Raw genomic sequence first — 121896 nt, forward strand, 5'->3', positions numbered from 1 at the left:
GCCCCGGTTTCCAAGTCCTTTTCAGTGGATTTGTGCGCACGCATTAACATTAACGGCATGCTTTGAGAATGAACAAGAAAAAGATTGTTGGAAAGCTCTGTTGCCGTGTGAACAAGGCCGAAGCCTCACTCCTCACTCTTTCTGTTCACGCTGCAGCTCAGATATTCACTGTTCAGATCATGAGAAGGCTCTGAGGTTCTGAAAGGCAGCAAATGTGGAAACACCAACCATTTGTGCAGTTTTTCTAAGGAACATGAAAAACAAAATAAACTGGGCCGAGAACTGTTTAATAGTGCGTCACCAGTTTATTCTGTGCAGGATTTATTTGAACTGATTTGACTGTTTTGTTTTTTTGTTTTTGTGCGTGTACTTCAGCCCATCTGAAAGCTCCAGTGTTTCAGATGAACACGGTGACAAGCGCACTCATCTCAGGCGTGATCATCTTGGGCGTCATGAGTGTTTGTTTCTTCATCTTCTCCCTCACCCTCCTCAAAGGCAAGAGCACTTCTGTCAGCACGCTGTCTGGGGTCCGCAACCCGGCCTTCAACTGATCCAACTCACAATGTCAAGCGGGGGGAACAACAACAGATGTAACATAATATTTGTGCATGTAGTCGTTTTTACAGGAAGATTTTAAAAAAAAAAGAAAAGCTAAATGTTGATTTAGAGAACTGTTGCCAGATCTGTACAATGAGCATTATAGTAGAAGTAAAAGCAGGACTTTTTATGTCGTTCTTTGCTTTGTGTTTCAACCACGTGGCCTCAACCTGCATGTTGATCATCATTTGTTGTCATGCACACTTCACTTCATTCAATACCTCAGCTGTATAGCTTTCAGTTGCAGGTACAGTACAGGATCGGTTACAAAGCTTATACAGTGCATCATGGTAGTGTGTATAAACTGCTGGTAAAAGCACTTCCCGCTCTGGGTGGCTGAAATATACTGTAAGAGCATGTAACTTAAAAGGATGAAACTGCTGAATGAAATTAAAAGTTCAAATGTTTGATTGAGCGAGCCGTCAGAAAGCCTCAGGGTTGGATATTAAAGTTAAATTCTTGATATTGATATTAGTAATATGGATATTATCACAATTGGAATAAATCTATGAATTAACATTGCCACATTCTAGCCAATTAGTCTTATTAATCATCAATTGATAGGCATGTTCTACATAAAAATGCATAGTTTTCTCACTCACTTCTAATATTTTATGCAATGCGGAGGCCAAAAAGAAAACAAAAGTGCACCCCTGATAATTGTGTATAACCCGTCCAAAATGTGTTATTAAATGTCCAGTGATGATCTGTAATTGAAATCTTGAAAAAAAAAAAAAAAAAAAGATTGTATACAACTGTGCATATTACAAATATTTGACTTTGACTCGTGCAGCGTCGTATTTCTAAAATTAGGTGCAGTGTGAATGTATTCGTATAAACCTGACTGCTGAATGACATTAGCAGTGGCATGGTGATGAATGACAGAATGGTTAATGACACAAGTAGGACATAACATGCCATCTACAGAAATAAAAACACATTCACATATTTTTTACCGAGGCAGCGTGCGTTCAGGGTTTAGGCGACACATCAGCAGATTCGGTGTTGACATATTCACAGTGAAAAACTTGACGGCTTCCTGGCAGACGGATGAAGAAACGACAGGAAACAGCAAGAGAAACCAGTGACAAGTATTATAGTCTGTGACCAAACTGCAGGAAGCAGCTGCTCAGGTAAAACACCGTGGATCTTTACAGGAGCACAAGCAGACGATCTCACAAGAAGCCGGTGAATAATGACAGGTTTAACTGGGATTATGTTCATATTAAAGGTGTGCAAGGAAAGTTAGGGGGGGGGGGAGTGAAAAGACATCTTGTAAGAGGACATTTCAGATTTTCAGTTTTTTTTAATTTTTTTTTAAAATGGGAACAGTACATATTAAAGGGATAGTTCATCCAAAATTGAAATTGCTACTCCCCCTCATGTGGACTAAGGGCTGGGAGAAGTTTCAGAGTCCTCCGTGGCTTCTCTGAGTTACAGGGGGTCTCGGCGTAGCAGTGCATGTCCATATAACGGTTGCAAATGGATACCAACTGTCTTTGTAACAAAAAGACACACCATAAAGTGCTGTTTTACCAGGGTCCGTCCTCTCCCCGGTCTGTCTTTTTCTTCAATTTGGACGAACCAGGACGAGGAGCTTCTGCTACAAAACAAGCTTGAATAGACTTATTTAATTTTTTTCAGAACAATTTCGTATTTCGGGGCTTCAATACAAGAGGGACATTACAGATGAGCAGCATGGAGGTATTTGGATGTTTTTTGGTGTGTCTTTTTGAACAAAGAAAAGTGGTATCCATTCACAACCATTATATGGACAAATACTGCTACGCCGAGACCCCCTGTAACTCAGAGAGGACTCTCGGAGGACTCTCGGAGGACTCTGAAAATTCTCCCAGCCCTTAGTCCACATGAGGGTGAGTAGATAATGAGTGCAATTTGAATTTTGGGTGAACTATCCCTTTAAACATAAAAACAATGAAAATAAAAGCATAAGAGGCAGGACTACGACTATAGAACAATGCATCATGGTAACACCTTGACATCTTACACAAAGTGACGAGTGCAAGATTAAATTTAATCTGATTGCACAATGCCCCAATAAAGTGCAGGATTGACATGAATTATTCTTTTTCTCTTTCCACAATACGTTGTATTCTCTGCTTCTCTCTGTGTGTGTGTTTCAATACTTATCCATAGAGTACCCAAGAACTTTACCATTTACAAGAATGATTATGTACTATAAGTGCAGTTCAGTTGAGCTCCTGCATTGTTCATTCGCACATTATGACATCGTGCACACATTAAGATAATTATCACATACATAAGAGCTCTGTAGCTGAGGATTTAATACAGGGACCATGAGCCACAATGTTCTTGTGTTCTTGCTTCCAGCTGAGCAGCTTCTCTCCATCCTCAGTCCAATCGTTTCTTTTACATAAAAAGGACGAAGCTACAGCCCTTCATCCTTTTTATGTAAAAGAACAGGTAACATATGGGAAATAAATAGTCCTAACATACGCCTGGAATTGTTATTCTGAAACCCAACAAATTACATTACATGTTCACCGATTTTTATGACACACTAAAGTGGATGAGCTGTTAAGCTAACATATAAGAGAGGATCCCGACAGTGTCTGAAAATAAACACTGAGAATCGTTCATGGGAGAAAAAAAATCAACACATATAACTTTCAATTTGCAGACCCACTTGTTCACCAACCTCTGGGGATACGTAAAACTCAAATAACTTTGTTGTTTATTGCTGGGCGTTGCATGCATCATTTGTACCCAGCAGAGCCGACCGGTTGGTTTTAGATTTTAGTTTGAACAGCCTAACTCATTGTTTCTAAGGTACACTCATCTCCACCCATGTTTTTATATGGTGTATCAATGCACAAAGCTTTTATACTAGGTCTTGGCAATGTAAAACCTTTTGACATTGCTTTATTCTTGCTCTAAAAGTCTGCTGCAAATGCCGTTCTCTAGCCATTTCTGAAAATATATGTCATTATAGCTCCCACAGTGTTGCTCAGTGTGCTATAAAAGCCTTTTCAGTGACAGAATTCAAATTTCCATTTATTCCACCATTGGCTTTGGGGAGTATTGAAGTGTCGCCACCTTAATCCTGAATAAATGTCAGACACGTGAAAGTTTCCATTCGTATAAAGGACAACGTGAGAAGACACACTGAGGGATTTGACCCACCAATCTCTGTTGTTGAAGATAATGGGTGGGTGTAACTCTCTGATTGATAACCTTACATGAGTGACCTTTCCACCAGATTAACCAAAACAAAACAGTGTCTCACTCTCAACTATATGTGGCCCCAAGAGGACGGCAGCTCTTGTGTGAAATATTAAGTCTATATTTACAGTGTATGTATGACCAGGGTTTTAGACTTTGATTCAAATGTTGTCATGTTGTATTTATTGATTTAACTCACTTTGTTTCGGAACAGATCTTTTAACCTTTTAAAAACCAAGCCTATTTTTTAGGCCTTTTCTCGAAAATTGCATATCCATAACTGCATCTCTGCAACCACAAGGTCTATTTGAATACTTTTGGTGTCATAGTAAAGGGAAAAAATTGAGGAATTGCTGAGATGTGTAAATTTCAGTATATCTGTTACTGGTGAAGAGTAAATGAAGATGACACACAGAAAAATAAAAATAAAAATAATATTTGCCTAAAAAAAAATCATATTTTTGATGAGTGCCCTTTAGAATAATGCTAATGAAGCTCAAACTCTCTGTAAAATCATTGTACAACATATGAACATTGTCTCTGCAGTGGTTGATTCTGATTCATTGAACCAGGACAAAATTATTGACATTTTACTACAAAATATTCAGGCGAACTTTCCAAAATGTCCATTTTTGGCACAGCTTGGAACCACCGGCCACTATAAACCATTGTTTCATCTTTAGTTTCACACAATTTGCATAAACTAACTGAAAATGAATCAACCAGGACTAAATAAGAATTGCATTCCTAACTGACAAGTCAAAAATAACAAGATTAACAAGTGCAGAGTGTGGTGGTGGTATGATACAGTATGAATGTATCCTGGAGTTTTATGTGTGTCTCGATAGTCTTTACCCAGAAACAATTTCAGTACTGGTCCCATCTGATCAAAACCCAGTCTCCTTTATCTTCATCATCTCAGTCTGTCCAGCTGTAGTGTTGCTCTCAGTCCCACACATGGATACTGAATCAAATCCCCACTTGCCAGCAAAACCTTTCTGCAATCACCATAACCTAATAAAAACAGCACTTTTATATATACACCAGTAAAATATAAAGAACTATGGACAGACCGGGGTCCTAGCAATTCCCAACAGCCTCAGATAAACAATATGTGCGACCACAGACTTCCACTGAATACAAACAGGGGAAATATCTGCGATAGAAAAAGCTGTGTAACTTTTCCCTGGTGTCTATGAACATTTATAAACTGTGCAAGAGTGAACAGTAAAACATTCAACATCTAGTATTTTGGACCTTAAATCCTTAAAGGTTTGTTTTTTTTCCCACTTTCTGAGGATAAGGAATGGATGAATAGGCAGCTAAGTAATATATTTTTAAAGGGACAACGAGGAGTTTTGGAAAGCAAAGTGTTTTCATACTACATTTACCATGAGCCTCCGCGCGCACGGTGATATTCTTGGACCGGCGCAAGATGGACGTCTTGCCAAGAATGTTTTCATTCATCAAGAATTAAAGTCAGAGGTTTGACGAAGATCAGATACCGTCGTATTTCCGACCATAAACGGTGATTCGGCGGCGTTATTGTCATGACCCGCCGGGCAGCGTCCGCAAAACCGAAAGTACACTGCAAAAACTCAAAATCTTTCCAAGAATATTCGTCAATTTTAGTAAAAACTAATCTCTCTCCACTTAAAATAATCTCTCATCACCTAAAAATATACTTGTTTTTAGATCATTTTCACTTGTTTCAAAAGGATTTTATCACGGAGCTAAGAGCAGGCGAGACAGCTGCTGACAAACTGACCCGGAGTCAGTTACACCTGGCGTTAACATTCGTCTCCATGTCCACGTTGAGATCCGATCACGTGTTTGCACTGGTGAATCAAAAAAGAAAAAAGAAAATAGATAATAGAAGAAGGGAAAACTGTAGCCGTCATCCTCACTCCATCCACAACGTCTCCGCAACTTCTGACGCTGACCCTCATTCCAAAATTTCCTCTCTTTGTCAATTTCTTCTGCTAATTCAGCCTGGCTTCAGCTATGGCTTTCAGCATTCACACGCATTTTCCTTAAGGAAATGCTCTTTCTAGTAATTCTCACATCTTCCGGCATTTTTTGCAGTCCGACTAGTCCTGTATACTTTCTGCTACTTCAACAATTAAAACAATCAAATTGTGCAGCTTCTTCTGGACATTCATTTTTTTTTAATACTCTTTATACTTTTTTTCAAATATTAAACTGCACCACAGAGAGCCACAGGAAATCATTCCTGCCTGTGGCCATTAAACTGTACAATTCTTCTGTACAATAAACCAGCTCACTATGGCCTGTACAATGAAGCAGCTTATTTCTAGGTGCAATATCACCTCAACAGAGATTTATTTCTTGTATGCTTATATTTTCTTTTGTATATATTGTTAAGATGGAGGGAAGGGGAGGGGCAAATTTTGGGATTTATTCTTATAGTTTTTAACTTTTGTAATTTTTGTAATATTTAATTTGTAATTTATCTTTGTCTCCTATTTTAAGTTGTTGTATTATATTATTCTACTATAATATTCTTTACCTTTGTACACTAGAGCGCTGTGACGAAATAATTTCCCGCAAGGGATTAATAAAGTGGTAACACTTTACTTAAATAGGTATTCATAAGATTGGCATTGACATAACAGCTGTCATAAACATCAGTGAATACTTATGACAGCTGTCGTTAAGTGTCATTCGGTAAGTTATGTCACTTTTAATGCAAAGTTGACATTGTTTGAGATGTTTTTGTTCTGACAACTTGACATAAAGACAATTTATGAAAACTGTCATAGCAGACCTAATTGCCAAACTTTAAAAATTATGTCAAGTTATTGTTTATGACAGCTGTTATGTCATGGTTTTGACAGTGTTATGTCAATCTTATGAATACCTATTCAAGTAAAGTGTTACCGCATATTCTATTCTATTCTATTCTAAACTTTCTCAGATTTTTTTGTCCCATAGGAAATGCATTGGAACGGTCCTCAAAATGAACACACCTGTTAGAATGCACCTGAGACCAAGAGAATCCTTTGTAGAACCATAAACACCTCGATGCTCTTTGTATCAGTCGCCGTAGCGACCTGAACCAGATAGTACCGGGTCAGCACAGGGTCAGGACACTGCAAAAACTCAAAATCTTTCCAAGAATATTTGTCTTATTTCTTGTCAAAATGTCTCATTTCTAGTCAAAACTAATTTCTTTTCACTTAAAATAAGATTCATCACCTAAAAATGAACTTGTTTTTAGATCAATTTCACTTGGTTCAAACAAATTTTCACTTGAAATAAGTAGAAAAATCTGCCAGTGAAAGCAAGTTTTTTTGTGCTTGTTATAAGGAAGAAAAACTTGCTCCACTGTCAGATTTTTCTACTTATTTCAAGTGAAAATCTGCTTGAAATAAGTAAAAAGTGTCTAAAAACAAACTACCTTTTATGTGATGAGTCTTATTCTAAGTATAATGAGATTTGTTTTGACTAGAAATGACATTTTGACTAGAAATAAGACAAATATTCTTGGTAAGATTCTGAGTTTTTGCAGTGAACCGGGTCAGCACCAGATCATGACCAGGTCATGACCCGAACAGAACTCACCTGTTAGGACAGAAGACACCTGTCAAGATCCCAGAACACAATGTGAATTATCCAACACGATGGACGTGACGTGTCATGCAAAGGGATATTGCTGTTATTGTTAAAACGTGGACTCTCACCTAAAAATGGCAACAAAGTATTGGATGTGATCCGGAGGGATTTAACACTTACTTCATGAAGTCTCATGTTTGCATTCCAGGGGGAATCTCTTATTTTAAACAAAAGAAGTTGAGCCGTTGTTTCTGTTCCCCCATGAAAACTTTGGCTGCATAGGGTTTCACCAATTCTTTTGTCCGGGCATCTCCATGGACCATATACCTTAGAGGTAGTAACTCCCTAGAGGAATACGACGTACAAAAGAATTGTTCCCATACAGTGAAGTCAAGGTGGACACACCAAACTACACTGACCTTGTTTCTGTCCAATCCTAAGAAAGAGTCGTAGCTATATATAAACCTGAATCCCCAAAGCTCCACACAGAGGCAGTGAGACAGTTGAAGTTGGTGCCAAGGAAGGTAACAACAGTAGAGAAACTTGGGATTCTTTTGACATACTTTTATTCATATTTTGCTATTGCACGTATGTCCATACCAAGGAAGGCTAAGATGATCCTTCTCAGCTTTCTTCTCCTGGTATCCATGGTAGCCAAGAGCAGTCAGTTAACATGCCAAAGCGATTTTCGACGTCCAGGTACGTACTTGTATGTCTGCTGCAGCTTTTTTCCTGTTTCTGAGGTTTTTATGTTCTCGTTCAAAGTTCAAGAGAAGACGTTTGTGTTCTCCGCTTTGGTTTATGTGAAGCACATTATTCTGATTTTGACCATACAGATTTCAAGTGGTGCACTGCAAAAACTCAAAATCTTACCAAGAATATTTGTCTTATTTCTAGTCAAAACAAATCTCATTATACTTAAAATAAGACTCATCACATTAAAAAGTAGCTTGTTTTTAGACACTTTTTACTTCTTTCAAGCAGATTTTCACTTGGAATAGGTAGAAAAATCTGACAGTGGAGCAAGTTTTTCTTCCTTATAACAAGCACATAAAACTTGCTTTCACTGGCAGATTTTTCTACTTATTTCAAGTGAAAATTAGTTTGAAACAAGTGAAATTATCTAAAAACAAGTTAATTTTTAGGTGATGAGTCTTGTTTTAGGTGAAAAGAGGTTAGTTTTGACTAGAAATTGGACATTTTGACTAGAAATAAGACAAATATTCCTGGAAAGATTTTGAGTTTTTGCAGTGTAGTTGCAGAGATCTTTGCCTTTGTCTCACAGAATACACAGACATCTCGGTTGAATGCGGGACGTCCACCATCAGCTTGGCCATCCTGATCTGTCCCGTCGTCTACACCGGCTACAACGAGTCTCTGCTCGTCATCAACGACGTCGTCGACAACCCGGACTGCCAAGGAACCGTGGATGAATCTGTCACACCGCCCGTTGTCAGGTTCTCCTTCCCCATCAACATGACCAACGCCTGCGGCAGCAACTTTCTGGTTAGTAGTAGCAATAACGGAATACTGTACTTAAAGGGATAGTTCACCCAAAATTGAAATTTCACTCATTATCTACTCACCCTCATGTGGACTAAGGGCTGGGAGAAGTTCTGCAAAGAGAAGAGTCCTCCGTGTCTTCTCTGAGTTACAGGGGGTCTCGGCGTAGCAGTGCATGTCCATATAACGGTTGCAAATGGATACCAACTGTCTTCGTAACAAAAAGACACACCAAAAAACATCCAAATACCTCCATGCTGCTCGTATGTAATGTCCGTCTTGTATTGAAGCCCTGAAATGCAAAATTGTCCCGAAAAAAATTAAATAAGTCTATATTTCAAGTTTGTTTGTAGTGGAAGCTTCTCTTCCGAAGAGACAGTTGGTATCCATTTGCAACCGTTATATGGACATGCACTGCTACACCGAGACCCCCTGTAACTCAGAGAAGCCACAGAGGACTCTGAAACTTCTCCCAGCCCTTAGTCCACCTGAGGGTGAGTAGATGAGTGAAATTTAAATTTTGGGTGAACTATCCCTTTAAGTACATATCCAGATGATTTGTACTTTACTTGAGTATTAGATTTCTTTGGTACTTATTACTCTTACTTGAATACATTTCCAAGACAAATATTTTTTACTTTTACTCGAGTTCATTTCTAGGAAGGCTGAAAAGTACTCGTTACTTTCAGGTCTGCTCTTTTAAAAAAAAAATTTTTTTTAAACTATTGGACACAAGCTGTGTTTGTCAAAGAAGGAAACCTATCACAGTGCACGCTCTCCACTGGGATCTACGTAAAAGCGGAAATACGTCATTCCTCCCCATACGCCAAAGTAGCCATGCTCTCGACTGCGTTTGTCAACTCAAAGCTACACCGCGAGTCATGAAAATGACACTTGCTGTCCTCTTATGATCCCATTCATTTTATTTGTTTTTATAGGTGTTTCTGCAGCTTTATATAACATTGTGGTTCTCAAAGCAAGCACATCAGTGCAGGTGGTTTCAAAGAGTTAATTCTCAGAAACAAGAGTTAAAAGGTCCTTAAATTCATTTAGAAAAAATTATACACTGCAAAAACTCAAATATCTTACCAAGAATATTTGTCTTATTTCTAGTCAAAATGTCATTTCTAGTCAAAACAAATCTCATTATACTTAAAATAAGAAACATCACATAAAAAGTAGCTTGTTTTTAGACACTTTTTACTTTTTTCAAGCATATTTTCACTTGAAATAAGTAGAAAAATCTGATAGTGGAGCAAGTTTTTCTTCCTTATTACAAGCACAAAAAACTTGCTTTCACTGGCAGATTTTTCTACTTATTTCAAGTGAAATTTCGTTTGAAGCAAGTGAAAATGATCTAAAAACAAGTTAATTTTTAGGTGATGTGTCTTATTTTAAGGGGAAAGAGATTAGTTTTGACTAGAAATTAGACATTTTGACAAGAAAAAGGACAAATATTCTTGGAAAGATTTGCAGTGTGGAGGGATAAGCCATATGATTTCTCTTTTTCTTTCTTTCTTCTCTGTGCTTGACTCTGCCGTATGTCGCCTCCAGACCACCAGTGCAGCTGGCACGGGGATCTTTGCCGACTTCTCCAACATCCAGACGGTCAACGTCAGCGGGGTGGTGCGCTCCCACGATCCAACCACGGGAGTCGTCACCTACAACGCCGAGCTCAAGTATTATTACTCCTGCGCTTACCCTCTGGAGTATCTCATCAACAACACCCAGGTGGAAGTGTAAGATCCTTTTGTTTGGTTTTGTTTATTGTACTAATCTGGACGTATTGTTACATAACATGCTGGGGGAAACAGACTGTTTCTTTGATCACTCGGCTGGTAAGTTTTCTTTTCAAGTTCTGCTTTGGTTATTGAGAGATTTCTCTATTTCTCCCCCCCAGTTAAAAACAAAGCAAAAAAAACAAAACATTAATGTCATTTTTTACTCCAGCTACTCTGAGCATTGTTTAAAATTCTCTTAAAATTAGGGGAGAACACAAGCCACAGGTTTATTAAGTTACTTCTTTTACTGTCTGCAGCAAAAACTGACTTACAGTATATGGACACTGTTTTCAAGGTTTTCAGACACATTCCTCTTTTTACTCCTATTATAAAGGTTATTTTTCATCTAATTTTCACAGAGATATGTTTGGAAGAGATTGATCAATAACATTTTGAGAAGATAAACACTTAATCTATCAAAAATAAATCAATTTGTCACATTTCATTAGAAGAGGTTAAAAAATATTTTATTCCAACTTTATGGGCAGCAGTGTATAAGCATTGGCATTTTTTTTAATTTTTTTTTTACTTTGTTAGAATTACAACCCTGGCCTTGTGGATGGTGTGATTAATTATCTGCTTTCGCAAGGAATTGAAAAATCAAGAGTCCAACATAAAATTTAGATTAGGATTGATGTATTTATATGTATTTATTACTGTTGTTCTAGCCCTGACTGCACTTTATATTTTATATTTTAATATTTATTTTTATATTCTATATCTATCTGTGCCTTTTTAATGTATGATCGGTGCTGTGCTGCTTGCTGGAACCTCAATTTCCCTGAGGGTAACCTCCTAAGGGATTAATACAGTACTATCTATCTATCTATCTATCTATCTATCTATCTATCTATCTATCTATCTATCTATCTATCTATCTATCTATCTATCTATCTATCTATCTATCTATCTATCTATCTATCTATCTATCTATCTATCTATCTAAAACACAAATAAGCTAAGCTGGTTAGGTTTGGTAAACTGGGAAGGAAAAAAATCTTCAAAAATCAAAATATCCTTTCCTATGTCATGTTGTGGTATTTGCCTTTAGTGACACTGATAAGATCTGTTCTTATCACAGTCTCGTTTTTCTTTTCAGAGTTGTAAGAGAACCACTCCTGTGTAGATAGAGCTAATCCTGTGGTGTTCAGTAACATGTAGGAAGAAGTCAAACTGTCTTTCATGCGTCCGTGTCCTCCCCTGTGTAGGTCAGCATCGTCCATCGCAGTGAGGGACAACAATGGCAGCTTCGTCAGCACGTTGAGCATGGAGCTCTTCAGTGTAAGTTGAGACCAGAGATGTTTCCTGCTGGGACCTGTGACTGTCCTTATCTAAAGCTGCTTTCAGTCATTCAGACCAGTGTTGTTGTTGTTGTTGTGTTCGGGAGCGTACCTATGTTCCCCGGGTCCTATGTTCCCCTATGGGGGAACAGGGCCCTCTTTTTGAAAATGGGTCCTATGTTCCCCTTTTTCTGAAAAAAGGTCCTATTTTCCCCACTGTTACCAGGGAACATAGGACCTTTTTTCAAAAAAAGGGTCCTATGTTCCCCGCTGTTGCTGGTCGACGGGCTCTCTCTACTTATCTGGACTCTCTCTCTCTATCTGGCCTGTCTAGCCTCTACCTGGTCTTTTTACTAAACTTAACCAACTCCTTTCTTCATTGCCTAAACCCAACTCCACTTCCAGGTATGGGTACAAAAATTGCATGTCCCCCGGGTCCTTTTAGGGAAAAGTGGGGAACATAGGACCCTTTTTTTTTTTTTTACGGAAAGTATTGGACATTTTTATTTGTCTTCATTTTTTATATATATATATTATATTATATATATATATATGTTTTTATTTCCAATAAATTAACAAAAAGGATACAACAACAAAAATATCCATAGGACCCTTTTTTAGAAAAAAGGTTCTATGTTCCCCGGTCCCATACAAAGTGGGGAACATAGGGATGATCCCATTGTGTTCTCCCTTTGGTTATGTCAGGCTTTAGTTGGATGTATTTCTTGATGTCCACGAGACCCTACAGTATGTGTTTCGTTACAGATGTTAAACAAAGTGGCGCGCAGCTTCCCGAACAAACTGTGTCAGGCCATCATTGTAAATAAGAACTAATTCTTAATGATTCTGCAGTGTGCTACCATCTATTTCTTTTTTTTTTTTTTTTGGTTGTTTTTTTTTGTTTTCTCTTTTGCCTTGTTTCTTTCGGTATCTCTCTGTTAGCACCCACCTAGCAGCTGTAAACTATGCCTATGTGATGTCATTTTTGTACTTTTTTGATGGTTGTTTTTGGGAAGCTGAAATATTATAGAACTCTTACTTCCAAGCTGGAAAATTTTGAGTGTATGGCTGTGTTAGTGAGGCTGGGATGATTGGGTTGCATAGTTGCCAGGGGATTATTTACTATATTGTCAATTTATTATGTCGGGGAGAAAATGTATATTGTTGCTTCTGTAACATTGAATGTAAAATAAAATAATTGTTCACAAAAAATGAGTACCGGTAATAACCAGAAGTTACACCTCACTGTACATCTCTGTTGACAGGATGTCAACTACACGTCTCCTCTGGTCATTCCACAGCAGGGAATAGAGCTGAGGAAAGACGTCTACGTCCAGGTCAAAGCAGCCAACCTGACTGATCAGTAAGAGAATCCACACAGAAGAACGAGTAGTTGGTCTTAAATTAAGTTCATGTCACAAAAAAACACGAAACTAAACCTCTCGTTCACCTTCCACCAGGTACCATGTCCTGATGGACCGGTGTTACGCCTCCATCTCTCCTCATCCCACTAACTCCACTTTCTTCAACCTGTTTGTCTCGTAAGTCGTCAAATCTCAGTCTAAAGAGATGCATGATCTCCATGCATGTTTGGCCAACACAACACCTTTTATTTTTATTTTTTTTATCAAACAGGTGCTCCAAGGACCAGATGACCACCATCCACGAGAACGGGGACAGTCACCACGCCCGCTTCTCCTTCCAGGCCTTCAGGTTCATGGAGCAACAGAACCAGACGGTGTCGACGTATTACCTCCACTGCATCACCCGGCTCTGTGAGGTCAGCACCTGCAGCGACTTTAAGGTGAGCAATGGGTTTTTTTTTTTGTGATCAAATTTTTATTGAGATTTGGAGGACAACAATCATCATTCAACAGCACATAAATAAAGTAATTACCGTATACAGTATAAACAAGTGCATACCCATGTACACACACAGATACACACATATATGCCGAGTAAAAATGATAATAAAATGAAAACATAAAAATAAAATGAAGATATAGTAACTAAAAATAAATAAATAATAGAAATACAAAAGGCAAGTAGGTAAAATACATACAATGTCACAAATGCAAAAGGAAAAAAAGTCATTAGGTGCGTTTCCATCAGCTGTTTAGATGCGCATCGAGATGTATCGCATCGGAAAATGATGATGGAAACACACACGATTCGAATTTCTTTTAATGCGCATTTCCCAGTAATTCGAATCACTTTGGATGGAAACATGGCTATATTGAAGCATAACTTAGTTAGATCTATCAAATGGTTATATGCCATCCACAGTTTGCAGTACACACTGTAGTAAAGACCCAAAAAGGGAACATAAACCAAAGAAAACAAGACCAGAGGGGGGAAGGGGGGTCTCAGCTCACACCAAAATGCCTTTGAGAGCCTCCACTGTTCGAGTCCAGTACAATGTCACTTCCTCTTTTGCACCATGGATGAAGGTGAGCAATGGTTAAAAAAAAAAAAAAAGCCTCCAGCCCATTTTACCCCATAATGCTGGGAACTCTTTACTCATCGGCTTAACTCTTTCTACAGCAATGTGGCAACAGGAGGAGAAGAGACGTTCGTTCCACCGGTGTTTCAGAGGCCACCACCCTCTCCTCGGTGGTTCCCATCGTCACCAGGAATGATAACAGTAAGTTTGGCTGCTTGGCAACAGTAAAATTTCAACAATGATCATGATAACAGGGCAAACCCAATGAAAGAAAAGAGAGATAGTGCATACAACACACCAACAGGCAATACTACTAATGCAGTTATGTGCAATCGTGATGATTTCTTTCTTTTTTTGTTGTTGGTGTTTAAGTAAAATATTAACGATACTAATGGAAATTGTATAAAATATGTGGAAGATGGTAGCGTTGCAATAAGGGAATATACATTATAATATGATATCTTTTCTATAAAACCACCTCTAATACATTTTTTTTCATGTCTTGCCTCACTCCCAAGTCCATGACCAGCAGATAGACACCATCCTTTCGACTGTGCGTGCAGTAACAAGGGAGATAGAGCCGTATCGCCCGTAATTAGCTTAGCTCAAACACTGGAAGTGTATGGGTAGTGTTAGCCTGCCTCCTACCCGAGCCGAAATCAGCAGTCAGAAGCTGATTTCATTTTAGCTCTAAACTCTGTAAATATATCACTTTATCCACATTTCAAACATTTTTAGGTGAGAAAGTAGCCGTTTAGATCAGCAGTGTGTCGTTAATTTGTCTAAATACCAGCTGTTTACAATTTTGTTCGGACGAATTCGGCGCTACTCAAGCTAGCCGTTGTGACCAACGCACTTCCTGTTACTTTCACAAAATAAAACACCCGTTGCCCTTTACATACAGAAAACCATGACGATAGAATTTGTGCTTTTACTTTGAAATAGGAAGCTAGCCTACCCTCGATGTAGCTAGCTTGAACCAAAATAAAGCGTCTTTGCTTGAACCCTCCGTTTTGACCGATCTCGTCTCGTTAGCGGCATTTGACGGCTCAAGATGCCTTACCGGAGAGTTTTGTCAGCTCTGAGACGAAGATCGGCCCGCCGGTTTCCGTTTAGAGTTGCTGAAGAGTTTCTCTGATGACTTTAGGTGGAGGCAGGCTAACACTACCTATACACTTCCAGCGTTTGAGCTAAGCTAATTACGGGCGATACGGCTCTATCTCCCTTGTTACTGCACGCACAGTCGAAAGGATGGTGTCTATCTGCTGGTCATGGACTCGGGAGTGAGGTAAGACACGTAAAAAAAAATGTTGGCGTATCCCTTTAAATCACAGCGAAATCTGCATGTAAACTCTTGTGCCATAACCTATGTTACTATCAGCTGAGAGCATATTTTTTTCTTCTTCACCACAGACTAAGTCCAGTTTAACTGTGTTTTTTCTTCCCTATTCAGACATGGTCTAATGATTTCTTTCTCTTTCTTTCAGCACTGACATCTAAAGAGGAAGGTATGGTATTTATATGATTTTCTAAATAGTTGACATAGTTGAGTTTCCATTGCACCATGTCTGCTTGTTTGTGTGAAAGTCGTGAATGCTTTGTGTGGAAGTGAGATGACGATGAACATGTTTGTGCTTTGCTTGTGATGCGAGCAGCTTCAACCGGCTCGGACGGGGCCTCAGACTCCACGGTGGGTCTCGGGGTCGCTGTGGGTGTCCTCACCGTGGTCGTGGTCGGGGCTCTGGGCGCAGCGTACGTCCTCTACAAGAAGCTCAGACACCACTGAAGAGGAGCACACAGCTACAAACTATACTCCTATTACGCTTCCCACAAGACCTGTGGTGTAGAAATAAGCTCAATGTTACTGCTCATGTGTTTTTTTTCCCCCTCTTATGTGGATTAGTGCTCTTTTCCTATGCTAGAAATGTCTTGCTTGTGTAGAAATTGAAATGTGAAGTGAGGATGAGCAAGAACGACTGCACTCTGCACAGAGATGCTTTACTTGTTTGAGTAGAAATGCTGATGAAAAGCTGAAGTGTTCTTTACTCATTTGGCTTCTTTGAAAAGCATGAAAAGAATATCAATAGCTTTTTACCACTAGTTTGAATTGTGGGCTTGGAGATATTTTATCGACAGAAAGCAATCTTCAAGTACAAGTACAGATCTATGAGGAAACGAAATAGTGTTCTGCAGAGTTTTATAAATTAATGTAGTGGATTCATCTGACATGAAAGAATGTAAAGAGTTTTCAGAGTGTTTACTTGTTGAAACATGTTTGTATCCAGTAAATTGTAAAGTAAAGAGTAGAATACAGCACGAAACAGAGAATTAAATCATCGTCGTGGTGTTAAATCTTTTCTAAACCTTTTATAAATTGTGTGTTTATGTGTGCTGATTTGGTAACTGAGGACTTGTATCCATCCTCATCTTGTTTGTCCATGACCCCTTTGAACGCCTCCTATTTAAGGCGGTTATGTAAAGAGTGTGTATCTAGTTTAACAACAGACCTAAGATCACAATAGAGGTTCGCATATCACTGAAACCAGGCACTTTCTACAGTATACAATCTGCTCTTTAGCTTGACCTTTGTGAGAATGCATTAACAAAAAAAAAAGAAGAAAACAAAAAAGCATAATAAACAATGAATTAACTCCAACAGTGCTTTCATTTGAAGGAGAATGGAAATTGAATACCCCCCACCCCAATCAAAAGCCATAATGAAAAGAGCAAAAGTTCACCACACCTCTGCTTTATGTAAGCTGCTCTCACCAGTGATGCTGTACAGACACACAACAACAATTCATAACAAAAGATATTTCTGCAGCAGTTATACAGTATTTAACAGTCTGAATGGATTATAATTTATAAATATATTAGGTTTACTTGAATAGGTATTCATAAGATTGACATAACACTGTCATAAACATGTGTCACTTTTGATGCAAAGTTGACATTGTTTGAGATGTCCTTGTTATGAGAACTTGACATCATTTTTTAAAGTTTGGTAATTAGGTCTGCTATGACAGTTTAAATTGTCTTTATGTCAAGTTGTCAGAACAAAAACATCTCAAACAATGTCAACTTTGCATCAAAAGTGACATAACTTACCGAATGACACTTAACGACAGCTGTCATAAGTATTCATTGATGGTTATGACAGTGTTATGTCAATCTTATGAATACCTATTCAAGTAAAGTGTTACCATATATTATAAATGGAATTGTAATTTTACATTTTAAAATATGAGTCCCCAAAGAAATTTAAATCAAAAGCAACTGGACTTGGTTGTTTAAGCACAGGCTAGTTGGTGTAAGCCTTTGTTGTTTGCATCTCAGACTAAACCGTACTGTAGGTGGTTTCTGTAATCTAAAATTTTCCAAGCTAAATCTTTCATGTTCCCGCACCATTTTAAGGGTATTGCCAACCCAAATTGTTGTGCAATAAACCTGTGAATATTCTCATTTGTCCAGGTCATTGTTATCCCCAAAGAGCTTTTGATTTAAATTTCTTTGGGGATATAGATGACCTGGACAAATGAGAATATTCACAGGCTTTAAAGGGATAGTTCACCCAAAATTGAAATTGCAGAAGTTTCAGAGTCCTCCGTGGCTTCTCTGAGTTACAGGGGGTCTTGGCGTAGCAGTGCATGTCCATATAACGGTTGCAAATGGATACCAACTGTCTTCGTAACAAAAAGACACACCAAAAAACATCCAAATTCCTCCATGCTCCTCTTCCCAGTTCGTCCAAATTTGGACGAACTGGGAAGAGGAGCTTCGAGAAGCTTCCGCTACAAAACAAGCTTGAAATATAGACTTGTTTAATTTTTTTCGGGACAATTTCGCATTTCGGGGCTTCAATACAAGACAGACATTACATACGAGCAGCATGGAGGTATTTGGATGTTTTTTGGTGTGTCTTTTTGTTACGAAGACAGTTGGTATCCATTTGCAACCGTTATATGGACATGCACTGCTACGCCGAGACCCCCTGTAACTCAGAGAAGCCACGGAGGACTCTGAAACTTCTCCCAGCCCTTAGTCCACATGAGGGGGAGTAGATAATGATTGAAATTTGAATTTTGGGTGAACTATCCCTTTAAATATGAGTGTTAACATTTCAATGCCTTAATAACAGGTTAGAAACTTGCCGGTTTCACACCGTGACGCTGTGCTGTGTGCAGTGGCGTGCACTGGGGGGGGCAAGGGGGGCAGTCGCCCCCCCTAAAGTGCCCCTGGGAGCCAAAACACGCCTTAAAGTGCCCTCTTGGAAGCCAAAACGCGTGCTAAAGTGCCCTCTTGGAGCCAAAACGTGTGCTAAAGTGCCCGCTTGGAGCCAAAACGTGTGCTAAAGAGCCCTCTAGGAGCCAAAACGTGTGCTAAAGAGCCCTCTAGGAGCCAAAACGTGTGCTAAAGAGCCCTCTAGGAGCCAAAACGTGTGCTAAAGAGCCCTCTAGGTGCCAAAACGCGAGCTAAAGTGCCCTCTTGGAAGCCAAAACGCGAGCTAAAGTGCCCTCTTGGAGCCAAAACGTGTGCTAAATTTGCCCTCTAGGAGCCAAAACGTGTGCTAAAGTGCCCTCTTGGAAGCCAAAATGCGAGCTAAAGTGCCCTCTTCAGTGGCGAGAAAGCGCTATGTGCCCTTTTTTTCCCAATCGCCCCTGCCCTTCAAAAAGTCTGTGCACGCCACTGGCTGTGTGTGATATAAAGACTCCACATGTCAGGTAGTTTTCAGGTGCAACAACACACAGCTCACAGCACGAAATAGACAGGAAAAAGACCTGTTGCCGAACTCCTATTCACACCAGCAACATTACATCAAATCGACACCTTCCACAATGGCTGTCAGTGTCGGTCTGAATCTGAATGTGAAAGTGTTAAAAACCATTTTAGCAGCAGCATGTGAAGATCATTGGATTTGAGTGACTGATTCATGTAGAGAGATGGAGCTGGCAGAAGCAGCGACAGCCACACAGCAGCAGAGATGATGCAGTCTGTGTGACCGGTAACCTCCATGACTGAAAGATGAAGCCAACACAGAAGGACCAGACCAGAACTGCACTCCCCCAAACAGCTGCTTGATGCCGGCTCCAAAAAGAGTGAGTCAACCCCCTTACAGACAGACTGACATGTTAAAATGTCCAACTGGTTTTTATTTTTACAGCAGAAATAAACACATTAACAATGTCTGTTTACATTGTACTAAGGTGTGAAGTTATATAACGGTGTGGCTGCTGGCTGCTACAGTACTTTCACTGCAAAAACTCAAAATCTTACCAAGAATATTTGTCTTATTTCTAGTCAAAATGACATTTCTAGTCAAAACAAATCTCATTATACTTAAAATAAGACTCATCACATAAAAAGTAGCTTGTTTTTAGACACTTTTTACTTCTTTCAAGCTTATTTTCATTTGAAATAAGTAGAAAAATCTGACAGTGGAGCAAGTTTTTCTTCCTTATTACAAGCACAAAAAACTTGCTTTCACTGGCAGATTTTTCTACTTATTTCAAGTGAAAATGAGTTTGAAACAAGTGAAAATGATCTAAAAACAAGTTAATTTTTAGGTGATGAGTCTTATTTTAAGTGAAAAGAGATTAGTTTTGACTAGAAATGAGACATTTTGACAAGAAATAAGACAAATATTCTTGGAAAGATTTTGAGTTTTTGCAGTGTTGAATGGCAGCTATGTGACATTTCATTGAGTGCAGCAAGAACCAAAGTCCTGGCTCCACACAGGTCCCACTTTTTGCAAGATTGTTGTGGCAGAATCTGCTCTGAGCTTAAAGGTCCCACACTGTCCTCCCCCACAGGTGCAGAGTCTGTCTGGGAGCTGCTTTTTTTCTCCTCCCCTCTCCTCTTGTTTCTCCCCCTTTTCCTCCCCCCTCTTATCGCCCAGTCATCCTCTTATGTCTGTTTTATTGTATGTATTGTGTGCTGTATATATATGTACGGACGGATTGATTGCTGTAATTTCGCTATACCTCTATATAGTGACAATAAAGGCTGATTCTGATTACCACTTGTCAAGAATGTGTGCGTACTCTTCCCGTAACCAAGTCCATCTTTATTTACAACTATGGTGAGAATACACATGTATTTCTTTCCACAGCAGGTCAGGAACATCAATCAATCAGACTTTATTTATAGAGCACTTCTCATACAAATGATGAAATGTAGCTTTACATTGCTTCCTTAAAGTGCTTTACACATAAAAGCAGATAAAACAAAGCAAACAATGAAACCCAAAGTCACACAACTACACACACCTACACCCACACACACTCATTTATAGAGCTTAAAAGAAGGCAACTGCAGCGCTATCTTACTCTCAACAAACAATCAGTCACCATGCACATGCAATGCAATGCAGAGCAGTAAGTGCAAGCAATCGGTATTAATTAGGACATTAGGTCATTAGGTTGTGTGATTCCTACATAGCACCAATCAGCAGGCACCGACACGTGATAAATTATATGAAGTAATTAAAGTACCTTTAGCCTTCTATAATGACCTTTTGTCAGGGTTAATTAAACATCTGTAAACAAAAGAAAGCATGGTCACAGTTACCTTTAGTCCTTTCCAATTACTCTTGTAGCTATGTGCTTGATAGCCAACCAGGTGTTTGTAGCCTACTACAACTGTGTACTTGCACTGCGTTTGCCTCCGACTTTCATCTATAGCACATGACGAGCTCAGTTTGACTCAGCCTGAAAATAATGGGGTGGAATTTCCTGTTGAGTTCTGCTGAAAACTGCACTATGGATTCAAAGGGAAACTCCATCAGCAAGATGCTCAGTTACTGACGGGAGAGAGGGAGGGAGAGGGAGAGGGAGAGAAGTCGGGCTGTTGTTGGAGGGGGGCAAAAGGGGGAGGGGTGGGGGGTGGATGAGGGGGGGTTTGGGGGGTGACAAGCGGATCATTGAGACTTTGAACTTGCCAACAAGCACAAGTGGGCAGGAATGACACTTCAAAGAACAGTACATCTCTCCCTCTGTTTTACACGGACACACACCGACTATCTCTCTCTCACACTCTCTCTCACACACATGCATAAAATAGCAAGCATTGTCATATATATATTTATATTTTATATATCTATAATATATTATATAAACATTATACACACATTGTTAGTGCTTTACTGTATGTGCAATCATTTGTTTTGGTGTAGTTCAGCAGATCAACCAGTAGGAGGCACTGTTTTCATTAGTTTCTGCTTTAGACAGTTTACATAACTTCTCACCTGCTGAACAGCTTTGTGCTTCTAACGTTACAACAAGGTCAGTCAGCTTTCTGCTACCGATTACAGCAAATACTTCCCCCAACTTTTTCATCAAGCAAGTTTTTCTTCTGCAGATCTCATTAATAACCTGGTCAATATAGGTTTGGAACTGGTTCTAGCTGGATTTTTTCACTGAACTTCTTGTTAAATTGAGCAGTTGGAGGTGAAAGGTCATTATTACCAAAAATGTTGCTAGATTCTTCTACTTCTTTCCACAATCCTTTTTCCCTTGATGTTTTCCTTCCTTCCTTCCTTCCTTCCCTTCGTCCTTACTTCTTCTTCCTTCCTCTTTTGATCCAGTTGACCTGGTCTTTTCCCTCCCTCCATCTTTCTTTCCTTCTTTCCACAATCCTTTTTGCCTCCCTCCCTCCCTCCCTCCCTCCCTTCTTTTTTGACCCAATCTGTTCCCTCCCTCCATCTATCTTTCCTTCCTTTTCCGTTTCCCTCTTTCTTCCCATCGTTCCCTTTGTCCTTCCTTCCTTCCTTCTTTCTTTCTTTCTTTCTTTCTTTCTTTCTTTCTTTCTTTCTTTCTTTCTTTCTTTCTTTCTTTCTTTCTTTCTTTCTTTCTTTCTTTCCCTTCCCCTCATCCTTCTTCTTCCTTCCTTTTCTGTTCTCTCCCTCCATCTTTCTTTCCTTCCCTTTTCCCTTCCTTCTTTCCACAATCCTTTTTGCCTCCCTCCCTTCCTCCCTTCCCTTCGTCCTTACGTCTTCCTTCTTTTTTGACCCAATCTGTTCCCTCCGTCCATCTACTGTATCTTTCCTTCCTTTTTCCCTTCCCTCTTTCCTCCCATCGTTCCCTTTGTCCTTCCTTCCTTCTTTCCCTTCGTCCTTCCTTCCGTCTATCCCTTTATCCTTCCTTCCTTCCCTTCGTTCTTACTTCTTCCTTCTTTTTTGACCCAATCTGTTCCCTCCCTCCATATCTTTCCTTCCTTTTTCCCTTCCCTCTTTCCTCCCATCGTTCCCGTTGTCCTTCCTTCCTTCCTAACTTCCTTCCTTCCTTTCGTCCTTCCTTCCTTGACTCACAAGGACAGCAGGAGGGTTTAAGTTTAAAAAATAAACATAATGACTGCTGTACTACTCACAGAAACTTTGAGATCGCCGAGGTACGATCTCTGTGAACATATGGAATTGAACCCATAATCTTAAAACTATGAGTCACACACAGAAGACTGACATGAAGGAGCTGTCAACCTGTCTGTGTGCATTTATGTGAGCATGAGTGGAGAGTCAAAGGAATCTCTAATCATCGCATTCAGTGGGTAATGGCATTCACTTTCAGTCCCAGTCCCAGTCATAGTTTATATATTTGCCTGGGTCAACACGATTTTGCAGAAGCAGAGTTTGCTTTCTTATAATGAATAGATGTGAAATGTATTTGCTGTAACCGGCAGCAGAACATTTCAGTTCTATGACTGACGTTATTGCTAAGTATAATCAGGAGGTGTAATGTACTGTAAGATGTATCATGGTGGACCTGAGGGCTGAACACGTCCAGCTGGATAAGTGGGTGAGTAATGCCACTGATTTTCAGATTGGGAGGCTGAGGCTCAAATCCCACTCAGGGCAAGTACTGTATGTCGCTGTTTGATACAACAAGCTCTTTAGAAGTAATATAGGGCTTGGTTTATTATAACTAGATGTGAAAAGTATTTGCTGCGATTACTATGAATGGCGATTTGCCTCATTATTAGTACAGTAAGTATTATCAGGAAGTGTGATGTAAGAGCTTGACCCCTCCAGCTCAATAGCTCTTTGAGTAATGCCAATGACTTTGTGATGTTTTATTTATTTGTCGTTGTTTTGATTAAAGGGATAGTTCAACATTTTTGGCAAATTGGCCCATTGCCATAATCGTTATAGTCTTAGCAGTAGGTTTGTTACCTTAAATTGTCGGTGCAAGCTATTTTTAGAACGGCGGAGCAGAGCCGTGAGCTGCTCAGAGCTACACTATGGAGGCTAAGGGAATTTCTTGGTTTCCCTCATCAAATACACAATCCAACAACTCCAAAACGCTTTCGTGGACAAGTTGTGACCTGCACATTCACCACGCTATGAGATAATAACAGAACGTTACGAAACGGAGCCGTTTTCGAGGGAAATACAGAGACTGCTTGATGAAAAACTGTCCCTGAAGGCAACGCACATCAGCGGTTTTGCATGAATTTCCCTCTAAAACAACTCTGTGTGGTAACGTTGTGTTATTATCTCATAGCGTGGTGAATGTGCAGGTCACAACTTGTCCACCAGAGCGTTGTGGAGTTGTTGGATTGTGTATTTGATGAGTTTGATGAGGGAAACCAAGAAATCCCATGAGCCTCCGTAGCGTAGCTCTGAGCAGCTCACGGCTCTGCTCCGCCGTTCTAAAAATAGCTTGCACCGACAATTATAGGCAACAAACCTACTGCTATGACTATAGGGATTATGCTGCTGGCGGAAAATCAAATTGCCTTTCGGAGATAATAAAAGTTACCTTGAACCTTGAACCTTGAAGGATGGTGTTCAAATCCCATATGGAGCGAAAGTGAGAAGAAGACGAAGACGAAGAAGAGGAACAAGCGTGTTCCCTTGGAGAGAAGTGAAGCCGCGTGGCCTCGGGCTCAGCCACACGTGGGCAACACGCGTGGGCCTCGCACCGTCCCCAGCCTCCGTCGGAGATGAACTGAGGCCGCGTGGCCTCGGGCTCATTGTTGCCCTGGTTGAAATGAATAAAATATGATAATACATAGTCTATGAAAGAGTGTTGATGAATAAGTCAGAGGGCAGTGGCACACTTCAGTGTTTATTCAGGTGGCCCAGCAGCATTACCAACAACGGCCCAGGATGCAACCTTAGACAGTTAACAAGGACAATGTTCTATTTGTAAGTTTAAGTTTCATTGTCATCACAATACATGGACAACATGCAATACAGAGTCATCAAATGTAATATAATGAATAACTGCCCCCTCCATATATGACAATCTAACAGCAAGTCCTCATTCAAATACCATCTGAGAATGCACTATAAGAGCTGAGCAATAATCCAGTCTGGCAAGTATAATATCTTATCCCTGTTTCGTCCCTGTCTGTTTTGTTCTTGTTTTGACTTATATTAAGACTACTACCAACTTGTTTAAATGCAATCAAATGTAGGGCGTGAAATGTATGATTTCACAGCACTAATGTGCAGTTGTTAGTATTACTGCAAACATGACGTATTACAGTAAGATCTATTTGACTGATGTGGTATTGAAAATATGATCGTTTTCTTTCTCTTTTCGATGTAAGGTTCTTCGGATCTCAGGAAGACTAGCTTGTGCCATTGGCATCAGCTAATGGGGATCCTTTTAAATAAATAAATAAAATAATCTAATGTACTTTATTTATACAGCCCTTTACAACAACCCTTTCTGTGAACCAAAGTGCTTTACAACAGATAATAAATAAATAGGAATAAGTAAAGACAATTAAAAACAATATAAGCAATAAAATAGAATTAAATTAAATAGAAAGACTAAACATAGGTCAGTCAAATTTGGTCTAATTTTTTAATCTAACCCTGAGTCAGCGATTTGGAAACAATGGACAAACCTGTTGGTATGCAGCATCATACTCTTTGAGCCACTCAGTAACACGTTTTCATAATCATATGTGAAAACGCCTCGGGCCATTTGGCTCCGTGGCATTTGTTGCCACAGACAATCTTTCCTCATCAAAATTGATTTGGAGATTGATCAGGCATTTTTCTAGTGAAATAACTATGGGGATAAATAAGACAAACAAGATGCACCCTATGAGTACTTACCCTACAGCTTGTTATACCACACCTGTCCACTAGATGTCCTCAGCCAGTTCCCCCTTTCTGTTAACCTCCTGACTGCCTTTGTTGTCAACTCTGAATTTGCTCATTAGCTCTGCTGTGCATGAAAGGGGGCAGTTTCCAATAAGTTAAATGTTATTACCTGTTTCTGTTCCCTCTTGGATTTATTCCATTAAGCTTGACCTTTTATACCACCTGTTGTATTTCCATGTTGTGTTCCAGTTCAGGCTCTGTATCATCAAAAATGGGCATTTTCTGACCAAATTAAGTCTTTTTCAACACCAGACATGAGCAGGGACAGCACATTTAGAAATAATAAACATATTTTCATCTGAATTTTGCTGCTTCAGTGTCAACTTCATGATATTGTTACGTGCCGGTCCACTGCTACTCTATCATGGCTTATTGAGACAGTGGAACAGAACAATGATTTTATTTATTAGTCATGGGTAACTCTGCTTTTCCCATGTTGATGAATCAAAATATTAAAGGAAATAGACAATAATAAACAGAAAAACCCTGTCCTTTGAGAAATGCAGTGTTCCTCACTTGATCTGCAGTTAATGCAGAAATATAGTTCGATGTCTCTGTGAGGCTGGACTTTTTCATTTCAGGTCAATTTAGCACAAGCTTCTGATCTGAATCCTAAACTGGGACACTGCTGCAGATTCAGTATTTGGATCCTGTTTGCTCTTGCTTTCTATCTAAACAGTTGCAGGTTAGATGTAAAAGGAAACATGTCTACTGCCTTGTAAAAAGTGGCAGCATAAATAGAAACAGCAGCCACAAGGTTGTGTTATTACCAGTGAACAAAGGCTTCCACCAAGGATACGTTTGCTGTACACTAGATTCCCATGCAACATCTCTTTCTTTGACCATGCTCAGTGCCATTTCGTGCACTGAAAAATGGTGTATGTACGTAACGCTTTTTCATTTCAAAGTATTACTTCATTTGGAACTGGTAGGAAAAATGTTAGAAAACACCCCCAGTGTGATACTTATTAATATTCTGTCTATCCTGATAATGTCATATAACTATATACTGAATATTGAAAGCTGTGTGCTGTAATCATGACGAGCTGTCAGAGCCATTGTCTGGACCTCGGTACACTTCCACTGTGTGACCATACATCAAAAGCAGGGATGAGATGATACCGAAAAACATAAAGAAGAAGACAGAGGCGAAAACCCCACTAAGACTACACATATTTATCAGCAGGCACTTCCAAGCTGCTGCTCTGCAGGTGCTTTATTGGAAAAAAATAGAAGAAATCTAGTCACAATGGCTCACAAAGCCCGTAACACAGCAGCCTGTCTGTAAACCCCCTGTGAAACTCTACCTTTTCATTTTGAATGAGTCACGGACAATAAGGAAAACTCCAGCACTCTGCCATCTGACCAATTGTGCAACTTGATGATTCAACTCTGTCAGTCAATCAGTCAGTGACAGACATTAGAGCGGTTGTGGTATCCTAACCGCTCTAATCGAGGATGAACTGCATTTTGTGTTTCATTGTCCGTTATAGGACGAAGCCAGGCAGTTTTTGTATCAAAAAATGCAAAATGTGAAGCCTGAGTTGTTTTGGGTTGATGACGAGGTAAAGTTGGAATGGTTCTTCAGAAAAGAAGTCTTTACTATAGCTACTTTCATAAAAAGTGCCTGGTCAAAAAGAAAAAGTGAATTATTTATGTGAATTCCATGTGGTTTTTGTTTTTCTTTGGTTTTGTCTGCTCTGATGATTTTGTTTGGTGTCTAAATATGATGATAATGTGTCTTGTAAGCCCTTATTGGCTGGGCGCCTTAATTGGTGCACGACACGTAAATAAATATAAATTCATTCATTCATTCATACATATCAAAATTGCATAAATCTCTCATCTTAAAGCAGTGTGAGCTCTTCTCTGTCCTTGTAACAACCTCTGCCAACTCTCATCATCGTATACGGAGCTTTCAGGAATTTGAGTTCCCGACAAATACAATAGCCTATAAACTTTGTGGTGGTGGTGGGACCATTGATCTTTTATGAGTTCACGTTTTACCAGATGTTTAGCACGACAAACTATACTAGGGTTTGCTGCTGAATTTCTTTTCACAGATGTTGTTCACCATATGTCCCCTTCACCTCAGCGAGCCAATGACCTTGTTAGTTCAGAAAACGCTGCCGAGCTGAGCCAAGCTGAGCCGTACATCTCTACTAACACTGTGGACGAGAGAGAATTGAATTACCGTTTGATTCTTCATGTTCTTTTCCATGATTAGCTCACAAACTCCTCGGGGTGCAAATTAACTCAATATGCTTTAACTCTAGGAAACCTCATTTATATCAATTGTAGGAGACAGAAACTACAAATTAGTGTGTTACTGCTTTGTTTACATACAGTAGATATATATAGTTTCCTTTCACAGGCCGTCAGACTTGTCAACAGACTGTGTCCCCTCCCCATATATAACCTCATAAACTCTGATCCTTGACAGCTGGTCACCTGTCAAGACAATAGACTCGCCCTGGTGGAATTAGTGTATGTATGCACTTGAGTGGCTGAGTATATTTTATTTGCTCGGTTTTATTGTTTTATTTTGCTTGAATCTACTAATCTACAGTTTTTATTATGATTTCCTTTTTTTATTTGCACTGCAGATGCTGGTGTCTCAATCTCTTGTGTATACGAAACGCACAGTGACAATGACAAATAAAGTAAGGCTCTTTTTTGTGGACTACATTCGATAGCTTCAGAAAGCAACTCTCATGCGCTACATGAGCAGTGTGATATGAACAGGAAGCCAAACAAAAATATTCTGAGGTCAAATTTTCAACGGAAAGACTTCTGCTTTCATGCTACAGGTCTGTTATTATAACAAATATTAGGTGTATTTGAATGTAAAATTCAAATGTCGCACATTTACAGTACAAGCCCTTGGTATTTCTGAGAGGCATTCCCCGACAAACAATAGTTTATTCAATGGAGGAAGCTGACCTTGACATTCACCATGACGCATGATAAGATAAGCAGTTCTCCAAAGTTTCCCCTGAAAATCTTGATGGTGAGTCATTTACGGTAAAAGACCGTCTGAATGCTTGTGCCGGTGTTTAACACAGAAGCAACGAGACCGTGTGTCATATATAATCAAAATCTATTTTCAAGAGCAGTGTGAGTGCAGGACAAACACAGTAAAAAGGCGTCACAAGTCATCATTTGAACATTTTAATGGATTGATAAGAATTCTAACTTCCATTCACAATATCAAAAAAAATGTGGTTGGTCAGCTCACCAGGAAATTTCCACAGCAGTTATACAGTTCATATAATTTCCCATCATTTCTTAGAAGGAGGTTATACCGTCTGAGCTTTAGCTGCAATTTCAACATCTTATTGAACTAATGCAATCAGGCAAGTGGGTTGAAAATGGATGACGGCACTCAGCGCTTTGGTATAAATATCATTCAGCCATTATGTATTCTCTACTTACTACAATAACTCCACAGCACTGTTATAACAGCCACTGTAACTGTTGTCGTTTGGTTGCTAATTTTGTGAAATTCTCGTCAGTCTTTACTGATGGTACACAATATTTCACATTATTCATCACGTTTGTTTCCTCTCATTTTGCACGTCATGCAATGAGTGACACAGATAAAGAGTGAACACGGGTAGCCTACTAAATAAGTGAATGGGATAAAACAGCATTTATGCAAATCATACCCATTCATTTATAAAAGGTTGATGGAGAGCTAAAACACATAAGACTCAGAAGATAAACCCCCCACCAATATGTTCAAAGTAGTGATATAACACCTCATGAATGACTACAGCAGTGTGTGTAGTCCTTTATTAAATCAGTATGAGGAGCTCCTGTCAGCACAGAAGGCAAAGAGACTCACACATGCACACTGGAAATGCAAAAAAAATGCATGCAAAAAAAAAAAAAGAGTTAGAGGTGTGTTCTCACTGTGAGTTTCCCTCCATCCGACTGCCAGCACACTGTGCATATACAAACCAGGCACCAGGGGTGGACAAAGTACACAACTTCATCACCACTAGACTCAAAGTACAGATTCTCCTGAACAAAGTTGTGCTTGATTTTTCTTTTAGAAATATTTAAGTTTTTAAAAGTACTTTTTTTTGGGGTATTATTTCACATTTAATTGTATTTGAACCTATGGGATATAAAGGATTATTTTTATTTTCATATTTCTTTTTTTCTCTATCTCTCTGTCTGGTGAAGGATCTGCTGCATCGTCTTAATCTGATCTAGATGTCGTTACAACACTGGCAGGTTCAAACTGAGCCGTCTAAAAATATGCAGCAAGAACAACATAACTAACGTAGTGTGTAGGAGGAGTTGACTGTGTCTATTTTCTTAGGTGACAAATAGAGCATATGGTTTTGCATACTTTCAAAATAAAATGAAATAAATTCAACCAAAATAGCAGGAGCACTTCATAGAAATGCAGTGGAGCCAGATTTGTCTTTTAAGTGTCCTTCTTTACTATTCACACCTGCCAGACACATGAATATGTAAGGCTCCAACATAAGGCACAATACGCCACGTAGAGAAGAACATTTCCCATGTTTTTAATACTCATAATAGTCCTGAACTGAAGCAGAAGCATTCATACTCCTATTCTATCTATCTATAACTTGGATATGCACTTACTTTGATTTGAAAGGTGTGAAAACTGAATGACTGAGCAGTGTATTTGGTGGCATTCAGTTGGCCGTGGTGGAGAAGTGAGACGGACTGCGTGGACAACAACATCCTATAGTGATCAAATAGGTTGCAATGGTGATGACAGGAAAGCACTTCTGAACCTGGAGCTGTTGAAAAAACAAAAAAAAGAAGAAGAAAAGAAACTGGAATGAAGTGATGGATCAACTTTGGCACAGTCACAACCTTCACAGTGAAGTATTCCCCCAATTTGACATCAAAAGGGTTCTTCAATAAGAAACATCTGGCACTGGCCAAACAGAGGTTCACCCAGCAGCACAATGTGACTCCTGTAACAGATGTGTGCTGCTGTTACCGCTTTAGAGGAGCCATACACAGTACCAGAGATTTGACATCTATAGTTTAGTTCAGTTTAGTTTATTATTACAGGACAGTGTACAATACCATTAGTCTATTGTAGAACAATGAAGAGAGATGGTTGTACCAGATTTAGCCTCTAGGGCAGAGGTGTCAAACTCATTTTAGTTCAGGGGTCAAATTATGTGCAATTTGATCTCAAGTGGGCCAGACTGGTAAAATAATAGCATAACATCCTATAAATAATAAGAACTCTAAACTTTTCTCTTTGGTTTAGTGCAAGGAAGTGCATTATTAAGATGTTTACATTAAAGAGCTATCCTATTACAAGACATATTATGACCAACCTGAAATGTCTTGAGAAAAATACATGCAATTTCAACAACAACATAATGCCTCTTCTGTCTTCTATGTAATTTTTTACATCTGGTAAATTCATACTGCGGGCCGGATTGGACCCTCTGGCGGGCCGGTTTTGGCCCCCGGGCCACATGTTTGACACCCCTGCTCTAGGGCTAATTTCCATCTGTTGTAGTCCCAACATAAAACTCACAATACAAAAATCACAATAAAATACACATCGCAAGAAAATACAGATCACAGTAAAATACAGAAGGAGCCGAAGACATAGGTTGCTGTTTTTCCCATTTGAGATAGTTAAAGTGCAAAATGCCCATAGCAGCAGGGTGAGTAAAATAATAATAGTAATAGAAATGTTAGCAATTATAAAAACGTAATAAGTAAAAAAGAGCATGACATAGTTTTTTATAGCTGAGTAGGCAACAGTAGAAGACCAAATACCAGCAATGGTAATTCAAGATAGATAGATTTTCAGTGTAATGAAGCTCATATACATTAGTTTATTTTATATCTAAACAAGTTATTGTTATCAGATGTGGTTTTTAATAAATAAACCCTAAACCCTCACCCCCATGGTGAAACAGTAGGTTTTCAAATGACTACAATAAGTCACATGCACCAAAAACAGGAACATCAACTTGAGGACGATGCGAGTGACCTTAATGTCAAATGGCTTGAGTCATGTGTGTGTGTGTGTATGTGTGCTCTGTTACTACATGTGATGATGACATCCTTCCCCTGCAGTCATGTGTGTGTGTAGTCAAACAAGGCTGACAGTGTATATTTGTCTTGCCTTTATAGTAGTAGTCTACGTGAGTTTACCTGCACTTTGGATAACAAAAATAAGTTGTTGAGTCTTCAATGCAAGTAGAAATGTTAGTAGAAATGTTAGACAGGTGAAACTGGAGTGTAAAAATAATAGGCTACCTTGTGTCCTATATATTTTAGGTGACCTCTGTACACTCTATAAGGGAACTCTCAAAATCTAAGGTGATAAAAGATGCCTTTACCATTACAGTAAGCTACAGGTTGCTTGTAATCATGGACAGTACTGTATAGCCTATAAAGATGGATGTAGTCGCCACACTGCAAAAACTCAAAATCTTTCCAAGAATATTTGTCGTATTTCTTGTCAAAATGTCTAATTTCTAGTCAAAACTAAACTCTTTCCACTTCAAATGAGAATCATCACCTAAAAATTAACTTGTTTCCAGATAATTTTCACTTTTCAATTGAAATAAGTCGAAAAATCTGCCAGTGAAAGCAAGATTTTTGTGCTTGTAATAAAAAACTTGCTTCACTATCAGAATTTTCTACTTATTTCAAGTTAAAATATGCTTGAAAGAAGTAAAAAGTGTCTAAAAACAAGCTACTTTTTAATGTGACGAGTCTTATTCTAAGTAGAATTAGATTTGTTTTGACTAGAAATAAGACAAATATTCTTGGTAAGATTGCATGATGTCATCTATAGGCGTGCACATCTCTCAACTCTTTGCTAATCCTAACATATTCACAGTTCTCATGAAGTAGCTTGTAAATTATCTGAAGTAGCTAGTAAATTATCTATACAGACCAAAACTGTCTTGTGAACACGTCTCGGCATGGCTGCCTATGGGGACAAGTGGAGCTCAGCTCAGTGTGTGAGTCACAGCCTCGAGCGGTCATTTGAGGAAGTCAGTGTTTGGTTTTTTATTTCCCTGAAGGGTTGGTTGGTTTTGGTTTTAGATGACACGTCACTCTCTTATTCCTCATCATGACCCTTGTCACTCTTGTGTAGCTACAGTAGCCTAAACCTGTAAAATATGATGACTCATAATTGTCATGGGGCTCAGTCAGTCACCACAGTGTTGTCATCTAAAGACACTGATTGTTTGGGGGAAATTGTTGAAATCTCCACTTCAAGGTTGACTTGACTCAGCCTACTACAGGCCTACAGGCTCCATTAAGTCTCACCTGAGGCTGCCACTCCTGTGTGTCATTATTATGACTGACTGTGGGCTCAGTTGGCAGGAGTTACACAGCTATACACATCGCTGTGAATGCCCCAAAGCCCCACGTTTCACTTCACTGACATCATATCACACCGGGGTAGGCTACACTGCAAAAACTCAAAATCTTTCCAAGAATATTTGTCTTATTTCTTGTCAAAATGTCTCAATTCTAGTCAAAACTAATCTCTCTTCACTTAAACTAAGACTCATCACCTAAAAATGAACTTGTTTTTAGATAATTTTCACTTGTTCCAAACTAATTTTCACTTGTTTCAAACTAATTTTCACTTGAAATAAAAATCTGCCAGTGAAAGCAAGTTTTTTGTGCTTGTAATAAGAAAGAAAAACTTGCTCCACTGTTTTTCTACTTATTTCAAATGAAAATATGCTTGAAAGAAGTAAAACGTGTCTAAAAACAAGCTACTTTTTATGTGATAATCTTATTTTAAAGCAGAAGTAAGCGATCCGGTCGTTTTGGCTAACTTCCTGTCAGCCGATGGAGTTAGCAGTCCCCGCCCTCGTCCCTACGTCACCACATTCATGTGCATCCCTTGGCTGCACACACAGAGAGGACCGCCCCTTTATGCCGTTCTCTCTCCTCATTGGATAAAGGTTGCAGGATACAAGGACATTTTTCTCCTCGGCTTACAGCAGAGCAGAGTGACTGACAGACCCGTGTTTCAGACCAAACACATAGCCTAAGTGGTTGCTGTCGGAAGATACAACTATTTAAAGCAGAAGTAAGCGGAATATTTGTGTTAATATAAGTCTAGTTCTATCTTCCGACAGCAATCACTAGAGTGCTTGGTCCGAAACATGGGTCTGTCAGTCACTCGAGGAGAAAACTTTCCTTGTATCCTACAACCTTTATCCAATGAGGAGAGAGAACGGCATAAAGGGGCGGTCCTCTCTGTGTGTGCAGCCAAGGGATGCGCGTGAATGTGGTGACGTAGGGACGAGGGCGGGGACTGCTAACTCCATCTGCTGACAGGAAAGTTAGCCAAAACCACCGGATCGCTTTCTTCTGCTTTAAGACTTTTTGTATTTTTGTACTTTCTTTCTCTTGTATTTTTGTACTTTCTTTTTATTTTTATTTTTTGTACTAGCCTATATATATTGTTTGACTTATGATATGGACCTGTGTCTGAAATAAAGCTTATATTAACACAAACATTCCGCTTACTTCTGCTTTAAGTCTTAGCTACCTGAGGCTGCCACTCCTGTGTGTCATTTTTATGATGACTGACTGACTGTGGGCTCAGTTGGCAGGAGTTGTGAATGCCCCAAAGCCCCACGTTTCACTTCACTGACATCATATCTCACCGAGGTATATAGACTTACAGCCATAATAGTTTCGCTTTCGGTTGGCTCAGGCTCCCAGTTTGCTGACCTTCACACCGCGGCGCAGTGGACGGGAGTGGCCATATTTCCGACCGCACGCAAAAGCCCCGGAGTGCCTTGCCCCTCCTCCTCCTCCTCCTCTCCCTCCTCCTCAGTGGGCTGTGTCACCTGTGCTCTCTCCCTCTCTCTCTCAGTCTCTCATTCCCTCTCTCCGTCACTCACTCGGAGCTGTAGCTACTTGGGTATGTTTCGGACTTTCCACCGCTCCTCCTCCAAACACCACTGACTGTCTGTGACTGACTGACTGACACTATCTATCGGAGCTGCGTTGCGTTTGTTCACTTGAGCTCCTCGTTTTTTGTCGAAAGCTCCTCGCTCGCAGCAGGTTTAATCATCAAACCTTCCCTCTCTACTCCTCCTGAAGAAGAATAAACGCGACTTTATCAAACGCCATGGACTCGGCTGCTGCTGCTTCCCTGTTGCTGCTGCTGGCTGGGACGATTTGTCAAGGTAAGAGAAAAGAAAAAGAAAAAGCTGTGTTGTATTAGAAACAGTAGAAAGCTATATTTAGACTGAGGCTGTGCTGTTTTTTTTTTTTTCATACATGTGTCGTGTGTTTTTGTTTAAATACAAGTTGTCGCTGCTGTGCCGCCGGTTAGCCGTAATACAAATAACCCACGGGGCTCAAACACCGCACACCTGAAGTTCCCGCTTTGTGTTTCTATGACTGCGTAATACAGGTAGTCTAGCCTACTACACTGACCGTGCTGTACCTGAAACTTTAGAGAATACCTACTGTATAGGCTGCTGGTTTCGAGGGCATTCCCCTAAATACCAACGCAGCCATGTGTCATATGATTTATCAAACATTCCCTATAATAACTTTATCTTTATCAAAGGGTTGTGGTGGTAGAGGAGCCTCATCTACTGTATGAATCCATTAGGAGCCCTACTGTAGCTGTCTAGATTAAATATGGATGAATCCATTGTGGTGTAAGAAAGAAAGAAAGATTGGGAGTGTGAGTGTGAGTGCAGGCAGGTGGGTTCACCTTCATCCAGCCCTGCAGGCACTCACTTTTTAGTAAAAAAAAAAAAGAAAAAAGAAAAAGAAAAGAAGCCAACTCCCTCCCAAAACAAAGCCGGCTCCTCTCCTCTCCTCTCCTGGCAGCCTGGGGGTGTGTGTTAAAATGTGGTCACTGCTATCAGATCATCTTGTTGTAATATGGGCTTTGATTTAAATGTAGTAGCTACTACCTACCTACCCACGCCTCTGTTTGTGTTTGTGTTTGTCACGTCTGCCTGTCTCTCTGTCTCTCTCTCTCTCTCCGTGTGTGTGTTTTGTGTCTTTGTTGTACGTTTAAAAACTTATCATTCCAGTCACAAGATAACCCCCCCCCCTCACAGCGGTCTAAATGCCTCAGACTTGTATTTGGAAATGAGATTGTCACTCTTTTCTTCTCTCGTGGAATAATGAAACATTTTTTATGAGAGCAGAGCAGTGCTTTTATAGGGGGAAGCTGAATATTCATCACGCTGAAGGGCTCAACCTGGATTTTTTTTTTTTATAAAGGAGACCCCCCAGGAGCCCTATTTTTATATTTTGGGAGTCGGTGTATTAGCCCCCCCCCCCCCGTGTGATTTCTAAAGGCTGATGGTGAACAGCTCGTCTTGTGGTAGGCTATAGAGTTGAGACACTTTACTCAACTATCAGCGGCCTCGGCTCCACTCACCTTGTCTGGTGTCACTCAGACTGGATAAGTCAGAATAAATGTGTTTTCTCTCCCCGTCTCTTATCTCTGGAGTTGCATCTGCGTCAGCGGCCACCTCTCGCTGGTTCACAGGGAGCTGCTCTTTGTCAGAGCGACTGGGGGGACAGGCTGCTTGTCTTGACTGGTGGCTGGTGGAGAGTATTGTTTTGGAGATGGGGTGGGGTAGAAGTGGGGTGGGGGGGCTGATAGGACACAGCCAGGGGTTTTTATCTCCATCACTAGATGCTGTCTGGTCTGTCTCTGGATCAGTGACTTCACAGGAGAAAAGGAGAGTTCATGTTTTATTTTATTTTATATATATTTTTTGGTCACATTTTCTTCAAAATTTGAAATCCATATTTATCCCCCCCCACATAATGACAGATAGCATCAGAGCAGATAGCAGCTGAAGTCAGTTTCCAGCTTGATCTGTAGCTTTCTTCACATCAAAGGGGGAATGTTTTTCAAAGGGACTTTTTCAGACTTCGATGTTTGAAGCCATGGAAAGCTTTTCAGGGTGACTTTAGAGTGGAAAGCTGCCAGCACAAATATAAGGCAATACAGCAAAAGTGAGGTCTGTTGGGGGGGAGAAAGAAAAATGTATATAGGTGAACAGTAGCCATTCACCATTAGTGACAGAGAATAGCATTGTAAAGCCTCAGATATGCTCCTTGGTTTCTTTTCTTCAATGACACTTCTCTTTAGTCCTGTCGGAGTTTCCTTGGAGGAGCGTCATGTAGCTACTGTTGCCGCCCTTGTTGTGGTGACGGAAACAACATATTTGAGGGTAAATTTAAGTCACACGGACCTTAGTAAAACCGTTGTGTCCTCACAGATGTGGCCGGTATAATGAGTATATCTGATGAGAGAGGTATTTTGAGTCCAGATGAGGCATTTTTAGCTCTGCAGTAATTTCTTAGTCCACTTTAAATGCTTCTGTGTGTGGATATAGAGTGTTAATAACAGTGCTGGCTGTAGACAAGAGGACTGTTTCAAGGCTAAACTTTGAAATCCTTTAAAACAATTTACTGTGCATATTTAAGCTCTGGCCACTGGACTGTTAAACATGTAGTGACAAGTTCATGTGGTTTTGAGAGAGGCTCAAATCTGAAGGCGGCCTTCAGCACTAACTCGAAAAGTATTCCTTTGAGGGGTGTCCCTCTTTGGCACAGTGGGGATGCCACTGTTGAGGGAGCATGCTGGGAAAAAAAAAAACTTTTTTTCTTAGGGGATCTCAAGTCCTGGTCTCCGACATGATTCACTCATGACACTGCAGCTTTAAAAACGACCATGTAAAAGGCCGAAAAAGGTTAACCTAATGGGTCAACCGGAAAAGCGGCCGTATTAACCCGCGGAAACGACGCATCATCGCCACGTTTCCATCAGTTATTTGATTTTCTCAGTTGCATGTAAACTGAGACAAGGACAGAAGTCCGATTAGACGCCAAATTCGAATTTTGAGCATAGCTGGATTAAGCTGTGCATGTAAACATTAACGTACTGACTGAGAATGGAGTTTGTTTTCTTCCGGTAGACGTAAATACGTAAACACGTGTCCCGTCCTGTCCAATCAGAACCCTTCCCGACCCCGAGACGTTAAGCGGAATTAAATAAAGGCGATTGAACGTGTTTTCCATGTAAACCTCAATCCGGAATTAGTACTATTTCCATGTAAACTTGAAGGAGAATATTTTAATTCAGAATTATTTAATTCAGAATTAAAAAAACATCCCTGTGGCCATTGTGGTTTTCTGTTTGTCATCAGGGTAAAAGGTGCTACTATCATTTTACTGTCGAGTGCAGCAGTAAAGATGTAGTTTGTCTTTTTTTTAACTAAAATACAGGTGTGCTTATGCTTTCCTGAAAGATTTATGACAGAAACTTTCAACAGCAACGCCCAGGTGTAAATGAAAGCTAGAAGTCCGAAACCAACTGGAGAGGCTTTGGGCTTTCTCTGACTCAAGTCAGACTGCTTTTGGATTTTCGCTCTATTTCATGTTACTAGTTACTTACTGCAGACCATATTAAACCTGAAAGTTGTAATTTGAGTTTTGATTTCCTAAGAGAAAGGAACTGTTTTTATTCATACCGGACAGATATACTGTAATCTACTTAGCTGCTGCATTGCAAGATCAATCAATCAATTGTATTTCCCATTTGTCATTCATGTCACAACAGCTTTCCCATTAATAGTAATGAAGCCGTTCTTACTTATTCGTATTACAGTAACTAGCCCTTTAGTGTCGAGCTTTCATCCTATTTAAGCACAGATTATAATTAATTCCAGTCAGGCTCTAAGTGTGTTCCCCACAGGTACATGTTCTTTGAAATAGAGCTGAGTCCCGAGTGATTTAGGTTGTGGATAATATTTACATAGATGAAACTCCCCTCAAGCAAACTGTCCTGTCTTCAGTAAGCCAAAAGAAGAAGGAGGAGAAGGAGGAGAAGGAGAAGAAGAAGGGGGTCAATACTGCTGATAATTAGCACAGTGAGACCGGAGAACGGGTGTGGTATGTTGTTGTTGCACTTTAAGTTGCTCGGGGGACAGAGTGGTTTGAAAATGCCCCATCTGCCCCGACATGTAAAAAGCTCTGGTCTTTTTCTGGAGGGAAAATACCTCGGTGGGGGGACGGGACTCGGGAGGGAGGGGAGTGGGGGGGAGTGGGTGGATATGTGAAGATTGTGGCAGGGTGAGGGAGGGGTTGGCTGAGTGGGTGTGTGGCTGAGTGGGTGGGGTGGGGAGTGGGTGGGGGGGTTCAGGCACGTCACAAAACAGCCCATAACTTGCTATTGTCATGTGAAGAGAGAGAGAGGGGGGGGGGGGGTCAGGGAGGTCTGCAAGGTTCCTCTATAGATTAAGAAATTCCACCTCCCACGAGCTGCTCATGGAATAATCTGTGAATGTGGTTTGGATAAATGTGTGTGTGTAACTAAGGGGTATAGGGTTGCAAGGGGGCGGACAATTTCCAAATTGGAAACTTTCCATGGGAATTATGGGAATTTATGGGAATTAATGGGAATTAACTGGAAATTGGGTCTCATGTAAATATTTTGTTTTGTCTTAAGCAGACATCCATGCAAAATAATACAATTTAAAAACATGACGTTTCAACAGATTTTGTTTTAGAGGGAAATTCATGCAAAACCGCTGATGCGCGTTGTCTTCAGGGACAGTTTTTCATCAGGCAGTCTCTGTATTTCCCTCTAAAACAACTCTGTCTGGTAACGTTGTGTTATTATCTCATAGCGTGGTGAATGTGCAGGTCACAACTTGTCCACCAGAGCGTTGTGGAGTTGTTGGATTGTGTATTTGATGAGTCTGATGAGGAAAACCAAGAAAACCCATGAGCCTCCGTAGCGTGGCTCTGAGCAGCTCACGGCTCTGCTCCGCCGTTCTAAAAATAGCTTGCACCGACAAATAAAGGTAACAAACCTACTGCCATGACTATAGGGGTTATGGCAATGGGCCAATTTGTCAAAATGTTGAACTATCCATTCAAGGGCCAACCTTCAATTTTGTAAATTTCGGATTTATTCCTGTGTATTCCTGTTTTATTCCCGTTAATTCCCATATATTCTTGTAAATTCCCATGGAAAGTTTCCAACTTTGCAACCCTAGCCCGAGCTGGAGGGTGGGGGTTGGGGGGTTGGGTATGATATTATCACCACTCAGGAGGAGCAGTAAATGGTGGTGGTAAAATATTAAACAGAAATAAGTGCAGGCGGAAAGAGGATCAAGTATCAGCAGATGAGCATCAGGCGTCGGTTAATTACATAAAGGCATATTGTGTGTGTGTGTGTGTGTGTGTGTGTGTCAGCCTCGTCGGCGCTGTTATGTTTTATGAAACACGAGGCAACCTGTTATCAGTCATTTATGAATTAACAACAACGTAGTAAATGTTGGTGGTGGTGAGTCGTTGTCTTTGTGTGTTTATCAGAAGCGATGTGTGAAATCACCTCGGAGAGCAAAGGGAAACTCAAACAGACCATCTGAAATATGTATGATTCATTAGAGGGGGAAGGGGGGGAGGGGGGGTTTCCCTCCTCCCTCCTCCCAGCTCACTTTTGTCAAGGTGAGAGCCATATCTAATGCTGGAGCCTCACTTCAGAGAGGAATTTTCTGAACTCTCCCCACAAAAAAAGCACCTTCCTCCCCCAAGCAGCAGTAGGCTACCTTAAATTAGAGCACAGCAGGCAGAAGTGAAAGTAATTACATCATGGGCAAACACACACATTGTTCTCACGTGACTGTACGACTTCCGTTGACTGTACGACGTCATCCTGTTGCTCTTTTCCCTCCGCGGTGAATTGTTCTCGTGTTAAATTATCAAGTCATCATGGCAAATATCATGTGACCGGTCCAGGGAAACATGACTCAGTCCAAAGACAAAGGTAAAACAGGAAGGCAGCATGCATAGGTCGGTGAGAGGAGGAAGAAGCAGAAGAGGAATTTATTTTTTGATTTAACCTTTATTTAACCAGGCGAGCAAATTAAGAACAAAATTCTTAAGAAGGAAGAAGAAAAGAAGGAACTAGAGAACCGCAGGCCGGGGTTTCAGTCGGGGGGGAAACTGGTGTAGCAGAGCAGCATCCCATAAACCTTTTTACACTAAAGCAGCATGACAGTGCGAACAAGAGTGATACTTAAAAAAAAAAAAGCACCTGTGTGTGTCTAAACTGGACCTGCCACCCACACTTTCTCAGTTTGACTCAAGACAACCTTTTTATTTGTTCATTTGTAAGTTCAGATTTGAGAGATCCTGATATTTATTTTATTCTCTGAGCAGCATTGTATTCTCAAACCCACGGATCTTTAACTCAAACCCAGAAATAAAACTTGTGTGACCTCTCTAAAAGAGTTCTAGCAGGTATAGTCCAGTTCCTGGCATACACCATAACCATAAAGCAAGTTTAGATCTAATTTAATGTGTCAAGGGCTCTGGTCAGTAAATATAAAACTCTAAAAGCAATACAAGAAGAAAAAGAAGAAAAAGAAACACCCACTACAGTTTGTTTTTTTTGTTTTTTTACACGAGTCATGTGTTGAGACTGAAATCAAGCAAAAGGAGAAAGATGTCGCCAGGTGCTTCATTACATTTCACACAATCCCTCCTTTTATCCCCGTCTGTTTTTAAATGTTTTATTGTTTCACATGATATTGAACTACAGCCACAGCTTTTTAACTGCGACTGTGATATTCACCAGCCAACAGTGGGATGGATACCTGCTGCCATCACTATCGCCATGCCGATGCCAGGTGATACTTCTGTAACGTCACTTTCCAAACATCAGGAAGCAGTGAAATGGCGAGCGCATTGGCAACAGATTGCAGTGTGTCCTCCTCTTTCATTTCATTTCATTTCTTTATTTATTGAATTGGGACAGTGCACATTCATCAACAACACTGATGCATTAAAGGGATAGTTCAACATTTTGGCAAATTGGCCATAATCGCTATAGTCATAGCAGTAGGTTTGTTACCTTTATTTGTCGGTGCAAGCTGTTTTTAGAACGGCGGAGCAGAGCCGCGAGCTGCTCAGAGCTACGCTACGGAGGCTCATGGGATTTCTTGGTTTCCTTCATCAAACTCATCAAATACACAATCCAACAACTCCACAACGCTCTGGTGGACAAGTTGTGACCTGCACATTCACCACGCTATGAGATAATAATGGAACGTTACGAAACTGAGCTGTTTTCGAGGTAAATGCAGAGACTGCTTGATGAAAAACTGTACCTGAACGTGCATCAGCAGTTTTGCATGAATTTACCTCTAAAACAACTCTGTCTGGTAACGTTCTGTTATTATCTCATAGCGTGGTGAATGTGCAGGTCACAACTTGTCCACCAGAGCGTTGTGGAGTTGTTGGATTGTGTATTTGATGAGTTTGATGAGGGAAACCAAGAAATTCCCTTAGCCTCCATAGTGTAGCTCTGAGCAGCTCACGGCTCTGCTCCGCCGTTCTAAAAATAGCTTGCACCGACAATTAAAGGTAACGAACCTACTGCTATGACTATAGCGATTATGGCAATGGGCCAATTTGCCAAAATGTTGAACTATCCCTTTAAGCATCAGTGTAAATGTGCCGGACTTAGCACAACTGCTAAATTTCAGCCGCCCTCTCATCCTGTCCACAGCTGCTCATGGAGGAACTTCTCTTGTTAGACGAGCTGAGATGCGGCGACCTTCTATCGGTCTTAGTTATATTATATTGCCTCAAAGAAATCCACTTAATGTGAATCCCTCTGGAACCGCAGTAACTACTTTAGATGCATTAATATGAAAAACAACATCTTATCGACCAAGATTATTTTATTTTTAATTGGTTGTTGTAGAAAAGAGTACTGTATGGACTTTGCAAGAGATTTTTTTCTTCTCCTATACTTGCTTGTGCTGTGTGTGTATGAGTGTGTGTGTGTGTGTGGGGATAAGGCCCTGAATCACTGTTACATTTGGAATGAGTGTGCTGTGCTCAGAGAGACTATTATTTATGTAGATAAGAGGTTGTTCCTACCCAGAAGCCCTAGCCACTCGGCATAGAGAGGGGCCACTAAGAAGCTCTGTCAGAGAAGCTTTAAATAAAAGATAGAATAAATGTATTTACAATGCACTGCTCACTTTGTAGCTGCTGAATACATTAGCCAACATGCCGCGCAACGCGAAGGGCAGGACGAGACTGTGAGGACGGATGGACGCTGTTCGATATTGCCACCTTCGGGGACAGACACTCATCCATCTGATGAATTTTAGCGCACACCGCGTATCGAACATGAACCTTGAACTCTCATGCTGCTGAGGACTGAGAAGAACTGGGACTTAATGAGCTGACATACAAGTCTCCACCGACTGCCTGTCTTGTCGAGGGGTTAGCCGTTGCCGAACCTCTTGGGATCCTGTTAAGACTCGAAAAAAGGAAGAAAGAATCAATGGCAGGAGAAAAAAAAAACAAATCTTAAGTGGGTTTGGGTCTGTATAGCCAGTGATCATTATTGCAGCCTGCGCTGGATGGAGCTGAGAGTGTCCCCCTAAAAGGAACCACAGAGGAGAAAAAAGCTTTATTATCACTTAGCTGAAGGAAGTCTGGAGGAGAGGCATTCAGAAACGTTGCCCTCCCTGGAGAGTTTAACCTTTGACTACGTTTGGCTATGAAGCCCCTATTACCCTCCTCATGGGTGAAATTAACTTCCAAGCCGAGAAAATGAACGAGGACTTTTGCACAATGCTGCGTGAGCGTGAGTTCCTGCAGACAAGCAGCCAGCGGGTCTCCAGTTTGCTTGAGGAGCGAGTCCTTGATTCATTTGTGGGGATAACATACTGTACATAGCCTGAAAAAAATGAAGAAAAGCTCGCACACTGCAAGGGTTCCTATAAATATTATTTAATAGTGACAACGTTTCGAGCTATTGCTAACCCTACAGCTGATGCCACTTCCACATGATTGTCGAGTTTTGAGACAATAGAAAAATAAAGAAAAAGAAGAATTTTTTTCTTTACAATGTAGTATAAACACTCAAATTAATGTAAGACATACACCCAGCGAGTGTTAGATGTGCTGAACAATAACACATCAAAACACCATACTAAAAAATATATTGAAAAATATATTCAACACACTTGAAGCAGTCTGGATACATCAAACATCAGGAAAACCGTCATATTGTCTCAGACCTGCTACAAAGAGGCGCCTCTTATATGTAAAGCACAACAAAGTACCTAAGTGCAGTATATGAAACACAGTCTAATTGAAACATAGTACATGAGACCATTAAACAAAGGCACAGTAATATATGCATACAGAGAATATAGAGAATATAACCACAGATGCAAAAACCAGGCAACCAGGCATAACATACATAGCCTGGCAGCTATTTAAACAGTTCACACCAGAAAGATGAATGAGAGTCCAGTTAAAGTACATTGTCTGAGATCCTGACTGAACTGGAAGCACATAGCAGCGGGACATGGTTGTTAAAATGTTTAGTTAATTGCCACGCAGACTGTAGCGGGTCCTCTGAAAGCTAAACACCACAGACCTGTGTGTATTTATGAGCATGAGAAGGCCTGATATTCGAGATGCAAGCATTTGACTCGTTGTTTGACCTGCATTCCTGAGAGGTTCAGGTCACCGCGGCTCCGTGGAGCTGAAAATGAAAAATATGCAAGTTACCGAATTAAACGTGTGATTAACTTACTGCGTCATAATTTCTGTTAGGGCTGCATGATAAGCAAATATTATAACGGTAGGTTTTGCAATTTCAATATGCATTTTCAGTTGGAAGGATTGTTCACCTGAATTTTTTTAATGATTAACACAGCGCTCGAGGTGCTAACAATGAATAATAATGCAATTAGCACACTGCACTAGGCCAAACTGTGATTTTTCATTAATTGTGCCTAATTTTCATTGCAATTAGGAGAGACTCATTTGTGTAAACTAATTAAGTTTTATTGTCAGGTACAAAACAAGAGGTAGAGTGGGAGATGTTGAGTGTTTGGTGATTAGACCACCGCTGTGATGTCACCATAGTGAAAAGGATGTGTGATGCTGCTGTTCAAAGTATTTTAAAGGTCCTGTATTATTAAAAACTGTTTTTTTCTGGTCTCTACATACATAAACTGATCCTCCCTGAGCCTACCAAACTCCTAGAATGAGGAAAGCAAACAGGTCCTGCATCGACTCTGTTCGGACTCAGCTCCTGTGGTGATGTCACGACGGGAGTGAGGCCGGCCCCTTAGCGCGATAAAACGCCCACCACGTCTATTTCTATGGCTGCAGTGCACGGCAAGAAACTCCTGAGCTAAATTCATGAAATACCGACCAATTTTAAGTCATAAAGTGGTAATAATCTTCGCCGTGTACAGTAACCATGTTACTTAAAGGTGCAGGCACAGAAACAGCTTGTTCTCAGCAGAGCTCATTTGAGCGACTTTTAGACAGCCGACATTCAGGACCACGGATCAGTTTGGGGCAATACATTTCGTATACAGTTTAGTTGGACGTCTGACAGCTGAGTGAAATTTAAAAAGAGTATAATATGGGCTCTTTAAACTGTGACAGGGATGCCGTGATTGGCTGGTTGGGACTGTGGTGAGGTCAGCTGATTGGAAGGCTGTGGAGAGAGCGAGAGGAGAAGACTGTGGATGGAAAGATGGAAAGTGAGAATGGAGAGATGGTCTCTCTGTTTGCACTTGGCTTTATTTATAATAATCCTTGGTGTGGAGGTATTGGCTGAATCTTTTCTGTTTATAAACTGGTCAAAACATCATCTGCATTAAAAAAAAAAGGAAAAACAAAACTGTACGCCCACTCTTTTCCAGGTAATTCAGTTTCTCAGTGGGACGTCCTCCAGCTTTTTATTACAGTCTTTCTGCAGCAGCCTATTCCTGAATCCTGATCATCTTAAAAGCAGCTGGATGCGATGTTGGAGCATTTCCCCTTGCATGCTAAAGGACTTTATTATGAAGGTAGAGTCTCCAGCATGCCTGCGGGGCCAGAGGGCACAGCACCGAGTTTGGGAATAATGCTGTACAGGCGTGTGTGCGGAGTGTGTGCAGCAGCCCTTTTTGCTTGGCTGACAGAGTGGTGGCTGACAACATGGGCACCAGAAGAGACGGGAAAGTGGGTCATGTTGACATTGTTAGCTACTTTTAATTGGTGCGTCTGAGTGGCTTCACAAAGCAAGCATTCATCTTGTGTTTTCCCCTGAAGCTTCCAAATGCTTGATGAAAGCACAACTGTTGAAGATCACCATGTTTGTGTTAAACAACTTGGAGCTGAAGTGTCCGACCGCTACCTATCTGTCTCGTCTCCAACATCTCAGCCATCTCAGCACTCGGAGTCTTTGTCAACATCAAAAATAATGGTTGCCGTTGTTAAATCAACACTCAAGATGCTTTTTTTGACTGACTTGAAGGAGCCTTCGAGGGTTTGTAGCTTACAACGCAACTTCATATTCTCATTATTAGACTATATACCACAGAAGACACAATAAATTATTTCTGACTTCTTTTTATTGTGAAATACCTTTTGTGGTTGCATAGAGATGAAGTCGATGCGTAGGAAAAGGTGTAGCTTAATGCTTTGAATTTCAAACCAGATCATTAACACGGCGATTTGTGTCGGAGAGAGAGAGGTTGTTGATGTCTAATTTTTTTTTTGGTTTCGTTACGGAAGCAAAACCAATCTTAGGGAAATCTTAGAAATGTAGGAAAACAAACAAAAGAACATCCCCCAGAGAAAGAAAAGTAAAAAAAAAAAGAAAAAACATAGACGACAACTAGGTCAAGGGAGGAAAATTGTAAATGCTTTGTACTGTATCCTGTGTGTTGTTTTCCTAGACAGGGGTAAACCGCCCACTGGTAGCTGTCTCACCATGATGAATGAACCTTGATGCATTGGGGTTGCTAACATGAAATGAGACAAGGGTTCATCTGTATAAACACGCGTCTCATTTTCTTTTCTCCCCATTTCAATCGGGCTCAGTCCATCCAGCAGTTCGGGAGTCGGGACAATGTGGGACTAAAAACATTTAGATGGACAAAGCTGCTAAAGAGTCGCCGGCAGCAGTTGCTTTGTAGTTCAGAAAGATGCGAAATTAAAGCAGCAGGAACTGGTAGTACTGACCTTGTCCTGCGATGGGAGGGAAGTCTGGATTCATCTGCTTTTAATTGGGTTTCTGGTTTACAATGACCCAGAGAGAGAGATAGAGAGAGATAGAGAGGAGAGAACCTGCATGGGGAAAAACAAAATGTCAGACACCAAGAGCACCTTCAGATCCAGCTCGGATTTCTTTGAAAAGAAAAAGAGCATCACCATTAAAGCTTCTATTCTGTTTGTTTTCCCCTTCTCCATTTTCAAATTGCTCCACCATGCGCTCGGACAAATTGGCACCTTCCAACTACAACATGCAGTCTGCATTTGAGACCTGCTGAGCATGAAAGATTTGTTATCACAGCCAAAAAAAACCTGTAGCCTACTGTTAATCTGGTGGAACAAACAATTGATTGTTTCATTTTAATGGGGAAAACAAACAAGCAATGTATGTATATATACTAGGGGTGGGAGAAAAAATCGATTCACATAAATATCGCAATATCTTTTTTGACGATTTTTAAATCGATTTTTTTTTTTGAATTTTTTTAAATATTGTGCAATGTGCATTTGTTAGCCTTTTTACATACAGAGAGTACAGGTTTTGAAAAGGGTTTAAGTTCACTTTATAATGGAGTATGTTAATTTATAGGCTCCTACAGTATTTGTGTGCAGATAAATGTTAAAAATGTGACTAAAAATCGAGAGAATCGGCAATATCGTAGAATCGCAATTTCAATCGAATCGCCATCCAAAGAATCGTAGAAGAATCGAATCGGGAGAAAAGCATATCGTCCCAGCCCTAGAAAACAAACAAGCCATGTATGTATATATACAGTATATCAGAACCTTCAAATTACAAGCTCACAAAATATTCAGAGAAGCCACAGCAGAATTCATGAGGCTTTTTTTTTTTTTTTACACCGTCCATAACACAAGATTTGAGATGTCTATACAATTCCCTCCTTCCTTTGCAGCTGCATATTGCTGTTATCCCTCCAGCACACTATTTGTATTGGTAATCCTAAACCATATGCAGCCTGAAGCCCAGGCTTTTGGTTCCAAAGCTGACAGCCACCTCTGTGCTCGCGAAGCAGTCGGTGGTACAACAAGATGCTTCGCATGATGCTGCTCAGGTTTCAGCGCTGCGAGACAGGAATGCTGCCCGCGCTTCATCCTCCTCGCGTTCACGCAATCTGCAAGGAGTTTCAAATTAATATATTTTAAGGGGATTACCGCTGCTCTGACGAGTGCCACAACAATGCTGCAGAACATTAATGTCTATATTTACTTAGCATTAAAGAGGAGATTTGAGGAGGAGTGTCTTTTTCCCTCTGATCTGTGATGGCACATGGGTGTGTAGAGAACAAAAGCAGGGAAGATGAAGAGAAAGGTGCATGCCTCGGCAGCTAACAACACCAAAATGTAATATAAGACACACCTGGATGTTATAATAGAGATAATAATTCTCCAGGACAGTTATTGTTACTGCAGCAGTTCAGGGACGGACAAAGGTCAGGATCTTAAAAAAGGATCTGTTATATCTGAATGATAATTTCAGCTATCCTGTTTTTATTCTTCTTCCATAACTATTGTGCTGGGGTTTATGTGCTGGATTTATCGTCAGATTTTCACGAGTCCTGCGTTGGTGGCTAAATACTGCAGCTCTTTAGTCGTGCGGTTATGACTGAATATTAAACAGAGTCTACAGCTTTGAAATTTGGAGAAGTGTTAAATGTTGACAGCAGCTGAGCTCGGGCTCAGTCATTGGCCTTGTAGTTATTTTCACTTTGGTGTTTCAAGATGTGGCTGAGTGTCGTTAATATTAATGTTTCAGCTATCATGCGTCGTCTTGAAATAATGAATCTAAAATTGAGAGAATCTCCCTCCTGTTAGAGGAGCTCTCAATTTGGCCTTTGAAAGTTTTATTTTTGGAAGCGCTCCTCTTTAATAAACAAGCAATTTTAAGCAGAGCACAGGGAGAGCAGCGCAGGTCTTAATCTCCAGCACACCCTCCGACATTAGGATGCTAAGAGTTCCATGGTGCAATTGATTTTTCAGTCAACTTACTAAATATGTCCTCCTCATTGCTGGGCTTTGTGAAAAATAAAGGCAGAGGGCACTGGGGATGGTGTTGCATACGGCACCTAGATCTGCATCTGAATTGGAAATGGTTGCCATGTTCAGCAGAGAACAAATCACCTTGTTGTTTAACCACTTCCAGGTAGAAAACCAGCACGTCATTTGAATGAGAACAACAGTAACAAACGAGAGTTTAGCTATATAACGTGTTTTTCACACCCTATCAAAGACAAATCTGAAATGATTGAAGAAACATTAGCCTACTATTTCTGTGTGCATGAGCAAAGCAGTTTTGTGTTGCTATGTGTTGTATTTATTCAGTTTTGGGGAATCACGGTGTCCAGAAAGCATCAGTGGCTGACAGGGACAGCTAACGGCGGTAGCTAAGCTAACGGCGGTAGCAAAGCTGTTAAAACCCTCCCGTTGTCAGACACAACATGAAACTAGGCTACTCCAGTTAGCTTAATCATGTTGTAACTAAGATATCCGCTGGAAAAAATATTTTTTTCATGGACCGTTTATTGAGTCACTGAGTTATTAAAGTTAAACAAGTAACGGTTAGCCATGCCAATTTGGCAGTAGCAAAGCTAACGGCAGCAGCTAAGCTAACGGCAGTAGCTAACATCAGGACGTCAGCTGTTAAAACCCTCCCGTTGTCAGACATGAAACTACTCCAGTTAGCTCAATCATGTTGTAACTAAGATATCTGCTGGAAAAAATATTTATTCATGGACCGTTTAATGAGTCACTGAGTTATTAAAGTTAAACAGGTAGGTTAACCGTTACCTGTTTAACTTTATTAGCCCTGCTAATCTATGATAATCATAACTAATTACAAAAATGTGCACACATAAATAGTAATGTTTGTCCAATCATTGGTTTTATAGACTTCACAAACATCAGATTAGTCTAAACGGTGATATAGGGACGTGAAAAATGAGATGCTATAGCAAAACTCTCGTCTGTCATCATGCTGGTTTTCTACCCGGAAGTATGTGTAAACAACAAGGCGATTCGTTCTATAGCCTACTGCTCAGACTTTTTATCTTCGGTTTACAACGTCCATACAATAATGTAGAGATTATTCCTCTGAACAGTAGCCTAGTGAGAACCGACAGTAGCTGCAGCCGCTCAGGCAAATACCATGCAGGTCGTAAAGTTGTGTTTACTGCCATGGGCTTGTCTCAATCAACCACCTTCCTTACCTCTTTTTTCTGCCTGGTCCCTGGTTTTTTTTTCTCCCCTGCTTACTCTGCATCTCTCTGCAGTATCATGAGGAAGATGTCTGCATTACTGCATCGTCGCCTCCGTGACATCACCAATGGGTTCATGAGGAGCAGGTTTGAAGCTCAGAGTGAGTTGTTCTCAGACTTTGCTGAACTCCAGGGTGTGATAGTGATAGTTTGTGGCGTGTGCTGATGGACGATCATCAGAGCAATCTTTGACGATATTTATCTTGTTTTCCCACGAACGTATGAGGTTATTTCTATTATTTATCATATTAAATAGCAATTTCTTGTTGCAGCATCATTTGAGTGATGAAATATGGACGCTATACTTCAGCACTTTACAAGCTTGTCTGGCTTGTGTTGCGGCGGCGGCTGCCTCTATCTATAGTGCTTTCAGGTCATTTCGCTCAATTTGGTATCTTGATAAGGAAAAAAAACAGACTAAATACACAATGACGGAGAGGAAACCCGACCCAGGTGAATCACATCAGGGTGCGTCGTCGAGTAGGGTGAAGTGGAGTGAAGTGAAGTAGGATTATCCGAAACCAAGTGAAGCGAGTCTTTTCAAAACAAAACAGGAAATGACTGAAAAGACTAAAACAAACAAACACGAACTCACGTAATGAGGTTTGTTCTATTGTGCCTCAGAGCCACTGCCTCGGGAGGAAAACTTCAAAACTCTTTTGCCGCTTCCTTCCTCCTCCTTCAAAACATCTACTTTCGTTCTTTATTAACTTGTGCGGGGAGTTTATTTGTCTTCAGGGTCAAATGCAGAAGAGCTGGTAGCCAGTTAACTGCAGCTGGAAGATCCTTGAGGGAGGGTGAATGCTTGTCAGATGTGGAGCAGTCGTGCAGTTGAAGGGTGGTCTGACTTGTCACTGCACCACCCGGCTGCTGCTGCTCCATTACTGAGTCACACGAACCGCGGGAAACATGACAGCAGCTTTTTCTACAAATGCGATTACAGACGACGTCTAAAAGCCTCACGACGACGTCCTGTGAATGGTGCGGTATAATGTCAAAGCATTCATGTAGTCACAGCTGAAACTCCACCGTGTTTTAATTGTTGGATTTAATTTCTACTTAACTGAGATTTATTTTATTAGGATTTATTTTTTAAAGGGACAGCGAGGAGTTTCTATTTGGTTATAAAAAAGTCTCACGTTAATGTGGATGAATCTATGCTACCCAGACTTGTTAATGGGCCCATTTTCAATAAATATATGGTTTTGTCTCTATAGTTATTTTGTTATGATTAGTGGTGGTGGAAATGCTGGTTGAGCCGACCAGCGTTTCTTTACTTTCGGTTTCGTGGCGAGTCATGAGAGTAACGCCGCCGAATCACCGTTTATGGTCGAAACTACGACGGTATGTGATCGTCTTCCAACCTCTGACTTTAATTCTTGATGAATGAAAACATGAGTCTGTCTTGCGCCGGTCAAAGAATTTCACGGTGCGCAGAGGCTCATAAATGTAGTGAGAAAACACTTCGCTTTTCCAAAACTCCTCGTTGTCCCTTTAAAGACCATTGGAGGTAGAAGCATCAGTAGACGTTTGTATTTCCTGCTAGGACTTCAATGGGTATACAGCTTGACAAAACATATAGAGTTGAGTTGACAATGAAGAATTTGAGTCTTTTCAGTGTTCGTTATATCATTTGTGGCAGCCAGCAGATTTTCCAAAACTGATTTTCTATATTTTCCCCCACTATTTCAAATTCGGGATGCACCGATTCGTCTTTTTCAATCCCAGTGCCGATCCTGATACCTGGGCTTAGCTTATCGCCTGATACCAGATCTGCTTCCACCTCGCCATGTTAAAAACAGTGAAGGTCATCAGGCTTGGCTTTAACATTACTTTACTCACTTTGCAAAGCAAATTTTTTTTTTCTACCGACATGCTGACACGTGATGCAGCACATGCCACAAACACAGAATTGAAGCGAACATGTCGGCCCCATTATCCGATACCTGAATCTTATACCATCTAGTCAATATCTGGCCTGAAAGATACCTAATCTTGATATCACATCGGTGCCCCATTTCAAATGGTAAAATCAGATTTTATTGTAGCAGCAATGCACAGAACAATTTTACCCTCCACTCCACTCTTTCTGCCTTTCCCTCGCAGACACACAAATAATTTGATGATGGACCCATCTCGAGACAAGACAAAGCGTGACAAATTTTCAGGCTGCCTAATGTCATTCATTAGCACACAGCCAGGGATGGTCAATTATCTGATTTGGGTAAACAACACTCCACCCAGTTACCTGACTGAATGTCATACTTTTCAGTTCTCATATCACTGTCACACACATACACACACATAGACGGGCGGTGATACCTTCCTATCTGAGCGGTGTCTCTCATCTACAGTTTCTGTCAGAGTCTGAAAAATCGTCTTCCCATCTGAGGGACACGCGCCTGAAAGCATGTACTCTGAGTGTTGCCTGAGAATAAGTATTAGAAATCATTAGCTGGGAACAAACAAAGCGTGGACTGTGGAGACGGGAAAGTGTTTCACACACCATTGCACAGACAAAATTGCTTGTCACTTTCAGCTCAAACTAAATACTCGGCCTGGAGATTTCAGACATCTGCAAAAATAAACTCCCGAGTTCTGTTTACATAATTTCCGGCTCTGCTAATCATCATGCTTGTATCATTCTACATAAACATCTTATGGATTGTAATTTGAACTAGCTGAAAAAAAAAAAAAAAGGCTGATGGCAAAGCTTCTGTTATTTTTTTTTTCACGGCTGTGTTGCAATAGTTTGAAATATGCGGTATTCACAGATCTTGATAATTCAATCAGTTTTTAAGACCTCGTAAAACACTAGAAAAAAAATTACAGATCATATGAGCAAGAAAATATGGAATATTTTGTTCCACATTATCTACGCTGCTTAGGTCTGTCAATTTATCAAACAATCACACATCAGATCTTTGTGTTTATGAATGAATGACTGTTTAGAGTGAGACCGAGCCCTAAGGAGTTAGAAAGGTCATCCACTAATCAGGGGGTCGGCTCTTCGATTCCCCATGCAGCTCTCCTCAGGCGAGATACTGAACTCCAAATTACCTCTGATGCCTGTTCCATCAGACAATCAATGTATGGCAGAAACACAAAGTGTGTGTAGGAGAAAGGAGCTGCATGAACGCTCGTCGGGGAGATGTGGCAGAAAGGTGCTAAATAACTGCACTCTCATTTACCAAGTGTAGTGTTGTTTTAATGTAGTTTACTTCTTTACTAAGACAGTTTAGAGTCAGTGGGGGGAGAAAAGCAAAGACCAAACCTGCAGTGCATGCTCTACCCTGTTGTTCTCCGTGAGGCCGGGGGTATTAAGGTTTAATTTTAACTTTCGGGACTGAATAAGGAGCATGGAAGCTCGGCCTCTGTTGGCCTTATTGAGGAAATACCAGGGTGATCTCCTAGGGATGAGTCGGAGATAACACCCACCACCAACAATACAAGCTGTCTGCTAGGATAGCCCCACACTCAGGTATTTCATCCTGGACTACCTTTCTCTTTGACAGTATCATAACTCAGCAGCGATGTGCAACAATCACTCTGACATTTCTATATTTCTGTTACCTGCTTTTTGTTTTAGCTGAAATCCACAAGAAGATTTTTTTGTTAACCTCTGATAAGACGTGCGGCGGAGTGGGATTTCTGTTTCAAGGGATAGTATTTTTTTTTTTTTGTGGGTGTATGTGGGCTACTCTTCTTTATCTCTCTTCATCTTAGTAGAGCAAGACAAAGAGCATACACACGGTCCTAGGTGGCTGACAGTGAAAAAAAACTGGTAGAACAGCTTTACTGCACGGCACGCCGCCGTGGCCACCCAAGTAAAAGATGAGGCTGTGAAAGAAAGGCAGCCCTCACCTCATTTATCAGACAACCCTCACAGCTGCACTGCAAAGGTGCAGCACTTGGCTATTCTTGTGTCTCTTGCTGACATATACAACGGCTAATAAAGCTAACCTGGGGCCCCCCGAGGCTCTGGCTCCCCTCCAAGCCTGTCTCGCAGCCTCTCCTTCAGCTTGATGCCATTTCTCTCTCTCCCTTTTTTTTACTCTCCAGTCCTGCAGCCATTCAGGTTCCACTATACTCTCCACATTTCTTTTCTTCCAGCCGTCGGTCTGCTTGGGCCACAGAGAATAAAGGGGATGCTTCCTGTCGCTGTCCCCCCGCCGGTCGATGCTGTCAACATGGCCTACATCTATTTTTCATGGGGATTTGTGGAGTCCAGCAGAAGTGTGCGCATGTGCTTATTCATGTCGTTTTCTGCTGACACAACGATGAGAAAGTTTTTGTGTGTCTGAAGGTGTTGATGGCGTCCACACTGCAAAAACTCAAAATCTTTCCATGAATGTTTCTCTTATTTCTTGTCAAAATGTCTCATTTCTAGTAAAAACCAACCCCTTTCCACTTAAAATAAGACTCATCACCTAAAAATTAACTTGTTTTTAGATCATTTCACTTGTTTCAAACATATTTTCACTTGAAATAAGTAGAATAATCTGCCAGTGCTTGTAATAAAAAAGAAAAACTTGCTCCACTATCAGATTTTTCTACTTATTTCAAGTAAAATTATGCTTGAAAGAAGTAAAAAGTGTCTAAAAACAAGCTACTTTTTATGTGATTTTTACGTATAATGAGATTTGTTTTGCCTAGAAATTATATTTTGACTAGAAATAAGACAAATATTCTTGGTAAGATTTTGAGTTTTTGCAGTGCGAACAGGATTTATTAAAAGATTTTCTCAAGACCCAATTCCAACCTTAACGTTAAAAACAATTAAAGCTTGTAATGACCCATAAATAATTCATCTGCTCAAGAACCGCAAGTGCTTTGTTGAGACATGGATCAACGTAGTCAAGCTGTCAGGCCCATCAGTGGTTAGGACGGTGTGATCATTGGCTGATCACACACAGAACTGTCAAATATTTACTGTTTCTTCCTTCTCGCGGCCGCTTTCATCCACCGTCAAAGCAAAAAAGGAACTGCGATAAGCAAACAAGCCCCAAAGTGTTGCACAGACAGACAACTTGAGGCTTTTTTGTTTTTTTAATAGCTTAGTTTGACCTCTGTATCTGCTGTCTTGAGGTTTTAGCTGAGACGTGTGCACTTAAAAAGCCCGATGACGCCCCGATAGGCTTGTTGACGGTCGTGATGCGTATTTAATTCGGTTAATCCTGTGCCATTTAAAGAAGCAGACAGCCCGAGGAGGTAGCCCCAGTCTCCTGTATCTCCGTCTCGTCTCAATAATACGCAACGGCATTTGCTCTGAATATTAACACTCAGTCACACCACGTATTTCCGACTATAAGTTGCATCCTGTAGGAATTTTGATGAGTAAGTCTGTCTGTGTATAAGCTTCTCGTGTTGAGCAGAACTGTATGTTCCTTTCACACGGATATCTCAGATTCAGATTCTTCTGGTCAAGTCAAAACTTGCAGGGATCTTCTGAACTGATCACAGAAAAGACAATTGTGGTTCAGCGCTTCGGGGCAAAATTCCATCTTGTCTTTGTAAGACTGAGCAGAGTCTTGATGGGAGTTGACCCCAGCGTCTCGGCTTGGAGCTGCTATACAATTACAAAGGATCTTGGCTGTTTGCAGGGCCGTTGCTAGGAATTCTGGGCCCCCTTAAAGAATACTAACTTTTCCTTTTTTTTTTCTTAGACTACGTATGTATTATCGTTTTTTATTTAGCCTTCTTTGTTTTGATGCTAATGCAGCATTACACTGCAAAAACTCAAGTATCTTAGCAAGAATATTTGTCTTATTTCTAGTCAAAATGTAATTTCTAGTCAAAACAAATCTCATTATACTTAAAATAAGACTCATCATATTAAAAGTAGCTTGTTTTTAGACACTTTTTACTTCTTTCAAGCATATTTTCACTTGGAATAAGTAGAAAAAATCTGATAGTGAGCAAGTTTTTCTTCCTTATTACAAGCACAAAAAACTTACTTTCACTGGCAGATTTTTCTACTTTTTGTGAATTTAAGTGAAATTATCTAAAAACAAGTTAATTTTTAGGTAATGAGTATTATTTTAAGTGGAAAGAGATTAGTTTTGACTAGAAATGAGACATTTGGACAAGAAATAAGACAAATATTCTCGGAAAGATGTTGAGTTTTTACAGTGTACTATGAGTATTAGTCAGGGTCTTACGCAGAATAAATCAGTCATACAAAGATTAGACTACTGGTGTTTTTTATGGGCCCCACTGGGCGCTGGGCCCCTAGAATTATCATCACCTTTCTCCTCTATACAACGGCCCTGGCTGTTTGTACTGTAGGAACCCCACAATAATACGAACAAAACGAGGATGCTTCACGGCCACATGGGCTGTTGAGATTTTCTGTTCATCACATGATTGTGTTGTTGTGACTTTCTCCTCAGCTGTTCTCATCGATAGGTTTGAGCCCCTCGCTGTTGTCGGTTTGTTGTCGAGGACGTGCTTTATTTGTCATGAACAGTGGAGAGACAGACTGGAAGCCTTCGGAGACAGAGGGATATTACATGTAGCAGAGCTGCAGTCTAATGTGGGATGTTGCTGCAGTTGTATGGGATGCATCAACCGTCCTTCCCTTTGATCTACGGCCGAATGCCCTCTCTGGTGTATTAATGGACCCTTTGTTATCTGAAACCGATTAAACACACAAGTGGCTACTTGTGTTGTCCACTTGACTTTAAAGGGATAGTGCAACATTTTGGCAAATTGGCCCATTGTCATAAGCAGTAGGTTTGTTACCTTTATTTGTCGGTGCAAGCTATTTTTAGAACAGCGGAGCAGAGCCGTGAGCTCTACAGAGGCTAATGGGATTTCTTGGTTTCCCTCATCAAACTCATCAAATACACAATCCAACAACTCCACAACGCTCTGGTGGACAAGTTGTGACCTGCACATTCACCACGCTATGAGATAATAACACAACGTTACCAGACAGATTTGTTTTTAGAGGGAAATTCATGCAAAACCACTGATGCACGTTGCCTTCAGGGACAGTTTTTCATCAAGCAGTCTCTGCATTTACCTCTAAAACAACTCCATCTCGATAAATAAAGGTAACAAACCTACTGCTATGACTATAGGGATTATGGCAATGGGCCAGTTAGATGCATGTTTTGCTGTTGGTGGCTCAGAACAGAGGGACTTCAGGATATAAACTGTGTGTTGCATTAAGGGTGTCATTAGGTGTCAATTGGTACTTTTCCGTTGGAACTAGTTAATGTCATCTATGTGGCATTTGAAAATGTTATAATGTGTGTAACGTACATAACGAACTCTGCAACCGACTTATATAGTATGTTCTGTAGATGCAGGTCAGGGCATGCACAGCAGCCAGACGTTGCTGCGCTGAAATTCCACTGCGATCACTTGTCTCTCATGTCAGTTTATTATTTTCACATTAGAGTTGACATTTAAAATAAAAAAACTTCCTGAGAACACAGAAGTACCAACCTGGAGAAAGAGGAACCAAGCTCGTCTGTGACTTGAGTTCAGTGTGAGGCCGTTTTCCACCAGTATAAACATCAATGACCATAATGGATGAGAAAATATGACTTGCAACCAAACTTGTTTCCTTGTGTGGGTTGAGAGTGCGTCCATATTTACTTATGAACACTACGCTTTGTTTATATCTGTCAGCCAGTTAGTTGAAGACTCTGTAAACATGACAAGTGGACAAACAGGACCTGCCAGGACAGAGTAAAATACATGTCTCTCCTCCATCTGTGGGTTTCACATTTCTGGAGCACTGTGCACTTAGCAACCCGTGCAGTGAGTCAGTCAGTGTGCAGCTAAGAGGAATATGGACTGTATGCACCGATACACAGCAGCTACACACACCTCTAGCTGCTGTCTAGTGGAGAATAAACCGACTTCTGCTTGTTGGTTTTCATTCTTCCTCCATCATGGACAGGGCATTGTCATCACCTGGTGATGAAGATAACACAATCAATAGGAAACAACATTGAATCTTTCCCACACATACCTCTTTTTAGTGTTTGGCCTTTGTGCGAACATTGTTGTCATGGTCTGTTGCTGTCACTTCCTGGTTGACTCAGTTTCTCTAGAAAATGGGTAAAATCCTGTGGATCTTCTATGTGTGAAACTAGACACATGCAAATTATACCAGTGTCTGTTTAATCCTTCACACTTAAAGGGATAGTTCAACATTTTGGCAAATTGTCCCATTGCTATAATCCCTATAGTCATAGCAATAGGATCGTTACCTTTAATTGTCGGTGCAAGCTATTTTTTAGAACGGCTGAGCAGAGCCGTGAGCTGCTCAGAGCTACGCTACGGAGGCTCATGGGATTTCTTGGTTTCCCTCATCAAATACACAATCCAACAACTCCACAACGCTCTGGTGGACAAGTTGTGACCTGCACATTCACCACGCTATGAGATAATAACACAACGTTACCAGACAGAGTTGTTTTCGAGGGAAATTCATGCAAAACCGCTGATGCGCGTTGCCTTCAAGGACAGTTTTTCATCAAGCAGTCTCTGCATTTACCTCGAAAACAACTTAACGTTCTGTTGAACTTGAAAATGTTGAACTATCCCTTGAAAGTAGCCCGATATCTTTCTGTTTGTCTATACAACATGGTCTGTCGGGGGATATAGGAAACGAATTAGAATTTGAAGGGAAATAAATACAATGAAAAAGAGAACAAAAGAAATGAGCAAACTAATGGAGGAAAAGGGGGACGAGGGGATGAGGGACCTCTGATAAAGTTATAATTATGATTCAGTGAACTGAAGTGATCACGCGCCGCATATTTATTAGGACGCTGTGGAGTCATTAATTAGAGAGTTTCATAGGCCCCGTTTAGACCTTCAGTCTGTCGGTTGTGTCTGTTGTCTTATTTGCATTCCAGTTTCATTAGATTGCTCTCTATTAAAAACAATAAAACATCGGGACGGTGTCGTTAACGCGCGGTCCTTAAATCAACCCTTTTGCCTGTCAAAACCGTTCCAGCAGAAATTATTAATTAGCTCCTACTCTGGTGTTGACATTGTATAAATTAGCGCCATCACCTTGAGGATACATCACTTCCAGCAGAACAGATCGCTGTCATGCACAAGAATTTATTTCCTGTTTTGGTTTCATCCCCGTATACCTTTGCCGAGTCTCGAACCTGAAAAACACACACCGCCACATTCCTTCCAAACTAGTAATTCTAGTCACCACACATGCGCTTCATCTTACACTTGGCTAAAAAAAAAACCCTCTTCCCCCCTTTTTTTTTTTTGCAGCTTAAAGCCTTTGTCTGGCCTTTGTCCCATTTCAGAACTGGGACTGTGAAACACACACACACACACACACACACAGGCCTGTATAATCAAGTTAAAGTCAGTGAGTGGATGAGAGCTAAAGGAGCTCAAACACCATCCGGCTAACACTGAACTGAACTGTCTTTGGTCTTAACACTTGTCTCACATCGTCTTTACACACTGTTCTTCCATTCTTCACATATCTATGCTTCACTGACTTATTTCCGTGTGTAATAATAATAATAAAGGCTAAGTGAAGGCTTTTAACAAACATGATAAGATACAGTACGTGACGGCAAATTAATTGGACAGGCTTCAAGGCACAAATTAATAATATTAATAATAGGCCTCTGTTGTGATTTACAGCTTTTTACCTATGACAAAAAAAGAAAAAGGGGCACAAAGTCAAATGCTCCCTGCGTTAGTTGTGAAGCGGTTGTGAGTAATGGTGGGTGGAGGGAGCATGATGTCACCCTTTGTTTTCGGCTTGTCATTTTTAAACTGTGTGATAAGGCGTGCGACTGCTGCCATGTTGTCATTTTTTGGAGGCAGAGTGGTCGGCGCGAGGCAAAGTGTGGCAATGGAGCAAAGGTTGAAAAAAAGCAAATAGAGAAAAAAAAAGCCCAGAAAAGTCCTCAATCCTCAACAACCCGTCATCGTCTCTTATTAATTAAAAAATCACATTAATGATTACAGTTACGAAAACAAGAAAGAAGAAGCGTTTTTCTACCAAGGGAGAAAAACACAGACATGTTTAGTTTTCCAGTCGACTGAGCCAAAAGTTGAAACCCAGAGTTGCTGCAGAGATTTCTGGGATTCCTCTTAAATGCCAGTGTCCCACCACAAACAGCCCTTTTATGCGTATTAGAAACTATCCTCCATGGTGTTTTTTGATAGATAACATTTTAATCCTTTTTGATATCTGAATAGTTGCAAGATAATGCGGAGATAGGCCTGTTTCCATGGGCTGATGGGATTCAGATTAGGGGGTGGATGTGTCGTTTTTTTAGATAACCATCCGTAGAGTCGACCTCGTCATGATAAGGCCTCCCCATTCACGGCTCTGGTTAACGTCTCTTTCCCCCCTCCATATCAGCCCGAGCTCGGAGCGCCGGGGCCGTTTAGCCGCTGCTGATGGAGGTTCTTTTAACCATTTGCTGGAGAGCATCACTTGACAGGCTGTGTCCATTAATACCTGCTCTGATAAACATGGAGGGGCTGCCACGAGTTGTGTGTTTCCCGGTAATGGATCTCTACTTACTAGGCTCTTGTGCCATTTGTTTTCCTCAACTAGCAAGTGCATAGTGCATATATCCTTATGAATGCCCACTAACATAGCGGAGCATCTGCTGAAGGTAACAAATTTCTTCCTGGCTCCAGAATGATTTGCGTCCGGACTGGAGCGCCAGAAAACAAATGTTCACATTGCCCCATTGTGTTTTTTTTTAAATTAGGTGGTTAGTTAGTAAGCAATGAAAGATACTCGAGTTTATTTTCTTAACAAGAGAGACTTATGTTTGTGTCCGTCTCTGCTGACGGGCATAATGTTGTCTCCAGACATGCTGGTGCCTGCAGCCTCGGAGGCAGCGTAGGGCATTTTCCCATACAGAATGAATTAGCTGCAATTCTCAAGGGTACTCGGCTTTTCCATCTCCTCCTCCCACTCCGAGGCACCACGTATAGGGGCAGCCGGAGGCCAAGTTACAGCTGATTCCTAAGTTTTTTTTTATGAAGTTTGTGTGTTCGACGAAGGGAAAAGCAGCAGCTGACGTGACATTCAGATTACATAACACCTGGCTCTCTATCAAAGTGTAAACACAAATATAAATTCATCCTGATGTCATTTCCTGAGGAACTGATAAAAATTAAATCTTATCTCGCAATATTAATAAGGAAAGTGTTTTAAAAAATCATCTAACTAGGGATGTGACGTCACGATTACTTGTTTTCACAATTAATTGCTGTATTCAAGTCCACAATTAATTAATCGTAGACATTTCTCAATACCGTTTCTTTCCAAAACAGATCATATCGGCAGATCAGGTACATAAGGATCAACCTAACACTGAATTGATACAGTAGATGTTAGCGTGTATTAAAATAAACTTAAACATTAGGTATAGATGACAAATAATCACCGAAATAATTCAAACATTTTCCCTGGGGGATTCATAATTGGTCCTATGTTAATAGATACTTAAAATATTTTGTGTATATGATTAGAAATGTAAATATATTTAGATTTTTACAACTTAATAGTGTTGTGAAATTAATCAATTAAGGCATAATAATCGTGATAATGGTAATACCGTGATTATTTCTCTGCATCGTACCAAGAAAATCTATAATCTTCTTCCACCAAGTTCAGTGCTAATCACTTGTGTAATTGTGTAATCTTGACCAAGGTCATATAAGATGGCAGCTTGTTCATCATGGTCATATATGGAATATTTCATTTTTTCCCTGAAGTGGTGAGCTCTGAGTCAGACTGTTTCAAAACTCTGTGGTCACTGACGTCGACGTTTCATGTGATTTAGTGACAGTGAACTCCTGAGAATCAGGAACCACGAGGACGTCATAGCAACAACAACAACAGATTCACTTCCACATCAAGTTCATCTCCTAATCTTAATCTCAATCTCTCCTTTCTGTCTCGTCTGAAATAAAAATAGCTGCTGCCAGTCCATCAGAGTGTAGATGGTCTCTGCATTCCTCAGTAGACGCATGTTGTGAACAATGAGGGAGCATGGTAATGACAAAAGCAGCTGTAAGACCGAGCCATCCCCTCCAATCCCCCCCCACCTCAGCTTAAACCCCCCTCCCTCCCACTCCCACTCGCCCCCACCAGCGGAGGCACTTCAGAGGCAGCGGGAAGAGTTTGTTTGACCTGTGTGACCCCGTCGTATCCATTTGGACTCATGGCCGGCGGAGAGGGACAGAGGAAGAGGCAGTTTCGCTCCCAGCCATCTGTTTAACGTTTTATCTCCCCGCAGAGTGTGTGTGCAGTGTGCACATATAGCTGGTCCCTATTTGCATACTGGACATTCTGCCTTTACCATGAAACTTTACACAATACCTTTTCACCTTAGGCACCAGACTTGTTTTCGCTCTTTTTTTATTTATTTTTTTATTTTTACAGGCCACAGGGACAGAGGGAGCTGCTGAGGAGAAAATAGAGCCACTATTTCCTGCTCAAGGAAATGAAATATTTCAGTTAAAAGTCAAACTGCCGGTGTAAACATTTACCTGGGTGAAAGTAAAATGCTCTGCAATGAAAAAAAAAAAAGCATGATGGAAAAACAGCCTGACAACGGTGTGTGTAGTTTTTTCACTTGAAATTCAAAAATAGGAGGACAAACCCACTTTATCGTATCCCGCAGCAGTCTCTATCTCCAAGGTGGAAACATTTTCCGCGCAGCACATTTCCTGAACGGTGATGTCATGTTACCTGCCCTCTGGTGAGTTATCGTTGCAACGCAGGAAGTGCAGGTCCCTTATTTACTGAAGCGAGTGTGACCGCCTAAAGGCTCGAGATGGTGACAATGCCGTAGTAGTAAAATTCAATTTTGCATTTTTACAAAAATGTTAGGAAGGAAATCTGCTGAAATCAAACAACGAATAATGGAAATCTCAGCACTTTATTGTTGAGATGTGAAAATATGTGAATCAAATATGATCAAATGGGTGCTTCATAATAATTCAAATCATAATTGCTGTGCATTATATTTCTTTTTTAATTTTGCATTTCATTTCAAAGTTTCATCCATAACAAACAGACAGAACTTATACGTATTGATAATTCAATACAACATTATATGTATTGTAGCCTATTATATGAGGTAAATACACTGCTGTGGAATATACTTTGATAACATAACCGTAGGATATTGAAATATAGGTAAAAGGAATATTAGGAAAAAGCACATGGAAAGAAAAACGTATTTTATTTCTAATAAGGCAAGGCAACTTTAACTAAATAAATAGCATTAGTAACAATATCTCACATGTCATGCCATACAGGGTAAGTTCATATTCACTTGAAACAAGATTTTGTTTAAAGGAAATCTTGTTTTTAAGTTGATTCAAAATCCCCCTCAGTGGTTGCTCAGATATGTGTTATGTTGTTGTCCCTGTAAACAAAGCATCGACATGGGAAATGGGATGAAAACAAACAACCAAACTGTAACAGAGCGCCAGCCATTAATCTGGTGATCGGTATCTTTCAAGTCAGATTCAAGCGCGAACAAAAACAAGATGTCAACATGTAGTTTGGCGACGGACGGTCTCTCTCTCTCTCTCTCTGACTGACCAAGGTAACAATGTTGTGAATGGCTCAAGTTATTTGGCAGAGGCAGGTGTTAGTGGGAATGACGGGAATGGAGGAATGAAAACGTGAAACATCCGCGGCCTCCAGTCCTGTTGTTGTTCTCCCACCTCCGGTCCTGGTATGTCGGGCCTTGATGATTTGTAGCAGAGGAGCGCTGCTGTTGTTTTTTTTCTTTGTCCCCTTCTCTGCCTTAATGTAGCATCAAGTCAAGGTCACGTCCTCCATGACATTCCTGTCCATGTCCACGGCGCTCCGGCTCTTTACATGTGAGAGACAACAGAGGGTTTGGGCCGTTTTAGCGCCCTGGTCTCTGATAGGGAAGCTTAGGGTTGTCTGATGTAGTTGCACATAGTGTGTTACCTGCAGCTGATCAAAATCATTCACGGGATAGTTCAACATTTTGGCAAATTGGCCCATTGCCATAATCCCTATAGTCTTAGCAGTAGGTTCGTTACCTTTAATTGTCGGTGCAAGCTATTTTTAGAACGGCGGAGCAGAGCCGTGAGCTGCTCAGAGCTACGCTACGGAGGCTAAAGGAATTTCTTGGTTTCCCTCATCAAACTCATCAAATACACAATCCAACAACTCCACAACGCTCTGGTGGACAAGTTGTGACCTGCACATTCACCACGCTATGAGATAATAACACAACGTTACCAGACAGAGTTGTTTTAGAGGGAAATGCAGAGACTGCTTGATGAAAAACTGTCCCTGAAGACAACGTGCATCAGCGGTTTTGCATGAATTTCCCTCTAAAACAACTCTGTCTGGTAACGTTGTGTTATTATCTCATAGCGTGGTGAATGTGCAGGTCACAACTTGTCCACCAGAGCGTTGTGGAGTTGTTGGATTGTGTATTTGATGAGTTTGATGAGGGAAACCAAGAAATCCCATGAGCCTCCGTAGCGTAGCTCTGAGCAGCTCACGGCTCTGCTCCGCCGTTCTAAAAATAGCTTGCACCGACAATTAAAGGTAACGAACCAACTGCTATGACTATAGAGATTATGGCAATGGGACAATTTGCCAAAAGGTTGAACTATCCCTTTAAAATAACAGCAATTCCCTGGCAGCGGGAGTGTAAAATGTAAGTATTTTGAAGTTAGTTAGTTAGTTCTTGCAGTTTTTTTTCAATATATTTTACAAAATGTCCCCTCTATTCTAAGCAGACAGAATAATGTTATCAAAATGATAAGAAAAGCTCAAATGTTTCATGTAATTTAACAAAGAAAAACAGGAAAATGTGAAAAAAGGGTATTTAATTTTAGAGGTCTCAAAGTAATTTTAAATCGAAAGCAACTGGCCTTGGTTATTTTTATTAAATACCCCCCCCCCCCCAAAAAAAAAGTACTTTTCTAACTGAAGGCTGCCAGAAAGAAAGAAAAATCCTCTAAAATTAAGCCTGTGAATATTCTCATTTGTCCAGGTCATAGTTATCTCAAGGAAACTTTAAATCAAAAACAACTGGACTTGGTTATTTTATCTCAGGTGGACAAATGAGAATATTCACAGGCTTAATTTTAGAGGATTTTTCTTTCTTTCTGGCACCCTTCCGTCATTAAAGAACTTTTTTTTTTTTTTACAGTGTCATTTTTTGTTTTTAGCACCACATGTTCCCATCAAAGTTAAGTGAAGTTTAACACAGTGCAGCATGCTTTGAGTGCTCTTGTTTGTAGTCATACAGAACAGTAGAAAAAATGTTGCACCAAAGGAAAGTAATGCTTTAATGGGAAGAGAATGTGATGAAATAATAATTGTACATGAATCGCACATTTAAAGCTAATTGGCTGGTGACTTGCACTGCAGCACATCGCTCTGCTAGCTCCCCATGTTCCCTGCTGTCTTTACTCTCTATGGCAACACACACCGATCTGCATCTGCATCTGCTGCTGCCGGTAACAGTAACACACTGATGCATGACCACCTCACACACACACAACCTCACATCAGATAACCCCGCACTTTCCCTTTAATCACAGATAATGATGACCTGCTGCTCGTGCTCCAGCTGCATGATTAGAATAACACAACAGCACTGACTGGATAGTTTAAACAGGTCCTACCTAGTGCCTAACGCTGGTCGGTTCATTGGACAAGAGGTGCATTTGAAAAATTCAAGGACTTAGTTTGAGATAAGACACAAACACCCACACACATCCTCAGCAGAAAAATTGGAAAACTGAAGTGTATGTGTGTGTGTGTGTGTGTGTGTGTGTGTGTGTGTGTATTCATACCTTGATATGTTTGCCAAGATAGTGTTATCTAGGTAGGCCCCGGGGAGTGCTAACTCAGCATTGTGTGTGTCGGTGTGAGTCAGGACTACTTTGTAGCTCTGAAGGCAAAAAGCAAAGACAAAGAGCGCTGCCTTATCACTCCCTTCTCTCCGCCGCGCCGCGCCGCGCCGCGCCGCGTCGGGCTGCCCAGCTGCCTCTAAACCTCCCACCAAAGAAAAGCCTCATTGTTTTTGCGCAGGGCTTATGATTTTGTTTAATGGGGTGTGAGGACAAGCCATGTACTGAAGTGTGTGTGTGTGTGTGTATACGTGTATGTGTGTGTATTAGTGCATGTAAAAGCAGGGGATTATGAACTGTCAGTCAATTTGCTCCCGACTGTAACGTTGTCAAGCAGCAAGGCGAGGGGGGATTAGGGTTGGATCAAAGCACTTATTCAGACTTCAAAACTTGGTTTTTGAAACGGACAGGAGGAGAGACGAAAAAAAGGGGACGGTGGACTGATGCAGGAGGGGAGGAGGGGGGGACGGGGAGGGGGGAGAGGGGGAGAGGAGGGGGGAGACAGCTGGGGCTGTAACACCTGCAGTGTTGGGGAACCTTTCACAGGAGGTTGCAGGCGGAGCCGCTCTCAAACAGAGTCCAAGATGAAGTGTGCGTTGCGTGCATCTCCAAAAGAAACATGGTCTGTGAATGAATGTTTGAGCTGAACCCTCTGGGGAAGTTTATTCTTTTCTTTTTTTTTTTTTTATCTGTTGTTGTTGTTGTTAGAAAGTGAGAAGAAGAAAGAAAGAATCCCACTCATCTCTCCGACTCCGGTTTGACCACATTGTTTCATCTTCCGTGTGCGATGAGGAGGATGCGTTTGTGTCTTTGTCTTTTGTAATTGAGGAAATGCAGGTTGGGTGTCATCATCAGGCGTTGCCATCTGGCTGTTTAAACACACAACATGTGGCATCGTAACTGAACACTGATTCTCCCTCACCCTCTATTATCTGCTCCTGCTCCTCTTCCTTTCTCTCAAATAGCAGGTTATCACCCAGCAGTGGTGTGTGTGTGGGTGTGACAAAGGGGGGATGCAGTGTTATAGTTGGATTACAAAGAGACTTCTGCTGCTCCGGTGCCAACCTCGGTTCAGCCAGCACGGCTTTAAAAGGGATAGTTCACCCAAAATTGAAATTTCTCAAACTCATTATCTACTCACCCCCTCATGTGGACTAAGGGGCTGGGAGAAGTTTCAGAGTCCTCCGTGGCTTCTCTGAGTTACAGGGGGTCTCGGCGTAGCAGTGCATGTCCATATAAGGTCGGTTGCAAATGGATACCAACTGTCTTCGTAACAAAAAGACACACCAAAAAACATCCAAATACCTCCATGCTGCTTGTATGTAATGTCCGTCTTGTATTGAAGCCCTAAAATGTGAAATTGTCCCGAAAAAAAAATTAAATAAGTCTATATTTCAAGCTTGTTTTGTAGCGGAAGTTTCTCGAAGCTCCTCTTCCCGGTTCGTCAAATTTGGACGAACTGGGAAGAGGATGGACCCTGGTTCGTCCAAAACCTGAAGACATATTTATTCAGGAAAGCTTCCTGCTAAATTTTAGTACACTTTTCATTGTCTTTTCTTAACTTGTGTCCCTTTTTAAATTAAGCTTGTACTGTGGCACGTTGAGATTGCTTAAATGTAAAGTGCATTATAAATAAAATGTATTATTATTTATTAAATTTGACGAACCGGGAAGAGGAGTTTCCACTACAAAACAAGCTTGAAATATAGACTTAATTAATTTTTTTCGGGACAATTTCGCATTTCGGGGCTTCAATACAAGACGGGCATTACATACGAGCAGCATGGAGGTATTTGGATGTTTTTTGGTGTGTCTTTTTGTTACGAAGACAGTTGGTATCCATTTGCAACCGTTATATGGACATGCACTGCTACGCAATTTTCAATTTTGGGTGAACTATCCCTTTAACACTTGGTGCTCCGACATCATACGGACACACCGAGGTCAGGTTTGTCATCTCACCGCCTCGTATGAATGACAGCTATGAGGAAAAAAAAGAGTACAGCAAAGTGATGTAAGCAAGGGACTAAGGTTACTTCATGGTACGAGTCTATAATTGATGACCTGACACTGAGCCAAGTGTAATTCTCTGATGTTCACCTCATTATTGAGCTGTAACAAAGAGACATCTGTGCTTCTAATAGGCTCATAATCAACATGAAATGCAGGGCAGTGAGCTTTAAATCAGTCATTAGTGTTATCTGATGTCATGTAGTGTGTCTGATTCGCACACTTTGAAGGGGAGGGCTGATGCTCGCATCTCGCTATCGATCACCGTTCAACTCCGCTGTGCTGTGCTGCTGGATGAGGCCCAGTGTTTTCGCGAGTTCTTTTCAAGCAGAACAAATAAAACCCACGATGAACTCATGTCACGGGGTTTATGCTCCGTGTCTTATGAAAGTATATGGGTGAGGTAGAACTGAAAGGGTCATCTGTGGTTCATCTGTATTCGTCATTAGGAAAGTCTGAACGCATGAAGGGCGCAAAAAATTTCTTACGTTTGCAGAAATCTGCCATTGCTTTTCTTTTTTTTACTCTTTTTTTTCCGTCTCGGTGGCTGTGTCTAAATTTAACAACTTTTCAAATTGCTGAGCATCCTTATAAAACACCTGAGAGACTCTTGTTTCCACAGGAACACAGTGTGTTCATTCCCACAAATCCGTACGGCTGATTTTGATTTGCTCTACACACCCTTGTCTAATTGTGGTGCCAAATGTATAATTAATATATTCATATGCAAATTTGGAGAGGTTGGAGGGGAACTCTTTTGCAGTCAAAGCCTCTTCTGTCACAGATATGTCACAGGCATGTGTCATCGAGTGGTCACGTGTGGACAGAGAGACCGTCACCGGTGTTTTTCTCTCATAACAGACACAGGTAATGCGAGACATGCTGTTTAAGCTGCAGGAAGAAAAACAAGGTCTAGTCTGTGTCTGGTGAAGTGGTGCCATGGCTTTTATGGATTCATTTAATTGAGAGCGAATGATGGAAACGTCTGCATTGGATTGCAAAAACAGGATTGACAGCACAGATTAATTAGACGGGCGCTGAGAGTAGTTTTTTCTTTAATTAATGAAGATGCATGGCTGCTACAGCACCAGCACAGATTACATGTTCCAACTAGGGCTGCTGGATTATGGAGAAAGTCAATACTAGAATAATTTGATCAATTCTCAGATATGATTATTTAACAGAATTACTTATTGACTATAAAAAGATGATTTATTTAACTTTAAAAACAGCACGAAACGATGCACTCTGGGTTCTGGTAATGCAATGTAATGTAATCTAATCAGTAATTTGCTTTATTGTCTTGTAAAAGGAAAAAAATAATAATAACGGAGAATATAACTATAACTAACATGCTGCTTTGTTTTTCATTTTGTATATGCACTGTAAAAAAGAAAAAAAGAAAAAGGAAAACAGATCTCAAAGCCAAAAAGTATTTTAGCTCTTCTGGGTAAACACAAAATTATTTAAAGATGTGTTTTGGTGAGGTAGCAGCAGGGCATGATCTCTCCCATCTATGAATAGAAAGTCTGTGAACTTTCAAATAGCTGGAGATGACTCGAAGTATAGTTGTAGTAACTGTTCTCATAATCTGTTTTCATAATCTTATCTTAATCTTAAAGTAAAGTTGATTAAAAGCCACGCCTTTGTTCAAACTGGTGAATGCTCTTCTTTAAAGCAAAGCATCTACCGTCACGTTAGCCTGTGAAATGAAACGGAGCTCATGTGCATGTGCATACGTTGGGAGGAGGAGGGGGCAGCTGCTGAACTTAGCCGCAGACTTAACAACTGCTAATTAGCCCGCTCCATAATGATCCATAATAATCAGGTAGAAAGAGCTGCAGCGACGTGCCACTGAACTGATGCTCTATCATTTAGCTTAGGGAGAGATGGATGGATGGAGGGAGAGATAGAAAGGGGGAGAGATAGAAAGGGAGGAAGCCATTACCGACTGGTGAAAGCCGGTGATCTCTCCCTCCCCGGAGACAGAGACCGGTCATCACACCACCCTGTAACCCTCCCACTACCAACTCCCCAAGGCCTTGTTGTGCTTATCTGTGCTCATAATGCATCACATTGTGAGCACTTACCTCCCTGCACTTACCTTGCAGGCCATGCAGCCACATATAGGGCTCTGCCTCCAATGCTTTCTTTTTTTTTTTTTTAAGCCTAATCATTTCCAACAGCGGGGCATTTGATTTGAGAAAGAAAGTCTCTGGATGAAAATAGTGGGAAAGTGGCTAATTTCAGTTGCCGATGTGAAAAGATCAAATGAGAAAACGTGTAGTAGGTTAGTTACTCTACAGTGTGGCACATGATACACACCATGAAAATATACCGTTGCAAATCAATTAGTTTCACTCTCATTCTCTTAGTAGTCTTCACTTTGCTTTCAGTGCAGCTCAACTTCTCCCAGGAATGACTGACTGCTCTTTCAAGGTGCATGATGATCACACACTTGGAACACGTATATACACAAACACACACCCGTGAACTGCAACAAAATGGGATTTTCCGTGTTAAGACAGGAGTATACAATACATGTGCCCGTTCACCGTCTGTAATTTCTGCTGTTATTATGTCCTGTCTGGCCCATTCTCAGCTGCTGTCAAAACACCTTTAGTGTGGGACCTTTTTATTTTCTCCGCTGCTCTGGATTCAGTCCATGCACAGCCCAGGTTTAACCATCTTAACACTTTGCAGCGTTGCCGGGAAGGGAAGCGGTGGAGAGGTGTGTGACTAGATTAGGGGGCAGTGCATGCGGTAGTATAAGAGCTGCTGCTCCATTATTAAATCCATGACAGCTTTTTAAAGGGATAGTTCACCCAAAATTCAAATTTCACTCATTATCTACTCACCCTCATGTCAACTAAGATGGATACCAACTTTCTTCGTCCAAAAAGACACACCAAAAAACATCCAAATACCTCCATACTGCTCGTCTGTAATGTCCCTCTTGTATTGAAGCCACGACATGAGAAATTGTCCCGAAAAAAATTAAATAAATCTTATGTTTTAAGCTTGTTTGTAGCGGAAGCTCCCATTGTCTCTGTTCACTGCTCTTCCTGACCGGCGGAACAATTTCTCATGTCGGTACTTCAATACAAGAGGGACATTAGAGACGAGCAGTATGGAGGTATTTGGATGTTTTTTGGTGTGTCTTTTTGTTACGAAGAAAGTTGGTATCCATTGACAACCATTATATGGACAAATTCTGCTGTGCGGACCCCCCCGTAACTCAGAGAAGGAACGGAGGACTCTGAAACTTCTCACAGCTCTTAAGTCGACATGAGGGTGAGTAGATAAATGAGTGAAATTTCAATTTTGGGTGAACTATCCCTTTAACATACATACTAACAGTTGTCAGCATAACTTCAAAATGTGTGTGTGTATATGTGAGGAAGACAAAGCAGATGTCTGCCTATATAAAACCTGTCTGTTTCAGGAGCTGCCGGTGACCGTAGGTAGTAATTTAAACTCTGTCAGAGCCGGAGGAATCCAGCGCTCACCAGGCCGGTCCTGACCTCCTCTCTGGCCTTGTCCCTCTTCTTCAGTTCCAGCTGGCAATGAGAAGTCATGCTGACTATTAGCAGCTTTTTTTTTTTTTCTCCTACTGCCTGTCATAAAACCTGAGCTGTCTTGCCAAAGGGAACCTCACAGATTTCTCTGTAGTGGCAGCACTAGACAGATTTGAATAATGCAGTGGTAAACAAAGTGCATTTTAAGGCTCTCTGCTTCCCCTTTTTGTTCAGCTGCTTAGTGTACTCAGGTTTTATTATGTCTAATATTCCCCCGCCTGCACCGTCCAAAAAAAAAAAAAAAAAGGAATCCTTGTTTGCCTTAATTTTTCATTTAGCGCGCGTCCGTATGCAGCGGTGGTGTTTAAAAGGCTTCACCAGTCGGTTTCTGCAGGTGAGAGGTTTCTAAACCAGTGAGCTGTTTCCACATTTACAGCCCCGGCTGGAATGCAGCAAACTCAGTGCGTGTGAAATAGAGTCGACGATGTGAGACAAGTGAGGGCAGAGGGCATATATGAGCCTAACTGAGCCCAGCCTGCAGGCAGCTAGAAGAATTTAGCATCTGCTGCACTCAACTAGTTTTCTTTTCCCTAAGAAATGATTTTATTAGAAGTGTCAGTGCAAAGGTCAAAGCTCCAATCTCTGCTGTTGTAGCTTTGTTGTTCCACAGGCAGCGGGGAAAAAAAGAGATGTGCTAATACCATGCACTACCTTCCTTGTCTCCATACTTTATTGATCTTTGTAGAAGGAATATAAAAATAGCAACAAATATAATCCGGGTTCCTGGGACTTGTGATTCTCCACATGAGAACTTTGAACAACATCCCAGACGCGTATCTTCAGCTGTTGAGGATTTAATGGTTTTTGTGTTCAACCCTCCTGCACGCATTTTTGTGCCGTAACAAAGGCTGTGATTAGCCTGACTGGGTTTTGAAGCTCTGTGTGTGGTGGCTGGGATGGGTTTCAAGACAGTGGTTTCTGCAGCTCCCACTCAGAAACAGATCAAAGGGTCGAGTCCACCATGAAAAGTTATTCCTCGACTTGTTTTCAAACCGCAAATATGTGTCTGCACATGAAATACTTTCTCTTTACAGATGAATCCTGGCTGCACAGGGTGTGATCTGTGATATTCTTTCCACTTTTTGCTCCGTATTTTCACTTTTTATGAGAGAACGGTAAAAACTTTAAAGTATGATAGGCCCTATATGTTGCCAAAAATAGTTGTCGGTCCTTAATTATGTCTGCAGATTGATTGTATTATTGACTAATAACATGTATTCATGTTCACAACTCTTTACTTCAGCTGAAATGACATGTAAAAAGATGAAAATCAATCATTCCTGAGTGCAAACTCAGAGAAAATGCTGAGCATACTAATAGACTGCACTTTGCTGTGTCCATTAACCGAGGGCTTTGTGTTCCTCCTGTTGATACGACACCAAGCATGTTTGTGTCGAGCGCTTTTGCAGGACAATGTAGAAACGAAACAAATGGCGGTTCAACAACAAAACGTCGATATCACTATATCAGAGGTTTATACCCCCCCAAAAAAAGCTTTTAAAAACTGAAAAGTCATCAATCAGACCTGTTGGTGTAACATGACATGCATTGAAACAAATGAGAAGTGGTAATGTGAGAGTATAGAGGAGGTTTACATCGACAGTTAAGTTCAAGTGTAGATTGATACAGATGGCGCTGCTGGCAGATATTGACATACGCATAAGCACGTACATGTGGGCCCTTGATTGCCATTTGAGCTGGCGACAAATTATCTGGTAAGTGCCAGCAAGTCAATCCATTAGTGCCAGTGACCCTAACAGCTTGGCTGGATGCCTCTTGAGTAATTCTGAGGTGTAGCTTTACACCGGGGCGAGGGACCCCTTGCATATGGGGCAGGATTGTCCTCTTTAAGTGGTGACATCGTATCCATCATTCATTTACCTGTGGGACTGATCCCAAATCCCTCAAGTTTTAACCTCCCTCTGAGGGGGGAATCTGCCAGCATGTTGACGGAAAAGAGAAGAGACTACAGGATGAAATGCAGGATTAAAGATCTGTGTAAAAGATTATTTATAGCTTTTAAATTTAGAATTATTTTTGCAGTCATCATGACAGCTTAGATTGAAGATGTTTTCTTCCCAAACGCTGGTTCTTTGACCTTGGTCGGAGCAATTCATCTCACTATCTTCTATCTTTTGCAGAGCATCTTATCATTATGCCATGCTGCGCCTTTCTGGATCAGGATGCATTTTGAATTATTAGAGAAGTTCAAAGTAGAATTCTAAAAGGAGGATTTATTTCCGAGGAGAGTGAAGCAGTTTCCATTCACAGATCGCCTTTCATTTACCAGAAAAGCTCAAATTAAAATGTAAACTGCAGGACCAAACATCTCCCCTCGCTGACACAGTGCTATTGTGCCGCAGCCTTAATCTGATCCGAGGATCGTGCTGGAGCTAATTACCATCTGCTCACTTACACTTCCTGGCCCTGGCACACAGGCTTGTTTTCAATTACATCTCCCGAAATAAGATTACAGCTTTCATTTTTATTTTGGGCGAGGAGGTTCTGCGTAGCTGCCTCTCCACCAGGTGAGGATCATTATGTGATCGGAGGAAGTACCAACCTCTTATTTTCCCCGCTGTGTTGATGCGGTCAGGAGCTCCGACCAGTGAGCTGAACAGAGTTGTTCCGACTCAGATACCAGTATCGGACGTGCCTCCCGATACTGCCTAAATGCCGGCATCGGTATCGGCGAGTACTGAAGTTCAGGCATCGATCTGATACCACATGTTTTAGAAACAGGAATCTGTTTACCAGTTAGTGAGACTCATTTCGTCTTTGCTGCTCTTAAAGGGATGCACCAACTTTTTTTTTTCCGTGTCTTGCCTCACTCCCGAGTCCATGACAAGCAGATAGACACTCGACTGTGCGTGCAGTAACAAGGGAGATACGGGCAGAGCTGGCGCACCGCTAATTAGCTTAGCTCAAACACTGGAAGTGTATGGGTAGTGTTAGCCTGCCTCCTACCCGAGCTGAAACCAGCAGTCAGAAGCTGATTTCATTTTAGCTCTAAACTCTGTAAATATATCACTTTATCTACATTTCAAACATTTTTAGGTGAGAAAGTAGCCGTTTAGATCAGCAGTGTGTCGTTAATTTGTCTAAATACCAGCTGTTTACAATTTTGTTCGGACGAATTCGGCGCTACTCAAGCTAGCCGTTGTGACCAACGCACTTCCGGTTACTTTCACAAAATAAAACACCCGTTGCCCTTTACATACAGAAAACCATGACCATATAATTTGTGCTTTTACTTTGAAATAGGAAGCTAACCTACCCTCGATGTAGCTAGCTTGAACCAAAATAAAGCGTCTTTGCTTGAACCCTCCGTTTTGACCGATCTCGTCCCGTTAGCGGCATTTGACGGCTCAAGATGCCTTACCGGAGAGTTTTGTCAGCTCTGAGACGAAGATCGGCCCGCCGGTTTCCGTTTAGAGTTGCTGAAGAGTTTCTCTGATGACTTTAGGTGGAGGCAGGCTAACACTACCCATACACTTCCAGTGTTTGAGCTAAGCTAATTACGGGTGATACGGCTCTATGTCCCTTGTTACTGCACGCACAGTCGAAAGGATGGTGTCTATCTGCTGGTCATGGACTCGGGAGTGAGGCAAGACACCAAAAAAACGACGGGATACTGCCCTAAAGGTGTGGTCTTGGTTACAGTTTAACTCCATTTGTTATGTGAACGCAACCGGACCTCGATCTGCTCCAACTTCCGGTGTACACCGCAAGTTTGAGCTAAAAAAGGCTCCAGTAGTTATAGCTGGGCAGTCGCGCTTCCATATTTCTACTATTTACAGAGAGAGGTTACTACAAACGGTATAAAACAAAATGACCAGCGCTACAATCAACCCACGTACTTGTCTCCATTGTTAAGGTTTAGCGTTACTTCTCAGAGTTTCTTTTTTACAATCGGGTCAGACGTCATAGAAACATGACGCTCTGCTGCGTTTGGACCAGAATGAAAACAAACTTGTATGGATGCGAATTGTACGAGCAGAAAATGAAACAAACAATGTATCATTTTGGCATCTACTATGGTTCGCATCCTTGGTAGGCATCAATTTGTGCGAAACAGCAAGAAATAGTAACAGAGCATCTTTAAATTCTCTCCTCTCCCACACTGTGCTCTCCAATTTGCTAATACCAATGTATTACATACGTGTTTTTTACTCTGATTCGTGGAATAATGAAGCTTTAATATCGTACCCTGAATCTAACCTATTTTCCTTCTTGAACTTTGCGTTTTATCATTTTCCCTCTTGCTCTCCTGCATTTCAGAAAATAAAGTCGTAATTTTAGCCACAAATTTTCCACATCAGGCCCATTTTTGTGTGTTTTATTCCATCTTTAGCCATAACTATAGATAATAGCCAGGTTTTTTTGCGGATGCTTCCGTCCACTGTGCGTCATCCTGCCATGCACAGTAAAGCGTGACTTCATCTCTTGTCCATGGTGGATCCTGAGCTGTATTATGCAGGACGTGATGCTGGGATCCTAGTGTACAGTACAAGCCACGGTTACAGCGCACTCGCCTGAAGTTGCGCTTTAGAGTAGTAAGAGAGGAGTAGTTTCACGTCGTGTTGGTTGGCTGAGGATTTCATTAGTTCCATGAAAAACCTCACCCCGAGCTGTGTCATTGATTTAAAGCAGAGAACATGACGACTGAGCATGGCTGTGATAGTGATTCGAGATTATCAATCTTCTTATCCATCCACGCACAAATGTTTTGGCTCAATAAAAAGAACAGACACGTTCACATGAAAGAAAATCAAAGACAAAATATGTATAAGTCTGTTTCAACTGGTTTCCCAATCACAACAGTAACAGTTGGAGTTTGGTGAGGTCGTGATGTAGCGTGGTGGGACCATGAGAGTTTTGTTCTTACCCAATGACAACCTCATCTAAACTGAACCACTTCATTTCTGCCTAAAGAAAACAGAATAACAGATAATTGTTAGCGGATGTTGCTCGGTATCTCTATAAAAATTTCAGGGACTCCAAAGATGTCTGTCTGTCGGCAGTTGAAGTGGTTTTAAACATTATGTCTTAGTATAATAGCTGCTATTTATGCTCAGTTGTATTTCTTTGTGGGAAACTCTGCAATTACCAAATACACTCCACATTCAATTTTATGCTTGAAATTTTATGTCCTTATGCTGTCATCCTTGAAATTTGGGCTGAAATTGTAAGTTGCAGTACTAACAAGTGTTATTGTGTGAGCACAAAATCCCAAATTACTGTTCACGACACTGAATTTTAAAGTTGTATTGAACATTTTAACATTTTTAATTGGAATTTCCGGTTGAAAACTTTTTTTTTAAAGCCTTGAAGGGTTGTCAATACAAATTCCAATTAATACTAAAAATTTGCATTAGATTTTACATCAATATAGATACGCTATGTCATCAATTGTCATATCGACATATGTATGATTATAGTGTAAGTGAGATAAATTGTATCTATGAAACAAAGTGTATTGTGAGTCCCTGACTGACCTTTTATTTGTTATGAAACCCATGTGAGACAGATTATGAAAACTGATTTTTAATTTCATACAAATAAAAGTCAGACAGTCAGGTGACCAAGGTAACGTCCAGATAGCGAGAATTCAAATCTGAAGCTGCGTCAGTTCTCCTGAGATAACATCACATTAACATCGGTTTAACCTGATGAAGATGAAGATGGGTTGATCTGATAGTTTCACTCGTCGGCGAACAGGGACGTCTTCTGTCTCTTTGCGGTGTACGTTAACTTTCTTCATACGTATTCAATTTTTCACACCGTCAGTAAACACGTCAGTCAGTCTGCTGCTTCGTTTCTCAGTTTAATGTTCATCATTTTCCTTTTAAAGCCGCTGGAAATCTGGTTTCAAGTCTCTCTCTGATCATCAAACGCTGAATCTGCTTCATCAAGACTGGAGCTGTGGCTTGATTAGATTTGAAGGGCGACACAAGAAGCAAACAACCTCACAAGTTTTTAGGTTGTGTGTCTGTCCATCTCCCCTGTTCTCATGATCATAATATGGCTGCAATGCCTCGTTAAGATTGAACTGATTGCAGTTTGGTAGTTAAAGGGATAGTAGCATTTTTTTAAAGTGGGGTTGTATGATCTACAAATAGCCCCTAAGTACTTTAATTGCAGTAGAAGACTCTCTGCACTCCTCCCGTTAGCAACGCCAGCCCATAGCCCTGCCCAGAGATTTACAACATACAGTGTTGTGAATGGACCCAAAGAAACGGCCTATTTTCGCGGCCTAAAAGAGGTTTTACCTGAAAGAAAATACACAGTTCCATTGTTCGCTATAATAGGTCCAAATAAAAACTGTGTTTTTCCTGCACTTTGAAGGGCTGGAAAAAATTATATTATAGCGAACAATGGAACTGTGTATTTTTTTTCAGGTAAAACCTCTTTTAGGCCGTGAAAATAGGCCGTTTCTTTGGGTCTGTTCACAGCACTGTATGTTGTAAATCTCTGGGCAGGGCTATTATGGGCTGGCGTTGCTAACGGGAGGAGTGTAGAGAGTCTTCTACTGCAATTAAAGTACTTAGGGGCTATTTGTAGATCATACAACCCCACTTTTAAAAAAAAAATGCTACTATCCCTTTAAGGTCAAAGGTCAAGGTAACATGTTGATGTGTGACATGTTTTTCGCCAATTTAAATGCTGGTTATTACAAATGTTCACGCAGTTGTGATGAAATGAAAAGAGCAAAACTTCACTGTATATCCAGCCATTATTCAGTGCTGCAGCTCGGGGACATGAGAGGAAGCTGTGACCATATTTGGTGTCGGGTTGGGATACAGCGCTGGTGACTGACTGTGAATGTTGGGAATCTGGGTATCGTCAGTGGTGGGTCGAAGCTTCGTCTCAGATATCAGAACCAGCTTTGCTCTGATAAAGTGTGTACGTGCAGCTGCAGCAGGATTCTTTGGTTGTAAAAACTTGGGGGTGTTGAGTTTGAAAGACAGTGGGCTTTATGAAGCCAGGGGGGGGTATAATGAAAAGATAATTGTGATTCAGTGTGGGGCGTAGGATACGGTGTCATTCTTGGAGTCATTACAGCTCCATCATTAAAAATGTATGCGATTAGTCCCTCGACTTCATCGCAGCGCTGTGCTCAATCACGGGAGGAAACTTTAACGATGCTTTGTGCAGCCTGGCGCGGTGCTTTATGTGCTGTTTGCTCCATACGGCAGCACTGTTATAACTCAGGGCACATGTTAAAGGGATAGTTCACCCAAAATTGAAATGTCACTCATTATCTACTCACCCTCATGTGGACTAAGGGGCTGGGAGAAGTTTCAGAGTCCTCCGTGGCTTCTCTGAGTTACAGGGGGTCTCGGCGTAGCAGTGCATGTCCATATAACGGTTGCAAATGGATACCAACTGTCTTCGTAACAAAAAGACACACCAAAAAACATCCAAATACCTCCATGCTGCTCGTATCTCTGAGGTTGTGACTAAAACTGAACTGAATCGGATGTGACTGTATATGGGTGAGTCGTGCTCTTAATTTTTTTCGGGACATTTTCGCATTTCGGGGCTTCAATACAAGACAGACATTACATACGAGCAGCATGGAGGTATTTGGATGTTTTTTGGTGTGTCTTTTTGTTACGAAGACAGTTGGTATCCATTTGCAACCGTTATATGGACATGCACTGCTACGCCGAGACCCCCTGTAACTCAGAGAAGCCACGGAGGACTCTGAAACTTCTCCCAGCCCTTAGTCCACATGAGGGGGAGTAGATAATGAGTGAAATTTCAATTTTGGGTGAACTATCCCTTTAACAGTAGGTGGGAAGAAGCTGCACCGCTGTCAGGAGGAACGTATAAGGCGACCGACACTGTGTGGGCGATGTATAAACAATTCCCTCCTACCTGCACATGCTGCTGACACACACACAGTGTCAACAGACAGCACCGTACCCCCCACTAACCACGGTGCCATTTTTAGCAAACCCACAGTCTGAGTCTCAGTCTGCCTTTGATCACTACCATGGCAGGAGCCTCTCTGATGACTCATGCAGATAGGCGCCCATACACTGGCAAAAAAAAAAAAAAAAAAAATCATAAAAAACCTCTGTGGCTCTCGCTCACGCACTGATACGCTCATTTCGTTGGGTCATTCAGCGTGAGCCGATACGTGAGCGGTAATTGGCCAATTTGGTTCATGAGGACGGTCGCGGATTTAATGTGTTTGTCTCCGTATCCTCCGTCTCTCTCCTGTGACATTCATTTTTGTTGCTCAGATCCTCTGTTGATGATGAGATTGTACTGTAGGTAGGTGTTGTTCTTTTGTTTGCTCACACCAATATATAGGCTATAAACCCTGTGATTTGTTCCACTGGTTCTCAAACAACCGTTTTCCACCAATAACTCCTAAACTAACAGATGAGATTCTGTCATTTTGTTACTTAAGAATGTGAAAATAGGTTATTCTCCCCCACCAAAGTGTTGTTTAAAGCAGTGGTGCTCAAAGTGGGGTCTTCTGACCCCACTTTGAGCACCACTGCTTTAAACAACACTTTCTTTTTCTGTTTGCAGCTCTTTGTTAAACCTGCAAACAACCAACACCTCCTTTATTTTACTCCGGGGCTTTGCAGGTGGTAATATATCGAGCTTTGTTTGCAAACATCCAGTACTTATTCATCTAGCAGTTAGGGAACAATGTAATTTTACATCATCCAACACAAACACAGCATTCATATAAATTTGCACTCATCTGTGAAAGGAGAGCTGTCCACCCATCACAGTGATTACACCAATGTCAAGCGTTTCCCATTATGTTTCACAGTAGAGACAAGTGGATGTGTTGTTATGCTAATGCATGTTAATCATCTCCTTGCTCTGAATGAGTGATTAGCCTCATTTCAGATAGAGGGAGCAACAGCAGACATGCAAATGTTTCTTCATCTGTTCTACAGGGCTCGACTGAAACAGAGAAGAATGAAAGAATGACCGCGGTGGCATTTCAGACACGAACGCTACGGCGCTGCGTTGAGATGCGTTGATAAATAGGGCCGACTCTTTGTAGATCCCTTCGCTCCTCTACCAGGAAAGGAGCATGTTTCTCAGGCTGTCGCTCCGTCGTCTCTCTCATTATGTTGGAATAAGCTTTCCCCCACAGGTCTGTCACATCTCTTTGCATCCCGCACAAGCAGCTATATGAGGTTAGAAAGTAAAGAGTGAAATCATCTTCTCCATCCTCCCTCGTGGCCCTCTGCTGTAATCGAAGGTCTGAGGACCGAATGAGTTTCTCCCACAGCTGCATCTCTGCAGAGGAACAAAGCCGTTATGATTGTCAGCGGCACTGAAGGTGACATGGGATGCATCTGGCATTTTATTCATGCTTTTGCATTGTCAGTCTGCGTTAAATCCACCGCATTCCCTTTGGCTTAGTGTGTTTTTTTCGCATTATGCTTTCAGGAGGGGATGTGGTGGAGCGAAGTGCTGCAATCACAACTCCAGTTTGGTTTTTCGGGCCTGTGCTTGACGCAGGAATCACATTTCACTGTGACAGCTGCAAGCTGGCATGGTTTGGGGCTATATGCCAGTTCACAAACACACACACACACACACACACACACACACACACCCATCGTCTGGATATAGATGATGTTTGACTTGCTAATAGTTTGACTGACTGGGTTGAACTTTTGTATGAGGAAGTCTTTATGCCTCTGTTATAATCCATATATATCCTCCTCTGTGAGCCTTGTTCATTTGCTTTCTGTCCTCACTGACAAAACTGCCCCCCCCCCCCCCCCCCCCCCCCCGCCCCCTCGCGTGCCCCCTGGCATCACTATTGCTGTTACTGCACTGGAGGCATTGTGGTGAAACATTGATAAGTGGTTTCAGTTTAATCCAACCAGAAATTTCGACTCAGGCAGCAACTTTATGACCAAATGATTTGTCTGCCGGCCAAGGTGATTTAGGAGGATTAGTCCATGTAACATTAAATAGACATGTGTTAAAGGGACATTGTGTAGTTATTCCTCCCATCTAGCGTTGCGGTCGTATATCGCAAGCAACTGAATCGTATTTTTCATGCTGCATTCACGTGAAATTGGGCGGACGGCAGACGGACGACAGCTGCTGCACGTAACGGCATAAACAAGCCTCTATGTAAACTAAGTTACCGTCTTTCTCTGGACTTCTGTGACTAAAATGACATCTGATTTGTTAGTGACGGCCGTCTGCCCGACTGCAGGTGAATGCAGCATCAGTGTAACGCTCTATTCCTCCTCACTGTGTTACCGCGGTGACTTTTCACAGACGCCACCTCCACCTGAGCCGACAGCTCCGGTGTCTCCGCTGAGTTTCCATGGTTTCCTACCGTCACGCTGCCACTGAACGTAAAAAAAAAAAATGGCGGCACGACAACATGGCAGCCAGCACCAAGCTTACCCGCTCCATGTAGATATGAATGATATGAACGGCTAATTCAGAGCTGAAAGGAACACTTCAGTTTGTTGATGGAGGGGGATTACTGATTCATGAAAAACAGACTTTTGAACCAAATAATCGATTTTCGTGAATAGAGAACAGGAGAAGTTACACAATGTCCCTTTAAATCCACATGTGTTAACATACAGTCACAATACACATGTTGCTTTTCATTAATACTAACAAAATGAATTTAAAAATCTACAGTTTTTATTCCCCGTCTCCCTTGCAGTTTGATAACACAGAGCCTCTCTGAGGAGGAGTGAGAGTCATATCAAAGGAACTAACTTTGGAGTGTCAATTAAAGTGCTTTTGTAGTGATGAACGCTGGATGAGGAGACCCTAGACAGGCCTGTTTTCATCTCGCCCGGAACACATTGTTCAGCTGCTAGATAATCGTGAGATAAGCGCATTTGTGTTCGAGCTGCCACAGCAAACAAATACAGGCCCTCAAGGCACAGAGGTTTGTGGGATTTTTTATTTTTATTTATTTTTTTCTTATAAAGTGAAGCAGGAAAAAAAAAAAAGAGGCAGGTGTTACAAATTCTAAGCAGCTTTGCAGCCAGAGTGCCCAACTCCGCTGATATACTCATGATCTCTTGGAGAGGAGGAGATGAGAGAGATAAGAGTGGAAAAAAAAGAAAAAAAAAACGTTAAGTGGTTTGCAATAAAGTAAACCATCTTCTCTCTCTATCCTCCCACCCTCTCTCCACTAAACACACATCTATTATAATCACCCTCCTCCCTCCCTATGGGACCGTTAATCAGCAGGACAGAGATCGACAGTTTACTGCACTTGTTGTCGGATGTGAACCCACAAATCTCAGTGGATCAAAGAATATTATTTGAAACCCAATAACATTACACACACACACCCACATACCCCTCCCTCCCCCGCTTTCTCACCTCTGCTCTTTCTAGCTGTTAATCAGGGAGGTTAATGTGCTGCTATTACTTCCGTCGCCCACCTGTTTGAACAAAGGCTCTTCTGTTGGTCCTGGGTGACGTGTGGCTTGAAACCTGAAGAGATGAAGTCAACAAATATTGTAGTTACTCACTCACTCCCCCCTCCTCCTCCTCCTCCTCCTCCTCCTCCTTGTAGGTATTGTTTACACTGATGTAAATAAACCCACAATCCAGAAGGGAATTAAACACAACAGGAAAAAAAATAAGAATAAAAACACGATAAATTGAAGAGGAAACATGCTCGGAGCTACAGTGAGGCTCGGTGCCAATTTGTTGTAGTGTTGCAGCTGAAGAAAATCTGACTGAGAGACGGAGCGGTCGAGTGGTTAAGAGCATGTGTCCCATGTCGGTGATGCCTAATGTACTGATCGCTGAATTGATTCCCGGCTATAGTAGCGATATTGTGTACTGCGTGTCATTTCCCCAGTTTCTCTCTCCACTATCCTACTGTAGTATCAGTTTAAGGCCAAAAAGGTTTTAAAGAGAACATGTGAAAGGCAGCAGAGTCGCAGCAGAGAAGCATGAGCAGGTCTGGCTGCATTGTTTGCTTTGTATTCATAGGTAACCACCGTTTATCTCCAGCGCTGTTACACTAACAAGAACCACTGTAGCGGAAACAGGATGTCATTTTAAAACTGGGTCTCTGGGTATGTGTGTGTTTGTGTTTGTGAGGCACTGACTGTCACTGTACTGTTGCAAACTGGATCAACTTCATGTTTGTGTTGCACAATTTAGCCAGAGCGTGTATGGATGGTGATCTGATGAAACCATGTGTAGGTTTGGTCAGGTATGTTTTAGGTGTTTTTTTTAGGGCTGCAATTATAACGATTATTGTCATTATCGATTAATCTGTTGATTATTTAAACGATTAATCGATAAGTTGTTTAGTCGATAAAATGTTGAAAAACATCACTCAGTGTTTCCCAAACCACCAGACGACGTCCTCAGACTCAGTTTATTGTCATAAAGGAACAAAGAAACCAGAAATAATCACATTGAAGAAGCTGGAATCAGAGAATTTGGACTTTTTTTCTTTAAAAAAAATACTCAAACCGATTATTAGATTATCAGAATAGTTGACGATTAATTTAATAATCGATTATATTGTTCGATTAATTGGTTAATTGTTGCAGCTCTAGAGTTTTTATTAGTCTATAGTGGCGTCTGATTTAGGTCAAATAAAAACTCACCATGCATGCAGCTCATTGTTTTTATGGTTGTGGTTTGCACATCAGAAAAATGCAGTCCATGGTCACCACAAATACTTCAGCTGTGCTTCTCTCTGACTAACGATATGTCTCTTTACCTCGTCTTAGAGCCCGTCCACACTAATATGGATTTTCTGAATTATTCTCTCTGTTTCAGTTCATGCATCTCACCGACAGCATTAATTACCTGTATACAAATGCACAGTCTTTGTATGTGTTTTGACTGCAGGTCGGTGAAACTGTCACCTCTGATTAAATGGAGATTCCAGTGACAGGAAAACAGAGAGGAAACAAACCCCGACCGTCTTATTTATACTAAATTTAGAGAGGTTATCTTCTTTTTTTTTCTTTTCTTCTCACCGCTTTGTTCTCTCTGCTCTGTAGTTTCCCAGATCCTCATAATTAGCCATCCAGCTCCAATTCACAGAGACAGTTTGTTTACTTCTTCATAAATGTTGTGTGTTCAAAGATGATAAATTTAGCCGAGTCTTTGAGCTGAATTCCCATCAGAGAAAAAATGTAGCTTTTTTTATTTTTATCTTTCCTTCCTTTTTCTTTAACTTCCTTCACTAAACCGTAACTAGTGTTGCACATTGTATTACATGGATGCTTTAATTTGAAAGTGCTGCTATGCACAATTTCCTTGAAACATTTTTTTTTTTAAATCGATGAAGCTTTGTGTTACTGGAAGTTTACACAATTGATTTATTTTTTATTTTTTTGTATAAACGGGAAGAAACACAGGTCAAAGCTGACTTTACTCATTATATCTTAAGAAATGAAAAAGAAAACAGAGGAATCAATGTAGCGTCCTCACATACATATACATACAGTGTATGCTGCTGCACACAGAATAGAAATAAAATAGCCAATTTGATGAACGTGTGAGATAATTATTGATCGCTGAAGTAAAGCTTGTTCGTGGTTTCCACAAGAAAAAAGCAATTCTTCACAGCTAAATAGAACCTATAGTGCGGTTACAAGTAATATCCTGACTGCAGGTGTCCTAATGCAATAAAGTCATTATCCGCAATGGAAAGAGAAAACTGTGGAGGCCTTGAAATTGTGTTTGAAAGTGTTTAAACCTCAATACAGTCAGTAATGAAGTTAGTATTATTAGAGGAAATCTTCTCCTCTTGTTTTCTTTAGAATTGATTAGTAGGTAATTGATGCCAGTGAGTTCACATCCACTGAGGGACACGAGCTTTTCTAGCACTTTCCTCCCATCGCGCTGTGATAAGTAGTTCTTGTAGTTTAGTTAAGGCCCCGGTGGAGCGGTTGTGCCTAGTGTAGTTAAAATTTGATGTCAGTAAAAAAAGTCAGTGGAGGTCTACTCTGCAGAGAGAGAGGTTTGGCTGGAGAGTAAACAGCCACTTTGGTTTTTGCAGCTGCTCTTGTCATGTTTGTGTCCTCATCGCTGTGGAATGACCAGAATCTGAACCACCTCTTGTTCTGCCTGTTTAAGCGCAAAAAAGAAAAAGAAAAGCTCAAAGAGAAAAGAGTCGGAGCGTGGAGACCTTAGTGTGAAGACCACTCTGCTCTGACCTCCATCCATCCATCTTCTCTCCCTCTCTCCCTCCCACATTGCACACATTGCAGTGAGCTGTGCCACCATAGCAACACAGTCCAGTGAGTGCTGGCTCGCAATAGTGCACGGAGGAATACACTGCAAAAACTCAACATCTCACCAAGAATATTGTCTTATTTCTAGTCAAAACTAATCTCATTATACCTAAAATCACATAAAAAGCAGCTTGTTTTTAGACACTTTTTACTTCTTTCAAGCATATTTTCACTTGAAATAAGTAGAAAAATCTGATAGTGGAGCAAGTTTTTCTTCCTTATTACAAACACAAAAAACTTGCTTTCACTGGCAGATTTTTCTACTTATTTCAAGTGAAAATGTGTTGGAAACAAGTGAAAATTATCTAAAAAAACAAGTTCATTTTTAGGTGATGAGTCTTATTTTAAGCGGAAAGAGTTTAGTTTTGACTAGAAATTAGACATTTTGACAATTAAATAAGACAAATTTTCTTGGAAAGATGTTGAGTTTTTGCAGTGTGGCTTTGTGTTGCCTTCGTAGAGCACAAGGAGCAGTGAGCTCAGCCCACCGTGCAGCAACCTCTCACCTCTCTGCCATTGAACGTATTCGGAGGCGTGTTTGAAATGCGGTGTCACCCCCCAAAACGTCGAGATTCACACACCCATTCATTGACATTCACTTATACTTAAGAAGGAGCTGTCAGTCTCATGACATCACGGTGATATGAAGTGTATATTTAGTTTGACTCTCCTGTTCTTTCGCCCCCTCAGCGCTGATCAAAGGCTCCAGATCAAGTGATCTAACACGGCTCCTCACATAAAAAATGTGAATCCCACAAGCACTTTTCTACTTCTTGTTGCTGGGTTTCTTATGATAACACCCTGGGACTATTACGCAGCGCTGCGTGATGCTCGCTTTGAGATTCCAATCAGGCTCCAAACAGAGGGACAGGAACAAGCAGTACTAATGAAAATGGTAGTAACCAGTGGTGTAGTCTATGTGATACTCAGGTACACTCAGTATACCCACTGGAAATGCATAAATATTTCAGTATACCCAGTACAACAAAACTATCTAAAGTATACAGTATGTCAATGGTTCTCAAAGTGGGAGGATTGACAGGGTTCAAGGGGGTCCCCAACTTTTTCTACCACTTTTTCCTAGAATTTCTTTTATAAATGCAAAATCATTTGAAAATTACCTCACTTTTACCAATAGGGCAATTTAAATCCATAATTCATCATATTTGACCTCTAACTGCTCCTGCTTTTAACTACACTAATGTATTCAAGTTATGCTTATGTATGTTTGTTATGTCTGAATATTTATGTATGTCTCAATTGTTTTGTCTTCTGTCTTTATATATTCTGTGTTTCATCTCGGCTATATTGTAAATGAGGTTGCTCCTCAATATATCTCCGAGTTTAAATAAAGATTATTAATTAATTAATTTTTACCAGTTTCTTCCAAAATTTTGAGAACTTTTTTTTATTTTTTAGAAATTGTACCACTTTTTCTAGCAAAAGCAAGAACATTTTTTTTTACCACTTTTTTCTAAAAAATTTTGAGAACTTTTTTGTTTGTCTTTTTGTGAAAATCTTAACGACATTTTTCTAGAAATGTATAAAACTTTTTGGGAGAAATTGTACCACTTTTTTTCCAGAAATTTCTCTATACTGTAATCTTTCAAAAATGCACGCCTAATTTAAACGTACATTGATTGTTTGTGTATTTCTGGTGTTTGCTTCAAAATTTTGTCCAATGGGGGTCCGTGGTCTAATTTGTGTCAATTTTGGGGTCCTTGATATAAAAGAAGTTTGAGAACCACCGGTCTATGTGATACAAGTACAGTTTACCTGCCTAAAAAGCAGTATACTGTACCCACTACAAAAACTTAGACTACACCACTGGTAGTAACAGTATGTTGTCTTGTGTGTTACAGTGTGGGCTTCGGAAACTACCACCGCCCTGTACGGCAAGACCCTCAATATACCATGCAACGGAGGCATCGCACCACCGGCCGATCTGATGTTCATCAAGTGGAAATACGTAAGTCAATATTGACTGTGTGTTTTCTCTGAAGAGTTCAAGTGCAGTGACTGAACACTCTCCCAGTCAGTGGATGGTAAAAAAAACCAACCAAAAACGACGTTGGGATGATGATAAACTTCTGTATTTTCAAATTACAGTTTTTGCTTTTTTAACTGAATATTTAAAATATTTCTTAAAGGTATAATATGTAGGAATTCCCCCCATCTAGCGGTGCGGTTGCATATCTGAAAGTATTCTAGATGTTGCATTCACGTGAAATCGGGCAGACATCAGACAGACAACAGACGCTGCATGTAACAGGATAAACAAGCGTCTATGTGAACAAGTGGTTCGGTGCGCTGCCCACTTATGTATTTGTAACGACTTGTAACAACTCATTCTAAGGTACCAGAAAGCTTTCATTTGTATGCAGGTGTGATTCGATTTCAGTGAAATACCTATTTATGAAAGCAATATCTGATTTTTGCTAATAAAAAGCCAAATAAGTTACATACTGGGGCTTTAACCAAAAACAGTGTGCATGTACTAAAGATACTGTCGGTTTCCTCACCTAACGACAAAAAAGTAAAGAAAAAAGGAGTAATTCAGGAAGAAAAAAGAGCAAAAATATAATAAAAGACGAAGAGGAAATTCTGTCATAAGTTGCACAGTATTGCCAAAGACTTCAAATAGGCACACAGTGCACTTAGAATAACATTGAACTATGACAAAGTGTCATCAGCGCATCAAATTCACCTCTGATGTACAAAACCAAGTGAAGATCCAGATCCAGGTTTGTACTGCCAGAGGAGCTTTTCTGAGGAGAATAAAACCAGTCAGTGTTGCATTGTGTTGACGCCATGATTGTAGATAAGATATAGAAGATATAGAAGGCGACGTAAGTTCAACACAATTAATTGCAATGTAATCGAAAGTGCATACAAATCAATGGAGCTAATCACATCGGGGAAAATGGAAAAAAGATGAACAGACTGATATTTTTTGCTCATAAATAATCTGTATCTGCCCATATAATTGCAATATGATGTTTTTTTTGCATTAGGTTGCATTGTAATTCCTCATCTCTACTTTTTTCTTTCCAAACCACCAAAAACAGATCCACATCAAATCCAACTGAATCAGAAACAACACGACTTGACAGCGTGTACATCTTCTAATCAGTATTTGTTTTTCATGTCGTAACAGCTGACTGACAGACGCTCTTTAGTGAACGACAGATTTAACACCAGCTCTTCTTGTATTTGAGATTATAAATGAGAAGCTGTGATTCACAACTTCCTGTCTCCTCCTCGTGCTTTAGGTAAAAGATGACGGATCTTCTGGCGATCTGTTGGTCAGACAGGCTCGCAACGACAAGGCCACCATCCAGGCGACCGACAGCTACGCCCAGCGCATCAGCATCGACGACAACTACAGCCTGCACATCACCAACGCTGCCCTTACAGACCAGAGGACCTTCACCTGCATGGTGGTGTCGGAGAGCAACCTCAGGGAGTACTCGGTGACCGTTTCTATCAAGAGTGAGTTCCTTGTCTTTGTTCTTATTGGCTTTTTTAAGCATTATTATGTAAACGATTAATCGATTAGTTGTTTGGTCAATAAAATGTTAGAAAATGTTGAAAAATGTCAATCAGTGTTTCCCAAATCACAAGGTGACATCCTCAAATGTCTTGTTTTGTCCACAAACCAAAGAGAGACTCAGTTTATTGTCATAAAGGAACAAAGAAACCAGAAATATTCACATTTAAGAAATGAATTGAATCAGAGAATTTGTTTTTTTTCTCTTAAATACCGATTATTCGGTTGTCAAAATAGTTGACGATTAATTAAAAAATTGATTATTGTTTGATTATTTGTTGCAGCTCTAATCTTTTTATACTGGTGCACTGTCAGACATGATGAAATAAGCAGTACAACTCTTTATCAGTGGTGAAATCAATAGGAAGATGATGTTTAAAAACAAGAGAGAAGAGGAAATATTCAACTTTCAAACCTATGACTACATATTATTATCAGTATTGTTATTATCATGTTCTCAAAAGTGTTTTTTCCTCTACGTAAAAGTCTTGACTACAAAGACACAACTAAGATTAGACCCTGAAACAGATGAATATGAAAATGTTGCTGTATCTGCAAATATTTTGTGGCACTGTTGTGAAATGCAATTAACACCTTTAATATGTAACACCTGAAAACATGAATTATGTTTGGAGACATTGCACTGCAGAGTAGGCAGCTAGAAATAAGACGGTGAGATACAGATCATAGAATAGTCAGTCCTCTTCAAATAAAGAAACTCATCATCCAGACACATCAATTAATTCAATTTGTGAAGGTTTTTTTTTTGTGTCATTTCTATTAAGTCATTTATGTAAACAGAAAAGAATTAGCACCGACTTTTCAAACCAAAACAATTACGTTCAGTCAAGCTTATTCAAGGAAATGTGTCTGACAACCTGATTTGACTTAATAACATTAAAACAATGTTATCTACTGTGGATTCATCAGAAATACTGGTCCATGAACCACTTCCTCTAAACCTTGAGAAAACCAAACCCCGGCGGCCGTGACTGTACTCCGCCGTGTTTCATCAGCATCTCAAAGGCTGTTAAAGTTAAAGTCTGTTATTGTGCACTTTGTATTTTAAAAAAAAGCTGTGGCAACGTTGTGTTAGAAACTTTTATTCCAATAAAGCACTTGGCTGGAGAGACGCAGATTCTCTAAACTCCGACATTAATAAACATCAGCTGCATCGTTCGTTCTTTAGCGCTTAAAATGACTAACACCGCTGGTTGCACATCGTAATTACCACTAATTATTATTAATTCTGTAAGCACCGTGATGACAGGCTTAAATTAAACCCGGCTTTTGGTCAGCATGTGTCAAATCAAGTCAAATCAAATGAACTTTATTGTCCCTTGTAGTCCAGGCAATCTAGCTCATTTTGGACCCCAAAATAGAACTAATTGTAACAGAATGTTTTTCACCATACATCATTTCTATGAGGTGTCTAGAACAACATACTGAAAGTCCTAAGAAATCCTAGTTGGGGAAATATGTTTAATTCGCATCATTATTTACTGTATAAAGTCTATGGTGCCGACAACAATACACCCCAATGGGGCTATTTTTTTCCTTTACTCCTATCACAATGAAACTTAACATAATGAAAGTATCCATGAAATGTAACATTTTTTGTATTACAAGTTTCTTTGAAAATGAATTTGAATATGCAAATGAGCCTTACACTAATCAAATATGCCCAAAATACACCCAAATAGACTTATTTTCTTCCTTTACTCCTACCACAATCACACTTCACACAATAAAAGTATACATGAAAAGTAACATTTCTGTATTTCAAGTTTCTTGGAAAATTAATTTTAAATATGTAAATGAGCTCAACACTAAAGGAAAAAAATAGCCCCATTGGGGTGTATTGTTGTCGGCACCATAGACTTTATACAGTAAATAATGATGAGAATTAAACATATTTCCCCAACTAGGATTTCTTAGGACTTTTAGTATGTTGTTCTAGACACCTCATAGAAATGATGTATGGTGAAAAACATTCTGTTACAGTTATTAGTCTGTGGTAAAGTTATTAGTCTGTGGTAAAACGCTATTTTGCCTGGACTATGAGGGAAATTTGTATTGGGCCACAAAGTGCTACTGCAGATACCGACAGTACAGACTGTACATTCATGCACTTCCATGTGTGTGAACAGAGGAGAGACAAGGAAATAAATTAAAAAATTGAAAGATAGAAGCAACATGTTTACACAGTCAAGATAAGATTACTGTGCTATTATTATTTTCACGATAGCACCCAATCTGACAGTGTGTACTGTATGTACTGTACAGTTGTATGTGAGTGTGTTTTTTTTTCCTCTCCACTGTCGCTAAGTGCCACTCCGTCAGTGTTTTTCTCTGTAATGTTGTGAGGTTGTGACCAGACTCAGTAAAGTGCCCTAGATGAAGAAAAAACTGAATTGTCTCTCTCTCTCTCCTCCTGTGTTTGCAGAGGCACCGAAGTCCGTGGAGATTTTGGAGAAGGCCAAAGCGTTGCAGAAAGACAAACTAACACCGGTAAGATTTCGCTGCAGCACTCTGCATTGTAGTGTGTAGTGTTCTTCGCTGACGAGGTGCGAGTCTGTCCCATTACACTGAATGTATTCAGCATTTTTCATGAACTGCGTTGAACCGGGGATGCTCATAAATACCAAATATGTACCCACTGCTTATTGTTTTATTTTAATGAGCTTGGGAATTTTCAATGGTTGCTATAGTTGTACGTACATGGTGAATACGCCACGCACGACTGTGACATACAAAAGTTGAGTGCAACACATGTGTTTGTGCTGTGACTCAGAGCTGGGCCATGCAAGAAACCAACCTGTTTGATAATTTACGCAGCCCAAGTAGCCTGAGGCACGCGGCGGAGGATGGGAAGAACAGAGGAAAGAGAAACACATTCTAAATATAATGTTGTGCAAAAAATGTTTTTAAGGCCACTAGTTTCAGTCTGAACTACAAACTTTATTTACATAACTTTACTTTTTCAAAGAAACCCAGTTTATTACTTTCTTACTTCCAGATAGATCCTGGTTTTCATTACGTCGTCTGTCACTCTCATGGACATAATATCTCAGCAGCACCGTTTTTTTTTTGCATCAAACACTCACAAGGACTCAAGAATATTAGGGGTCAAAGGTTAAAAGTGTGTGGCGACCTCGCAAAACACAATTTTGGCCTCATGAATGCAATATCTCTGCAACACCCTGAGGGAATCTCTACAAATTTTGGTACAAAAGTCCCGTTGCACACAAGGACAAACTGATTAAAAATAACTGAAGTGAAGAACCACGCTGCGGTTAATCACCCTTCATTCAAGATTACTTTCCCATCATATAATAAAGCTACCTCCGGGTGCTGCATCGGTGGGAAGGACTGTTTTTAAAAACCTTTGTTGCTCTCAAGGACACTGACTCTATATTAGATATTTATCACTGTGATAGATCAAATCTGTGCTTTTTCTTTTCTTGTCTTGTGAAACAACTGCATTCCCACCCTGGCGTCTGTTCCTGCAGACTGTGATTGTCAGACATCACAGCACATTGGACATTTGAACCGCTGAGGCCCGATTTGAAAATATACTGTAGTCTCTCTTCTCACAACACTGACGCAACTTTGTAACTGTGGAAAGTTTTTTCACTGCGATGGATTTAAAACTCATTTGAAGGATCTGCCCCTCGGTTTTCAGCCGTCACGTCAATAAAATGGAGCCGGTCGCCGCACAGAGACAATTTGCATCGAATCGTGGGATGAAATGTGCAGCCACCACCACCAGTCTGTTCTGAAGTAGATTTATAGACATGCGATTTATTTGTTGTCGCAAATTGTAGATTAATAGAAACAGACACATCATTTTCTTTTTATTTCAAAATATTTGTTGATTTCCCTCAGACATGGTAATATATAAATGGCAAATATAAACACACCAGCTGTTTTGTAATGAATCCGCTGGGTAATTAACTGTCAAACAAAGCAAAACACAGAGGAAAATCACCTTGTCATCGTGACTTCAATTTGGAAATAAATCGGTCCCATTAGGCCGACTTCCATCAGTGTTCTTGTCGCGCTCGTGAACAGACTTTCACCCACATGGTGACGTGTGTCAGGCAGGCACCTCTCTTTGTGATTCAGCTGCACCGAGAGTGAGAGATGAGTGAACTCTGTGTCAAAATGTCACTAATGGTTACTATCAGAATGGTTTTGCACGAAAAAAAAAAAAAAAACCATAACAGATGTCAGAATCTGCCAGCGTGGGGGTCGCTGGGCTTTAGGAACAATGCAAACGCTTCAAATTCAAACTAACTGAGTCTGAGAAATCTGTTGGAAAAAAAAAAAACTTTTGGAAAGTGGGCAGAACATCCGCAGCGGTCATCTTCCTCCTCTTTCTCTCTCTCTCTCTCTCCATCCCCAGCAAGCAATGCGCATTTCTTCCACCACATGCAGCAGCATATACACATTTATTATGGATCAAGTGAGTTCTGCTGCCTCCGTTGGTATTCCCACCTAAAAATTCAAGCGCTATTGAACAGCTTTGAGCATTTTGTAGTAGGGGAGAGAGAGACAGGCAGAGATGCAGGGGGAAAAAAAAGAAAAAAATGGAGAGAAAGAGTGGAATTGGAAGAGAGGTATTTTAGTTTTGATAATGCGCACAAAGGACGGCGGAGGGGCGTGGCTGCTCGACACTCAAGTGGAATTCTGAATTAGAGGAAAGTGTCATGTTGAGAGGTTGGAGAAGCAGCAAAACCTGAACGCTGCTGCACTCAGCTGTGGTGAAGAGGAGTTTGTGCATTTTCAGCCCCTGTCTATTTTTTTTTTTTCTTTTTTCATACCAAAAAGTGAAGTGAGACATCGTGCTGACGCAAAGCATTAATGCCAGGTACTTAAGACATGAGAAATCTCAAACTGGGGCAGAGTTTTTGTTGTTGTAAAAGCAGAAATCAGGCTGGTTTTGCCGCCTGCTGTTCCATCACATGATGGGTGGTCCAGTGTTGTGTTGTTAGTGGATGATTTCTGGACAGAAAAAGCAAAATGAAAAAGCAAAAAAAAACAATCAAAAAGGAAACACCAGAACCCCCCCTGACCCTTTCACTGCATGCCAAACACATTCACCCACTCTACATCTACATGACAGTGTGTCAACCATATAAACCAGCTGTAAAATACTCATAAACTGTGACTACATACGGTACTAAATGGTTGGCTGGTGCATTGTTTCAACAACGTGAACCCATAATGAAAATAGTCATTAGTTTTGACTGGTTCGCTGACAGCTAACATTACATTATGCAAGGTGATTTAAAAAAAAAGATTGAACTGCGTGTGGATCTTTTGTCTCCCCCTCCTGGCAGTCCACTACTATTATTAGCCCACACAACAAGAACAACACAGTGGTTTCCACTGAGGGAAAAAGCCACACTGCTGCTGTGCTCCCGCTGTAGCCTTCTCCACCTCGCTCGTTGCTATGGTTTCTCCTTTTTCTTTTAACGCTGTAAAAATCAGTCACTGCCGGTTCATGTGAAACACTGCGCTAACTGGTGGAAGTGGCCACGGGCAAGAGAGTTAAAACTGGGGTTTACACACAGAGAGTAGAGGTTTCCCCTGGAGCTGACAGCCCATAATCAGCACTGTGCACTCATCAGGCATCAACTTGAATCCAGCAGACTTTCTAGAGCTCAATCTTTCTTCTGGGTGTCTGCCAGATGTGTGACATCTGCAAAGGTTAAAGCCCCATATGTTGTGTATTTTTAAGTCTTTACAGTCTCTCAACGTCTTCTTAAGAAAGGACAGAGGTCATGAAAAAAAGCTTGCATGTTCACATCTCACTCTACTGTAGCACATGTTCATAACAATATAACGACTTTCTGTTAAATTTGCACCGACGACTCTCATGTTTAAAAAAAGATGTGTGCAAGTTTAATTGGCGGCAGATGGTGTGCACATCATGTGTTTTTTTTTTTTTTAAGACTGAATGTGATGGCGGCTAATGCTTATAGAAAAATTAAAGGGATAGTTCAACATTTTGGCAAATTAGCCCATTGCCACAATCCCTATAGTCATAGCAGTAGGTTCGTTACCTTTAATTGTCGGTGCAAGCTATTTTTAGAACGGCGGAGCAGAGCCGCGAGCTGCTCAGAGCTACGCTACGGAGGTTAAAGGAATTTCTTGGTTTGCCTCATCAAACTCATCAAATACAAAATCCCAAAATTCCAAAACGCTCTGGTGGACAAGTTGTGACCTGCACATTCACCACGCTATGAGACAATAACACAACGTTACGAAACAGAGCTGTTTTCGAGGTAAATACAGAGTCTGCTTGCTGAAAAACTGTCCCTGAAGGCAACGCGCATCAGTGGTTTTGCATGAATTTCCCTCTAAAACAACTCTGTGTGGTAACGTTGCTTATTATCTCATAGTGTGGTGAATGTGCAGGTCACAACTTGTCCACCAGAGCGTTGTGGAGTTGTTGGATTGTGTATTTGATGAGTTTGATGAGGGAAACCAAGAAATCCCATGAGCCTCCGTAGCGTAGCTCTGAGCAGCTCACGGCTCTGCTCCGCCGTTCTAAAAACAGCTTGCACCGACAATTAAAGGTAACGAACCTACTGCTATGACTATAGGGATTATGGCAATGGGCCAATTTGCCAAAATGTTGAACTATCCCTTTAAGCGCCGTGTTATGCAGTTGATCTAGAGCTTGACATTGTTGCTTGGAAATGAGCCTGTGCTTTTTGAGCATGGTGAGTCATTTAAATAGAGTTCCCTCTCCCTCTCCCTCTCACCCACAACATGCTCAACGCTCCTCGTGCTGCTGTGTAGATGGTAACTGGGGGATCTTTTAGTTATCCGACTGACAGCACCTTCAGGCTATCTCCTCTCCTCCTGTGGTCAAGTTAAATAACTTGGCAGTCTCCAGCCTTGCCCATTTCATTAGACCACCACACAGTACAGTGGAAGTTTTCTTTTTTTTAAAAAATATATTATATAAAAAAAAAAATCTAGCACAGTGGATTTCAAGACCTTGTAATTTGCCAGTGAAGGGAAGCTAAAAGGAGCCTCTCTGGCGAGCAACAAAAGCCACAATGTATGAACGTACTCGCACACTTCACATAACTGAGAGATCATAATGCACCTGTAGGGGTTTTTACATAGTTGTTGATCAATGCTGACAAGTCAATAATTACTCCACTCACTTTCTGCCCGCTGCGCTGCCTCTGAACAGCTCCACTCCACCCTCTTCTCCACCTGCTGGCATTTTTCCGCTGCGCGCTGATGAATGACAGTGTTATGAGCGAGCAGCATAAAACAGGGGGATAGAATTAAAAAAAACAGAAATAAAATCCGCTCCAGAGCTGAAAAAAAAAGGGCCTCAAGCTGGAAAAAGCAAACGCCAAACACAGCGATTATTCTTATATTCAGCGTGTTGATACATGAACCTCTGCCTTTCTGCCGCGTGTCTGTTTTAATTAACTATGTTACATATTTCTATTATGCAAACGATGATGTTTATGATGTTAATTTGTGCTGTTCACCCATAGCTAGCAAGAAATCACCTGACTGTGGCCAAGTGGAGCTAACAGCGTCGCCAGCCAGCAGCGTTATCTAAAGCGACGTGGCGTATCGTGGCTATAACCAATTTTAGTAAATATGTTTAATATGATACAGTGGAGCTGCAGCACCGCACCGTGGGGGAATGCAATTTCCAAGCGTGGTGGACCATGGGAATAATGCCATTTGTGCAACACGACCGTTATCGACAGTTAGTCCAGAGCTGTTGTTGACACAGTGCATGTTCCAACATTTATCCTTTAGCTGCCCCGATTAGTCACACAGTATAGCTCTGTTTTCTGGATCTATAACTGAAAACGATAAGATAACTATAAAGAAATGAATCATAGGATGAGCATCGGGTCATTTGTTCCACCTTCGACGGAGCAGCTGTACTGAACTTGGTGGTTGGATCTGCTCCATGAATGTAAAGCAGCGAGTCGATGCATTTAGGTGCGAGTCATTCACAAATAAACATTAAAGAGTTCTTTACGCATTTCAAATCGCTGCAAGCTGAATGACAAGATGGATGGAATAGCAGACTGACATGGACACTTGGTTAACTACCTATAGGTACTGTGTGTGTGTGTGTGTGTGTGTGTGTGTGTGTGTGTGTGTGTGTGTGAGAGGTTGGAAACTGGCGACCTGCCCAGGGTGAACTCTGTGTCAGCTGTGATTGGCTGCAGCCCACCCACACCCCCCATCAACATGGATAAGTGGTGCTGTATAGACAATGGATGGATGGACATAGACTTAACTTAAATTTTTTTTTAATATAATTTTTTAATTGAAAAATAGAGAAAAAATATGACATACAACTCCTTAACCAAAGGTATGGACTAACTACAACTAATGATATTCAGCTAGGCTATATCCATTTGTTACTGACCAACAAAGTATATGCATTTAAGTAAAGGTCACCCAAACAAATGCAAGAAAGCAAAAAGAAAAACATAATTCTGCACAAATCTAATACCTCCAAACCATAATTTAAATAACTTAACTTAACTTTGACTTTATTATTGTCCAAAGAGGGAAATGTGCTTTGCATGCAGGTAAAAAACATAAAACATAGGAAGCACATTCACACAAGTTTCGATACAACACTGAACATACGTAGATGTTTTATAGTGCAGGGCTGAGTCTGAATTTCACATTCATCTGCTGACGAGGGAGAGCTCCTTTTTGAATTTAACAGTGGCCTTTCATTTCAACAAATTTTATTACGGTTAAACCTTATTTAAACCTTATTTGTGTGGAAAAAAAAGAAAAAAAAACTAAAATCATATCAGATCTGAGTGATCAACCCAACAAGTAAGTGTTTGTGTAACTAAAAGCAACAATAGCTGCATTCTGGAAACCCTGCTGTTGCTAGCATGAAGTTTGGAGACAAACTGCTCTGTTGCCTCCACCCAGTTATATTTGTTTTTTATCAAATCAGTCGCTGAGGAACACACTAACCTGTGAGTCAGTAAAAAAACCACCCGTCCCCCCCGCAGACTAGCCTTTGCAGCTTCAAAACATAAATAGATAAGAACATGCATATGTAAATACAGCAACAATGCACATGAATAAACACTGATGCACCTACTACTAATAGTGTTTCTGTTTGTCTGTGTATGACTGTTGCTTCTCTGGACAGAAGAAATGTTTGTGGTTGAGTCACGTTCCATCTGCAGCGCAGGAAATGAAACGAATCGGTATGCGAGACGGTTCTTGTGACTCAATCCTTATCTGGTTCACACACAGCACATATCTCTGCTGCCTTTACTGACCTTCAGTGTTGAAGATGTAGCAGCGAGACAGGGAGACAGTGTGCTCGTGAGCACAAAAAGTAATTCATCCCTGAATGAGACGGTTGTTTGTCTCTTCTGGCGTTTGTCCAACATTCTCCTGTTAATGTTGGAGAGCAGACGTGACATTTATACAACTCGGGGACAGAGAAATTAAAGTTCCACGGTCGGACATTGATTTTACAGTGCTAAAAGAAGGTATTTGTGCTGATGTTTTTGCGCACTGTGTTCGTCCCTCATTATTTTTTCAGGGTTAAATTGTGTGTAATATTTACAGCATAATGTCATATTAATGTGTTCTCGCGCGGAAATTGACACATTATCAATTCAGGTTAAAGGTGGTGATAACATTTATATTGTATGTGGCAGTGGAAAGTGAAAAAAAATAAAAAGAAAAGAAAAAAGATTGAATTAAAAATACATCATCTTCTGAGCATTTCAATTCCTCTGACTGAGTGTGAGTGTGTAGTCTTTGTTTATGGTATTTATTTGGTATCTTTCTTTAATAACGTGATGAAATCTGCTCTGTTCTGCTCAGGTGGCAACATGTGTTGCAGCAGACGCTCACCCCGCCGCTACGATCACATGGAACAAGAATGGACAGCCCCTGCAAGCGGATGGGAAAGGTAACAGAGCCACTGCGCTTCCTTTTTTTTTTTTTTTTTTAGTATTTGCGGACACACCCAGAAACTAGATACTGGTGCGGAGAGTCCGCTGAGGGCCAGCAGGTTTTTTGTTTTTTTTTTGTACAGTGACTGGAGAGTGAAAATGAAATACTGAGGTGTATTTACCCAAGAGGAGAGCCTCAGCAACACCAAACAGAAACACAGTCATGTTCAGTTGCTACAGTAATGTGATACAGCATCTGAATTGAATCTGGTCCTGGATCACGTTGGAGCAAACTGTGTGTAAAACAGAGTTTGTTTGTTTGTCAGTGTTTCCACACAATAAAGACAATCCCAGGAAACTTTAGACTTCAACACTCTTAAAGGGATAGTTCAATATTTTGGCCCATTGCCATAATCCCTATAGTCATAACAGTAGGTTTGTTACCTTTATTTGTTGGTGCAAGCTATTTTTAGAACGGCGCCCTCATCAAACTCCTCAAATACACAATCCAACAACTCCACAACACTCTGGTGGACAAGTTGTGACCTGCACATTCACCACGCTATGAGATAATAACACAACGTTACCAGACAGAGTTGTTTTAGAGGGAAATACAGAGACTACAAAAACTGTCCCTGAAGGCAACGTGCATCAGCGGTTTTGCATGAATTTCCCTCTAAAACAACTCTGTGTGGTAACGTTGTGTTATTATCTCATAGTGTGGTGAATGTGCAGGTCACAACTTGTCCACCAGAGCGTTGTAGAGTTGTTGGATTGTGTATTTGATGAGTTTGATGAGGGAAACCAAGAAATCCCATGAGCCTCCGTAGCGTAGCTCTGAGCAGCTCACGGCTCTGCTCCGCCGTTCTAAAAACAGCTTGCACCGACAATTAAAGGTAACGACTATAGCCAAAATGTTGCCAAACTATCCCTTTAAAGCTGCAGCAACACCAGCATCACTAATATAACTGTTCTGTGTCGTTGTCCCTTTTACTCCACAGCTGTTGTGATCACCCCCAGTCTGAAGGTGGATCCGGCCACTGGTCTCTCCACCACCACCTCCGTGCTCCAGTTTGCCGCCACCAAGGCCGACGTCGGCGCCGTCTTCACCTGCCACTCAGAGAACGAGCAGGACACTCAGGATCTTAAGCTGGAGCCTTTCCAGATTCACTGTAAGTCAAACACAGCAGAATGTGCTGCATCCACTCCTTATTCACAGTCATAATTTATTAATTAAAGATAGTTTTATATAATTTATAAAGGTAGATGCATTTCTTATATACAGTATATGAAAACATGTATTTTTTACATACAATAATTCAGAATGAACTTGCTGATCGATCACAGTGGATAATGTCGACATGCAAAGTTTTCCTAATGACTTACACCTGTGTAAATGATTCAAGAGTAACAGGGCCTTGGAGATTTTAACAGGTACAATAGACTGTATGTAATGTAATGTATCATAATAATGATCACACACAAACATGATATTGACTTGCATCATACAGTATGTAGAGGTCTGGTTTATCTTCTCCTGGCTTATATTATACAGTATAAAGTGCTGTTACTGTAGAAACAAACAAGATGTTAATTTCAGAAGGGAAGGAAAGTCTGAGATGGTCGGGTAAAGTTTTAATTTGAGGATGAACCGTTTGAGGTGCATGGTTTTGTCTTCAAAGGCTCTGGGAAGTGGGTGAAACAGTGAGAAGGTCAACAATGTGCTTGCAGAGCTTTTCTTCCGCCAGTCGGCTGCAGGTTGGCAGGGAATTACAGTGATGTGTGTGGTCGGTGTTCTCCTGATCACATCCCTGACCTCTGGAGAGCAGATAGGAGCCGGAGATCAATACATGGAAGTGGGATCTCTGCAGCAGCAGCAGCAGCAGTCGTAGTCGTAGTTTTAGAAGGTTCACAGGAGATGCACTGCAAAAACTCAAAATCTTACCAAGAATATTTGTCTTTTTCTAGTCAAAGTGTCATTTCTAGTCAAAACAAATCTCATTATACTTAAAATAAGACTCATCACATTAAAAAGTAGCTTGTTTTTGGACACGTTTTACTTCTTTCAAGCATATTTTCATTTGAAATAAGTAGAAAAAAAAGTTTTTCTTCCTTATTACAAGCACAAAAAATGTTCTATTTATTTCAAGTGAAAATTAGTTTGAAACAAGTGAAAATGATCTAAAAACAAGTTAATTTTTAGGTGATGAGTCTTACTTTCAGTGAAAAGAGATTAGTTTTGACTAGAAATGAGACATTTTGACAAGAAATAAGACAAATATTCTTGGAAAGATTTTGAGTTTTTGCAGTGTACTGAGGCAAATGTTATCCACATTAGTATGTGTAAGGACAACAGTTGTACCATTTGTTGGTTGTTGTGTAATCGCGTTGTTTTAAGGTTGCATCGTTCTTTTCCTCTGTTCCTTTCTTCCCTTTATTTGATCACTGAACTCCCTCAGATCCATCGGAGAAGGTGACCCTCGAGGTTCTGCCCAAGAAGCCCATCGTGGAGGGAGATAACGTGACTCTGAGGTGTCATGGCGACGGCAACCCTCCACCAACATCCTACAATTTCCACATCAAGGTCAGAGAAGCTTCAAATACGCTCAAATGACAACACTGATCGCAAATGTAGTAAATCTTACTTTTTATGAAATTGGCTTCCAGAAGGGATATTGTTCAAAAGGGAAACGAGAAAATCTGTTACTAATTGTTACATTTCAAATGTTTTGAGTCACTGCTGCGGCGTTTCAAAAGCCTTAATAATCTGATGAGGTGAGGATATTTCAGTAGAAATAATTAAGGAAACCCACATTGCCATGATTCTCTCGTCCTCTTTTTCTTTCTGATTTCTTGACATCGTGTCAGATTAACAGATGCCAGCCGTGCCTCGCTGCTCATCATCCTCTTCTCTCTCCACCAGGACCAGAAAAAGCTGGAAAAATCGGACAATTACATTTTGACTGCTGTTACCAGAGATGCCACGGGCGAATACAAATGCTCCCTGCCTGACGACGAGAAACTGGAGGCCTCCCAAAGCATCGCTGTTGCCTGTGAGTTCTCCTGACACAAGCTAGAGTAGAGCTTTAGCATACTGTAGCAAAACCAGCATTAAAGGACAATTTCGGGCAAATTCAACTTGGGGGTGTGTTTTCCTAACATTTTAGGTCTAAAAGAAGGAATCTGAAGAGTTTCAGTTTAATTGCTCCTGTTTTGCGGTAGTTGCGTCTGTCCCCACATCGCCACGGCAGCAATGAATGGGAGCGGATGCAAGTTCCACTGCTTAGGCTGTTTACATCCCTCAAAGCCGTAATTTTTTTTCCACAGACAGCGTCAGATGGCTACTCAAACATGCACCCAGAAGTTTATTTACTTCAAGCAAGCCGACATGTTTGTAAAACTAGATCTAATTCAAAGTCTCGTGTGAGACCCAAGTTGACGCTCGGTGTGTTCAGGTGCAGTTGGAGCTCCCGTTTGTGTCATAAACACAGGAATATCAACTCTTGACTTGCTTGAAGTGTACATTTTTTCCACAGACAGCGTCAGGTGGCTACTCAAACATGTTTTTATTACTTGAAGCAAGTAAAGAGTTGATATTCCTGTGTTTATGACGCAAACGGGAGCTTCCGACTGCACCTGACTTTGAATCAGATCGACTTTAACAAACATGTCGACTTGCTTGAAGTAAATAAACTTCTCGGTGCATGTTTGAGTCTCCATCTGACGCTGTCTGTGGAAAAACATTGCGGCTTTGAGGGCTGGAAACAGCCTAAACAGTGGAACTTGAATCCGCTCCCATTCATCGCTGCCATGGCGATGCGGGGACAGACACAACTACCGCAAAACAGGAGCGATTAAACTGAAAATCTTCAGATTCCTTCTTTTAGACCTAAAATGTTAGGAAAATACAGCCCTGAGTTGAATTTGCCCAGAATTGTCCTTTAAGACAAAAAAAACAACAACCTCCAACTGCTGTCTTCGCTTTGCCTTAACAAGGCATTTTTCTTCGCTGTAAATAAAGTCATGGGAACTGAGTAATGGTAATCAACTTTAAACTTTGAGAGCCCCGCCTGGCAGGGATGCAGAGTGTGGCGTGCCATGCGGGGAGGAGGAGAACTAATTAGAAATTTCTGACATTGACTGAGTCAAAGTGACAAAGTGTTTGGGTGTGCGAGAAGCTTGGGGAACTGATAAGCTGTTTTCCCTCCTACCATCCACCAGCACTCCCTCAAGCAATTACTCCTTCGCTTTCCCAGGTGTATGTTTCAGAGTCTTCAGTTCAAATGGGTCCTATGATTGTAATAAAAAAAACAACAAGTCAGACACGTTTTTTCTCCTCCTCTGTGCCCCACATTTCAGTTTCAGTGCATTTCACACATCTTATAGAAAGAAATGTTTCCCCAACATGCACCACCGCACAGCAGTTAATCTCATGCCCAAAAGGCACCAAAACAAAACTCCATCCACATCCCAGAATCAGCTCTGACATGTGTCTCCCAGTGAGAAAACACTGTCTGGTAAACGCACTAACAAGAAGGGAGCGTTACCCTGTTCCATGTTTCAATCAGAGGAGACTGAACTTTTATTTCCATGTGCAAAACAAGGCAAGAGCGGAAGAATGAGAGGGAAAACACTGAAATGGGTTAGCAGGAGAGAGGAAAACAAATTTTAAAGTACAACAGGGACTGTGTTTATTGGCTGGTTGAGGATGTGGTGGGATCCGATTGGTGGCGGCGAACACCTGAAGACAGCTGATTAGGAGAGAGGGGGAGGACGAGGGAACTGTGAATGGAAATGGAAAAAGGAGACGACGGTTTCTCTCCCTGACGAACTGAGCTCACACTAAGCTTCACGTGTCACTGCTGTCTTTGAAGTATAGCTTTTATTTATTTACCATATTTATTTGGCATAACCCAATATTCTATTACAGCAAAAAAATAATAATCATAATAATGACACTAATTTATTGCTTTGATCTTGCTGCCTTACAGTGTGTGTGTGTGTGTGTGTCAGGGAAAACGAAAGGCTTCAGAAATGCTACAGCTACAATGCTTCAATAGGCTTTTTGTGCCATTTCTGCAGAGTCATTCAAAGAGATCAAATTTAAAGTTATTCTATAGTTATTTCAGTAATGCAGTAAAAATGCTTATGTGTTTACTAAACTTTTTCCATTACTTGAATTGCTTTAGTTTCATTGAATGCGCTTGCAACAACTCTGCAAAAGTTCTCATCACAGAAGGCTGTTTATTTAGTACTTAATTTTACATGCAGTGTTTTTGTGGAGCCCAGTTTAAATATAAATGATCTCAGGTACACAATGGTGTTACCCTGACCTGTGTGGAGATCAGATGATGGGATGGGCTGATTCCTCAGATGATAACGATAGTTTATCAAATTAAAGAGGAACTATGCAGGATTTGTAGCTTAACTATGCTACATTTTTACCTTAATTAAACAGCTTTGTAGTAATTATGATGGTTTGATAAATGGCTTAACTTGTTACGAGGGAGAATGGAGGCTCTCTGCCTTCCACGTGCCACGTGCGTGCCACTTATTGAGTCTCTTGGCTGGAAAAACAAACAACTTTGTCCCAGTTTTCGTCTCTGCGGCACGGTGACGCAAACGCCCCCGTAACCTATAATCTCTGGTTTGTGACAGATTAAACAACACAGATACTATAAAGTGGTAAATAATGTTTCATATCAACACACACACACATATATATATATATATATATATATATATATTAGGGGTGGGAGAAAAAATCGATTCGCATATATATCGCGATATCTTTTTTGACGATTTTTGAATCGATTTTTTTTTTTCAAAAATAGATTTTTTTTAATATTGTGCAATGTGCATTTGTTCGCCTTTTTTACATAAAGAGAGTACAGGTTTTGAAAAGGGTTTAAGTTCACTTTATATGGAGTATGTTAATTTATAGGCCACTACAGTATTTGTGTGCAGATAAATGTTAAAAATGCAGACTAAAAATCGAGAGAATCTGCAATATTGTAGAATCGCAATTTAAATCGAATCGCCATCCAAAAAATCGTAGAAGAATCGAATCGGGAGAAAAGCATATCGTCCCAGCCCTAATATATACGTATATATATATATGAAACATTATTTACCACTTTATAGACTGATTTCTCGCTGGCTTCATTGTAAATAAATGCACATGGCCAGGAGGAGGGTTAGCAACACACCGGACTTGCATAGTTCCCCTTTAATTACCTTTTACTGTCACTTTACTCTGTCTGAATGGCTTTTGTGTCTGTTTGGGTTTCCTCCCACATTTCCAGAGTTGTGTCTCGATGTGTCTCTATATGTGTATGTGACCTGTCCAAAGTGAACTGCACTGCACCTTTTGGTACTGGCTCAAGCCCCCTTGTGGACATTCATACATACAGTTACTAGCTCTGCAGCGCATCTTAGAAATACTCTCTTTGCTAATGTATGGTGACGATCTTTTCCAGACATGTCAGAGGAGAGACTGAGGTCTGAACATGTTGGTCATCAGCTTCATCATTTCTATAATAAGCTGGAGAGTAAGATGGAAAGAAAGAAGAAGTTAGCACCTTCCTGTAAATGAAAGGCTGCAGTTAGTCTGAGTCAGTGTGGTGCCGTGCCTGTACTCATTTTCTACCCAAAGTGATTACCACTGACAGCAGGTGTGCTGATTGTGGGAAGAGTTTTTGAAATGTCAACTCATTATGAAGCAATGTGAGTTAGCAGCTGCAGAAAATAGAAAAAAATCCATCTTTCTGTACATGTGAGTTGTTGATAAAGGAGAGAAATATGAATTTCAGCAGGCAGGGAGGCAGCCACAGCAGCAGCAGCTGTCAGCTGACCGTCCATAACTACAGAGCAAGGATCCGCCCAACAAGCACATGAAGGAGGTGAAACCTTGAAAGTCAGAGGCTTGTTGTTGTTTAAAAAAAAAAAAAAAGACGGTTGCTAAACAAGGTTAATGGATAAATGAGCTGTACAAGAGAATACAGAAAAATCTCTTAGGTTTTTATAAATGAGTGGGTTGTTATCATCGCCAAGGAGATAATGTTTTTACCAAAGGGACAGGGAGGGGGGGAGGGAGCCAGAGAAGGAGACATTCATTTTCTGGGGGCAGATCCAGGAATTTGACTTTTACTTTTCCAACTTTGTAAAAAAAAAAATAGAACATTTTTTTTTTTTTACCATTCTGGTCAAATTTGGCCCTGATGGAGGAATGAGTTCTGCTGAGTGGCTCTCCAGTCTGCAGATGTGTTTAAAGGGAAGGCCTCGGCTGAAGGTGTCGGCTGAAAGTGGTTCATGTGCGGTGAATGATGAATGGTTTTATAGCATCATGGCACTACAGCTTCAGCTCAACCAAACTAAACCAAACCAACTCTGTCTCTGCTGTTGTTGTTGTTGTTTTTTTTAGACCTGGACCTGAGTCTGAGTCCCAAGGGGAAGATCGTGAAAAAAGTGGGGGACACCTTGACTGTGAAGATGGAGAAGAACGCCTCGGGTGAAGCCAAAGTGTCATGGTCGAAGGTAACGTGTGCAGGTTGCTGCTGATTTGCAAGTGGCATTGAGATGAACAGGGTGTGTTTCTATCCAACTTCTCTTTAGCAAGTCATAAAAGCAGACAGCAGAGACTCAGAGCGAGACTCACTCTGAGCTCATATGTACACTAGACACTGCTATGATTTATTTTTCCCTCATCACTTCAGGAGCTCAGTGGGTGTCAAGCCATTTACTTACCATTTATTAAATGTCAGATATATTTCCCTGTGTCACGAGGACTGATATAGAACTATATCTGTCACTTGAAAATAGACTATTTTATTATGAACTCATATATCATCTCTATATATAAAGACATAAGTTAATAACATACATTAAATATTCATAGTCAAATGTATGCACGAATTAAAAATGTGATCATGGTATAATATGTTGCACTTAGATATAATATATAAGACAATATACATTTACTTTTTTTTTTTTCTCAAGCATGTGTTTATTAGTTTTGTTTGCAAATTACACCAAATCAAACAAGACATTTTTACAGGCAAGGAACAGAGCAAACTTTTTCTCCCTATACCCCTTCCCTCCCCATCTTCCCTTCACTCTAAATAAGTAAACCATTAAAACTATAAAAAATAAGATGGAAATGTACATATATATTAACTTATATCAATATAAATATTTGATGATTTCTTTACAGTATATGCACATGCAGTGCTGTGCAAAAGTGTGAAAAAACGCTGTAAAGTAAGAATGTTTTCAAAAATATATAAAGGGTGGTCACACCAAATATTAATTTGATTTACATTTCTCCTCTGTTCATTCACTGCATTTTGTTAATTGATGCAGATTATCTAATAACACTTCCATTTTTGAAAGCATTCTTAGTTTAGCTTTTTTTCCTCACACCTGCCTCAAACCGTTGCACAGTAGCAGCTGTACTGTATATATATTATGTTTGCCCAAAATACAAAGATCAGATAGGATGGTAGAATGAGATTTATCTGTGTTTCTGAAGCTAAACCGTGTTCAAATGCAGAAAGACATAGAAAGAAAAGTATGTAGGAGACAAAAATCAATGCAGAGACTTCAGTTCCTTACATACAGAAATGTTTTCTGTACACTGAATTCAAATGAACATTCCTGTGACCATGGACATGGGAACTGAGCAGAGCTGACATTGTACATTCATGTATTTTACACGGCGTCCTTGATGGGAGGGGGAGAGAGGGGGGAGCAGCTGAAAAAATGACAATGGAAAATGAAAAAGGACTTTGTGTATTGTCGTTGTCGTGATTGATCAGAGTTACAGGAGCAGCTTGGCTTTACAAGACACCAATGTTGTTTGCGTGGATGTTTTTGCAGGACGGTAAAGCAGTGAAGGCTCCGGAGTTCAGCAAGCTGGTCTACGCTGACGCAGGACTTTACATCTGTGAGGTCTCCCTGAGCGGACTCGCAAAGCGCCAGAGCTTTGAACTGGTAGTAGAAGGTCAGTAAGTGTGTGTGTGTGTGTGGCTATATCCCTGGAGCCTGCATTTCTGTATCTCTATTATCAGCTGAAGCACATTCATTAATTAAAACCACGGCTCTAGTCATGGGCTCAGTGGTGTTTTTTCTGGAAAAAGCATCAAAAGCATTTTTTTTTCTTTTTTTACAAACCCATGCAGTCTCCAACACTTTGAAATATTTAAGTGTGGTGAAATGTTGTGTCATGATGAGAGAACATTGTGTCCACACCAGGGAAGCCTGTGATCACCAGCCTGACCAAACAGCGCGCCGAAGACGCCAAGTACAAAGTCCTGACCTGCGAGGCCGACGCCGTACCAGAGCCCACCTTCCAGTGGAGCGTGAACAGCACAGATGTAAGTGTTGCACTGTGTGTGTGTGTGTGTGTGTGTGTGTGTGTGTGTGTGTCAAGTTAGGCTGATGATGGAAGAAAAGAACAAAATAAAGCAAAATATCAGCAAACAGTGCAGTGTGGTGTGATTAAAGTGTTCTTTGAGGTGCCTGTCAGAGTTTGCTTTGCTCTTGCAGTTCCAGTAAAAAAAAAAAAAACTACAGAGGTTTTCACTCAGTCAGTGGTTTTACATTGAGACTGTGCACAACTGTTGGAGCAGAGCACCATCTCCTCCCCTATACAGCTACTGAAGTGTCCTGTTAAGGCGAACATTCGTAGGTCTGGCGTTACTCAGGAGGAATAATAATGAACGCAGCAGGAAGCTCCATAAATAAAGGCTACTACTGCCCTGTGAAAGCCATCCCATCTCCAAACTGGCAACTTTTCATGAGATGAGATTGGGGGATTGTATGCAACATCTTAAGAGATTAAATGTCTCGGCGCAGTGACAGACACATGAGTCTTTAAAGACGCTCCGTTCCTGACTTATAAAAGGATAGTTCACCCAAAATTGAAATTTCACTCATTATCTACTCCCCCTCATGTGGACTAAGGGCTGGGAGAAGTTTCAGAGTCCTCCGTGGCTTCTCTGAGTTACAGGGGGTCTCGGTGTAGCAGTGCATTATAGTCCATATAACGGTTACAAATGGATACCAACTGTCTTTGTAACAAAAAGACACACCAAAAAACATCCAAATACCTCCATGCTGCTCGTATGTAATGTCCGTCTTGTATTGAAGCCCCGAAATGCGAAATTGTCACGAAAAAAAAGAAATAAGTCTATATTTCAAGTTTGTTTGTAGCGGAAGCTCCTCTTGCCAGTTCGTCCAATTCTGACGAACCGGGAAGAGGAGCTTCGAGAAGCTTCCACTACAAAACAAGTTTGAAATATAGACTTATTTCTTTTTTTTTCAGGACAATTTCGCATTTCGGGGCTTCAATACAAGACGGACATTACATACGAGCAGCATGGAGGTATTTGGATGTTTTTTAGGATTCTGAAACTTCTCCCAGCCCTTAGTCCACATGAGGGGGAGGAGATAATGAGTGAAATTTCAATTTTGGGTGAACTATCCCTTTAAGACATCAGCGGAAATCCACACAATGTTGCACATGTTGCTGTTAGAAGTGGATAAACCAGGTAAACGTGCTCCTTTAAAAGTGTGTTACCTTTTTAAATTAAAAGTTAGGCTAAGGTAATAAGAGGCAACCAACCTTCTCCCTGCTATAGAGGTGACATTCAGCCTCGGCACAGAACAGCCTTCACTCTAATAAATAATGTACTTATGAAGACGTTCTGTGAGGAAGCCTCATCATAACTGAGTGGGAAAGTTTTTTTTTTTTTTCAGTTGGATTTAGTTTCACTGGAAGAAGAAGATGTTTTGTGTGTTTACTGCTGCTGCATTCAGAGTGACTTTGCAGTTTAGCTTTTACAGTCAGACTCTTGTGGCAGAGTTCAGCTCCCCTATCTGATGTTGACATTTGCAGTACTTTACTCCATTTATCTGTCTTTGCAGCATCCAATCGTTCCCCATCTGTCAAACAATACACAAAATACTCTGCAGGATAGAAAAGTTGTGCAGTTCGAGAGGCTGCTCTGAGATGTTTCTTCACCTGAAAAAAAAAAAAACAACCAAACTGAAACCTTTTATTCCTGTGAATGTCTCCAGGAGGAGGAGACCACCTACCAGAACGGCAAGGCCATCCATAAAATCATCGTGATCCCAAGGGCGAACCTGACTGTCAGCTGCTTCGTCACCAACACGCTGGGAAACGACGTGATGACCATCAACGTTTCCTCCAGTAAGTTCCTGCTCATCAGGAAGCTGCTGCTTAGATTGATTGGATTTAGTGTTTCTGAGTTGTGACCAAGGCCGTAATTACCATATACATTGGGGGGGACACATCCCCCCCAAAATTCAAATATGCTCAAAATGTCCCCCCCAATATATAGCTAGCTGATTTAAAAAAGAAAAAAGTATCCCATGTGTTAGTGAATTTACTGTACTTTCCGGACCATAGAGCGCACCTGAGTATAAGCCGCACCAGCTAATTTTTAAAAGAAAATACATATATTGGCCGCACTTGAATATAAGCTGCAGGTTTTCATGTTGTAACATGAGATTGAGATTTACACAGAAAGACAGTAGGGAACTGTGACAGTCTGCTCGCTTTTCTTCTGTTTTGGTTACGCTCCTCTCGCCCATGTGCATTTGTTTACAACGAAGCTGGCGAAAAATCAAAAAATGGAGCGGTGGATAACGTTACATAACATATACGATGTTACGGCGCGTGTGTTTGTAGTCTTAACCGTCATTAACAAAAGATTATGGTTATGGAGCGTGTTTGTGTTGCGGTGTGCAGAGACGAGAGCTGGGACACCGGGGCGGGGAAAAAAGTAGCGGCTTATAGTCCGGAAAGTACGGTATAGAAAGAGAGAGATTTGGTCCCCCCCCCAGTGTTGACTCCATGGTTACGGCCTTGGCTGTGACTACAGTATTTTCCCAACTGGAGGAAATGAGAGCGATTGCATTTTACTTCTGTGTTGCAGACAGTCAGAGAGCTGTAGCTTGTGTAGCTTTTCACTTGCTTTGCTTTAATTAGACCAGACCAGGCAGGAGGAGACAAATAAGTCAAATTAGATTTCAACTTAACTCCGGCTGCAGCCGGCTCTTCAGATTGACCGTCAGCTTTCCTGTGGCTCGGCTAGGCAGGAAACAAACAAGCCGCTGCTGTTTTGATGATTGTGTTGCTTCACAGGAATCCTGCCTGCAGCATGATAACCAACTGGAGCATCATTTTGATAATGACTGCTCATTGTAATGCTTTCAATTCTGGTTCTACATGAGATGTGACATTAAACAGGAAAACATCTACGCACAGCAAACACCGACTCAACGCCTCTCTGCAGTAAAGAACAATGCAAGTTGCATCGGGTTGAGTTATCTCGTTTTTTTATGGTCATCCCTCCAGATAAGATAAAATTTTAATGAGTAACACAGTGAAATTGGGTCATTGTACCAACATAGCTCACAAAACAAAGTATATAGGAATAAGGCAACTTGGAGTTTATGAATATATTGATAAGAAGTGCATGGACTGAATTAAAAATCCAAACAATAAAATAGATATCGGAAGCAAAATATGCAGAGAAAGGGAAATTAAATACATGGAGTATATTAAATATTTAATATTTACATTTTCTTCTCAAATCAAGGCAGTGTTGTGGTTGAATAGTTTGGGATCAAGGACGCTGCGACACTGGCTGAAGAGCTGAAGCATTGATTATATTTTAACTTTCTCTCTGAGTGGTGGTATTAAAAGTAAATAAAGCTGGAACCACATCATGATTTAGTCGGTTATAAAATCAGACTTTTAACAGCAGCTTGGAAACGACGGCTGGTTAAAGGGATAGTTCAACATTTTGGCAAATTGGCCCATTGCCACAATCCCTATAGTCATAGCAGTAGGTTTGTTACCTTTAATTGTCTATTTTTAGAACGGCGGAGCAGAGCCGCGAGCTGCTCAGAGCTACGCTACAGAGGCTCATGGGATTTCTTGGTTTCCCTCATCAAACTCATCAAATACACAATCCAACAACTCCACAACGCTCTGGTGGACAAGTTGTGACCTGCACATTCACCACGCTATGAGATAATAACACAACTTTACCAGACAGAGTTGTTTTAGAGGGAAATTCAGAGACTGCTTGATGAAAAACTGTCCCTGAAGGCAACGTGCATCAGCGGTTTTGCATGAATTTCCCTCTAAAACAACTCTGTCTGGTAAAGTTGTGTTATTAATTTGCCAATTTGCCAAAATGTTGAACTATCCCTTTAACATGTGGTCGTGTTTCAGTCACTGTTTAATTCTTGTTCTGTTGTCTCAAAAAACAAAAGCTTAACTGTAAATTCAGCTAATAAAAACTACCAGTATATTGTCTATGAGCACACAGAGAGAGGAGAGAAGAACTAGAGAAGTGAAACCAGCTGACATTACGCTGACGTGTCATGATGACTTCTCCAGCAGCTTGAGCTACTTTCCACTGACTTTCCACAACGTTTTTCTACAACTATGTCCTCAGTTTCGCACTCTAAACCACAAACTATCCAGCAAGGTATGATGATGAGCTTTAGAGGGAAAAAAAAAAAAAAGTCCCACAAATCATCACACCAACGTTTGCTCTTTGTCTCGAGGAATGAATCTTTCACCAGGAACCAGAGGGTTTTTGATGCAGTTGAATTAACACACAGATCAACAACACTCAGCTGTTGTGGCCACAGCATCTTTGAATGTGAAGAGACTTGTTCTTTTTTCCCCTCTATGTAAAACACTGTATAATTGTTCTTTGTTTCATCCTCTACAATAGCTTAAACCTATTATCAACAGCAGGTATTTGCTGAATCAAACGAACGGCTGCAGAATGTGTTTATGTAAAAAACTTACATTTAAATGTGTGGAGGCAAAAAAACAGTTGCACTAAATCCTCACACTATAGAAACTGGAGTGGAGGGGGATAAAAAAACAAAGAAAACAAGAAGGAGTGTAGGACCAGCAGGCCTGTCAGAGGCTAAAACACTTAATGCCACAGCACTATCCTTTCATCTCATGCATACATGCTGTACCACTGCTCTTCCTCCTCATCCTCATCCTTCCTTTCTGCCTGTGATAATCCTCCTCTCTATTGTCTCTCCTCCACCATCATCACTCTTTCTTGGGGTTTTGGCTGGATTTCTTTTTCGTCTCGCCTTTTCCTTTTCCTTTTTCCCCCCCCTGCAGTCGAAGAAGAGCCGCTGTTTGGCATGTGTTGTAAAAGCCCAGTAAATTGTTGCTTTTAGAAGGTATTGTTGCATTTCTCTGTCTGTTGGGGAGACGTAATTAGGCAAAACATTGGATTTCATCTTGTGAGGCAGAATCAGTGCAGGTTTTCTTTGAACAAACACCTTTATGTATGTTTTTATTTGGCTTTTTATTTTTATGATTTCTAATTTATTTCTGTTTGATTTCAGTTTTTAGGGAGATTGAAGGAGAACAAGGTAAGCTTTTGTTTTCTTTTGCCCTTATCTTTTATTTTGTAGACCTTTCTTCTTCTTGTTGTTGATAGCCTCTTATCTGACTAACAGTCGTGTGTGTGTACTGTAAACTGACCCATATTCATCAATTCACACAAACACACACAAACACACATCGCTGTTTCAGCCTCATTCCAGCTTTTACATCTCCATTATTCTTCTGGCTTAGTCAAGCTCTCAAAGCAAGATTAGAAAAATTACACAGATCAATAAAGAGAGATCAGTTGAAAGTGTCTGACAATATTTATTGAGGCAGCAACTGGGGAGAGATTTTTGATGGTTCGACTCAAACGATGAGCAGCATCTTAATTAAGACACAGGCCCGGTGAAGATGGAGTAAAACCAATAACCGATTCAGCTGTGAGAGGGAATAAAACAGTACATCATGAAACATTTTTCATGAGAAAATACAGCAAACAAGTTCAGTAATAAGACGCAATTTCATAAACGGACAAGTCATTGATCACAATGTTAAAATGCAATCACGTACAGGAAGACTCAAGTCTTAAGATTAGGAGTGGGAATCTCTTACTATCTCACGATTAGATTCGATTCTGATTTTTGGGGCTACGATTCGATTCAAAATCGATTTTCGATTCAAAACGATTTGATTCCTAATGATTTCTGCTTCAGTCTGTCTGTTTGCAAAGGATCCTCATGATCTACTCCAGTCTGCTTTGCAAGACAGAATAACTAAAGTGTCTAAAGTTTTTCACATTTATTGAGTTTTAAACATTTATCCATGCTTAGATGGAATTGTTGAAACTGTTGCATAAAAGCAATATCACATATTGCTTAAGTAACACAATTAAAAGTACTTCTTTATTAAAAAAAATAGTGTTAAAGAGTTAAAGATGCTGCCTTTTAAATTCTAAGGAAATGGAGGCCGACTGAGCAGATTTGTTTAATTTTTTAATTTTTTTAAAATCGATTTTGGGACATTTTATATCGATTCTGAATCGTATTAAATGAGAATAGCGATTCTTATGTGAATCGATTTTTTGGCACACCCCTACTTAAGATACAGTAGCCTGTGGATAACGTCAGTGCAGTGTGGGAGGACGTACAGTATCTTAGCCTCATCTAAACACAATACTGTAGTTTGTTCATCATCAGACAAACAAACATAGGAATTAGATTATTCACAAAGTTGCAGTGAAAAAGAAAAGAAGGAGAGCAGAGGAGATGTGAATGAGACCTCATTCTTTATACAGAAACTGGGAAACTTTTTTCTTTTTTAAGCTGTTTTAGGCTTGTTTGTTTTTTGTTTTTTTTCAATATCACAACTGAGATGTGGAGCACAGACACACAGGACCCAAACACACACATACTGTATGTACGCAGTGACTTGTCTTTATTAGAAAATTACAGATGCTGGGTGCAAAGCTTAGCTCATTATCGGTTCGAGGATCATGGCTGCCACTTAGATACTCTTGGGTCATTTGGCTCAGGACCTTCCTGGGCAAAAAAAAAAAAAAGACAGCCCAGACAGGGGAGCAGGTGGACTGAAATGAGACATTCAAGGACATCTGGTCCATGGTTGAATTTGGCAGGAAACTGGGTGGGAGTGTCTTAAATAAACAGGACAAGAATCATAACCAGAGTATCTCGGTGTTACTGAAGCAGATACAGTTATGGTCCAACATGAATAACAGCGTTTGCATCAATCTCCATCACCCGTCGCTCTGTAAAAGTCACTGAAACCATTAATTATACTTGTAGCAAAAAATCAGGGTAGAGGGCACAAAATGAGGCTGGATGACAGGTTCCACACGGCGTCTACACTTACACGTCGTCAGCCAGACTGCAGACGACTGAGATGAAGGATTGTTAAATGCACAAATGTGACGGAGCAGAATGTCAGAGCAAAAAAAGGGGGAATGACATTCAGACATTAATGCATTTTCTTCTTGTCTTCTCCGACTCCGACACACTGATACGCAGCAGTCAGACCGAGCGTTGTGTCTTATCAGTGCAGCTTCTCCTGCTCTATTAAAAAAGAACACAACTGAACACACATGATCTGCTTTGAAACATCCCAACATTTCACAGTTTTGCTGATGTTACAGTTACTTTTCCTGGAACCTAAACCAAAGTCCCTCTCAGTTTTCAAGTGACTGCAATAACAATGAGAACATGAACTATAAACGAGTCAAAGCATTACGCCGTCATGTGATAAAGTGTCGGCTGATTACATTTTGCTGCGGTGGTGGTATTTTGGCTCTCTCTCTTTTATAGCACAAGCTAACGTATTAGCACCAAGAACACATGATGTAATGTTCTCATCATTACAAAGCTGAGACAGTATCTCAGGTGCTGTGTGTGTGTCTGTGTGTGTTGAAGGTGAGCATTGCTGTCTGTTTTCAGGTTTAGAGGGCTCACCAGACCAGGCAAAGCTCATTGTGGGTGTCGTGGTAGGCCTCCTCATAGCTGCTGCAGTGGTGGGACTCATCTACTGGCTCCACATGAAGAATTCAAGGTACAGCAACATCATACACTCAAGCACACACATGCACACACACACACACACACACACACATCGGTGCACACATTTGAATTTTAGATTTCAATTTCAAGTGCCTGCTGGTGGCTCTGCTCCTGCTAGCTGCATCCCAAACAGCAGAAACCAGAGCTGCTGTTCCCCCCTGGAGAGAGAGTGCAAAGTAAGAATAATATAACCAGCAGTAACGTTGTCAGGGGTTACGCACCCAGTGGCTCTGACAACACACTCGAACAAACCCGCGCTCGCCCCTAAAACGATCACACATATCAAAGGAGCAGTAAGCACCTGAGGATGGATGATCATCAGGTTTCCAGAGCACGTAGCAACGGTGCAAAGAGAGGGAACATAGGAACGTGACAGGTGTTTGGCCTTCGAACGACGAGTCAGCAGCGTGTGCAGCCTGCAGCGCGGTCAGAAGGTCAAGCTGTATGTCCAACAGCATGTTTGCTTCACCGAGTCCTGGACACATCGTACAGAACCGATGGGACCACCTGAAAAGGGGCTGAGATGCAGCTCATCCACATCCAAGACCTTCACATTTCTGCTGTGGTGTTTGTCACGTTACGGAATAGCAGAACCCAAATGCAAACTCAATAGACCGAATCACCTTGTTGTTTACAACTACTTCAGGGTAGAAAACCAGCATGTAATTGAGAACAGTAGTAACAAACGAGAGTTTACTGTATATCATATTTCTCACGCCCTATCACCGTTTAGACAAATCTGAAATGATTGAAGAAACATTACTATTGCTTTGTGTGTGTTTTGTGTTGCTATGTGTTGTATTTATTCAGTGTGGGGGAATGCAGTGTCTAGAAAGCATCAGTGGCTGCAGCTGACAGGGACGGAGCTAACACAGGCGGTAGCTAAGCTAACGGCAGTAGTTATGCTTTAAGCTAACACCAGGACGTCAGCTGTACTCAGATATCCGCTGGAGAAAATATTTTTTCATGGAGCGTTTATTGAGTCACTGAGTTATTAAAGTTAAACAGGTAGCTAACCGTTAGCCCAGCTAATCTAACCTTATATGAACCATGACTAATTACAAAAATGTGCACACGTAAATAGTAATGTTTGTCCAATCATTGATTTTATAAACTTTACAAACATCAGATTAATCTAAATGGCGATATAATAACATGAAAAATGAGATATATAGCGAAACTCTCGTCCGTCACTATTGTTCTCATGCTGGTTTTCTACCCGGAAGTAGTTGTAAACAACAAGGAGATTTATTCTATTGGCAAAGAGCAACCAAGTGTTTATTTAGGAAAAAGGTAAATAAAAGGTAACCAAAGTAGCTACAACAGAAACAAAGTAGCAACAAAAGAGTCAGGGGAAAAAAACAAGGAATCCAAAGTGCAAAAGAAAACAACAAAGTACTAACCAAAGGATATGAAATATACCAAACTCACAAGAAGACACGACTTCAAAATAAAACAGAAACTAAACTTAACTAAACTCACACAGAGGACAGTAAAGTGTTTTTTCCCCTCCTCTCCTGTTATCTGCACTAGTCACACTGCCTGTTCGTTTCCCTTTTCATTCCCATGTCTTCATCCCCTACTCTGTCCCTCACTTCCCCCTTGACCCACTGTGGTGTAGCACTCACATAGGAAACTCTCCTCAATAAAGTTTGATAGCCTAGTTCCCAGAGAGAGAGAGTTGGTGAAGGTCACAAACTTGCACAGTAAAGTAACAGTATAAAGTGTTTGGCTGTGAGACTAAAACGAGTGAATCCAGCTTTGAAAAAGTTTACATTACCATTCGTGCTGCTAAACTAGTTGGACAAATGCAGACACGGAGAGGAGGAGGAGAAAAAAAGAAAAAGAAGGTCAATTCAATCTGTAGCTGAAATAAATCTGGCTTTTTTTTTCTTTTTTTTTTGCAATTCTGTCTTAACCACAGACAAGGGAGCTGGAAAACTGGCGAGAAAGAAGTGGGAACGACCGAGGAGAGCAAGAAGCTGGAGGAGAACAATCACACTGTGTAAAAGGTGCTCAGACTGGATGAAAGAGGTAAGACAAGTTCAAGTGTAACTTCTAAGTCGTTTCATTTGAAAGTCATCAGAGTTTATTACAACTCTTATTATTGAAGGTTTTGGTTGGTTTGGATAAACCCTAATCTTAACCCCTTACCCCCCTAACCCATCTGTTCACTTGCTACAAAAATAAGCACTCGGGGGGCTGCTCTTTATACCACGATAAGCTGCGATTCAATTCAATATCTTTTTTTTTAGATTGTTTGTCTTTAGAGACCTGAAGAGGTTAAATCAATAATTCTCAAGAAAATGTGTGTATCCCATCAGCTAAAAAGAAACAGCTTTGTGTAGCTGAAATAGACTTTTTCTTTCTTTCTTTTCTTATCCATTTAAGTGAAAACCTCTCAGCTCCTTTCCCTGAGGTCGAAAAACACTGGCTTAGAGAAATTATAGCTTGGCTCCAGATCTCTGGATCACCCATCTACATCGCTGATTTGTTCATTGATTCAAATCAGTCTGCTATTATGATCATTACCGCAGTGTCGGTCTGTGTGTGTGGTTGGAAGAACAGCCGAGCCAATCAGAGCTTTGGCGGTGAGATTATAAGAATGGGCCACATCGTCTTCCTGTGCCATGGACAGATAAATGGTGACAAATTGTAACAACAGAGGTGATGACTGACTAACTGCTGTCAGACACACACTTTTCATTAGGTTTAAAAGGCCTAAACTTCTGTTTTATGAATCTCAATCTTCGAGGGAGTGAGCGCACACGTTTCGGAGCAGCAGCAGCAGCAGCACATCTGTTTGTTTCACCGCTCCGATGACTTGTCAATGGAAATAACTGCGAAGGATGGTGCAGTGTTACAGGCAGTTTATTGCACTGGTGGTGATCAGATATCATTTCATTCGTGTGGCTGCAGCAGCAATCCTAGTGTGACCCACACGGCGTCATTCGTTCTCATCACATTTACCCTCAAACCATCATTTGCAATCATCATTATTACTCATCAGAAAGGAATCGGTCATTGAGTTTATTGCATCATTATCGACACAGACATAACAAAGATGACTGGGTCGCAGGCAGCAGCTGGGAGGAGGGAGGAGCAGCTCATCATGACGCACCGAGCTGCAAACAGACTGAGCCACACAGCTGCAGGGCTGATCGTAATGTGTTAGTGTAGATTAATGATGACACTGAACAAACTGTCCTTCACTTACGTTTATCATCTGTAGCTTCCTGGTCATACTGTAGGTCTGTTACAGTGAACCAGGTCTAAGCTGGTCTGTATTGTTCACCTGTGGTTAATACTCTGGTGTCTGCAGCTGGAACAAGCGCTGTGTGACCGGCTGCGTGTTAGTAAGAGTCAAGCTGGAAGGGGGCAGAGGATATGTTGTGATACTGTAAGCCAGGCGATATACTGTGATCCCCCTCTAAAAAAACAACAACTCTATTTTTAGGAAAACTCACAACTTTTCATACTGTCACAACTCATGCCAGACAGTTGCACCTGTATGTCCATAACATGCTACATCATAGTGCTACTTTTTGTGCACTGTGAACCAAAGGAACTGCCACCGTTGGAGGCTCAAATAGCCTACACAAAACAACAAAACCACTGTCACCATGTTAAACTATTGATTAAAGACAGATACAGCGCTTTAAAGAATCAATACAGTATCAGGCCATTTTTGTTTGATCAACTGGCTTAAAGAATTTGTCGAATTAATGGAACGTGCAGCCTCAGTACTACATGAACTAGATGGACCCTGGACACTTATTAAAGAATTACTAAGTGAGAGGAATGCACCTCAAGAGAGACTATAATAGCCAGTATTTACTGTATGTATATGACTTCTAGTGTGTAGACAGAAATGTAACCCCACTGGGGAAATGTTGGCACAGCGATTCTCTAAGTACATAATAGTCTGTAATTCCTGGTGAATGTCTTTGTGTTGTGTATGTGTATGTAATGTCTCTGTTATATGTTGTAAAACTAAACTGTAAATTAAAAAAAAAAAAAAAAATACAGTATCAGGCCATGAAATATTGCGATATTTTAATGTAGCATTATTTTCTTACACCCCTATGTAGCGTTGGGTCTAGTAACCTTAGTGTTGTTCACTATGCAACAGGTCTCCAAAACAAAACAACATGAGAGCCGCATGAAACTATTACCGAACTTTTACAAAGTTTTTGACACTGATATAATAACGCATCAGTAGGCTATGCCATCTAAAGCCCTCCAAAAAGGAATTGGCCGATATCGGCGCCATTTGCAGCAACAACAAAAAAAAGTATCTGTGAAATGAAATCCATAATCCCCTCAGGATGATCTGTAATCACTTTTCTGATTCTCTAACTTTTCATTCAGCACCGTCGTCAAAAAAAAAAGTCAATTATTTTTTGTTTGTGGCCAAATATTTGCAATACCTTCCCCTGTCTACTATGTCTAACTAAGTTGATGAATGTGGTGAATGATCTTCAGCCTGTTCCCAGTGGTGGAGAGTGTGAAGTGTTGCTTCTGTACACATGCATCAGGTCCCTGAAGGTTTTTGCTCAGTTTAACTTATTGATCATATGGCTATTGATCATTGAGCCTATAGATCATCACTTTGTCGTAGTGTTCTTCTTGATGAACCTGACAGCTATAACGCTAAGGAAGTGAGATCTATATAGTTTGTAATAAACTGGAATTAGACACGAACTGTGAAATGTTTTCTGGGCGTCACCGTCACGTGTTAATAATCTTAACCCTCCTGAAATGAAATGCTTGTTGACTCATGGTTCTTTGTCTGTGTCTCTCTGTGGGGAAGAAGCAGTCCAAAGCCAAAGTCTCGTGGCATCACAACACAGACCCCCGTTTGGCTGCTGACGCGCTCCATCAGGCTCCACATACGCAGCAACAATCAGAGCGATTCTCCACCAAGTTCCTGCCCACAGCCTGCTGTCCCACCTCGCTGTCGCTGCATTGAGGCTGCATCATTGTGTTAACAATATCATTTTGTCTTGTTGTGTTCCTGGTGAAAGCTCCCCGTTGCCTTTTTTTTTTTTTTTTTTGTTCGAGCAAATTCCATGAGGCTGTGTGGTAGGGTTTTTATTTTTTATTATTATTATTATTTCATTTTGCCACCTTGTTTTTCCTTAAGGTTTTTTTTTTTTTGTTCGTTGTGTTCGAGTTTCTTTAAATAATGTAAATTCCTTGTACACTTTCTAAGGCCTGTATAACAAATCAGAATCATGTGTGCGCCCCAGCTGAGCATGCCAAAGGTTATTTTTAGTTTTCTTTTTTTTTTACTTTTTTGTGCTGGCTGTGTGTGGAAGAGCCACTGTTTGGCTCAGAGACACACACACACAAACGCACACACACACACACTTCACTGCTGTATAACTCACTGAAACTGTTCTCAAACTTTTCATAGAAAAAATAACCTCAACATCTCTTGACCTCCTGACTTATGTTCACTGGTTTTGAAACACTGGAAAATGGATTGTTTGAATATTTAGTTCGAGGAATATTTAGTTCGAGGCCCCCCTGCCCCCCCACCAACAGTACGTTATAATAGTGACAGTCATAATAACATTATATAAGGAACTGGATGTAGCCTGCTGCAGATGATACATACACATAACAGTTTATTATGTCTGTAATCCAAACAAAAACAACTAAGTTCCTTTGTGCGGATGAAACTTTGTGACCCATCCAGCCACTAATGAGAGGTTTTTGTAACCAACTGTCTTTTTTTTTTTTTCCTTCTTCAGTTTTTTACATTGTTTGCGAGTCTAAATGGGGACTAATTTGTTTTTGTTGCAAATAATTTCATCTGAAAAGAAAAAAAAAGTCATGAAAAGT

The 121896-nt window shown here is 40.7% G+C and overlaps 3 protein-coding genes across 7 annotated transcripts in view; all 3 read left to right on the forward strand.

Annotated features, from left to right (window-relative positions):
- zpld1a (zona pellucida-like domain containing 1a) overlaps nucleotides 1–551 on the forward strand; it is a 14308-nt gene extending 13757 nt beyond the window's left edge. The window contains exon 11 of the mRNA XM_085797098.1: nucleotides 376–551. Coding sequence (XP_085653224.1) covers nucleotides 376–551 — 176 coding nt within the window. The remainder of the gene's footprint in view (nucleotides 1–375) is intronic.
- A 7473-nt stretch (nucleotides 552–8024) lies between these two features.
- Nucleotides 8025–16260, forward strand: LOC146974034 (zona pellucida-like domain-containing protein 1). The gene is made up of 10 exons (XM_085798913.1): nucleotides 8025–8076; nucleotides 8663–8883; nucleotides 10435–10619; nucleotides 11870–11942; nucleotides 13207–13304; nucleotides 13402–13482; nucleotides 13577–13745; nucleotides 14486–14585; nucleotides 15872–15892; nucleotides 16037–16260. Exons 1-10 carry the CDS (start codon nucleotides 8025–8027, stop codon nucleotides 16168–16170), a joined length of 1134 nt encoding a protein of 377 aa, XP_085655039.1. The 3' UTR covers nucleotides 16171–16260.
- Nucleotides 16261–34416: 18156 nt separating this feature from the next.
- On the forward strand, nucleotides 34417–121552 carry LOC146974035 (CD166 antigen homolog). 5 transcript variants are annotated; one of them, XM_085797101.1, is made up of 16 exons: nucleotides 34577–34691; nucleotides 87447–87553; nucleotides 88857–89076; nucleotides 91581–91645; nucleotides 99008–99095; nucleotides 100080–100250; nucleotides 101538–101662; nucleotides 102002–102131; nucleotides 106502–106614; nucleotides 107956–108079; nucleotides 108331–108452; nucleotides 110158–110290; nucleotides 113497–113523; nucleotides 115927–116038; nucleotides 117971–118080; nucleotides 120860–121552. In XM_085797101.1, the coding sequence occupies exons 1-15, from the start codon at nucleotides 34634–34636 to the stop codon at nucleotides 118053–118055; spliced, it is 1680 nt and encodes a 559-aa protein (XP_085653227.1). In that variant the 5' UTR covers nucleotides 34577–34633; the 3' UTR covers nucleotides 118056–118080; nucleotides 120860–121552. The 5 variants fall into 5 exon arrangements, with proteins under 5 accessions (XP_085653229.1, XP_085653227.1, XP_085653225.1 ...); XM_085797099.1 differs by having other exon boundaries at nucleotides 120863–121552; XM_085797100.1 differs by having other exon boundaries at nucleotides 120866–121552.
- Nucleotides 121553–121896: the final 344 nt, after the last annotated feature.

Source organism: Trachurus japonicus, chromosome 14, assembly GCF_045865225.1.
Source record: "Trachurus japonicus isolate A0001 chromosome 14, Traja_1.0".
Lineage (NCBI taxonomy): Eukaryota > Metazoa > Chordata > Actinopteri > Carangiformes > Carangidae > Trachurus > Trachurus japonicus.

Coding starts and splice junctions, on each gene's coding strand:
- LOC146974034 (XM_085798913.1), top strand. CDS start 8,025: ATGGTAGCCAAGAGCAGTCAGTTAACATGCCAAAGCGATTTTCGACGT. Junction 10,620..11,869: donor AACAACACCCAGGTGGAAGT/GTAAGATCCTTT, acceptor TCCCCTGTGTAG/GTCAGCATCGTCCATCGCAG. Junction 15,893..16,036: donor ACTGACATCTAAAGAGGAAG/GTATGGTATTTA, acceptor TTGTGATGCGAG/CAGCTTCAACCGGCTCGGAC.
- LOC146974035 (XM_085797101.1), top strand. CDS start 34,634: ATGGACTCGGCTGCTGCTGCTTCCCTGTTGCTGCTGCTGGCTGGGACG. Junction 89,077..91,580: donor GGTGACCGTTTCTATCAAGA/GTGAGTTCCTTG, acceptor CTGTGTTTGCAG/AGGCACCGAAGTCCGTGGAG. Junction 102,132..106,501: donor CCAAAGCATCGCTGTTGCCT/GTGAGTTCTCCT, acceptor TGTTTTTTTTAG/ACCTGGACCTGAGTCTGAGT.